This window comes from Culex quinquefasciatus, chromosome 2, assembly GCF_015732765.1.
Source record: "Culex quinquefasciatus strain JHB chromosome 2, VPISU_Cqui_1.0_pri_paternal, whole genome shotgun sequence".
NCBI lineage: Eukaryota > Metazoa > Arthropoda > Insecta > Diptera > Culicidae > Culex > Culex quinquefasciatus.
The window spans coordinates 188,425,698-188,569,876 of record NC_051862.1 but is presented as its reverse complement, the minus strand read 5'-3'; the positions used below and the strand labels follow the sequence as shown (position 1 = coordinate 188,569,876).

The window sequence follows — 144,179 nt, the reverse complement described above, 5'->3', positions numbered from 1 at the left end:
AAAAAATAATTCGAACCGAATAGTTTCAATAAATCCGAGTGTTGCAGAGAAGTCTTCAAAGCACAATTTTATATTTTTTTTTTTCAATGAAAACGATTTCAGATGGATAATTTTTAGGTTCTTCAGATAAATTGTCTTTAAAAGCGTTAAAATTATTTTGAAACTGGTTTCAAACATATTTACAAATTTCATGGCATTTTCAATAGAATATGGTCTAGCGGAAAAATGTTTGATATTTTTATGGATTCGCTTAAAATTTGTATTGATAGAAATGCTCCATTTGAATCCGATAACAAAATTTGCACTCATTGAGTTTCAAATTTGCAAGAAGCACTGTGACTATCAGTATAAATTAAAATTATTTGAAAGGCACGATTGAAATAAACTTTTTAGAAAAAATTACATGAGAGCATCATTTGATTTGGATTAAATGTTCAATTACTTTTTCTGTGACCATACAAAAAGGTTATTAAAATAATCAAAAATCTGTATCTTCAGGAAGGATTTTTCTGTGTCTTCTGCAGAACTGTATTTATGGCTTGAATTTATTGCTTCCTGAAAATTTGTAAACAATTCCATAACTCTGCCAAAAACAAAAAATCGATCACTAGGTTCAAATTTTGGAATATTTAAGCTTTTTGCCTTCCTCACTGAGGTAAGGCTATAATCCTGCTCTAAAAATGAACTTTTTATTAAAAGCTCGAAGACCCACCTTCATGTATACATATCGACTCAGAATCGAAAACTGAACAAATGTCTGTGTGTGTGTATGTGTGTGTGTAAGTGCGTGTGTATGTATGTATGTGACCAAAATTCTAACTGAGTTTTCTCAGCACTGGCTGAACCGATTTTGACCAAACCAGTTGCATTCGACTTGGTTTAGGGTCCCATACATCGCTATTGAATTGTTTGAAGTTTCGATAACTAGTTCAAAAGTTATGTATAAAAATGTGTTTTCACATATATCCGGATCTCATTTATATGCATGTAAACGATGTCCGGATCCATCATCCGACCCATCGTTGGATAGGTAATCGAGAGACCTTTCCAACGAGTCCACAACATTAAAAATCTGGCAACCCTGTTTCGAGTTAAGACTGCTTAAGTGATATTTATGTACTTTTCTGAAGCCGGATCTCACTTAAATGTATGTAAACGATGTCCGGATCCATCATCCGACCCATCGTTGGATAGGTAATCGAGAGACCTTTCCAACGAGTCCACAACATTACAAATCTGGCAACCCTGTCTCGAGTTATGACTACTTAAGTGATATTTATGTACTTTTTTGAAGCCGGATCTCACTTAAATGTATGTAAACGATGTCCGGATCCATCATCCGACCCATCGTTGGATAGGTAATCGAAAGACATTTCCAACGAGTCCAAAACATTAAAAATCTGGCAACCCTGTCTCGAGTTATGACTACTTAAGTGATATTTATGTACTTTTTTGAAGCCGGATCTCATTTAAATGTATGTAAACGATGTCCGGATCCATCATCCAACCCATCGTTGGATAGGTAATCGAGAGACCTTTCCAACGAGTCCACAACATTAAAAATCTGGCAACCCTGTCACGAGTTATGACTACTTAAGTGATATTTATGTACTTTTTTGAAGCCGGATCTCACTTAAATGTATGTAAACAATGTCCGGATCCATCATCCGACCCATCGTTGGATAGGTAATCAAGAGACCTTTCCAATGAGTTCACAACATTGACGATCTGGCAACCCTGTCTCGAGTTATGACTACTTAAGTGATATTTATGTACTTTTTTGAAGCCGGATCTCATTTAAATTTATGTAAACGATGTCCGGATCCATCATCCAAACCATCGTTGGATAGGTAATCGAGAGACCTTTCCAATGAGTCCACAACATTGACGATCTGGCAACCCTGTCTCGAGTTATGACTACTTAAGTGATATTTATGTACTTTTCTGAAGCCGGATCTCATTTAAATGTATGTAAACGATGTCCGGATCCATCATCCAACCCATCGTTGGATAGGTAATCGAGAGACCTTTTTAACGAGTCCACAATATTAAAAATCTGGCAACCCTGTCTCGAGTTATGACTACTTAAGTGATATTTATGTACTTTTTTGAAGCCGGATCTCATTTAAATGTATGTAAACGATGTCCGGATCCATCATCCAACCCATCGTTGGATAGGTAATTGAGAGACATTTCCAACGAGTCCAAAACATTAAAAATCTGGCAACCCTGTCTCGAGTTATGACTACTTAAGTGATATTTATGTACTTTTTTGAAGCCGGATCTCACTTAAATGTATGTAAACGATGTCCGGATCCATCATCCGACCCATCGTTGGTTAGATAATCAAGAGACCTTTCCAACAAGACCTTAACATAGAAGATCTGGCAACCCTGTCTCGAGTTATGACCACTTAAGTTATATCTGTGTACTTATTTTTCTGGATCTAAAAAAATAGCTGAAATATGTGTCTAAATCACTCATATTACCCATTGTTGGTAAAAAGTGAGGAAGGCATCAACCACATAGGTGGATTAAGGTAGTTTTTTTGTATGAACAGCTGTCAACATTTGATGAAGACTTGTATGGACGAAAATATAATATAGAATGTGTTATTTGTACATACAAAGTTCCATCCAAATAAAAAATACAATCAATAATCATTGCCCGAAGTTCCAGAGAATTGTTCATGGACATTGTGTTGAGTTGAAAAATCACCGACTGTGAATATGTTGACTAGATAATGTTAAAAAAAATGACATTGTGTGGTCTATTCCAAAAAAAATGTATGAATAAATTGAAATTTTGTCAATTTCACCCCGTCTTATTCAATACATTTTCGCAATTTTTGTTTTTTTTTCTTTGCGAAAAAGTGAGAAAAAAAGAAATTATGTGTATCCATTTCAATCTTTAACAAGTTGATCACTCCTAGATGATCAGATTTTGGAAATTGAAAATACTTATCAATATCCTGAAAGGAAATAATCCAAAGGCTGAGAAAAAAAGCTTTTTAATTTGCTGTATTTTTAGTTTTTTTATTTGCATTTATCTTGTTTAGCTAATGTTTGTTTCTGATAGTATTTCTACCACCTCCTTTCGTTACTTTTAGCCTTTTTATGTTTTAAATCCAACTTTCAAATTTTTACTAGCTTTTATTTTTTTTACTGTAGAATAATGCCATTATCATTAAAATCAAAATGAGAAAAAATCAAGAAAATGTTAGTAAAAACACAGCCAAAAATGACACCAAAATTTTTTTTAAACATCGACATAGTCACATAAAAAACTTCCAACCCTTACCGAAATTTTAGGGTTCTTTTTTTCCAATGCGTTTTAAAGATAAATTGGTTAAACAATGATTTTTGGCAAATTTTTAGTTTGTAGCCCCTAGAGGTGACTTTACCCAAAAGATCGCCAGGAAAGGAAAATTATATTTTTGCAATTCCGTCGTGAAACTATTCACTTTTCCTGTCATTCTTGAACGACGAAATAGCATACTTTTCTGTACCAAAAATAACAGAATCGAAGGGCAACACTTTTCCAAATTAATGCTGAAAAGTTCTACTTTTCAGCACTCAAATGGGTGCTAAAAAGTTGAACTTTTTAGCACTTGTATCGAAAAGTAACACTTTTCAACATTTTTTTGATTTAAACGATTTATTGACAAAATACATGAAAATTTGACATAAAATTTCACTCAGTGTGTGTTTTTTGGAATTGCAAAAAATGTTGTATGGAACTCGTTGCAAAACTTGATTTTTCCAGCACATTTCGTATTTATTCAACTCGGTGAACCTCGTTGGATAAACGACGACGACTCGTGTTGAAAAAAATCCTCTTTTTGCAATTTGTTGCATAAACTACTATTTCCTTAACAAACTATAATGAAGTAGTTGTGATGAAACATGAACCTCCAAATTTTTTAAGGAAGCCTAAAAATTATCAAAACTTGTTTTGAGCTAATGATCATTCAAAAATCCATGCACATAAGACATTTTTCAAGATATTCAAAAAAACGGTGTCTTTAGATAGGACTTTTCAAACGATTTGATATCTTTGTCAATGTTGTAGGTATTGTAAAGGCAACACAGAAAAAATGTTTAAGTATAAAATTAACAATTTTTTGTTTGAATCTTTAAAACTACGAAAAATTATTATTATTAAAAAAATTGTAGATGCCCTAAATATTCATCTTATGAGAAATTGAATGATATGGTAATTTGTTTATCAGTTATTTTTTAGAGAGCACTCAATAATTAAGTTGAAGTGACAATCTTTTTAGTTTCGGAGGGATCACATAATTTCATAGTGATTTGTTTAATTTTGTATGATTGTTGAAGTAAAAAAAGATGTACAAAAAGAGGTTACTTATTTCCTTTAAGAAGTGATAATTGTTTATGCCTTTTTTATGTCAGAGACTGTTAATCGGTTCAAAGTTTAAAAACTTAGATTAGCTTATCCCATTGCTTAGGTTTCATCTCTTTGAAAATCACTGTTAGTGAATTCGTGTTAAATACCACAAACTGAAATGTTTAAACACAACTCTTGGCAGCCATTATTACTGCTAACCGTTATCATTAAATTCCTATACTATCTCTAACCTTTTCAATCCTGACTCCCCGACCTGACTCGACCATCAACCGTGGCGAAATCCTAATGGCAAAGAATATGAATGAAGCTTTTCAGCTGGAAAAGCTCTCCATTCCATCTAAGCATTTGCTTTTTCCCACTCTCACTAGAGTGCACACACACATACGCTCCAATGAAAACGCTAATGGTCCGAACCATAACTATAATCATATTTTCTGATTTTGGTCGGAATGCACTGTTTGAGTATTCGCTGACACACGTACATCTACAAACTTGCATGCATGCACACGTACAGCTCAGAGCTGCTCTGCTAGTTCCAGGATATCTTCCGCTCATTTTTTTTTGCTCTCAAAAGTTCGCACATTGAGAGTCGTTGAAGCTTTATTAGAGTTAATTTCGGTGCAGCGTTTTTTTTTTCTTTCATTCACCAAGAATGCACCTTTACTCGAAATTGCTTTAATAACACTCACTTTTGTGTGGCGGCAGTGGATGAGTCCCGGTCGTCTAATCATCGTTAGTCCTGCGATGACGTCCTCGAGAGAAGCGCACTCGAAGACCAAAAAGTGCATCCGGAGAACTCTTTTGTGGAAATGGGGGTTGGGGAAGCTTTCCCAAAGGGGGAAAACTTTTCCTTGCCCACAGACAGGACACAGTCCAACAAACGGAACAACGCTCCCCGGGAGCAGGGCAAATGTTGCTGGCTTTTTTTTGCTTCGTTTAAACGATTTTTTTTTTCTCCTGCTATCTGCTCCGTTTGCCTCCGGACATGGCCAGACCTCAAACGTATGCTTGAGGGGGAAATTCCGACCCCCGCTACTTTATCCCAGAGGGGAGGGCACTTTTCCAATTCAGTTGCACACACACATATGCACACTTGATGAAATAAGCAGGAAAATATTTGCTCTTTTCATCCTAACGAGTTTGTTCGTTCACATCATCAAGGATAATTTGGTCCTTTTGGGCAACATGAAGGCTAGTTTTTGAGGCATTCTCTGTAATCGTACTAAGCTTTGAGGCTTGTATTAGGGGGAACGACAAACGGTAATCAAAGGCTTTTTCAGGATTTGCAGTTGCTGGTCCATTTGCGAGAAAAATGACCGCTTGAACCAGTTCATATATATCTGAAACATGAAAAAATGCTTCGAAAATGACAAATTCTAACTTTATCACAAAGTCACAATGAACCCATGAACCTATTTCAAAATCAGAACCAGCCATCAATGCAAACCAATCTGTCATTCAGAGTAGCGAAATTCCATTCAATCCACTGTCAGTGCATTTTTTTCCCCCATCCCCAAACGACAAGATGCTGACAAGAGTGATGACACAAATAATAACGTTATTTTCCCGGAGAAGGAGACAAATTTTCCTGAATCGAAAATTCATTTCCGGAGAAAACTTTGCTCTCTCCCTCCCCTGGAACCACCCACCCATCGCTAGTAATGGTGATGGTTTTAGAATATTAGATTTCCGTTTCGCTTTTGCTCGTTCACTTTTGCACCCTGGAGGTTTTTCTTCGTAAAAACGTCAGCCAGACCTTTGGGAAAAGCAGCGCGACCGGCATATGCTGCAAGGATTTTCCGACGACTAGCAGCATCTCGAGTGTTATTTTTAGTCTGGCAATAAATTTGCCTGGTGGCAGTAACTCTTCCCGGCTCGCTCGCTTGAATGAAATTTAAAAAAATAAAATGTCCGGAATCGGGAAATAATTGAACGAAAATGCTGAAATTTGAAACCGAGCGAAAGGAAAGAAAAGTTCACTAAACACTTGAAAATAATGCGCGAACGAACGATTTATGCTGGGAATTGATGCGGATGAATTTTATCGCTGAGGACTTCCGGCTGAACGAACGAAAGTAATGAGTGCTTCGTATGTGTTTTGTGGGATTGATTAAAATAAGGTAGGAGAAGAAAAGCGAACAGTATAAATCTGAAATATTGATAAACTATGCATAACTACTACACTTTATTGTATATTTTGTTAAATAATTATAACTTAGAAAAAAGTGTTTTGATAACAAATCCTGCTTCAATTTCTCTAAAAATAAAGAATAGCAAAAACTCGACATAAAAGCAACCGGAAAGTGAAAACAAAGTTTTATAAGATACATTAACTTGTTTATTGGACCACAGACCATCATTTTATGGAAAAGGCTATTTGAAATTTCAAGATTTTCCATTTTTTCTAAGCACATTTGGTGAAATTGTCCAAACAGCTGACAGGGAACATGGAAAACGATATTTCCGAAAGTTTTCATGCATGAGGGAGTTGATTTTAACATGATTATCTATCATTTGAGAACTGAGCTCATTGATTTCTTTGGCTTTGTGTTGTTTTGGGACACGCACATTTTCTGAAAAACTTTTTTTCATTTAATCATAACTTTGCAACAATTTGAGCAAAAGACTTGCTACAGGTTGCATTTTATAGAAAAATGTCCAAGGAATTCGATAAAAATAAAATTTCAACCCATAAATACCCCCTTATAATATATTTTAACGTTTTAATTACTTAAATTCAGTTTTGACCTATTCCTTATATTTTTTTTTTTATTTTTTTATTTTATCACCATCAAGTTCCCCGGAAAATTTTACATATTAATCAATGCAAACCTCAAACTAAAATAAACTATTGGCGAGATGCAGCGATTTATTGAAAAAAGTTTGATTTTGCGCAGCACTCGGAAGTATATGGTGTACTTTTCAACAAAAAGCGATGAATCCCGCATAGTTCGGTTTTTATATATTTGAATTCAAAGGACAGAGTGCTGCGCAAAATCAAACTGTTTTCAGTAAAATCGCTGTATCTTGCCGATAGTTCATTTTAAATTGAAGTTTACATTGATATTATTGTAAAATTGTCCGGAAAACACCATGGTGGCAAAATAAAAAAATAAAAATATTAGGAATTGGTCAAAAATGAATTTAAATAATTAAAACGATAAAATATAATAGGGTAATTCTCCGCCAACTCACACAGCAGTTGCCCCGACCCCTCTTCGATTTGCGTGAAAATTTGTCCAAAGGGGTAACTTTTGTCCCTGATCACGAATCCGAGGTCTGTTTTTTGATATCTCGTGACGGAGGGGCGGTACGACCCCTTCCATTTTTGAACATGCGAAAAAAGAGGTGTTTTTCAATAATTTGCAGCCTGAAACGGTGATGAGATAGAAATTTTATGTCAAAGGGATTTTTATGTAAAATTAGACGCCCAATTTGATGGCGTACTCAGAATTCCGAAAAAACGTATTTTTCATCGAAAAAAACACAATTTTTTTTTTAAAAATTCTCCCATTTTCCGTCACTTGACTGTAAAAATTTTTGGAACATGTCATTTTATAGGAAAGTTTTGAAAAAGTTGGTCGTCATCGATCATGGCCGTTCATGGTCACCCACGACAGACACGAACGACGAAACAAAGAGAAACGCAAAAAGTAACTTTTTCAAAACTTTTTTTCGTAAAATCGCGATAACTCGTGATGTTTATAAGCAAACCCCTTATGTATTTTTTGTAATTGTCTGCTCTACAACTTTGTAGAACATTGTTAAACTCTAAAAAATAACCCTGCAAAGTTAGAAAAAAACACGAAATTTTAAAATGAAAAAATTTGTTCTAAATGAAAAAAATGACCCTTCTGGGTAGATTCGAAAAGTACATTAAATTTCCCATAAAATGACAAGTTCTAAAAAATGTTACAGTCGACTGACGAAAAATGGGAGAATTTTTAAAACTTTTTAAGTATTTTTTTCGATGAAAAATACGTTTTTTCGGAATTCTGAGTACGCCATCAAAACGGGCGTCTAATTTTACATAAAAGTCTCTTTGGCACCAAATTTCTATCTCATCACCGTTTCAGGCTGCAATTTATTGAAAAACACCTCATTTTTCGCATGTTCAAAAATGGAAGGGGTCGTACCGCCCCTCCGTCACGAGATATCAAAAAACGGACCTCGGATTCGTGATCAGGGACAAAAGTTACTTCTTTGGACAAATTTTCACGCAAATCGAAGAGGGGTCGGGGCAACTTTTCCCGATTTCGTGTGAGTTGGTAGAGAATTACTCAATATTAAAGGGCATTTATGGGTTATATTTTTTTTTATCGAATTCCTTGGACAATTTTTTTTATAAAATGCAACCTCTAGAAAGTCTAGTAGCAAAGTTATGATTAAAAGAATTATTTTTTTTTGGAAAATCGTCAAAACAGTGGGCGGTTCCAAATATAGAAAGATGGTCCAATCAGCAACTTGGGATTTCTATTAACTATCGGTTGATGAACGTTCCCTTCAAGTTTGGTCAAAATCGGTGAAGGTCGAGTCCAAAAGTGTACTCAGTTGACCTGGAGTGACCCATATGCAAAATCTGTGATTTTTTTTCTATTTACTTCAGCCATTTCTTATGGAAGTTGCTCTCAAAATATTATATTGGCCCAGCGTTGCTCAGGTGGTTCCTCGGCCCAAATGATCGAACATTTTTTTTTTATATTTGACCAGTAGGGTGGTCTGAAAAAATATAAATTATCACTTCTCGTCATTTTAATCGATTTTAGCTCTCATGGACGCAAATGAAAGGTTTATAAGTTGAAATTTCATTGAAAAATTGATTGATAAATAAAAATCCAGCATAACGTAAGAAAAAGTCACGAAAATGCGCTTTGAGCTTACTTTGATCATAGCAAACATTACATAATTGTATGAGCAATTCTCTACGAAAACGGTCAAATTCGACCTTTTTTATGTTTTATATTTTTTATTTGGCTCAAACATTTTTGGGGACTTTTAAATCACCCAAAAAGCCATTTTGTGTCATTGGTTCAAATATACAAATTTCCATGAAATGTTGGCAGCTGTCCATACAAAAATGAAACGTCAATACTAATAAATTTGTGTCTATTGAATGAATTTTCTGATCATTTTGGTGTCTGCGGTAAATTTGTAGGTATTGTTAAGGACTGTTTAGGAAAAATAGGTACAAGAATATTTTTTCAAGATTTTTTAATTAACCTTTTTTCACAAAAAATCAATTTCCCAAAATCTATAGTTTTTGATTGTCGAGATTTTATTATATGTTTCAGGGGTCAAAATCCGCAACTTTAGAGAAGTATGGTCAAAAATTCTGCCGCCAAGTTAGGAATTAAAAAAGTGTGATTTTTGGAAAAAATCTAAATTTCATACATTTTTCAGAGGTTTTTCAGAGAGGGTTGTTTGTCTGAGACTTTGAAAACTTTAGTTTTCCTGTAAGCCACCGTATCTCAGCAACCAGAGGTCCAATCTTTAATGTATCTTAGATAATTTCAAAGCAAACTTTCTAAACATTGAACAAAATATTTTCAAAAATTCTCACTCATGATCACTATTTTGAAAATCGAAAAACTGCAAATATTTCGCTGTTATCAAACTATCGGTGGCTATATCATGAAATCTTTAAAAGTTAAAGTTTACGTTTAAAGTTTTAGTTAAAGTTTAAAAGTTTATTTAAAATGAGGTCAAATTTAAAAAAAAAATAGATTTTTTTTAAAAAATCACTATTTTTTAAATTATAACTCGGTGGTAGAATCTTTGACCAAACTTCTTTATGGCTCAAAAATTGTGGATTTTTTTACCCTAAAACATATAAAAATATCTCGAAAATACAAAATATGGATTTTGAGAAATTGAGCTTTTGTGAAAAAAAGTTAAAAAAAATCGGCATGTCGGAAAATCGGAAAAAAGTTAATTGAAAAATAGGCAAGATTTTTTTCCGTGTACTAATGTTTCTAAACAGTTCTCATCAATATGTAAAATTTTGCCGAGGACAATAAAATTGATTAGAAAATTCATTCAAAAGAATAAGATTATTGAATATTTACGTTCTATTTTTGTATGGACAGCTGTCAACATCGTATGGATACTTGTATCGGTGAACCAATGACATAAAATGTTTATTTTGATCATAGAGAAGGCCCCCACAATGTTTGAGCCAAATAAAAAATTACAAATAAATTCTATTTCCGGTTTTGGTAGAGAATTGCCCAACTTTCATATGGAATTGCTGTATTTTTATCAGAAAAGTCCTAGCCTACAACTTTTCCGAAGACACCAAATCGATACAAAAATCCCTTCTCAAGATATAGTATGAATTTGTATGACAGACCCTCAAAATTGTATGGAGACTTGTATGAAAAAATAATGTTGCAAAATGGCTTCTTTTGACTTAAAGAATGCATGGACAAATTTTCATCCAAATCAAAAACTACAAAAAAAAACAATTTCCGAAAACATAGAGAACTATTTTGTATTTAGTGTGCTACCCTTCGGGTAGCAGCGTTACTACAAGAAAAAAAAGGTTATTCACAAGTTGTTCAATTCCGATATCTTTGAGTACATATTTCGATCTACACTTAGAAATCCAATCCCCTTAAAAATCAATAACAAAAAAATCATTTGAAAAAAGATGATCTCGCCAGAATTAAAAATAGTATTAGTCATTTCAAAAGACAAACTTGCCACCACATGTCCTTGCAATACAAAAACCATCAATTCCAACTAATTTAAGTTTGCCCTCGACTAAAAGACAGTAGTAAAATCAAAGCGTGAAATATCCCATTTCGTACACGTTCTGATCCACTTTCGCAAGAATCCACGCTCATCCCACCCGCACGGGGAGCCAGAATTGTAGTGCATCCGACGGTTGCGGAAAAGACGAAAAAAAAATCGCTTCCTCCATTTAGCTAATACAACAGCTCACAGAAGGGAAACTTTATATCTAATATCAAATAACTGCATTATCCTGGCGACGTGTGTGTGTGTGTGTATCACTACTCTGACGAAGAATCTTCTTTGGGTGTGTTCTGTCTGATCCTACTCTGCCACCACCTACCAATCTCCGTCAGCTGCAGCTCCGTCCTGGAGGAGTGGAACCGTACTGCGTGTGATAGACTGGTACAGCTCACGCTGCAAGGACACATACTCAGTACTCACACGTAAAGACGGAAAAGCACTTATCTATTCCTCCTCCAACCTTCAAGTCTCCTGGAGCCGTCGAGTTGCTCCGGGGTGGGGACGACCACGAGGATTCTCCAGCTTAAATCCACTTGAAATCTTTTACTTTTCAGTCCTGGGCACTCGATTCCTTCGATTGGTGGTACTCTGAAGGCAAAAATCGCACAATAAAACTTGACACCGAAATGGGAGCTGCTGCTGCCAGTCTTTGAACTTGCACTTCTCGGAAGCGAGAGAGAGTCTTCGATCGTGCAGAAGTGCAGCCACCAAAATGGCACACTAAACATCGGGCAATCCGCTTTCCGATGGGTACCCAAGTCGGTGTCTGGGATTTTGCTTGTAAGTGGCGCGGATTTGCACCTCCTCTTCAGCACGCGTCCGTCCGACCAACCTTCGAAAGGGGCTGTAAGAATCGGTGGAATGAAACTGAAGTTCGACGTTGTAACATATGTCCTCTTTGGAAATACCTCTGAGGTATATCAGAAGTACTGTGCTGCTGCGAAGCAGAAGAAGAGTGTGAAAAGTGACCACTTAATTCTTTCCTTTGCGACCATTCCGGTCGTGATAATGCCGTAATTGTGGAAACGTAGCCCCGAGCGGAACTCACTTGAGGTCGACCTCCAGCTTGACTTCTTGACATATAGGAAGTAGTTTCCGCGATAATAGCGTGGTCTTCTTACAGATTGGCATGATGAACACACTCTCGCTCTTGTGGACGACGACGACGACGAGGGTGCCAAGTTGGTTATCTCCGGTCGTTTGTGGTGCAGTGCAGCGATGATGGAACTGCAACATGGAGGCATGAAGACCGTCAGGGAAAAATGTGCCAGGTTCAGGGGCGTAACGTGAGGTTTGCGAGTTGGTTTATGAAAAAACATTGAAGATTCAAAAGCCCTGAAACATCTTAGAATAAGGCAATCTTAAAATATTCTAGACTTCTTGAACATATTTCTTCTTCAAAGTTTAACGTCTCTTCCAACCTTTGGACGACCCTGCCCGATGACGCAAATTTATCAAATGACAAGTGAGTGATGGGCTAAAGTGCATCATCCCGGGAGGGTTTACTGCACTCTATCAACACACTCTAGACACAGTCTGGAGAAGTGGCGTATGGATGACAATAAAGCTGCACTCAACCAGCCAGCATGAATTCATCATCCCGGGGTGGGGTTTAAGTTCAGAAAAGTGCGCTCCAACGCGTCCTAGAACTAGTGCGTTGATGAAATTGCTGCTTATAGTCCAGGATAACACAATGCGCGCGCGAATCACATCACACAGCAAACGTTGTGTATTCCGAACGCGTTCACCGTTCATACAAAATCTGCCCGTAAGATTGCACTTTCCATCACCATCATCGTTACGAGTTATAAAAAGGAACGTGTGGATATTGCGGCTTCCCAATCCCGCAGGTAATCTCTTCCCGGGGTCGTCGTGTTCAGGGTGTGAACTCCTAAACGGGCGAGATTCCTGGAATTGACGAGCAGCGGAGTCTCGTGTTCAGCAGAACAAGTCGTACCAGACGTTCAAGACCACAAAATGGGGGAGCGCATACGTGCTAGGCGCTATGATTAAAAGTTGTCAGGATGATAGCAGCGTTCTTGCGGTTCGGATCTGACAGCACAGACGTGTAATGTTGATGCGTGTTCTTGGCGGATCGGCTCCGCGGCAAAGTGCATGTGCTGTAGTAAACTCTGCTCTTGGCAACGATTTTCCCGCACCTCGCGGTATGATTAATAACCGTGATGAGCACTTCGATTGATTGATTGATCTATCGCGCGGCATCGAGTGCCATCAGTCAGCGAGACCAACCTCCCTTCAGGGGGTTCCCCGGGTTTATGGATTGAACATGTGTCTCCGGAAACAAATCCTTCGGGAATTGCATTACACAGAAATGGCACTTACCAGAAAGTTCCTCGAAGAAGTCATGTTCATTACTCACCTGAAAAAAGGAAGAAAACAAATGTTAAAAATAGAACTTTTATAACTGAAAACCCCAACTCGGGAAATGACCTGCGTCAGAACCGGACCAGGTCGCATCTGTCTAGGAAACATTCGTTATCACCACTGGTCCCCAAGTCGCGTCATCGCCCTGCGGGAGTTGCGTAATAAATAATCGCACTCGCCTGTCAACCTCAATAGAGCGCCACCGGAGGACACCCAAAGCTTACGGGGTACGTAATTTACGATGCACCCGGGTGCAAAGGCGGTTGTGACGTTGAGCACAGACAACTGGAACTGAAACCGATTGAAACTCAGCATCGATACCAAATGCTTCAAACGAATTGACGTCCAGTTGTCTGTTCAGTTCCACTTTACGCACCGCCGACCGCGACAACAGGTGAAACCAACGTCACCCTGGTGTCACATTATGCCGCAGTGGATGGCTGCAGGATCCACCTCCACCCGGGGTTTCCCGTTCCTTTCCCTTGCAGTTTGATGCTACTGTTTGAACATTTGAAGCATTGCTCACACACACACACGGTCAATTGAGTTGCTTGTTGGAACCTTAGTAAGAGTTACAATTAGTTTCATTTAAAGTTATTCTTTTTCTGGATGATAAATTATCTTGAAATATTCTTCTTTTTTATATTTTGCATTAGTTATCCAAAAAAATACTCCAATTAATTTAGTTATTCATCAATCATTTAATTTGGAAACTTCTTTGGTAAATTTATTTTTGAAAAAAAAAATATATATTATGATCTCCCAAAATCTCTTCTCGTCGCTTCATTTTGCTTGGCAGTTGAAGTTCTTATATTCTTTGAATCAATGATAACTTTAATTAAATGTAGCCATTTATATTAATATAAAATGGGAAAATGTAAATAAAAAACCAACCAAATTGTTACCATAACCTTCTTATCCTTAAAATTAAATATGTTGATTTAGTTCTATTTAAAAATTTGATGAATTGATTTGTATTAAATTTTCATCCCAAGATGAGCTATTTAATTTAATTATGTTCATTTTTCAACTTCCTTGTACGTTCCGAATGAAAAGAATAGAAGCTTCAAAACAACTTGTAAAGCTCTTATGGCTTATATAGATAATTGAACAATTGTTTGGTATACATTATTTAAGCATTCATTGTTTTCATTATAATCATTACTCTCATATTATTATATATTTCATACGCCTAACAACCCCCAAAAAAACTGCTGACCTCTCTAAAAAAAATTAAACTCCAGCAAAAATAAACTGTTCGCTTTAAAACAAATAATATTATTATTTTTTTTTATTAGTAAAAAATATAACTTAACTACACGGAATTAGAGCAGAAATGCACATAAAAATGTCCATGAATAATCAACATATTTCTATTTGTTAATTTACTATGTTCCCTACTTTTACTTTGACAACATAAAATATAAAAATTACAATTGATACATTTTGGGTTTTGAAAATGTCGCGAAAACATTATTATTAAACAGATTGTATGCCTGGTGTTTGTAATTATCGATAACACTTTTTATCAAATGAATTAATCCAGTTTTTTTTCCAAACCTAAATGACTGTTGAGTGAATTGATTTAACTTAATTAAACTCAAGGTTCTAAAATGACCTTTCTTGAGCATGAGCATGAGCATGAGAGACCACCCATGGTTGTCCTTCTCCGTTACTGAACAGGACCGTAATATCATATCAATACAACCGACCATACGCTTGAACGATCTAATGGTGTTTCCCTTATCAACAGCATGTATGAATGCGCTGAAAAGATAAAACATCAAGATCATTAAAACTAGATCTGGAGCAAATAGGTAACAGTCGTTGGCCACCAACGGCGCCCGCCATGTCAGTTTGTAGATCTCGGGGGATTGGGACGGGAATGTTAGTTAGCACAGGTTGCTACAAAGGGTGGGTTCTATACGATATCCACACCCCCACGTGTGCCGGAAAACTACTTCTACTTGGGATTTTGTTAGTGGGTAAGGGTAATGGCCAGGATTCAACATAGAGGATGATGATGCGACCCAATAATCAATAAATTTTGTTTAATGGTGTGATGTATTATGCATTCTCAAGGCAAACAGTCGGAGTATGCGGATGAGACTATTCCCGGTTATTTGGTGTTGAGTTTAGCATAAATGATTTAATCTTAGACAGCCGGCTGTGGAAAGATAAAACCAACTAAAATGCGAAAACGCGAAACCGCCCGGACCGAAAAACACACACACTCGGGGGACAACAGAGACGGAAACGGCATCGAAAATCCTGCGTGATGACCGCGACGCGCACCGTTCAAATTCTCCAAAGCAACTCCTTAACACACACACGCACGCGGAAAACACGAAAAACAAACTGCGACGGACGCGAAAAATCTTTCGACCCGACGGAAAGGCATCGCAAATCGGACTCTCTCAAGGTTCTAAAATGACCTTTCTTGTGGATTAAGAATTTTCAAGATCTAACTTACCTATCTAAAATTACAAGCAGTTTAAAAAATGGTCTGAATTTACATAATCTCAAACGGTTGGATCTGATCGCCATCAAAAAGCCGTGTATTGGGATGCCATTTTCCTCAAAGGCGGTTTCTGTATAATCTTGACAAAAAGTCTGTAGGTAGTCTGTTTTTTTTTCTCATCATTTATTTTAATTAAAACCTCTTAGGTGCTACGATCACGTTAGGGAAGATCCATTTACCATGTGGACACTTTAGGCGGGTTGGCATCACTCTTTAAATGAGAGGAAGGCACCAACCACCTAAAGGTGGATCAAATGCTTTATGATCTACACGGAGAAAAAAGAGTTCCGAAAATTTGAACACTTTGTTCGTGGTTCCCATTTTCATGAACGTATGTTCACGATTTTGGGAACTCTTTTTTCTCCGTGTAGTTGTTGATATTTACTAAAAACAGCTAACGACCTCCTTTCTAAAAATTCACCACAAATCAATATTTAAAGAAATTTTGCAAAAAGCAGAATTGCTTAATTTATAGAAAATCGTGGGCCAATGCTTGAAAAAAAAATATTTTTCAGCTTTGCACAGTGGTCTAGACCGCAAAATTAAGTGGAAAATGGATTTTCAGAAACACAATTTTTAAAATAGTTTTGAAGCCTTGGTGTCTTCAGAGGGAAGAAGATGAAATTTGTACACTCAAATATATCGAAAAGCACAAGCCAACTTTTTTTTGCGCCAGAAAGGATTAAAAGAAAGTATTTGCTGAAAAAAATCTCAGAGGTATTTTTGTTTAAACTCCAGATAGCTACATTTGAAAATGACGAATTTTCAAGTATGTGTATTACACATTGTGTATGGGTCCACCCTAACGAATTTAGTTGATTGGCCAACTACGCGATTTACAAGAAAATATAATAATTGAAATATCAAGCCAGAATTTCAACATTTCATAAATAAACCATTGGAAAATGCGTTTTACACTCGTACAATTGATGTGCAATCATAAATTTTCAAAAAAAAATATGACAAACACAGAAACAATTCGAATACATACCTTTATGCGGTTTTTTACATAAAAATTAAACAAAATCCTAAAGATTTTTGAATTAATTCAAATGGCTAGAAATGGTTTCAAACGCAGGGGATTGCATTTTAAATTCATTTCAGTTGGTTGAACTTAATTTTCTATTCACAATTTAATTTTTTGTGAATGTTTTTTGTATGTGTATGTTTTTTTTCCTGTTCTTCCGGATGATTTGGTGGAGTAATGGGAAGGGTGGGGGGTGAGGGAAGTTGACAAAAATCTTAAATAAAATTTTTACCAGTTTTATATGTTTAAAAGCACCCAAATTATGACCAAAACTAGATCTTTTGGCACTTAAGCTCAATTCTCAGGGTAGATTCAGATTCAACTGCTAAAATTGCACGGAAAAACAAATAGTTGGCCAACTTTCAAAATTCGTTAGAGTGGTCTCATTCACTTTTCCGTTGAAAATTTGACATACTGTACATCAGCATTTCACAAAAATTTAAAATATTCATAGATTGACCCCAAAAATGATAAATCTGTTAGCTAGGGCTAGCTTTACGGCGAAAAAAAAAATAAATGTCGCAACATGCTTATTATAAAACGCTCCAATATCACGGCAATGCCACGACACTCTAAAATCAGCTTTAAGTCCATGCATTAAACAAAATGTTCGGAACTGTTATTGTCGAAATTATCAGTTGTTCAAAATATAAAATATTACCTTCCGACAACAAAAATTCAGTCTTTGTTACTATACTGCAATTTCGTGGAATTATTTTTTTATTTGCTTCACATCAATTTAAAATTTAGTTATCCTTATTTTACTTATATTTCAAAAATTACAGTTTCAGAATAGTTTATTATTTTTTTCTCTGTTTTCCATTTTCAGCAAAAGGTAATTGAGACCTCCAGAAGGCAAACTGATTTTTCAATGTTTTGCATTTCTTTAACCTTTACTGAAATAATTTCAAAACTAATAAATTGAGAAACTTTTAAGACCAAGTTGGCAATAATGTTACTTTAAGGTTATTGCCCTAAAAAAACATACAACCTTATTCAAAATCCTGATAATTTATCAATTTTCCCATTTCACAATTTTCAAGTTAATCGTGCACCATCGTCATATCCCAAGTGTTGATGCTCGTCCTGTCCCGCGCCACACTTGACGATAATATCTTGCTCAATAATTCAGCGAGACGCAAAATGGCATAATCAGATAATAATAGAGCAATAAAATTATAATTACTGCCGGCTGGCTGCCACAGCAGCAGCGACTAAATCGGTAAATCAATTGAACTGTTTTCCCCCCTCTCTCTCTCTCGTTACGCACTTGCTCCAATTACTGGTGGCGTACTCAATCGTACCACAACTCACTGACTGGCAGGTCCGATCAAATATTCATCAAGTTGAGACCCCTCCCTGCTTCCGGCCCCTGGGCTGACCAATGGACCGCAACTCACTTCCAACTTCATCGAGAATTGAACTTTAATCAGTGTTCGCCACGAACTTCATCAGACTGAGAGCGTGAGCAAAAACACAGCGGAGGAAGAGATAAATCATTCGGCTTTTGCCAAGAACTTGAAACGAACTGGTCTCGGGAGAGCCGGTTTATGGCCCGCGTAAGGCATACTGCGTTGACTTAGGTCATGGCTGAGATCACTGCAGTGCTGGTGGGGGGGCTCTTTTGGAACATGCTGAGAGCTGGCAAGAAAAGATCTGTGTTCTTTCAATTGAGATTAGCGTTGAATTGGAGGGGGGCAATAAACATGTTCTGAGCTTGGATGGTGGTTTATCAAATTACGCAGGGTTTGTTTGTTATTTTGGAATCAATTTTCCTCGGAAAAATGCAACTTTTTCCACTGACACTTGGAAAAGAAATAAATAAAACAGTTGGGCGACCAATATTGAACATTTCAAAAACGAAGATATGTCATCATTTTTCTTAGCAACGTTGTTCGCCAATTCATTCCAACACCACAAGGGTAGATTATCTCATCAACCCCAATGCTTACACGGACCACATCCCCTTCTCCACTAATGCAGAAATCCAATTTCCTAATTGTCACACCAATTGTCATAAAAACTTTCTCCCTGGGGCGAAGCATCTCGCCTTGCCACAAAAACACTCGTTAGTGGCTGTCCGTACCTATATGTGCCATAAATTTGTATCGCCCATTATCGAGTGAAGTTCTCCCCCACTTAACCTCCCCTTAAGAATCCACCAAAAAGAGCAGCGAGCGAACTGAACCCATCTTGGCGGAAAATAGTAGCAATAATTTCTGACCCATTCTCGAGGCGGCCGCCAGCAAGATGAGGTAGAGAGGGAAAAGTGGGGGCCATGTGGAAATATTTATTACAATTACTTTTTTCCGGATGACTGGGTTTTTCCTAGGAAAAAAAAGCGGGAGCAGCGAAGCCCGCGGACGGAAGCGATTAAATGCTTTTTCCCGCTTGCTTTCCCCACCCACACACACACACGTATGATGGGGAGGGGGCAGTTTTCCACCTCACATATCCTTCGCTTCGCGAAGAGGAGAGAGCTTTTGTTGACCTAATAAAGCTGCGCGAGGACTAGTGAAACAATAAATTTAGCTTCGTTGAACGAGGGTGTTGGTGGAAAGGTGGGAGCGAAGAGTTGACTTTCTTTAAGAATGGCCCGAAAGTGACAGGGGGAAATAGATTGTAATGGAAAAGTGCACGGCATCCGAGGGATATTAACCTTTATGAAATTGTTGCTGTGGGAGTTTCAAGTCGGGAATCAATATCAAATGATTACAATAAATGCTTATTTTATGAACATTTTTGTTACTGAAAAAAAATACATAATAAAATATGAGCAGTTCTCTACGAAATCGGTCTTTTTTCTTAAATTTTAATTTTTGTATTTTTTAATCCGACTGAAACTTTTTTGGTGCCTTCGGTATGCCCAAAGAAGCCATTTTGCATCATTAGTTTGTCCATATAATTTTCCATACAAATTTGGCAGCTGGCCATACAAAAATGATATGTGAAAATTCAAAAATCTGTATCTTTTGAATGAATTTTTTGATCAATTTGGTGTCTTCGGCAAAGTTGTAGGTATATTGGATATTGACCACTCTGAAAAAAAAAATTATACACGGTAAAAAAAATTTAGGTGATTTTGTCACTAAAACTTGATTTGCAAAAAAAACACAATTTTTTTTGTATGTTTTAGAGGACATCAAATGCTAACTTTTCAGAAATTTCCAGGTTGTGCAAAAAATCTTTGAGCGAGTTATGAATTTTTGAATCAATACTGATTTTTTTCAAAAAATCGAAAAATTGGTCGCAAAAATTTTCCAACTTCATTTTTTGATGTAAAATGAAATTTGCAATCAAAAAGTACTCTAGTGAAATTTTGATAAAGTGCACCGTTTTCAAGTTAAATCCATTTCTAGGTGACTTTTTTGAAAATAGTCGCAGTTTTTTATTTTTTTAAATTAGTGCACATGTTTGCCCACCTTTGAAAATAAATGTTTTTGAAAAGCTGAGAAAATTTTCTATTTTTTGCATTTTTAAACTTTGTTGATACGACCCTTCGTTGCTGAGATATTGCCATGCAAAGGTTTAAAAACAGGAAAATTGATGTTTTCTAAGTCCCACCCAAACAACACACCATTTTCTAATGTCGATATCTCAGCAAATAATGGTCCGATTTTCAATGTTAAACTCTGAAACATTCGTGAAATTTTTCGATCTTTTCGAAAAAAATATTTTCAAAATTTTTAAACCAAGACTAACATTTTGAAAGGGCGTAATATTGAATGTTTGGCCCTTTTAAAATGTTAGTCTTCGTTTAAAAAAATTTAAAATATTTTTTTCGAAAAGATCGGAAAATTTCACGAATGTGAGATATTTGAATTTGAAAAAATCAGTATTGATTTAAAAATTCATAACTTGCTCCAAGATTTTTTGCACAACCTGGAAATTTCTGAAAAGTTGGCATTTGATGTCCTCTAAAACATATAAAAAAAAATAATAAAAATAGTGTTCTTTTGCAAATAAAGTTTTAGTGACAAAAAGTTAAATTAAAAAATCACCAAAATTTTTTTACCGCGTATAATTTTGTTTTTCCAGTGTAGTCCATATCCATACCTACAACTTTGCCGAAGACACCAAATCGATCAAAAAATTCCTTCAAAAGATACAGATTTTTGAATTTTCATACATCATTTTTGTATGGCCAGCTGCCAAATTTGTATGGAAAATAATATGGACAAACTAATGATGCAAAATGGCTTCTTTGGGCATACCGAAGGCACCAAAAAAGTTTCAGTCGGATTAAAAAATACAAAAAAAAAATCGAATGACCGAAATCTGAGAGAACTGCTCATATAAGACAAACTTTCTCAAGCAAAGTTCAATCATTACAAAAAGAATTATTTGTTCAAAAAAGTATACTAAAGCCTATTACTATTTTTACAAACTGTGGTTTGTTTACATCCTTTTCTTGTAATATTTCCATAACCACAAGTTCTCATTCAAGCCCACAATTTTTCGTCCATTTCCACCATCCGAAATCATCACTTTTTTTTTCGCACTCATATGTGACCCTTTAATGCGATCCCTTTAACCCTAATAAAACCCCTCAGAACGTAAACAATTCATCCCTGGTTGAGCTTGAACGCTGCGCCGGGTGACCTTAATAACCCAAAATTGAATATTTATGATTTTTTGCAGAAAAAAAAGGAAAAGCAAAGCAAAAATAAAAACCAGCCCTGCCGAGATCCCTCTTACAGCCATTTAGGGCCCTTCCCCCCACGTGCATCACAATCGCAAAAAAAGCCCACCAGATAAATAATCGCTCCCATAAACTTGATCGTGAAAAAAACCCCAACCAACCTCCACCCAAACACTGTTTGCGTGCACTTGGCCCTCCCCCTGTTAAACCACGACGGAACCAGACCAAAACAAATGTTCAAATTTATGTAATCATCAACACGCCCCCTCGCCCCGTTGAACCGATTATCCTTCTGATATGATGGGGCTTGTAAATTTGTCGCACACGGGAGAAGGGGGGGGGGGGGGGTGGGGCGACCATAAATTACGTTAAGCCAGTGCTGCCGCCGTAGGCAATCCGAGGGATTCACCTGTCACACGGGGTCTCTCTGTGTGAGTGTGAGCATGAAAGACAGTGAGGATTTTACGTTGGATTGTTGGCCCAGTTTGTGTGGAAGGGATTTTTGCAGAACTGGAGCAGTTTTTTTTCGTTGACGTCATGATTTGAGGGACCATTCAGTTGAATTTGCATGGGTTGGTCGAAGAAACGATGCACATTTTGTATGATTTTTTTGACAATGGTTAGAAATTTTATGCAACCTTAATTAAACCCTTTCAGGTCTGATGAGTTATATATGCCCAAATATGAAAATTTCCAAAACTAGCCTACAATTCAAAAGAAAATTTTCCAAAAGAATTCAAAAGAATCATTTTCCCATAATTGAATAATTTTTTTTTGAAAATTCAGGCCTGAAAGGGTTAATTAACATTGAAAATATTATATTCTTAGATATCATAGATTCTAGAATATGAATTATTCTCCCAATTATTGAGTTATAACTTGTAAATTAAACATTGACTAAATTTCATATACTAACTATTTGTTTTATGTTTCAAATGATATTTTCGTAATGTAAAGCTAACAGGCACCGTAAACTGGGGTGACTTTTCAATTTGTTTTTGGAATAGTTTCCAAAGGTAAAGTTTTTCTCAAGATTATTATTTTTAAAACATGTACTGGGATAGGCCACACAAAGTCCATGCACTATTTTGGAAAAAAAAAATCAAAAAGTTCCGAAAAACATTTAAATTCCGGGGTGACTTTGATAGTCATAGTTTTTCTTGTTAAAATCACATTTAAGATGTTCAAACTTTATTTGTACATTAAATGTACCATCACGTAAGAAGCTGATATAGTTTTGAAGAAAAAAAAAATCAATGTTTATATTTAGTTGACTAAGTTTATATGCTTTTTAACAAAATACTTTTACATTTTTGGTAAATTTGTTAAAATGTCGGAATTTTACCTGAAATTTGTTAACATTAGTTTTGTTTATAAAATTATCGATTTATATTGCATTTTTTACTGAATTCGAAGCACGAATCACAAGTTTTCACAATTTACATAAAATTTGTTCAACCGAAATTGCGTATAAATCTTAAGATTTTTTAATTATGTTTGAAAAACACACATTATTTACTATTTACTAAATTATTTAACCTTCTCCTAGTGAAAACTTGTATCCGAAGTATCCGAAAATGCATTCCGTTTTCCGATTCAAAATCATGTTCATTGAGAAAATCATGACGCTTTGAGAAGTTTAAAATAATAACTTTCCTCGACATTTCCTTAACTATAGTCAACTAACTTTTCAAACTTTTAAAAATTTTATGAAAAGTTCTTTTTGAGGTAATTTGAACACTTCCCAACCATGATCAGTATGATTCGAAACCATTCCTTACGTATTTTAATTGTTTCCTTCATTTCGTGGAAAACCATTTTACGGTATTTCAAAAAACAACAAACTGTGATAATGGTTATCTTGGAATTGGAGAATTGAACCATAGCCCTTTGAACCATTTGAAAATGTGTATTTTAAAAAGAGATTTTCTGATAGATTTGATGTCTTTGGAAAAGCTTTAGGTTATGATTAGTGCATTTCAGAACAAATAGGTACAGCGAAAAACATATTCCTGATTTTTTATCTAACTGCTAATCACAAAAGTTGAATTTCCAAAATACGCATTTTTTATTTTCAATTTTTCTTTTCAAATTCCAGTGGACAATGTTGGTTGCTGCAATACAGCTTTTCATAATTTAAGTTTTGTAAAAATAGTTTTTGAGTGTCTTTTAAATAACCCTAATTTTTCATCAAATGATATCTCTGAAATTATTGGTTCGATTTATAATGTAAATAAATTAATATTTTGTGAAATTGTCGGCCAAATTCTCTGCAAAAAATAAAAAATAAGAAGAGTAAATTTTCGAATGGGCTAAATATACTAATTTCAGTTGATTTTACATGTTGGGCAAAAATTTTAAATTCCGAAACAAATTTTTATAGGAAATGCCAGAAAAATTTCAAATAAGTATCATTTTATAATGTCGAAAATCTATTCAATAGATTCCGAGATTTCCTGAGTTGAAAAATGAGAAACTAAAAAGGAGACAGTTAGAAAAAAACTCGTATTTCGTAAAATTTATACTTTAAGAGGCTGTATCTCAGCAACAAGCATTTTTACCTAAGTAAATTTTAATTGCAAAGACTGAAAATTTTTCAACGAAGACCTTAAAATATTCACCATATCACTTGTAAACGGTACATTTATCAAATAAAATTGTAAAGTCATATTTGATTACAATTCGATTGATTTTAAAAATTTTGTTTGACGGTATTTTCGGTATATTTTCGGAAAATCTTTTTTTTTTCATAAATTTGTATCTCTTGTAGGTAAAAATACGTTTTTTGAGAATTCAACTTTGATTGAAAAATAGTCAAATTAAAAAAAATAAATTTATTCTGAAAAATCCTAATCATAACCTACAATTTTACCGAAGACACCAAATCGATCATACAATCCCTTCTCAAGATAAAGATTTTCGAATATTCATATACTAAATCTGAAAATGCTCCTTTTGACACAGGGAAAAAAATACAAGATTTATATTTTATACAGTTGTTTGAGTAATACGGAATAAATTTTTTAAATGGGCTGCATAATTTCTAAATTAAATTCATTCAAGAAATACCTAATTCCGACACATCGTGCTATTTCTCCCCTCGGAAAGGGTTTCTCCACTTTATCCCAGTCAACACACCCACATTAAAGTGCGGCTACAAACTAGCTAAATTGATTCAATTTGTAACCTTCATGAAATTTAACGCTGGTTCTGAACTTCACCGACCTAAGCTGCATTTGCCGCTCGCTGATGAAGCTGCCTTTTGGTCTCGGTTGATTAGATTGGCCAACATCCAGCAGCGTTACGACGGACGGACCCTTCCGGCTGTGCTGACACACCTCCGCAAAACTCTGTGCCGCCGCCGGGGCCAAGTTCAGAGGGTTCAATTATTTAGAATGCAAATATATCACCCGCAGATGCAATTCGGTTAGTTTATCAAGCACATTTGTCCAAATTTGCATACGACTCCGACTCGTCTCAAGATGCTGAAGATGCAGGAGTTTTGGGGAATCAGCAGTTTCTAATAGATTCGACTTAACCCTCGAATGCTGGTATGTAATCAAGTAATTTCTGTCAAACAAAATTTATTTCTTGCGAATTCAATCAACTCAAGCATGAGGTTCAGCTTTTATCATATTTCAAATATATTTTATTCCTATCTCTTTACTAAATTATTAAAGATTTTCCTTTGTTTGTGCAAATTTGTTGACCCTCCCGCACCAACCCAGGGTTAAACGCTTTAAAATCTGTTTGCTGGTTTTCGTTCCGTCCGGGTCAGCTGGTCCTCTCGCCCCTGCTCCTCCTCCTCGAGCATGAGGTCGTTTAAATATTTGCAATTCTAATTTGGTGGCGGCACCCAGCGTTGCACGAAATCGGCTTTAGTAATTAGTTGGAACTGCTTCTGCTGTGCCGGTGGGTGGGTGGTTCCACTTCCTGCATCTACCGTCGTCCTTCGGTTCATGAATGCGGTCGGAGAAAAGTTTGCCTTTAGACGGCGCGGGGAAAGGTAATGGCAACTGTTTAACTTTCATTGCCACCGAAAGGTGGTGGGGTGTGGTTGCTTGAAGGAAAGTTGAGGAATCAAGTTTTGACTTGTTACTTTCATTGTTATGTTCTTGAGACTTTTCAACAAATTTGGGTTCGTTACCCTATGGAAAAGGATGTAGAAAGTCGTGTAACATAATCATAATACCAAGAAAAGTTGTTTTTGTCTTTTCCACGAGTTTTATCATTTGAGTTTATAAAAATGTGGAAAAATTAATGATGCTTAATATTAACATCGAAAATAAAAAACTAGAAGAGAAAGTTGAAAAACGTTACAAATTTCAAGGAAAGTTCAACGTGAAATTTGTGAAACCCTTAAAAAATAAGCTTATATTCATTCAAAAAAAAAAAAATGAAAACCAGAGTGCATTTTAACAATTATACTTCACGCGAGCGCGGATAACTAAAACAATCTGTAAAATGTCGTTTAATTATAAACTACCGTAAAACGGGGTAACTTTGATAGGTTTGAGATTTTTCCGCAAAATGAAGAGTACAATATCAATACGTACGGAATGCTATATAATCTAACTGATCAAGAAGAACTATCCATAAAATTTTGAAAAGTTTAAAAAGTTAGTTAACTTTAACGAGGAAATTTTGAAGAATAGCATTATTTTAATCTATTCAAAGTTTCACGATTTTCTCAATTAATATGCTTTTGAATCGGGAAACTGAATGCATTTTAGGATTTTTTGGACAAGTGCAAGAAGTGTGTTTGTGAAACAAAGTTTAAATTTTTTTGGTATTTTGATTTGAAAAAAAAAAAAAATCATATAAAATGTGAAAACTTTTGATGCGAGCTTTTAATTAATTTAATTTGCAATATAAATCCATACTTTTTAACATTATTATCTAAAATGTATAGGTATTTTATTATAAAGCATATACATTTGTTAACTAAATATCAACATTTCTATTTTTCCTTGAAATCGATATCAGCAACCTTAGTTATGGTACATTTAACGTAAAAATAAAGTTTGAAAACCTTAAATCTAATTTCAACAAGAAAAAACTACGACTATCATAGTCACCACGGAATTCAAACTGAGATTTTTTTTTAACGTAACTATTTTTTAAACATTATTTAAAAAAACTATTTTTCTTAAATGGAGCATAGACGTTGTGTGGCCCAGTACATGTTTAAAAAATAATAATCTTAAGAAAAACCTTACCAGTTGGAAAATATTCCAAAAATAAAGTGACATCCTATCCATGTCACAATTCCTATTCAAATCAAATATTTTCATCAATGATTGTCTGAATAATATTAATTAGACAGGAATACAAATAAGCTTACAAAAACAACAGCAATTTAAGCTTCAAACAGAAAAAACAGGATTTTTTACTCGGCCTTGTCCAATTTAAATGAAACATTGGAGACGTGTTATCTAAGGCTCATATAAGCATTTTTTGTGTATGGAGCTAGATGCACTCGACAATGGCATTTGAGAAGGATTTATTTTTTTTCATTTATTGTTTTTATCTCATAGGAAATTTGACAGGTTTTCTGGAAAAAATACACTGAAAAAAAACTAAACGCCATTTCTATGAGATTTTATGATTTTTGATTTTTGATTTTGAAGGTCTACAAAAATCAATTACCGAAACCTTTTTTCCAAAAGTGCTCTAACGATGAAAAATTGGTCTAACTAAAAAGCGGTCAAAAGCAATCTTAAGGGAAATCGAAAATATGTTCAAGACTGAACAAATAAGTTGTTGAATCAAACGAATAGGATAAAACTTAGATAACACTCTTAAAATCATTTTTGCATTTTTTTTATGGAGATTTGCTGCATCCTGCATTTTTGTGACGCTTTTTTTTAATCTTCGCAAAAGTTTTGAGTGCAAAAAATCGCGGACTCAAAATTGACTTTTGAATTTAAAAATCAAAATTTATTTTATATATTTTAGTATATTTATTGAGAGCTCGTGAATTTTTCCAATTTCCTACAAATTAACCATCCTTATACACGATCCAACAGCTGCTAGGTACAGCAATACACAGTAAAAAAAAGTTGAATTTTAATGGTTGAAAATTTGGTTTGTAAAATATTACCTTTTTTCGAGTAATTTAATTAGTTCCTGATGTAAAATAACACTTTTTATGACATAAAATCTGTCATCCTTCTCAGATTATTACCATCACTTTTTTTACTGTGTACATTAAGTGCCCAGAATATGGGAGTTTTTCTCAAAACCTCGCTCCACAAGCTGAAAATTGTTCTTTGAGCTATTTTATGACTCTGGAACAAACATATCAAAGCTGTAAAACTCGATCCTGAAAAGTTATCAGCGATTTAAAAAAGTCATTTTAGTATGAAAAACATTTTTTTCACCAATTTTAGGCTAGGGTATAACAAAAATTACCCAAAAAAATCTTTTCGCTTTTGAAGCAGGTATTCATACGAGTTTCATTGATATTGGAAAAGATCGAGTAAAAAAGTATCAAAAAAGTTTCACGCAAAACGAAAAGGGCTCGGGGCAACTTTTCCCAATTTCTTGTGAGTTGGTAGAGAATTACCCAAACACAATATACTTTAGAAAGATGAGATTTGAATTAAATAGATAAAATTGTAAGAAAGGCTTATTATTAAACCACCAAAATATTTAGAAAAGTACTGTTTCCTCTAAATTCATAGCAAAAACAATTTCTAAAAAAAAACATCTACTTAGGTTATTTTCTTTGTTGCACTCATTACACCCGATAATGTACCGTAATCAAAACGTAATTTCTTCCACGAAATCCATTTCCAATAGTTGCCAATGATTTTTCCGCCCTCTTTCCCCGTGAGGTCATCACCAAACTTGACGCAAAACGAGCGAAAAAGTCAATAATCGTTTCTGGTGTCGTGTTGTAACGTCGAAGAAAGTTGGACCCAGAAATTGAACGCGACTAAAAAGATGTTACCGGAATGATTCATTCGGTTTGCTCTTCTTCACTGTCTGGTTGGGTCTGGGCTGGCACACAGGTGCTGCTATCTGCTTGCTGAAGAAATTCTAGTTTAAAAAAAAAGTACCGACGAAATCCTTCCGCTTAACGAGACGGAGTTGGATTTTTTAGCTGTCTCATCGTTTCCAATAATCGCATTTCTTTGGAAATGTTGTTGTTGTTATTGGTGTAAGTTCTGCTGTTGGGTGTCACGTTGGCCCCAGCATCCTCCCGCCGAACTATGACGAGTCCTGTGGGCACAGTGGTCGAAATGTGGCGAAATTTGGTTAAAAATGTTGTTTGGGAACTTTGCAGTCAGCGTCATTTTTTTTCGTTCTGTCCCACATTCCACCCTCGCTGGCACATCCTTTTTACTATTGCGTTTTTGGCTTGTAGGACGTGACGAGAGTTTTATTTTTTTGCTCAGAACTCCTCTCTCCCTCTACAAACTGACTTTTACACTGCAATTGTCGTTCGGCGCCGTCATTCATCAGTTGAGGTGTACTTTTCGAAGCAATCAGGATGATTTATAACGTGTTTGGAGCTCTCCTTTTTTTTAGCTCGAGAATTTCGACCTGGCCCCGCCCGCTCCTGAAGAGTTGGTAAACAGGGAAATCGAATTAAATTTAATTGTTGAATTTTAATTTGCTTGCTCGGTTGAGGACTAGCGGCAGCAGAAAAAAAACGAGGGAATTGTGTTGGGATTTTTCGGTTGGCAGCACGCGAATCCAATATCCCTTCTCGGAATCGATTACGGGGCTGCGTGCGTCGTAATTGAATGGTAATTGGGTATGATTTTTTTTGTGTATATAGCTGTCCCTTTGGGTTATATGGCAATGGATATTGTTTTATGCCTGTCAATGCAAATTATCAATTCAATTTTAATGGGCGATTATGGATTTGAACATGGTTTCATATTTTGCGCTGATGTTGAAAATTATTATTACAATAACGATGATTTACATTAATTGACATAATATGAACACAGAGCCATATCCTCATTCAGATAAAAAAATATTGAAGACTTCGAATCATTTTTCATGAAAACGATTGTTTCATCGTTTATCTTCCAAAATTTATCAATCGAATTGATATTTTACAAAATCAAATGATTTTTCAAAATCTTTGGAAAACATATATTTAAAAAAACAATATCATTTTATACAGCAATACAAAGTTAAATCACTAAGCCACTTTTGTTTGAACATAGTTTTGCGAAAATTGTCGTCAAATGTCATTTTTTGACAACCCTAACTTGACTAACCATAACTAAAAAAAAGTCGGGTTTTGTTATTTTGAACCAAAAATCACAAACAAATTTGAGCCAAATCAGAGTCTAACTGCTTTTAGGTGGAATCGCTGCATGATCAAAAATAAAGAAGAACAATTTGTAGAAACTTATTTGACAAATATTGTAGGCTTTCTTCAGTTTCAAATCTTCTCCCTCAAAGTCTCCAATTTGGTCAAATCACCGTCTCACTAATGGAATCTCTTCGCAACCCCACCCAAAGCATTATTCTCAAGTCCCCTTTTTCCTGATACTTTTTTCCAAATCGACATCCCATTAGAGCGTGTCGTTCCGATTGCAAATTCCTCCTCCAGAAAGCGCATTCCACGAAGCGAAAAATAATTCCCAATCTTCACAGCTACGACACGGACAAGTGCGCGGGGGGCCGACATTCTCAAGACCGGCTGAAAATTTTTAATCACGCCAAAGCATTCATTTGGTGCACTCGAATCGAACGCCCGAACGTGACCAAAATGTGCAATTGAGAGCTGGTGAAATTATATTTTTCGTGTGTATTTTTGAGGCACGGTGAAAAATATTGCTTTACCGTGAATAATGTACACGATTTCCTTAAAAAACGACTGATTCAATTCACGATTTCATTTTTAAAGTTTGAGATGGTTTTCCTCAGTGTCACGCTTCTTGTAGAACGTTTCACGGTTTTCATTCGAGAAGGTTTCATTCGAGCTTTAGGGTGGCCTCAGGCCGTCATTAAGGCCCTCACCACCAACCGCTTTTTTATTGCAGTCCACACGCTGATAATCATCTGCCATTTGATGACCTCCCGCGGCTTTGTCCTTCCCTAGTGGACTCGCTGGATGTTCTGCGTACTCTGTACGTCATGCATCCCGAGGATACCGCGTGCTTGTCCTCAGTATGTACGCTGTAATTAATTAAAAATGGATCACCGCACGGTTTCTCCCTAGCGCTGAAACTTAACGATTATTATCGCGGTCGACAATGATTAAATATTTAAGATCCCAAAAATGCCGACCAAAGATTTAATGAACTCCTTCGGAGCGGATTTGGCGTGCGAGAGCGATTAAAAGTAAATTTAGTACAGCCCCACAGCAGGTAGGGCTTTAATGAGGTACGTTTTGGATTTTAGTGTGCACGCTGCACATTAAAGTGCAATTGGAGATGAGTTTATCGCCGCAGCACGAAAAAGCCCCTGGTGCAAGAAGCGGAAGGATTACCGCGGAGCTCAGGGCTGCTGAAGTGCAAAGTTTGGTAAACAACAGCTTCAAGAGCAATTAACGGGTGACTTTTGGAGGGATTAAACGCGTCACTCTTGAGTGCGGAGCAATAAATTAGCAGAGTTGACAACTTGTGGGATCAGGGATACTTGCGACCCGACTCCCTAATCCTTTACAACTTAACACTAACAGAATCCTTCGTTTCTACTCTTTGCAGACTGCATCACGTGCATCAACAGCAGCTTCGTCACCCTAACCAGAAACGAGTCTATCCTGGGACCACTCGTTGATATTGAGAGAATCGCTCTCAAGAATCATCACCCGATGAGATCTTAGTTAGTGGACGCGCGACTTGTTACTTTGTGTTCCAATCGAACCACCCTTAATTCCCAAATCATAGTTTGTAGGATTGTTATTGTCCGTTCTTAGTTTATATCGTTAGTTGACTAGTGGTTAAGTACACATACCCAAATGAAAATGTTACGCAATCTAGGCTTTCTCCTGTCGGCGCTCCTCCTGGTGCAGCGGTCAGTGGCCCAGTGTCCCTGGCAGCGGGAGGTGCCCGACCTGCAGACGTCGTGTCTATGTGCCTATAACCTCGGACAGGAACTGTCCGTGCAGTGTGATCAAGTGAGTACATCTTAGGCCGACTCGGTAGGACGAATCCATAAGTCTTTTTCTCTCCCAAACAGGTTGATTTTCCCGTACTAGTAGAAGCCTTAGACAAATACGCTCGGACGACGCCGCTCGATCTGCTGTACGTCAACAACTCGACGATCGAGAAGCTCGAGGCGGGCGTCTTTGCCAACTTGAAGCTGTACAACGTGCAGCTGAGCAGCTGTAAGATAAGCCGGATCGAAGATTTCGCCTTCCGGGGCCAGGAGGACATCCTGAAGAACCTGAACCTGCAGGACAACTTCCTCGACGACGTGCCCATCCGGGCGTTGAAGATTCTCAACATTCTGAACCTGCTGGATCTGTCGAAGAATCGAATCAACACCATTCCCAACGATGCCTTCAACGGACTGTCGAAGCTGTCGACGCTGAAGCTGAGCGATAACAACGTTACGCTGGCTCCGTTCGCCTTCCGCGGGCTGGAGACGAGCCTGAAGAACCTCAACCTCAAGGGAACCAAGCAGAAGCGAGTTCCCGAAGCGGTTCGAGGCCTGAAGACGCTCGCCTTCCTGGACCTTTCCCAGAACGGAATCCGGGAGCTGCCGGGTAACGCCGGCATGCGGACCTTCGAGGGGTTGGACTCCCTGACGGCGCTCAATCTGGAGCGCAACTTGATCCAGACGCTCGGCGAGACCGCCTTTTCCGGTATCCGGAAAACCCTAAGCTCCCTCAGCCTGCTGAACAACCTGCTGGCGGAGTTCCCCGTTGGTGCTATCCACTCGCTGCGCGAGCTGCGAGTGCTGGACATTGGTTTCAACCTGTTAACTGCCTTGCCGGAGACGGCATTCCGCGGCAATCCCGCCGTCACGCTGCTTGCCCTAGACGGCAACCCGCTTCCAACAGTGCCTGAGAAAGCCCTGCTGCATCTGAACCGCACCCTGCGGGGACTCTCGCTCGGCGGACGGTTCCTGCACTGCGACTGCAAGCTGCGCTGGGTCGCCGAGTGGATCCGGAACGGTGACTTGCAGGTAGGACACCAGGTGCGAGCTGTCCCAAAGAATCAACCTTACAAACCCCCCCTAACTCTTTCCAGGTCACCTCTCGCGAACGTAACCCCCAGTTCTGCGGGTCTCCGAACCGATTCCGCGACCGCGGCTTCTACTCGATCCAGCCGGAGGAGCTGACCTGTCCGGACGCCGAAGTCAGCATCGAGGGCCCGGTCGGACTGGTGGATTCGCTCCAACCCAAGACAACGACCACTACGCGAACAACGACACTTCTAACGACCTTCCCACCGAGTTCGGCCGGAGCTACGAACACTACCCTAGCGGAGGCGAGTAGCAGTACTACGGCGCTAACAACGACCACCCCGACAACGACCCCACCTTCATCGTCTTCCTCCCAAGAAACGGTACCACCAGCTAGTCCGTCAACGACGGATAGCACCACCACGCTTACAACCACGACTCAGTCCACCACCAAGCAGAGCACGTCGACTTCGACGACCACAACGAAGGCGGCCAGCGCTACCAAGAGCTGGCGCAACCCAAACAACAACGGGCCCGGACACAAGCAGCGACCACCGCTGGTGTTAGGCTTCCCGCCGCAACGCGGCACCCAGATCGACGACTCGCGGGAGGTTCAGGTTAAGAATGCCTTCAGGTAAGCGCATCGAGACTTCAAACTTCCAAACATATCAAATCAAACTCAATTCTCCGTCCCCTTCCAGCTCCCGCCAGGACAGCTCGGTCATCATCCAGTGGGACTCGGACACCGCCAACATCCTGGGCTTCCGTGTGGTCTATCGCCTGTTCGGCGATAAGAGCTTCAAGCAGGGCCCGCCGCTGGAGGCGAGCGAGCGCGAGTTCAAGATCAAGAACGTGCCCACGGCCGAGTGCATCATCGTGTGCGTCGTGTCGCTCGAGGAGATCAACGTCACGCCGGACACGGTGCCGTACACGCAGTGCCGCGAGGTACGGACCGTCGCCTCACCCGCCTCCAACATGGACAAGATCACGATCGCGGCCAGCGCCGCCATCTGCGGGACGATCATCGTAGCTGTGGTCATCTTCATCACCACCAGCAGGTACGGCATTTGGAGGCATTTTGAACGAGTTTTCTAACCGAATTGGCCATTTCACATAATATGATTTTTCACCGAATTGGCAATTTCACCGAATCGACCATTTCATTCGATCTAATTAGCCATTTTATTTAGAATTGGTCATTTACCGAAAGCATACCTCATGAATTGGCCATTTCACCGAATTGTACAATTTCATAGATTTTGCTGTTTTACCGAATTGGCCATTGCACCAAATGGTCATTTGATCGAATAATCAATTTCGCCGAATGGACATTTCACCGAATTGGACATTTCATCGAATGGACCATTTCATCGAATTGATATTTTGAACTAATTAGCAATTTCTATTTAGAATTGGTAATTTACCGAAAGGACACTTTATCGAATTGACCATTTCACCGAATTATACAATTTCATTGATTTTGCTGCTTCACCGAATTGGCCATTTCACTAAATGGTCATTTGATCGAATAAGCAATTTCGCCGAATGGACATTTAATCGAATTGGACATTTCACCGAATTGGACATTTAATCAAAACTGGATATTTCACCGAATTGGACATTTCACCGAATCTGCCATTTCATCAAATCGGCTTTTTCATCGAATTGATCATTTGATCTAATTAGCCATTTCTATTTAGAATTGGTCATTTACCGAAAGGACACTTCATCGAATTGGCCATTTCACCGAATTGTACAATTTCATTGATTTTGCTGTTTCACCGAATTGGCCATTTCACCAAATGGTCATTTGATCGAATAAGCAATTTCGCCGAATGGACATTTAATCGAATTGGACATTTCATCTTATTGGATATTTCATTGAATTTGATTTTTCACCGAATCGACAGTTTTTCGTTGAATTTTATCGAAGTGATAATTTCATCGATTTGGCCGTTTCATCGAAATGGCTATTTCATCGATTTTTCCATTTAAATGAATTGGCTAAACAATCGAATAAAATTTACAAATTAGTAAATACTTTAAGATTAAAAAAACATTGATATGACCTATTCGGTGAAGTGACCCATTCACTTTAGCACAATTTCACAATCATTTCACAAAACAAGCACACTCACAACACTGTTTTTCTGCGCACTCTCTCCCCGTCTCCCTTCCCCTTAATCTCAAAAAATCTTCTCACTTAAACCTCTCTCTCTTTCTTCCCTCGCTTCCCTTCTTCTTTTCTCCCCAAACAATCCACTTTTGTGACCGTGTGGCGGTCCACAATTGACCACGTGTGGCGCCGGTTCTTGTACAACGAAAGGATTCTTTACAGGCGCCGCTCGAAGAAGATGCAGTCGCTGTCCCACCACCAGCAGAAGAGTGCCCTCCCAATTGCGGGCCTGCCCGTCAACTGTTGCGGCCCAACGCCTAGCCCGAACGGCCCGCTTGGATCGCTCGCGACGCTGTCCGCGTTCAACTCGCACAAGGTAAAGCGCAGCTTCTTCCGCAACCGTAACAAACTAACGATTACCAAGCTTTAGAAAAGGGTTTGATTTGTTTTTGTGCTAGTTTATAAGTTTAAGGTTTTGTGGTGGTTTGTGAAGACTGTTGCGAAATTTGGTTTGTTCGTGGTAATATTTACTAATAAAATTGCTTTTGTAGTAGAGATGGCTTATGGCATAATTGTAAGCATTACACAAATGTAACCAAAAATGCATGGAATGAGCCAACATTAACAGCAGTAGGAATTGACAGTAACAACTTTTAGATTATTAAGTATTAAATATTTCATTTAGAGTTAAGATCAACTATATAGTTTACTATTCATAATAATTGATTTTCCATAAAACCACTTTAAACATTCATATTCGTTAACAAAATGTTTCATACAATGAAGAACTGACTAAAACAATTTGTAATTTTCTGATCATTTTCTTTAAATCGGTTTGAAGTACTACAATCAAAACATTTTGAAAACTCCGAAAATAAATATCAAAAATCCATCCACAAAATTAGTCAAAAAATGTTGCAACTATAACTTATATAGGCAGCTCGTAGGAAATTTTACTGAGAATTATTTTCTTTCTTAAAATTAAAAAAAAAACCGCAAAACCGAGATATTTGCATTTCAGTTAACGATTTTTTATTTCGCGAGCATTGTCCATACATTCTCTTAGTCAAAAGAAGTAATTTTGCATCATTCGTTGTCCCTTACAAGGCTCCATACAATTTTGCGAGCTGGTCAAACAATATTTTTACGTAAATATTCGAAAATCAGAATCTGAATGAAAAATCTATAAAAATTTCTGATATTTTTGAAAAAAAATATGTTTGAAATTTTGGAACCAACTCTACACGGAGAGACCGGCCAGGGCAAATCTAAGAAATTCTTGGTTAATTTAACTAAAAGTATGGGCTAATTTTTTACACAGCTTTTTTTCAACAATCGATTGTTGATTTTGTTAACCCGAAATTGCTGACCACCAGTAGGTAAAAGTAACAAAAAAATAGTTAGAATTGCCATTTTTGTTGGTTAAATGACCAAAAAAATTCTAGCAGTCGACTGCTAGAATATTTTTTTCAGAAAATTAACTATTTTTTTTTGTTTTCAGCTGAATAATTGTTAAATATTCTGTAAAAAACAGGCTGGACAATATTTTTCAACTATTTTTAACTTTTTTCGTTGTATCAACTGAAATATTTTTGCATGCAGCAAATTATTAGTGGTTTATAACAAAAATTTCTTAATTAAACATAATTTATGTTAGTGTCTATATATATTTTCTTTAATTATTTAACGATACAGGCTGGGCCGAATTTCTAGCTATATTTTTAACTAATGTCTTACTTGAATACAGAAAAATATTCGTACATGTAGTCAGTAATTAGCTGTAGTTAGCAATATTTTTATTTAATTTGCAGTAAATTTTGTAATAATGCCTCACAAATTAACTTGTTGTACTTGTACTTATTTGTATTTTTTTAATTGTTATTATAAAACATGTTATGTTTGATTAATGTTTAAAAAAAATTATAATAAAAAAAGCATTTTACAAATTTTGTTTAACATGTTCAAAAAATATGTTTAATTTCTCGTAAATTCCTTAAAAGTAGAAACCGAGCAAAAATTTCACCAAGTTTTAAGCTTATATTTTTATTATGTTGTATACAATTAAGTGTTGTATTCACTTACCATCACTGAGAAATCATCCGATAAGTCGTCATCATCTACAACGGTCTCATGTTTAGTTATTTTTCTTGAGGTTGGACACAGAATTTACACCAAGGCGAACCTTTTGCTGCAAATAGACATATGAAATTTATTATTAATCTAATAAAAAATTAATTCCGGCTCTAAACTGATAAAAGGAACGTAAATAAATGTAATTATAAACAAGAAATATCAATAATGCTACTTACCCAGTTTGCACTAATTTAACAACTACTTTTGGCAACATACTTTCATTGCATTTGATTCAATTTATTTAACGTACTCCGATTCCTGAAAACAATATTTTGAGTTTTACTTACCAGTTTATTGAGCAGTCTTTTCAACAGCATTTTTAAAATATTAATATCTTCTTTTTATATCTTTTATATATTTTATTTTTTAGACATTTCCCACCATCGAATTTTTATTTTGATATAATGTGTACGCATTTCCATGTATTTTATGGTTGATGATTCTGAAATATCCATCGTAAGCACGAAGGTTCCTGGTGATTCAGTTTTCTAATTGAAAACACAATAGATAAATTGTTGTGTAAAATTAAACCCATACTTACTTAGATTAACCAACATTTTGTTAAATTTGCCCGTGCAAGTATTGTCGTGCAAGAGTTGGCCCGCCTCTTCCTTCCACTGCCCCTCTCTTTCCTCCAAACATTATCATAAAGTCCCCTCGCATCAGAGGTCCCCATTGCGAATGTCCTCGTTTTGCTCTTCATAGTTTATCACCTGCAAAGAAATCATCAACAAACTTACTCACCAATTCCACCTTCACAGTTGCAGCAGTGTGCACTTCGATTTGCCACTTCAACTTAGCCAAATAGTGTAATTTTCACCTTTCACATCCTCTTACTTCACAATTAACAACACAAACTCAACAAACCGACCGCTCTCGTTCGAATCCTGACTTCAAATGACAGATGTAAACAAACCCAAGTTTATCTTCTAAATATTCAACCAAATGTAAATTATATTCAACCAACAAAATTTTTGATTTTCCTAAAACAAAAGCTAACAGTCGAGCACGTTCATTCGAGTTCGGGAAACCTGTTAGCTTTTGCCTCTAGCATTTTCAACAAACAGGTTATTAAATAAATACTGAATTTTAGTTATTTTAACGGAATATTGGCAGTAACAAGTACGTTTTTGTTAAAATTTACGAAAGTAAAATCAACAATTTTAATTGTTAAAATTTCTGGGCACAGTCTCTCCGTGTAACATTTAAAATATGCGTAAAATAGAATTTCAAAATGTTAGACTTGATTTCAAAAAATATATTTTTTCGATAGGATTGCTAAATTTCAAAAATGTTTGATTTTTTTAACATTAAAAATAGGACCAATAGTTTCTGAGATATTGGTAAGCACTAAAATTAAAAACAATATCTTTTTTCCCTGTTATCTAGCAACCACAGATCCAAATTTCTATGTCTTTAAGGCAATTTTATTGGAAAATATGTATTTCAATTTTTCGAAAACAAAAATCATGGACACTATTTTTAAAAATTGGAAAGCTTATATTTTTAAAGTTAAAATTAAACTTCAAGAATTATTTTGAAAACGGTGCATTTTATTAAAAAATCTGAAAAAGTTTCTTCGGGGAAAAATTGACTTTACATTACTGAAGTCAAAAAACCAATTCCAGTAAAATTTATATTTTCCCAAAAAAACAAAAATTTTTGATGTATAACTTAGCCGTCAAAAAATTGTCCATACTTTGCTATAGCTCGAAAGTAGCAGTTTTTTGTCCCCTAAATCATATAAAAAAATCAGAAATATAAAAAAATATAAAAGTAACAAAAATTCAACAATTTTTTTTCTGAGTAATTTTTTTTTTTTTTTTTGAATAGTCAAGCCAATTTTCCGAAGACACCAAACCGATCCAAAATTCCTTTAAATGCAATGAAATTTTTTTGAAAGAAAGCTACCCACATATTTTTGAAAAGCTGAGAAAATCGGAAAATAAGTTTCTGAGAAACACAAAAAAACTGAGCCTCACAAAGAATTAAAATGATTTTAGAAAAATGCTTTGTGAAATTTTATGAACCATTCAGTAAAAATAATTTCAAAATTTGGTCCAAAATATGAGATGCGGAAAATTATCGACATTTTCAAAAGTTATGCTTGCTTTTAAAATTTTGAATTTTATGGTTTTGTGAAAAAGTTAACCGGAGATTCAGAATTAAAAATATTGTAATGCCATTGCAAAATTTTATTTAAAACTTTTTTTTCGAAAATTCACAAATAAATCAGTGACAAAAAATAATAATTGCCGAAAATATTTATTTATACGGAAAAAAAACATTTACAATAAATTGCAAACTATCTAAAATTCATTGTATATAGATTGTAAAAACACTTTTGAAATTTCAAATAATGTATTTTTTGCAACATTTAAAGTTCAAGTCAGGACTGCAGTTCAGCAACTGATGGTTTTATTTCAATAACAATAAAAATGATATTTCTCGACTTTTTATGAAACTATAATAATAAATATAAAAAATATAATTTACGATATAATATTAAAACGCAAAAATTTCATCACAAGTTTTTTCTCAAGCAATTTAGAGGAAACCCTTTTAAAATATATGATATAAAATTTCTATACTTTGAAAACTTCATTTAGAATACAATAAAAAAAATAACATAAAAGGCCCATTTTTGAATACGCTCCAAAACTCCTGTTACTCCTGTTACAATGGAAATTTATGTGTTTTTCTTCCGTTGCAAAAAAATAACAAAAAAAAAAACCAGCGTTGGAAAACTTTTACCCATGCGACGTGAATGAAAATTTATTTGCTTTCATCACGATGTTACCACTTTCCAACTTGCATACAACCGGCACAGTACAGCAGCACTGGCAGCTTTGGATAGTGTGCCACGGGGTAAAATGATCACAGACAAGTGTTGTTCAAATGTGGCCAGTTTCCTCCAAACATCCCCAAGCTGAGCTAAATTTCTGAATCAAAAGTTTTTTTTTTTCCCCCGCGCTCTCACACTTTGGCTTTCCGGAAGTGCAAACCGTGGAAGGGAACCCCTAAATGACGCAAAGGACATGTAATTGCGCGCACGAGACTTGCATGAATAATTGCGTTATGTACGACTGAATGCACTTGTGACTCAACTTTTTCAAACGAAAGGGGATGGTGTGGAGGACGAAAGGGTGGATAAAAAAAAGTTACAGCAAAAGCAAATAGTTTGGCGTTGGCGTTAAAATAAGTATGAGGTTAAGCGTTAACTAAATGAAAATAAACTACCACATTGTGTGGGTGTGTGTATCATAGTTTTCCCAACTGGGGTATGGAGGAAGGTGGTAAAACCCCGGGATCATCCCGCTGCCAAACTGTCTGTGTGTCGGGTCCAACTTTAAGCGCGATAAATGTGATTATGTGAAAGCCACTGCTACCACCGCCGCAGGATGGCAGCGCGACCCACAAAATAGAGCTGGAGGGAAAAGTTTTTCCCAGTGTCCTGATGCTATGAAGGGCAGGGGTTCTTGCTGATATAAATTGCGTGCTTTTGGTGTATTAGGAATTATCCCATTTTTTATTGATGCTTAAAGAGTTTTTTTATATTTTCAATGCAAAGTAGCAAAATATAAATTAAGTAACAGGAAGTGGTAGAGGTACTAAAACTATATTTCAAGTATTAAAAAAAAAACAATTTTCCCTGATTTTTTTTCGCGCCAACTTAAAGATGCCTATTTTTCTAAAATTTCAAGCTGCAAGTTGATGAAAAATCAAGACTTTGTACAGATTTATGCCATTGCAAATATTTTTCGAAGATAATGTCGCTCTCACCTTCAATATAAGCTCGAAAAATCAAAAATTAAAAAAAACGATGTTTGAACAATTTTAAATCTGGAGTTTTGTTTTTTTTAAGGTCCAAAAAACCAAAATTCCAGTAAATATTGTATTTTTGGAGATTTTCGGAACATTATAACTTGCAATATGAATATAATTCGTCACAAAATTTTGCAGATTTTTAAAATCAATCTTTTTGAACATGAAATTATGAAAAAAATAATATTTTAAAATAGATTGCGAAAATTTTAGTAATAAAAACTCAAATGTGAAATTGTATACAAAATTTTGCATCATTTGATACTCATTGTAATATTATGAAAAATTGAGAATTTCAAATAAAATACGAAGTTTCAAGTTCATATTTTTTTATTTGGATGACATTTTTTGTGTCAAATGAAACAATTTCGCATCGTATTTTTACAAGTCTCCATACAAATGTGCAGACTAATCTTACAAAATGGATACGTAAATATATAAAAATCAGTATCTTGAGATGTAAATTTCTTATCGATTTTTTGTCTTCAAAAATGTTGTATGATGATTATCCAGGAAAAAATATTTACACTCTTTAAAAAATATCCATTTCCGTATTTAATTATTATTCCCATTTTCTTTTTGTTACGGTTTATTTTGTAAATGTTCTATGAGACTCAAAAATACATCTTTTGATTGAGATTTTGAAAAACTATCGAAAATATGGTCAACAAAATTAAAACAAATATATTTCAGGGCTAAATGAAATTTGCAATCGAAAAGTCAGAATTTTTCAACCGATTTTATGATAAATGCATCGTTCTGTATCACTTTCAGGATATAATTTGTAGAAAATATAAATATTTTTCGCTTTTCTTATAATATTTTTAAAGGAAATCCGCCCCTGAAAAAAATAAGATTGAAAAGCTTAAAAAATTTCGTACAATTGTCTTGCTGAGACATTGAAAATCGGACAATTAGTTTATGATCTATAGCCTCACAAAGTATTCGAATCGATGAAAATGAGTGCGTCACCCAACTGGCCTGTAATTTTCAGCTGACGAGTTCTCTAAAATTATTGGTTTGATTTTTAATATTAAAAAACGAAACTTTTTGTGAAATTGTCGATTTAAGCAGTTTTTCAAGCATCTTAACTTAAAGTTTCAATGAATGATTTAAAACTGTTTGATATTTTGATGTAAAATTGCATCCCAGCAAAATTATTTGAAAGCTTGTTAAAAAATGTACACAACACAACATAGAATAAAAAACAGAAAAAAAAATCAGTACCACTGGACCTCATCCCCATCCCGCCAACACGTTGGCTTCCCGAGGACGCTTTGGGGGACTAGTGCCACCAGATCCTTTCTATACCCTTAAACCATCCCGAAACCAACTCATGAAACTTTACGGCTTCCAGTCAGTTCCCAAAATTGATTAAGTACAGCCGCGACGCAGTTAATAAAATAAAGTGAAATAAAAACTGTACGCGAAAAAAACCTCTTCTTTCGACTTGAACTTGATCCAAATTTCGTTGTGTTTTTATTTTCCTGCCCCACCCGAGAGAAATTCCCTCCTTCCTGAGTCCACTAGCTGGTTTGCCCTCGAAAAGGCGCATTTTCACCGTCGAGATCGGAAAAGCGTGTCCTCCTCCTCCTCCTTGCTTATTATTGCGAAAAAGAAAAAAAACAGCGAAGAAGTCACGCTGGAGTGCACACATTCATTGGTGCCCGTTGCACTTTCGTGAGCATGCAACATAAGTAGCAAATCGCAAACATAACTAGCTCATGTATCTCTGCATACGCGTGCTTCAAGAAAAATCACTCAAAAAGGAGGAGCAGGAGGGCGGGAGGCACGATGTTGCACCCATATTTACACTCTAATTATTATTCTAATTTTCCACGTGTGGCAGCCGTGGTTAACCCAGATTCAATCTCTGCCTGCTGCTGCTGTACTTTGTATCGCACAACATGCAAACCATGGTACTGTGGCAACCTTCGAATGGTGGACCAGGAAGGAAGGAAACGAAGTGCGGGAGGGGCCAATTACGCATAACGACTTAACTTTACACTTTCATTAGCTCGAGCTCGGCGAGTAATGAGACAGTAATGGAGCGAAATTAATATTAATAGCGGGGAGATTAACGGAACCGACCGCGTGGACTGAGCTGGCAAATTTTCAATTGAGCGAGGAACAATGAGTGATTTATTTAAATAACACGAAAGTATCGTTTTTCGAATGATATTTTTATGTCTTATTTTGGTTTTATTTACATGTAAATAAAATCCAAGAAAAATACTTAATTTTAATTATAAAACTGACTTTTTCGGTGAAGCTTAGCTTAGCACCAACGTTAAGTTAATAACCTAACCAAATAATCACCCACTCTTAGTTTAAAACAGTTTCAAAAGAAAATATAAATGGCACTCAAAATTTTAAGCATTTCTAAAACTGTCAACTTTCAGTTTACACAAATAATTTATTATTGTCTAAAATTTTGTATCATTTGAATACAAAGTTCTTATTTAGGAATCTATTATCTGAATCTGAATTTTATATTCAATAAATGCTTCTCCCGAAACAACATAGAATGTTTAATCCACTAATAAAGAATGAGTCCAACTGAAACATGAATTATTTAAATATGTTTTCGAAAAAAATAAATTTATGATTTATTTAGCTGATTTTGGAGCTAAATTGTAAAATCATCGTGTAACATTGCGAATAATAACTTTGATACTATGTTAAACATGTCATATTCGAGAAGGGACTCAATTTATCGCGTTTAAAGATGTTTTGAGAATACGGTTGGAAATACTGCATGCATAATGGGTTGTAAAAGATATAATGAGATCATTATTTAAATAAGTTAAACTGAATCATTCAATTGCACAATTAAAAGTTTATTAAACTTTACTAAACAATTATCAATTTTGTACAATTTCCTTTAAACATTTGTTATATTGTGCAGCAACAGTTTAGCAAAGAAAGAAAAAAACGTAATAAAATACAGATTTTTGCAGCTAAAAATTTACATAGCTTCAGCTTGAAATATATTTAAAAAAATGTATTAAGGGAATGACAAAAAAAAGTGTAGTGAGAGGATGTTCAATGCTTAAAAATGATTTTTTTAAAACTATTTATACATGTTTAAACCAGTTAAGACACTTTAATATGTCTTTGAGAAAGTTTTTTTCTGCAGAGTACTCCTGATCGCAAAGTTGAGTGGAAATGGATTTAGAGCAGGGGTGCCCAACCTTTTGCCCCTGCGGGCCATATCTGATTTTTCTGAAGCAGTGGCGGGCCGGAACTAATATTTGATAAAAGTTGAAAAAAGTAAAAAGTACATCTTGATTTTAAGAATAAAACACAAAGATAACTTTCAAAAATGTGTTAATATCACATATTTTAATTTTTGTTTGTTTAAAATTGTATAGTTATTGTTTTTTGCGATTGCAATTAAATACCTGGATATAATTTAAAAAGAACATTAAAATTTTAATGGTCGTTGCATTTTCTTTTAGTTTAATTTCCTCAACACTCAAAATTAATGAGACATGATAAAATTTATTCAAATTAAACTTGGATTCGAATATCTTTTACAAAAAAAAAACCTTGTTGTACATCTTTATTACAATATTTTGAAAATTTTCAATTCGTTACTCTTCGAAATTCAAATTTTGTGGAAAAATGTATTTTTGCTCCCTAATTTCTTGACTCATTTTGAGACATTTCTCAATATTTGCAGCGATCAGTACGAATAATTTGCTTTTTAGGCGTTTTTTTCATAAAAAAAAACTTTATTACAGAAAATTTGTCGTAGAAAAATACATTAGGTTTTGCTTAGTTATTAAAAAAAATTAAAATAGAAAAAAAACTTCAATGTGATGTACACACAGTTCAAACTAAAATAAATTTAAATTTAGAGTCATTTTGTACATTTTTAGACAATCCAAGCTAAATTTTTCAATTTTACGAAATGGATAATTTTGTTTTCTAGCATCATTTTTCAGTTAGAAATTATAAGGATTAAATTTAAACATGAAGAATGTTGTTATAATATGTTAAAATTTGATCTCAAGCCGGACGTTGGTCAGGCCTGCTTTAGAGCTTCAGAAGAGTTTTTGCAAATAAGAGAGGGTTACAACAACTTTTGACTTAGATGATAATTAGGGTGGTTCACGATTAGGGTGTTTATATAAAACAAGAATATTTTTGAGATTTTTTCGTATTCTAAAAAGATTTTGGGCTTGCTAGTTCAAGTAACTTTGTCCAAGGCACCAATATTTTATCTCGCACAGGACCAAATTAAGAAAAAGCATCTGAGTAAACCAGGGGGTAGCGAAGAAGACGCCATCTTGAAAGTTCAGAAAACAAACACTGTCAATCGGTCTTATACATATTAATATGGTTACACGAAGTGTGTTATCCTGGTTGAACTCAAAAGTCCCATGCAAATGTGTAAAAGCAAACTGGATAATGTGTAATGCCGATTCTGAGTGTACGGGCGCACTGTTTGTCGACCAAAAGAAAAAAAAGCAAAAAAAGGTAAACAGAAAAATCACTTTTTTCGATATGAATTTTCAGCCAATATTGCACCCAAAAGAAAAATATATCTCAAAATCTGCAACATTGGATTTGCTGCAGATAATGTCATATTTTCTAACATTTTTTGCAGCAAGCTCGTAGATCATTTTTGCCCGTGTGTAAAAATTTCAGTGATCTGCAGTTCTAACCAACACATATAATGCTGGCCCGTTCCCGAGCAACACTCCAAAAAGAAGCATATGTTGGTGCTCTTTCACTCATTATTCATCAAGCGTCCATGGCGCGGTGGTAGCGTGTCGGATCAACAACCAAGAAGTTGAAGGTTCAATCCTCGTTCTGCTAAGTGTTTTTTTTGTGAAATACAACCAAAAAGCCGTCGGTAGATTCTGATATACTTTCATGCCGGCATGCATCACAATCATGCGACTGCCAGTTGGGTGTGGGATGGAATCTACAAGAATATGATAGAATTTGCCATCAGCAACACAATTCCATTGTTTTTTTTTCTCGGAATAGGGTTGCCATCCCCCCGGAGTAAATAGCCAAAAATCTGTTTTTTTGAACATTGAATTTCAATGTTAAGTTTTAAGAAAAGTGATGTTCCGGAAACATTTAGAGCTTTTAAAAATGAAAATTTTATACTAAAAAGTCAATTTTGGCTCGAAAAGGAAAAATCCAAGGGGTTTTTTTCTTATCAACTTGAGACATTTTCTTTTGAAAATGTCTAATTTTCAAGGAAAATGTGTATGAGACCACTCTAACGAAACTTTTTCAGAAGCTCTTGTGAAGACACCATCGCTCCAAAACCTCACATTTTTTTCGGAAAAATCTATTTTCCACTTAATTTTGTGATCTATAAAATGTTTTATTAGTTCGATCAAAAAAACAAGGTATATTTTTTTATGTTTACGCACTGAAACATATGAAGTTTTTTTTTTGCAAAACAGTACTCATCAAATAAAAATAGAATTACTAGGAAAACACTTAGTTTGGTCAAGAAATATTCAAAAGATCTCAAAGGCAAAAAAAGTGTCCCCATTTTGTTTTTTTTAAGTTTATTTCATAAATTATCCAGTTGAAAATATTTGTAAGATACATTTAATCCCTATCAATGTTACCAGGATTTCAGAACTAAAAATATTAAAACTTTTACTGATATTGAAAATTATTAACATTTTAGTATCTAAGAAAAGTACAATATTTGTGAAAATTTTATGTCACAGCTTTCACAAAAATTGTACTTTTCTTAAATACTAAAATTTTAATAATTTTGAATATCAGTATCCAAAGATGTAACATTTTCAAAAAGTGTAATTTGTTTGTAAAATATTCGAATTTAAAAAAAGTTAAACTATTTCTCTCATAACAAGCATTATAAAGAATCAAAAGACGTGAGATTCTATATTCTCATCACATGTATTTTTTTTGTGTGTGTAACTCCATTATTATTTAAATTGTAAACAAAAATGCATAGAGACACAGTCTGAGACACCAGAAAAATTACTGAATTTTTCTTTTTACTTAAAATATAGGAAATGGTAGTAAAAACATAACCAAGATGGACATCAAAAAAATTACATTTTTAAAAACATTGGTAGAGTCACATAAAGCAAGTAAAACTTCCAACTTATAAAATTTCTAAAAATTGGAGAGTTCTTCTTTCCAATGCTTTTTGAACATTAAAAATTGGTTAAAAATTTGTTTTTTTGGCATTTTTTTTAATCGAAGCCCGTCTAAAAGCGGTCATTTTAAGCACGATTGAACTAGTTTAAAAGTATTTTGATTGAATGTAAAATTTGGATGTATAGAACAGTGAAATGTTTTTTTTTTAACGCAAAATTTTGTTTTGTTCAAGACATAGATTTGTTGGATACCTATGATTGTAAAACAACTGCACTGTATTCCAAATATTTGTTTCATGGAATTGTTGAACCATGGCGAATCACAATTCTTTTTTTTATCGCGAGACGATAAAATTATCGCTAAAAAACGATATTTATTTGATAGTGCCAGTTTGGTTCAAGACCTTTTTTTTTGCATCCCAAATAAATCATTGTATCTTAATAAATCTGTTCAATTCATGAAAAAAGAATAAATGCTATTTCATTTGCGTGAAATCTTTTTATTTCTTATTTTAAAATAAAAGTTAGTCTGAAACTGAAAATGTCGACTTGTTGAATAAAGAGGTACATGTTACATGCACTGCCGAATTGGATCCTAAAAACCCTAAAAACAAAGTCAAACTAAAGCATTCTGAATGCTCAAATTTTCCCCCTAATTAACTCCTCTCGAAGTTGCCAAGCTTAATTACGGACACGTAATCCAGAAGTGTATTTCCACTTTCTTGCAACACACAACGTGTCTTGAAAAGCTATACCGGCGCGTACGTGGCTGCTGCACGTGGGTGGCGACAAAAAACTACTCCAAAGCAGTAAAATAGTCCAACTTTCTCGCCCGTGCTGCACTTTATAGGGGAACAGCATCTAATTCCAGCGTGCCTCTAATGTTGGCAGGTCAGAACTTTGACATTCAATTAAAGCTAATTAAAAGCGTTTTCAACTGAAATCGAGTGATAAATAGCTCAATAAGAAGTGAGCAAGCAAGTTTCTATCAAAAGTTTTGCAAAATTAGTTGTTTAAATAGTAAAATCAGCAAATTGGATGGAGTTAGGAGCGAGTGCTTAACCTGCCAAACATACGAGAATTTCCCCTACTCGCACAGAGTTGCATGAATTTTTCCACCATCAGTCCTTGCCGGGCCAAAATAAACACACACACTCGTAACGTTGCGAATATAATTGAGTCGTTAGCTTATCATGTTTATTGCATTTAATAATCTGGAAAAAGGTACCGAGAGTGGAGTAGAAGTGGCCCCTTTTCAGGTTACGTTTGTGAGCAACAAGTTCTGTGGATTGTGTGTGTGATGGCGGGAAACCCCTCAAGAAGAAAGACGGAAAATGAGTTTCACTCTTCAAACACAGAACGACGTCGGAGTGACACACTAACAAATTGCATTGTGCACTTCTTGGCGACGGTTGAATTGATGGTTCCCCTGAGTGGGAAAGACCACGCGAAAGAACTTAACGACTTCGGATGGGATTAGGGTTCCTCGGATTGAATATAGCTTTTCGCTTAAATTTAGAAAAAAAAAACTGCAATCTTAATTATTGAAAAAAAATTGAGATTAAAACTAACATTGAAAAAACTGAAATATCAATTCATGTAAACCTTGGAAAGTCGCCCTAGACTGAATGTTGGTGATGGTGCAGAAGCTTCAACTGATGGTGGTGGTAGATTTGACCCCGGGTTGCCGTCAACCCAATTTTACGGTCCATTTGGGCCCCCATGTTCTGCGAATCTAATTCCAACGTCGACGACAAACCTTTTCTTGTGTCATTTCGTGCTGCCCTCCCCCGAGCAGGACTGGGACCAGGTGTCGGCGTACAGTGGTCGTTCCATACCCCGGCCCCGCATCTACCCCATGGAGAACCAAGCCATTCCGGACGATCTGCGCAGCCACGTGTCGCACTTCTCCGCCGTCGGAGGCAAGGTCGGCAAGGCGCGTTCCATCGCCGACGGTCAGTCCCACCACAGCTTCTCGAACCACTCCCAGCGGGGCTACCTCGGGTCGGCCTTCCCGAGCAATCTGGTCAACTCGCGTCCAGGTTGGTATTTTAAAGCCCCACCCCCTAGGAAAACTCAAATTCCCCACCCGTTAAGATGTCCGCTTGCAACTTGTCCCCACAGAGCTGCGGCAGTCGCGCCAATCGCTGGCCGCGGCCTCCGAGCGAATGTCGCGCGCCTCGTACGCCGGTTCGATTGTCCACGGAGGAGGTGGCGGCGGAGGCGGACAGGCCCAAAGCATCGCGTCGAGCACGAGGAGGACCCGGCCGAGATCGCGCTCCCGGGACCAGCTGAACGGAGCGGGGCACGTGCACACGCACCAGCATCGGCCCAGCAGTCGGTGAGTAAATTTTAAAAGGATTTGTATGATTATTTGACTAACATTCTCATTCTGTGTTAAAATGTTAACTGCTAAGCCAAATTTAGCCGATTATTTTTATTATACTTCTTTAAAAAAAATTTATAGATTTTTATTATACGAAATGTTACATTTTCAAACATTGCGCGCTAACAACTTGATTCAGTTTTTATCCTCCTTTGTTTTGTATTGGGACCAGCCATGCTAGATATTTTCGTTCCCAAAAATCACAAAAATATGTTTGTACAGATTTTTTTAAATGGTTATATTTGAAAATTTCAACAATTTAGTGATTGAATTATGCTTAAATATAATTAAAAAGCCTAAATCTACCGTTAAAAATTTAAAAATCTCTTCCATGGCTCCGAATTCGACATGAAACAGATAAAATACAGATTTATTTTTAAGAAAATACAGATCTGTCATAAAATAATATGGCATCGTTGATTGGGATAACAGCCTTGTCAGTCCCTCAGTTTTTTTAATATCAATAATATATATATGTACATGCAAAACTTGTGTGCATGTTTCTATTAAAAAAAAAATAACAGAACAATAAAAAAGGCGCAATTGCTGTTATTCTTACCAAACTTTTGTGTATTAATTTACTTAACCAACTTGATCTTAACAAGCTTTGAGATTTTTGAAAAAGTCCAAGCATTTGATTAAGAGGCAGTATTTGTAAATATTACTACTCCAATACTGCTAACATACGTGAAATTGTCCGAGGATTCCGAATATGACAAAATTGAGACCAAAAAGTGCCGCTATGGCGGCCTACAGGGCAAAAACTAACGTTATAAAATGTTTGTTCTAGAAAAATCGAAAAAATATGAGAAAAACTGCGATTGGCCAAAAAATTAACACGGTAGGCTTATAGTTCATGTAATTACCTATATTTTGACCTATGGGAGTATGGGTGTTGGAGGCTGTTGGAAAAAGATATAAAGGTTTAAAAAAATCAATTATTGACAGTAATTTGCAAAAGCTAAGAGAAAAAGTCGAACCAATCCAGTCGAACCAGTTTTACAGAAATGCGAGCAATTTTAAGATTTTTTTGGTTTTTTGGACCTCAAACTTCAAAGCCCGTTTTACCCCACTTCCCTTTGTCGTAGAGGGCTCATATTTGGCATGAGTTCATCTCATGTATAGACAAACAAACGCTGAAAGTTTCATCCAAATCGGAGCACCTCGATACGACCTGTTACACATTGGTGAAAAACTCGCTCTTAAGTTGTTTAAACCTACCGATGCATATTTAAAATGATTTGCTCCATTAATATGACAGGCTATCAACCATTTCTCAATCAGGTCCAAATGCGTTATTCTTATATAAATTTAAGGTTTTAGGGATAATAATAAAAGCCAATTGCCACATCTATGAAATATTTGTAATTTGATTTGTAAGTAATCCAAATTCGAGCCAATTAAAAATATATTGGAGTAGTTGTCCAGATTTTCGCAAATTATTTATTTGGATGAAACTTTGTCGAAGCAATTTAGTTTTTCCATACAAGTCTCCATACAATTTTGGGGGCTGCACATACAAATGTATGAAATTCTGTATCTTGAGAAGGGATTTTCTGATCGATTTGTTGTCTTCAGCAAAGTCATAGTTTATGATAAGGAAAAAGAGGTATTTTTTTAATTTTGAAATATAAATTTTTTAAAGCAAATTTTAACATTTTTTTTAATTGGTGCAGTTATCAAAAGAGAAAATTGATCTATTTGTAGACCTTTTTAAAATGCATGCTTGATTTTAATTTTTTTTTTTAAATTATTTCATTTTAATTATTGGAAAGATCAGAAAATTTCCAAATATTTTTTTAAGCATTTAAAATCGAACCAATGTTGAAAATAACAGACTATTAGGTGATACTTAGAAAAACTCATTTTCATCGAATTGGATTCTTTCAAAGGTTGTATCATAGAAACTAATTGTACGATTTTCAAAGATTCAAAGAGAAAATTGTAGAAAAATTTATTTGGCTTTCAAAAAAAAAAATTGGATGTGTTTCTTACTATAACTATTTTCAAATTGCAAAAAAAACGAATAAATGGGAAGAATTGGTTTGTTAACTTTGATTTTATTTTGTCCGTTTTTTCGACGTTTGAAAAAATTAAAAAATCATGGCTCAAAAGATGTCTTTTTAGTTACCTTTGAAAATAAAAAAAACTTATTTAAGTAATTCAACTTTTTGTGATAAACAGTCGAAAAAAAAATCGGATAACTTTGCCAAAAAAAAAACCAAATCGATCAAAAAATTCGTTTTACAAGATAAATTATTTCATACATTTACATACCCATTTTGCATGACCAGCCCGGAAATTCTGATCGATTTGTATGGAAACTTGCATGGAAAAAATATGATGCAATATTGCTTCTATTGACACAGGGAATACAAGGGAATGAAAAAAAAAACATGTTTTTCCTCAATTTAATTCAAAATCAAGACTTTTAAAATTAAAAAAAAAATTATCATAGAATACAATTCAAGCTCTTTTGAAATATAAATCATGGTCGCAGCAATATAAAAATGTGTCAAAAATGTAAAAAATAGTACACAGAATTTTCACATCTATTTGACTAAAATTTTCAGTGATGAAAAAGTATAAACTTTTTTTTAATTGAAAAAAATAATGATTGAGAATAGTAATAACTTGAAAACGGTGCAGTTTATTAAAATATCACAAGTACTTAATGATAGCAAATTGAAATTGGAAATAAAAAAAAAGATTTTGGAAATCTTGTTAATTGTATTTTTGACAGTTTCAAAAACTCTATTTCAGAAATTAGCGATGCACGATGCAAATGGAATGGGGCAACTTTTGGCTTGGTTTTTAATTTGGGTGATTCACGATCAGGGTGATTTCAAAAATCTAACCTTTCAAAAGTATTTTGAGGTTTTTCTCTTCTACAATGTTTTTGGGCATGGCATGTGTTTAGAACATCATTTTTCTGTAAAACTTAACCCTGCATTGTTACGTTCAAACAATGGATTTTTGAGATTTTGCTCTTATGCTATTGACAATATTAGACACAGAAGGCGTAGATTCTGAGATAACATGTCGTTGCTTGGCCCATGACCAACTCTAACTGGCAAAATAGATTTCATTAATATCCTTAATTGTGAACGTCCAAAATATATCTTTAAATTTGCAAACATTCAATCTAAAATTTTATAATAAGCCCAGCCCGAATTTGAAAGTATCAATTTTCTAAGCAACTTTTTCAAACAAAAGTACATGAACATGAGTGAAACAATGCCATGTTATTTCAGATTGTATTCTTGTTTTTGCTTAAAAAAAACCAAGTGCACAGAAGTTTTTTTTAAATTCAGTAATTAAAGATTTACAGAAAATTCGGAATAAAAATAGTCAGTTGTTTGATAACTCATCATATTATAAAAATTCGGCAATCGGCTGCTGTAAAAAAATATAATAACGTACACATATAATAAAACCTACTCCCGTAATCGTGAACTGTTGTTCATGTATTTGGGAACAACGATATTGTAACATTGTCGTGATTTTTGTGTTTTACCTTAAAAAAACTACAGTTTCTGATTCGGAAACCACTCAAAGTCGGTTGAAATACTACTGGTCAGCATCGAGTCATTTGTTACTGACCATTTTTTTAATTTTGTTTCATAGAAAATGTAATATTTTACAAAGCACAACAAATTTTAAAATTGATTTTCACTCGATGTTTAAATATTTCAAACATTATGTTTTAATAGACTCGTAATAATTTGAAGGATATTTCAACAAACGTAAAATGGTGCTGATTTGTTTTAGGAATATTTTTTTAAAGATATTTTAATTATTTCCTTTTTTGTATACTCTCCCAGCTACTCGACCGCCGGCTCGACGCACACGCTCAACAACTACTGCGACACGTCGGACAACTGGACCGACCACGACATGGACATCTACATGGCGCGCAACGCCACCGCCCGGAACGGCGGCATGGTGCCATTATGAGAGTCACTGCTGGCCTCGTCCCCCTCCTGATACTACGACGTGGTGCTCCACCAGGGCGCCGCCACCCCCCAACCACCCTTCTACCACCAACCCCACCCCCATCACCACCAGCAGCATCCGGGCGCCTTCTGACAGCGACTGCCGCCACCGGCAGCCCAGGATCCGGCCTCCCTGCTAGATCTGGATCCCCGCCGGTGGTGCCGCTGCGAAAACGAACCCGATGTGCTCGACGAAAACTACCATTACTACTACCAGCAGCAGGGGCTTGAACTGCTCGAGGAGCCGCCCGACATTGGCGAGGACGAACCACCACCGGATTACGAGTCGGACGAAGGCGGTGGTGCCCACGGGTCGTCCACCCTGGTGGTGGAACTTAGTGGCCACTACGACGCGCCTCCGGTGGTGGGAGCGGGTGAAGGAGCAGGTGAAGGTCCCAGAGAAGATTTGGGCGCGGCTCCGATGACGACGACCAGCTTTGTCGAGTGGGAAAACTACCGCAATCGGTTGAGGGAAAATTCGCAGAGTTAGGAACATTTTAAAGTGGGACATTTTGCTTGATTTGAAAGCTGTTTCTGAAAAACTTTTAACGGGACAATTTTTTCCAAATCTTAAAATAAGATCATGAATCATTTATGAACTTATAGCCAAAAACCTATCTTCCAACGAAACACATCAAATAAATATTTTTATGACATTATTTTCATCTTTTTTCTAGCTTCGGGCGACACCATTCCGTCGAAGCTGGGTGCCTCCCTGGAGGAAATGGCATAATTTATCTTGTCCCGTTTCCATGTTTTCTGTATCCTTTTGCTCTTTCGGACAACATATTTTGGGCAACACCTGGCAAATGTGCTGTTCAATTGCCACACTCAACCGAAAGTTGTTTCGTTCATCCTAACATCATCATCGTGTCGTGTTTTTCCCTTTTTCCTCGTGGGGCAAAATGTGTGCTTTATAGCTTTTTAGAGCAATTTTTATAGTCGTTTAGATAGCGCACCAAAAACCACACGCGCGTTCCACTTGGGCGAACATTTTCCGATGTCCCGATGATGAATGGATGATCGACCGCAAAAAGGTGTTTTGCACTGGAAATTTGTTTTTTTTCTTTAATGAATTCGAAAATTCAACCGAGCGGCAAAATATTTTTTTTCCCAAATGCTGAAAATCGTCATCAAACACCGTGTCGAATGTCAACCCCCCCTTTGATTTCTGCTTCCGCAACAAATATTGACGCCCAACTTGGAACTGCACTGGAAATTATTTATTTGTGGCGCTTCAAAGCCCTAGAACAACAGTCAAATTTCACTCGAAAGAAAAACGCAACATCACACACACACATAAACATATCAGCAAAAATTGCAAGTTCATCGAAACGCGACAACCGAGAAATAGGCAACGAAAAAAAAAACGGTTCTAGGAATTTGAATAAAATAAATAATAAAATCGCGCATGAACACAAAAAACATAAAACTGTAAATATCGACTCACACAGATCATCCGCGAAAACCCGATACAATAAACCAACGAAAACTACTATCAAACAAACAAACAATAAACAGCAGCAAACCAGCATGTTTTCAATACTCCACGCACGTTGCATGCATTGACCAGAGCTAATCAATAAATTAACCACGAATCTCTCGGTCTCGTTGTCGGTTGCTGGTCCAGAGAGAAAACAAAAAAGTTGAATGCACCAGGGAAAACATTTACCGATCGCGTTATGAATAGAAAAAAATCGCATTAATTAATCATCCAGGGGATGTCGATTTAATTTTGTATCAGTTGCGGAAATCTGTACACAAAAAGCTAAAAATACACAAAGGAAAAAAAGTCGTATGTATCTGGTTTAATTTAAATAGTTTATTATATTTGAATTTGAATATTTTTTCATTAAAAAAATACATCCTGCTTTGTTATGACCTCTTCAACTCGACATTAATCAATTTATTCATCAGCTTTTGACAGTTCCTTTAATTTTTTGTTGCACAATTTAACTGTTTGTTATTTTTTATTTCTTCACACATATTTTATGATAATTTTTCAAATGAAACACAAAAAAAAACCTAAAAAAAAACACACGGGACAGTTATGTTTAGAGTAGAGCCAGAGAAGACTAAAAAAAATAATGTTTAGGAAAATGCTTTTCGAATTTAAACTCTTAAGACATGTTTATAATTCTTACAAACGCTAACTTGTCATTTTTGACAAAAAAAAATGCTCATAAAACATGGAAAACAACTATTATTCGTTGTCTGTAAACTATTCATTACATCAGGTTTGATTATTATAGCCTCGTTTTGAGTAATTTAAGCAAAAAAAATGCTTAAAAATGTGAAATACATTTCCTGATGTGAAATTACTCAAAAAAAAAAAACAGTTGCAAAGTTAACATCGTTCTTTTCCAGTGTACCTAAAAATTTTCAATAAAAATTCAAAAAAAACTGTTACGAAAAATCGTCGCATTATTGTCATTTTTAATATTGATGTTGGATTAAAAAAAAATCTGGTTCTGACAAAACTTTAAAGCTTAATTTGGGAAGCATAGATAACTTCCATGTGGGACAAAAATGCGTTAAATTCCATACTTTTAGAATGCAGGCCACGTTGTTTATGCACGAGCCCTAAAGAACCACTCAAAAAGTGTAAACAAACTTAGAAAAAATCATTTGAAATAAGGCAATTAAACGTTTTAAAATGTTGTCAGTTACATCATATCAATGAAAAATGTTAAATTTGTTTAAATGTACATTCCTTAATATCAAAAAAAAAGAGTAAATACTTCTACCAAAAATTTCGGCAACATGTTCAAAAACTCCCACGCCTAAAAAATGCATCTTTTTCTTATTTTAATTTTTTTTTTCAACGTTTTTTACCTGAAAAGAAAATTTGTAAAAAAACATATTTTTTTTTATTTAACCCTTATTTTTTTCGGTGGAACTGGCATGCGCTTATTTTCTTTAAGTAAAGGGCAATACAGTCTTTTAATAAATACTTCTTATGGTTTGACAATTTGACGAATTTTTTAACAAAAAAGATTTAAAAAAAGTATTTTCTCAATGCAATTAAATTGAAATTGTGCGCAGTTGAGTTTAGTAAGAAAATTAAATTAAAATCAGATTGTAAAATATAATACTAGTGAAATGCCATAATGTCGAGAACATCACATTAACAAACATTTCTTTAAAAAAAAAAACATCAAATATAAAAAATTTATTAAAATATTTTTTTAAATATGATTAATACTTTAAAAGATTTGTTTTTGCATATCCCAAAATTTAAAAAAAAAATTGACAGCCCAAAAAAAAAGTAATGAGAACAAGATATCTTGATGAATTTTACTTAGTTGGAATGAGATATAGAATTTATCAGTCTGCTTCTAAAAATCTGATATTGCACAATTTATCTGACAGGTATCAAAATTATTGAAATATTCTTAAAACAGAAGTAAGTTGTATAAATGTTTGTAAAAGCTAAAACAAAAAAATAAAATTGCTTTGTCAAAGAACATGCAATATTTGGAAATTATTGAGTACTTGTAGTTTTCATGTTAATCAATAAGCCAAGGAAACAAGAGATTTTTTTTCTCTTAGCAACACAGAAAAAAAAGGATTTTAATATTCATCAGGGAATAATGACAGATATTGTGTCGAAAAATGGTAATAATGCATCAGGAACTGGTGAATTTTTATCGGTTTTTGGTGAAATTTCACCAGTTCACATTTTTACACATTTTTATGCAATACATATAACTCAAAAAAGAAGTAATATTCAACTAACCAAATGTTCAACCATTCAAAATTCAACATTTTTTCTGTGAAGATTTTTTAATATAATTTTTATCATTTTTTCCCGGAAGATGAAATTCTTACACATTATTCGTAACATTTAAGTTTTTTATCAACTGCACATTTCACGTTTTTTAAAATACAATCACATTTATGATTTTTAAAAAGAAAAAAATGCCTAACTAACAACACACAAACACATCACAAGCACTTTGATAATAATTATGCACAATACGATTGATGAAAAATTAAAAATGCGAAAACCAAACAAAAAAGTGTGCCAATGCTTTCCGAAAAACAAAACTAAAACAACAAACTAATTCTCACTCTAGGCTTTAACCTTTTAAAGCTCCTCCATAGAGTGTTTGCTTATTCGTCATTTTCGCTTACAATTCACTTTTTTATTTGAAAAAACTCACAATTTCTGCACCAACTACTAACCCCTCCCTTCCCAAACTGATGCATACGACGCTACCCTCAAACTACGAAATTCCCATCAGAATGATAATTGCAGTAAAATCAACCAAAATCGACAGTTGAATCCCAACTCACCAGCAACTGGCGTACGTGACGCTTGCAAACAATTAACACTGAAACAAATGATCGCAATAAAGTAGCCAGTCTTGTACACGAATTAAAACTACACCAATTTCCGAACCTTTTCTACAGTTAACCACCGAAGTCGACGAGGACAACTTCTGGTAGAGGAAATAATCTAACGAAAAAGGTCTAAATTACTTTTAGTAAAAAAAAACTTGTTCTGTTTGTTGTTGTAACTTGTACATAAAAGCCACACTGATGATACTGATCTAGTGATAACAGAGTAGGAAATATTTAACTAAATAGTGAAGATTAAAAAAAATCGTGTGCTACAGTTAAACAGAAGTTTAAACACAGAAAGTTAACTCTTTGATAGCAATAAGTGCGTGTGTGAGTGTCTAATACGTCAAATATCTATTAGAGGTAGTACTATTTAGCGCAATTTAATCCGCATTTCTTTTTGTTTTTTCACTGGTGATTTGGAATATTTTATCACTTTGTTCGATTTCAGTATCCTCTTTAAAGTATTCCGAATTATCACACCAGCACATACATTCCTAAATAGGTGTGTCACGATTTTTGTTTTCCTTCACAGAGTTTCGTGTTTCACTTTACCGAATAGAGTAAGCTCGATCTTTTCCCAGCAACCAGAAGTCAACAAACAAATTGAAAAGTAGCTTTCGCGAAGCCATTGGTCGAAAACCGTCGAAACGGCTGATTCTTTGAAAAGTGACGTAAGCGCCAAAAAGCAATTGTCGCTTACGTCACTTAGCTGAACAGGAAAAAACGGCGTAACTTTCCGTTTTTTTATCCCAAAACCCGAAGGGTTTGCGAGTCAACTTTTTGCGTTAATTAAATAACACAATGTCGCTCCCGGTAAGCTAAGTGAGAAGCTACTTTTCGTTTTCGTTTTTTCCTCGTGGAGGGCGTAGGAGCAAGTTTTCTCCACCTTTCCGGGGGACTTTTCGCGAGCAGTTTTCCCAGAGTAACATTTACTTGTTTTCTTTTTCTCCCTCTATCTCTGTTGACGCGAAAAGTTTTCCACTTTTCTCACTTTAGCAAATATTCTAAGCTAGTTTCTCTCTCTCCGCACCGGAAAAGGGATTAATTGAAATGTAAACAAGTTTGAGCAAAAACAAAAAATAAACACGCAAATCTAAAGGGAAAAATACACACACAAAGTTCGACAGAAACGGCGTAGCTCGTAGCGAAAAAGTGAAAGAGAGAGAATGAGATTTGTACAGCGAGATATTTTTATAGGGTTGGAAAAGTGAGCGAAAAAGAAAACTACTTGAACAATACTCAACAGATATTTGATAGAGTTGAACTACTTAAGTAAGTGAACAAACAAGGAATTCAAACAAAAAAGTGTACATTATATCGACTAAAGCGTAACTAATCAAAGTGATTTTGTTGAACAAGATAAAACAAGCAAAAAATTATATAAATAAAATAAATAAGTTAAAGAAATAAAACTCTTATAATTTGGCATCTAGTTTAAACAAAAAAAGAAAACGTTCTTAATTTCTTCTTTTTCCTCTCTCTCCGCTCTAAGACTAGTGTCAGGTTTTCCACCTTGTGCAGAGATTTTTTTTTCCTCCAACCAAAAACCAAACAAAACTCTTTCTAGTGCGTTTCGTTTACGGAAAACTTGACATTACGGCGGAAAACGAGAAAACGAAAAAACACAGTTGAAAAGTTAACACTAAACGGCGAATAGAATAAGGGAAGCGATTTAAGGGAGGGGGGGTGAAAGTGGGACCACTTTAAGGCCCCTCCCCCCTCCCAATTTCGGGCAAGTTTGCAAACGATTAGCGGTTAGGGAAAACATACTACTCTTAGGAAGAACTACTAGAATTTAGTGATAAGGTAACGGAAAAACACACGCGAAAGTGAACCTTGTATCATAGTTAAGTGAAAATGAATAAAAAATCATAGAACGAGAGCTAGCAACCAATTATTAGGAGAGTGCGAAGAAAAAGTGTTTAAACACGGAGTGAAGTGAAGAAAAATGTTATTAAAATAAAACAAGAAGTGTCTAGTTAAAAGTAGTAATGTAACGTAACACGCAATTTTTCTACACTTATACAGTATATGAACATAATAAATATATATTTATAAAGGATGGGAACAAAATTAATAAAATTAAAACAATGTCTGTATTATAGTGGAACGCAAAAACGAAATTGCAAGCCTATCGGTAAAAGAGGAAAAAAAAGAAGACGACGAAGGAGAACATTAGAAAATTATTAGTATTTATATGAAATGCAAAAAATATCACACTAGAACTGTTGTTATAGATCAAATGCAGTTAGTTAAAACAAACTCCGCGATTGTATAGAAAGAGAAAAAATAAATAAAAATAATTAATTTGTACATTATGGGTGCGTCTTTACTGCAGATATATCACAAGCAAAAGCAAAATGTATGCAAGATGACGTTTCTGCAAACAAATGCAGGCAAACTGGCAAACTGTCAAAAAGTTTGTTTGTTTGCTAGTTTTTTTGTTTGTTTTTGATAGTCTCATACGTCCTCAACTGTGTGAATGACATTGCGTATATGGTAATATCAATCAGTTGAATTAAAAGTTTGAAAAATAAGTTTGGATAAGTTTTAAAAAACAAACAGTTTTATTTACAATTTCAAAAGTTATATAAAGTTCTAAACTAAGTTGTTAGTTCTAAAGAAACTTATGAATATGACTTTAATTTGGGCGTTTACAAGCAAAGTTACGTCATTTGAAAAACGGTTACCTAATCCACCAGAAGGTGGTTGCTGCCCTCCTCCTAAAAACTTTCAAATTATGTAAATAATGACCCTTTTTTGTATCAACCAAAACAGTTTTTCTATCATAACTTTTAAAGTACTGCACCAAACCGGATGAAATTCAAAAAAGACTTAAAGAACCTGAAGACGAATCCAAAGACATAATTCCGGACAAAATCGGTCGAGCCAGTTTCGAGAAAAGTGAGTGAGAAAAATTCTACGTCCATTCACACGCACAGACATTTGCTCAGAATTTGATTCAGAGCCGATATGTATACGTAAAGGTATATCTTGGAGGCTTATTTAAAAAGTTAAAAAAAGACCCCCCTTGCCTCAGGAGGTGAGGAAGGCAAAAAGGTGCAGGTGGTTATGTTGTAGATGACTAGTATGACAAAGAATTTTGCACAAACCTCTCGAAATAAAATCTTTTTTTGCAACAATTTCTAATGAACGAGGCAACTAGCAATGAGGAGTAATTATAACTTAACTTTTAATCAGATTCCTTAACCAAGACGTCACACCTATGCTGTGGCAAAGCAATAAAATTCCCAAGTCTGGTAGACACTAAAACCTCCAGAGGCTATCTGTTAGCTTATATAGGATCGCACGGCATGTTGCTGCTCCCATGCAACAGAACACTTTCGCGTTGGGACGTAAGATTCAAGTACCTAGAATGTCACGCCGAGGGCATGCGATGGTAACGCGCGAAATCCGGATATTAACAACTTTAAATTACTCACCCCGGTATCTGAATGCATCGCTCCACTCGGTAGCGCATCTCCTGCGCAAACTCCGCCCACAGCTGGGCCACCGCTCTCTTTCCGCCGTAGTACGTGTTGCACACGGCCAGCAGCGTCGCCAGCCGATGCACCAGTGAGTCCGGTGCCGCCGCCGACTTGATCCGCAACGGATCAAACTCAACCTGCCCGGGCGAGGGCAGATTGTACGCGTGCAAGGCAGTCTGCTCGGCGTCCGGGAACAGATAGTAGAGCATCTCTTTGAGCAGGTTGTCTTTTAGGGGGCCGTCCAGCTTGGGGGTGTCTGGCTTGGAGGTGGATCCGGCTATTCCCGGGATAACCGAGGAAAGGGTTGGGATTTTGGACTCGGTTAGTCGTTCCAGTGCTTTGGTGCCTTCGATGTTCTGGGTGGCGCCGTAGGCCAGCTCCGGGAAGTACTCGGTGATGGCGCGGCGTGAATCGGTGATCTGGAGAAACTCCTGGATACAGTCGGACATGTAGCAGACCGGCGAGTCCTCGAAACGAGCGCGGAGACTCCAGTTGGGAGCGGTAAGCGGATCAAAGTCGGAATAGGTTTGCGAATCGATTACGACGTTATCTGCGACGTGGGGCCAAGTTGCGTGCAGGATGAGTTCAGATACGGGATCTACTGCAACGCCAAAGGGCAGAGAAAAGTTTTCGCCGATGGAGTCTTCTTCGCTGTCCAAAAATGGGATGGTTTTCGAGGTCAAAAAGGCGGAACTCAGAAACTTGTTGAGACTGTAGGTGAAACGAACGGACACGGCCACCGGATCCATGTACGGGACGCCAATTTTTCCTTTGAAGACCTCCAACAACCCGCTCAAGTACTTGCACGTGGGCGGAGTGATGTGCAGATGGACAATGTCGAACGAAAGCCGAATCGAACGAAACTCGCAAACGCCCAAAAACACATTCTGAACCTTGTCTAGCACCTGCACAAACACAGGAACGTCACAACCACTCTCCGCCACGGCAATGTGAATCGAACTCATCAAGATCCGAATCTGACTCTCGTTGTTAATCGAACTCTTGACCGGAACCACGACAACAAACTCCCGCAGCCCGTACCACTGGGCCACCGGATGCAATCCGGTCCCAACTCCCGCCCCAGACTCCACCACACAATAATCGTTCTCATTCGCCATCAGATCCACAAACGCCTGGCACTCGGCAGACTCCCGATCGACCTCTCCCGCTTCCCCCACCAAAACATCCGCCCTGTACCGGACCACATCGAGCTCGCAGTCGGCAAACTGAATCTTTTCCTTCACCACGACCCACTCGCAGCTGGATAGCTCGTTCCGGCCCAACCGGCCCCCAATCGAGCCCTGGCCATAGCTCAGCTTCCACTCGTGGAAGATCTCCTCCAGCCGAGCGTTGAAAATCTCCCAATCCGAGGCGGTCGTAAAATCCTGCTGGAAAAACTCGGTGTCGTCGACTTCTTCGTTCAACATTTTCGACGGAACGCGACGGAATTAGCGGCGGATTTCTGTTACGGAGAACCACGAACGCGGAAACACTCCAAAACTCGGGGGAAGTGTTTAGAAACTGCGGAAGCAAAACACAGACGTAGTCGTCGTTTGTTTTGATGATTTTGCGTGATGCGAAGCGAACAGCTGACTGTCAAAACAGAACAAGAGAGAGAGACAGAGAGACTGGAGTGCACATGTGTTGGTGAGCGAACTCTCTCGCGTGAGAGAGAAGGGAATCGGATTAGTGCGATGATTACACCGTAATAGGGTTGGTTCTATGAATTGGGCAATAAAAAAAATCTTACGGTAACATTTCAAAAGGCATCATGTACATTTTGACACTTTCTGGGTTATTGCATATTCTGAAAGTACTCCTAATAAGCTACCTCTCCACCAAAAATGAGCAAAAGTTACTTCAGTAAAGTCTGTTTAATCATGATTTTAAATAAAGTAACATAAACAAAATCTCTGTCATCAGCAGTCCCTGTTTATATAGCCCTGTCAACCTGTCAAACAAAAGGCTACATAAACCTCGTGACGGAAAAAAAGCAACATGAACAAAGCGCCATGTACATTCGGCGAAGAAAACCGAATCATAACAAAGCGTCCCCCTCAATGCCAGCAGGGTGATATGAACGTTGGTGATTTCAAAAGAAGTTATGTTTGTTTTTCTCAAATAAAATTACGGAAATAATGTTTTATTGAATTTGGATAATCAAGTATCAATAAAAGCAACGTTTTTCATCGTTTGTTATCATTAGAACATCTTATTATGCTTTTATATTAAAATGGTAATTGAAAATGGATGCTCAACATTCAAATGCGTTTTTCTCAAAACGCATGGTTTGTACATGATGCTTTTTGAAATGTTGGCGTCGCTTTATTGTGCTCACCGTTGTGAGTAAAAAAAAGCATCTGAACCCAATTTTAGAACCATTCCTGTTTTGCTTGGCAATGTCAGATCCCTTGAATAAGTAAATCATGGAGAGCCGTAGGTCCCTAGTAAATCAGCCCACTGGGAATACTGCCGGTAGAAGATGGGTTTCGATAAGCGGCGTGCTGGGTTTTCAATCCAGATACCGTGAGTTCGATTCTCATACTGGGATGATAAAGTTTTAAGGTCAATAGAGTGACCACTGTCTGGCGCCGTTTTACCTGGCAGGAGATTTACGAAGACGCTTGAAAAGTCATCTTTACGTAGGTCATCAATAAAACACAAACATAGTTCAAATTTGCGATTATTTTCGTCGAAACCTGCTTTATTCACAACTATTGTTAATTTTACAACGCTTTGCGTTAGTTTATTCCTAATTTCTACAAACACATAAATCTTACTCGTCTATAAATGCAACACGTTTCCTCGTCATTAAATGCAACACTGGTTCTGGCAAAATCCCCCAAGTCCATAACGATTTAGTTCGTCTCAAACGCCACCAAAACGGCACCTTTTTTCACGTTCGACCCCTCGGCGTTCGGAACCGCTTTAACAACACCATCGGTGGCCGCCTTCAGCACGTGCTCCATCTTCATGGCGATCAGCACTGCCAGCGGTGTTCCCGCCTTGACCGAATCGCCCGGTTTCACAAACACCTTGTCCAGCACGCCAGGCATGGGCGCCATTACGCTGCCGGTGGCGGCACCATCCAGGGCGCCGTCCGCGTTCAGGAACTTTGGTTGAACGAGTTCGGCGCTGGTGAGACCGGACTGTGGGGGGAGAGGAAAATTAAGTTGGGTAATAGTAATTGATTATATTGTTTAATCTATATCCATTTATCTATATTTAAAAAAATATGTTTAAAATTATAAACATACATTTTTAATTTGTTAAATAAAACAGAACAAGTTCGGTGAAGGTGGTATTACACTATGGCAAACAAACAATCTAAAAAATTTCAATCAGGCTTAGAATTGGAAATAAAGCTACAAAAATCATCTAATAAATGTTGTGTGTCTAGTCTTATTCTTTTTAACGAAATTGTTACAGCAATTTTAATACTCACATCATCATACAGCGCAATCGACCCGTTCTCAATCACCGTGTTGAAGCACGACACGTGCCCGTTGATGTTGGTCTGCAGCACAAATCGATTCTCGTGCGGCTTCCGGGTCGCCTTCACCGGCATCCAGCCAGCTCCATCAACACGTACCTCGAATCCCTCCTCGCCGCTCGATTTAACCTCAACCTGACGCTCCTTCTCGCCAACCTTCAGCCGGAAGCTTCGCGTCGGCGTGTAGTTAGGCCGGAAGTTGAGCTCCAGATCGAACGGACTGTTTCGCGCGAGCGATTGACGCCGCGTGGAGGCGTTTTCGTTCAGCACGTACGCCACCGCCATCTGGGCGATCTTCTCCTCGGGGATTGTTTTCACCGGGAAGAGTGTGTCCATATGCTGATCGATGAATCCGGTGTGCACGTCGGCGGCCTGGAAGTGTCCGTGGCGGGCCAGGTCGATCAGGAAGTTGATGTTAGTTTGCAGACCGGCGATCTGGTAGTTGCGGAGTTGCTCGATGAGGAGTTGGAGGGCGCTGGATCGGTTTTCGCCCCAAACGACCAACTTGGCAATCATCGGGTCGTAGTGGATGGACACTTCGTCGCCCTGACGGACGCCGGTCTCGACGCGAGTTGTTGCGGAGGGTTCCGGGGTGGACAGATAGTCTAGGGGGCCGGCACCGGGGAGGAAACCTCCGGCGGGATCTTCAGCGTAGATGCGAGCCTCGAAGGCGTGCCCGCGTTTGCGGATTTGTTCTTGGGAGAAGGGCAGGGGTTCACCGGACGCTACCTTGATCTGCCACTCGACGAGGTCGGTTCCGGTGATCATTTCGGTGATGGGATGCTCGACCTGAAGGCGGGTGTTCATTTCCATAAAGTGGAACGAAAGGTCCTCTTTGTCCAGGATGAACTCTACCGTTCCGGCTCCGACGTAGTTGACGGCCTTGGCCGCACGGACGGCGGCCTCTCCAAGTTGGACGCGGAGTTCCTCCGACAGTCCGGGTGCCGGAGCTTCTTCGATAATTTTCTGGTGACGGCGCTGGACGGAGCAATCCCGCTCGTACAGATATACTGCGTTTCCAAAGTGATCGGCAAAGACCTGTACCTCAACGTGCCGAGGAGATCGGACGTACCTCTCCAGCAGCATCGAGCTATCTCCGAATGCCTTTTCGGACTCGGTTCGCGCCGATTGCAGCGCCGCCATGAAATCCGCTTCAGTTTCAGCAATCCTCATGCCCTTTCCACCACCTCCGCGAACCGCCTTGATCATCAACGGGAAACCGATAATCTTAGCTTCCGCGATCAATCGCTCATCCGATTGATCCTCTCCGTGATACCCATTAATAATTGGTACCCCAGCATCACTCATAATATGCTTCGAAGTGCTCTTGATGCCCATGTCCCGAATCGCACTCGCCGGTGGTCCAATGAAGATCACACCCTCCCGTTGACACAACTCGGCAAACTCAACGTTCTCCGACAGAAACCCGTACCCCGGGTGGATCGCCTGGCAGCCGGCCCGCTTGGCGACCTCCAAGATCTTCTCACCGCGCAGGTAAGACTGCTGCGAAGCCGGCGGTCCGATGTTGTACGCCTCGTTGGCCATCCGGGTGTGCAGCGAGCGTTCGTCCGCGTCGGAGAACACGGCCACCGTTTGGATACCCAGCCGGTTGGCGGTGCGCATTACGCGGCACGCGATCTCACCCCGGTTGGCGATCAGCAGCTTGCTAATCTGCTGTTGGGGGACCGACTTTGAGGACGAAGCATACCGGAGGGTGGTGGAGAAGTGCCTGGAATTGTGGGGAAAATTTAAAGATATGGATTCGTCTTCCTTGAATTGATCAAAAGTGAAAACTAACAAGTATTCAATAAACCAACAAACTGAAAAATTGAAAAATAAAAACCATTTTTGAGATCAAACACCTTGCGTTTCCAGTTTTGATGTTTCAACGCTACAAAACAATGGAGACGCTTGGTTATTTGAGTGATACAAAATTAATACACTGACGATTCGTCATTGATTAATATCCATATCAAACCTCAAAGTCATTTTTGCCATACGATTAATATTTCTGAAGTCTTGTTTATTATTTCAAAATCATTTTCATAAACTATAATTTGATGATTTCTAGTCAGTTGAGTTTAAATCTTAATAAAATGTTAATTTTGAATTAAATTTTATTTTAATCAATACATTTGCTAACTCTCTTCGCATTTTAATCAATTTATTAATTATAATACATTAAATAATCAGACTGAGTTGTTTAAAGTTAAACAGGACTTTGGACGGCGTAGAAACCGATTTAATAAAAGTTTACAAAAATTATTTCGAGATCGACCTTGAACGATTCTAGTATCTTTCAGATCACTATATTCTACGCACAGTCCTTATCATTACATAACAAATAATTTTGCACTCGTAAAACGCTGATAACACTTTTTTCTCACCTTGCTAATGCGTGCTTTACTTTGAAAAGCATGTTTATTAACTCTACCCCTTCAAACTTAACAAGTTCCAAAATAATATACCCGTTCTAAATGGAATGTAAATATTGTTGGCAAATCTAAATCCAGCCACCACGCGTTAAATGATCGTCGCGAAGATCTTGGACTCGCGAGCAAACTTGTTTTTGGCACTGACTGACTGTTACTGGCTGGAACGGGGGCTGGTCACTGTCAAAAGGTGTCAATTCTCACTTATCAGTTGCTGGGGGTAGAGAAACGCACATATACGTTGAGGATTTACGAATGAAGTCCGCAATGGAATGTGTAAGCCAAGTTCAGCAACGGTCACACTCGCGTCGATTGTAAACGAAGTCCGTGATTGAAATCAAATTGACCGTTACTTGAAATTGCTCCAAATTTTTAACTATTAAATTCGACGCTGTCTTGCTAACTTGTCGCACGTCGCTTTTTGACGTTCCGAGAAAAACGCGTTTCAATGTTTGACCTTAAATAAATTTAAAAAAAAAATGAGCACGCAATGTAAACAATAACAAACACGTTTTGTTTGGTTGACCATTCTGTGCATTTACCCGAAGTTTGGTTAAATTTGGGTGCCGGAGTTCCGAGTTATAATTACACATTTTTACGGTAGTTGGTTATGTACGTGTGTCAAACGCGTTCCGACCTGAAATCCCTTTGCCTTTTGTTGCACTTACATAATTTTTCAGGGTGTGTCAAGATAGCACGACAAGATTGAAACTAATTCATATAAAAAGTGACATCAATGCACGGAGTTTTTTTTTCGGTTTTTATTGAATATCTCAGGATTTTAATCGAATTTTGGGGATCTGTGAAGGTTAAAAGGTATGGTTTTGTGAGCTGCACAAAATTGCGTTCTTTACTCAACTTGGCAAAAATGCACTTGCGACAAGTTAGCTCGCGGCGACGAAATGTAAATCATTTAGATAACTGTAAGCCCGACGAATTGTACAATTTTTTTTGGAAAATATGGAAAATTTCTTGGAAAATATGTCAAATTTCTTGAAAAGCGTTGAAAACTCTAAAAAATGTTCCAAAAAAAACGGGTTTGTTCAAAGAACTAAAAATTATCACAATAATATTATAAGTTTATCTAAAAGAAGGGAAAACTCACAAACATTATTGTGAAGTCGAACAATTTCTTCTTCAACTTTGAAAAATGTTTATGTTTAACAGAATGGAAAAACATGTAAAAAAACTAGTAAAAACAATTAGACTTAGAATTCGTTTTTTTCCGAATTCGGTTGTTTGATAAATGGTTCAGATAAAATTCAGATCGGTAAACCATCTGTCATAATGAACAACATTTTACCAAAAATCGGTTGTACGATGAACAATGATGAACTTCATTACAGAATACGGTTGTTATCAGTTTATTGAACTGTGCAGCTGTTGAAAAGTCGTTGTTGAATAAAACTTTTACCAAATTCGATAAAAAATCTGTGTGTAGGTTTTTTTTATACACCAAAGAAAAAACAAACAAATAGATAACAATGAATGAATATATTAATGAAATAATCAATTAATGAATCAATGACTAAATAATCTTCAAACCCATTGGTAACTTGATTCAGTACACAGGAGTTCACAAGATCATCACGAATCAGTTCGTGTGTTGTTACAAATACCAGTGCATACATTAAAATAAATTTTCCAACCCCCAAAAGCAACAGAAATTGGTAACGAGTGTAGTGACTCATCACACAGACGCCCTTGTTTAACCGTCACGACACTATAAAAAAAATTAGAATGGAAAAACTCACTTATATTTTAAAGCAATCAGCAATTGTTTGAAGAATAAAAAAAACTCAAGAAACAAAAAGTTAAAGTATAAAAATGATAATAATATAAAAACAACACAGAGAATGGAGATGTTTGAAGGAAAAGAAAGTCCCACAAACAATACTTATAAGATATTAAGCTTTATTACCTGAAGCCCCAAGGAGTTTCAGACGGAATTAAGACTTCTTACAGTTGTTCTGGTTATTTTCCCTAAAATTCTAATTTGCAAAAACAGCAAGATGAGAAAAACGTAAGATTAGTATGACAACACAACTTACGTGAAATTTTCCGAGGAATCCGAATATGTAAATATTTTGTCCAAAAAGTGCCGTCTTTTTGGGCTACAGGGCAAAAGTTAACGTTGTAAAATGTTTGTTATAGAAAAATCGTAAATCTATGAGAAAAACTGTGATTGGCCAAAAAGTTAATACAATCCATCCATCCATCCATAACATTACTTATCTTTTGACCTGTGGGAGTATGGGTGTTGGAGGCTGTTGCAAAAAGATACCACGGTTTTAAAAAAATCCGTTTTTAACATTAATTTGCAAAAGCTATGAGATAAAGTCAAACCAATCATACACAGCTAAAAAATTAGAAATCCAGCTGCGTGTAAAATTGCTGGGTGTAAAATAAATATTGCATTATTTTATGCAATTTTATGTAAACTTAAGCCCTGAAATATGTAGCCCATCAGTATGGGAAACCTACTTGTCCGAAATGTCAAATTGATATGCAATTATCCTTACAACTTTACTTCGATCTGATGGCCGAGTGGGCTAAGGCGCCAGTCCTTACTGTTGGTGCTGGGTTTGAACCCCGTCGGATGCAACTTTTTTTGTGTTTGCAAAAATTGTACATGCTGTGTGTAATATTGAGTGTTTATTTTGACAAAGGTGATGTGCATGCGTTTTTATCATGGAATTTTTTGTTGTGTAGATGTATGTAGCACATTTGAGTTGGAATTGATCAAGTTTTACGGAAATGCGAGCAATTTTAAGATTATTTATATTTTTTCGACCTCAAACTTCAAAGCTCGTTTTACTCATATTTGGCATGAGTTTATCTCATGTATAGACAAACAAACGCTGAAAGTTTCATCCAAATCGGAGCACCGTCTATACGACCTCTAACAAACCGAGCAAAATCTACAAATATAATACTGCCTCTTAACTTTTAGGTCTCTTCCGAATTGTGCTCCTCAAATTCTTCAGTTGATATATTTTTTATTTTGAGACAAAAACCTGTTTTAAAATGGTAAAATAATCTTTTTTTTTTGCTTTTTACATGGAGAAAAAAGAGTTCCCAAAATCGTGAACAAGCGTTCATGAAAATGGGAACCACGAACAAAGTGTTCAAATCCCATGGTACGATTTCCACAAATGTTGGGTTAGGGGGGGGGGGGTTAACGCTTTGTTCATGGTTTCCATTTTCATGAACGTTTGTTCACGATTTTTGGAACTATTTTTTCTCCGTGTAGGTACCTTGAAGGTAGTTTCAAAACATTCAAAAATTGGACCATCTAAAAAAAAGAACTGGAAACATAATATGTCCTGGAATTATACTGCACTTAATTTTTTAAATGTTTTTCTGATGCGTATTTTAAAACCAGATTGAATCATTGATACTTTTGCATCGTAAATCTTATAATCCTCCTAAAAACCATCATCATACTTTTTCCTACAAAATTATTTCAGTGGTTAAAACACAAAAAACAGTCCCCATTATCGGACAATCTCCCCTGCGCCCATCGTTTAGTCGCCCGCGTACGTTGGTCGTTAGTGCATTTGATTTTCGACACACACTCATTCGTTCGGTGACTATCGCCGTGGACAGCAGTTCTACCGTAATCGTCGTCGTCGTCGTCGTCGTGCTGAATCGAAAGTCAATTCCGTTCAATTGCCTAGTGATCGTACTGGAAAGAACTGTGTTGGAGATACTTGACACTGTTAAGTGACTCTCGCGGTCGGTCGTTAAACCTAGAAGCTAGAAAATGTCGGATAATAATTTCAAAAGTTTGGAGGACACGCTGGATAAGTACATTCCACCGGAAGAACTCAGAGAGGTTAAGCGGATTTTATACGGACGAGCTGAAGAGTGAGTTTCGATTTTCTGAATAATTCCTTGTTAAGTAGATTTTAAGCTAGTACTTTGTAAGCTTAAGCCATTCAGACAATCGCTATCAGTGCCCACAGAGGTTGCTTATCTCCGTCGTCGCCTTCGTAGTCTAGGTTGCAGGTGATAATTTTGAATAATTCGGGTGCAACATAATATTTGAACAGAGTTATCAAGCCAGAGGGGACAGGTACTTGGCATCATACCGCACACACGAATTGTCGTTGTTGGTCGTTGGAGAGATAAAGATGGTGCTAGGAATTAGCGTTTATCACTCGCTTCACAGAGTTTGTTTGTCGGACTTTGGGAGGAAAAGTTTGTCTTTTTCATTTTTTTGATTTATTTTTGGGTGGTGGAGGAACATTTTTCGGATTTTTTTCGGTCGCTTGCTGGTAAAAAAAAAGCGAAGAAAACAAAATAAATACAGCGAGTTTATGGCGTCACATGAGTGTGAGGGTGTGCATTGTACGTAACCGGCCGGTTGGCTAAAAATACTTTATTGCTTTGTTGATGTTTTTTTTTGAAAACTGATGATTGGCAATTTTGTAGTAACAATTGTTATTCAAGAACAAAAACGTTACTTAATCCACCTTAAGGTGGTTGGTTTCTTCCTCACATTCATGTTGTATTTACAAATTAATTTAAGATTTTGACATAGGACTATGTCTCTACTTACTATATTGGGGGGCCAGTTCAGAAATTCGATCCAAAGCGTCACATTTAAGCGTTAAAAAAGGGGACATTTTGAACGCTTATATCTTTTTTCCCTGTGAATCAATCCAGACGGTTGGACCACCAATCGAAAGAGGAAGACTTCAGCTATTGTTTAACTACATAGATAGTCTGACTAAACATAGTTAAAGCACTTAAAACATGCAATCAAAATGAGTAATTTTTCAGTACAAATCGGACAGATGACCAATCAGAGCGAGCGTATGCATTCGAGGCCGCGCCCCTTTTGTACCGTTCTCCGGCTGTGCCGCTATTTAAGCAGAAAATTTCGCAAAAGCAAGTCACTTTGGAACGAGCACTCGAACTGTGCACGTCGGGCCGGCACGGAGCAGCAGCAGCAACGGCCAATAGAAGAAGAGGACCAGCAACCAGAAGGAAGAACCACCGGCAGCAGAAGGAGGAAATTCGAGCGAAGCGGACCGATGGAAGTCGCTATGATGCGGCGGTTCTCATGAAAAATGGCCAATTCGACAGTGGTGGAAAAAACCTGGAGTGGCCGGTGCCCTCGAAGCAGGTTTCCTCGGGACGGAGGGGGGGCGGGGGGGGGGACATTTACAGAAACATACGAGTTGTGGCAATATGAGTATCAAAATTCATGGTTTTTGATACTGAACATAATAATGGCCATTTCGACAGTAGTGGCCACAACCTGGAGTGGCCGGTGCCCTCAAAGAAGGTTCCCCCGGGGCCTGGGGGGACATTTACAGAAACATACGAGTTGTGGCAATATGGGTATCAAAATTCATGGTTTTGATACTGAACATAATAATGGCCATTTCGACAGTAGTGGCCACAACCTGGAGTGGCCGGTGCCCTCAAAGAAGGTTCCCGGGGCCTGGGGGACATTTACAGAAAAATACGAGTTGTGGCAATATGGGTATCAAAATTCATGGTTTTGATACTGAACATAATAATGGCCATTTCGACAGTAGTGGCCACAACCTGGAGTGGCCGGTGCCCTCAAAGAAGGTTCCCCCGGGGCCTGGGGGGACATTTACAGAAACATACGAGTTGTGGCAATATGAGTATCAAAATTCATGGTTTTTGATACTGAACATAATAATGGCCATTTCGACAGTAGTGGCCACAACCTGGAGTGGCCGGTGCCCTCAAAGAAGGTTCCCCCGGGGCCTGGGGGGACATTTACAGAAACATACGAGTTGTGGCAATATGGGTATCAAAATTCATGGTTTTTGATACTGAACATAATAATGGCCATTTCGACAGTAGTGGCCACAACCTGGAGTGGCCGGTGCCCTCAAAGAAGGTTCCCCCGGGGCCTGGGGGGACATTTACAGAAAAATACGAGTTGTGGCAATATGGGTATCAAAATTCATGGTTTTTGATACTGAACATAATAATGGCCATTTCGACAATAGTGGCCACAACCTGAAGTGGCCGGTGCTCTCAAAGAAGGTTCCCCCGGGGCCTGGGGGGACATTTACAGAAACATACGAGTTGTGGCAATATGGGTATCAAAATTCATGCTTTTTGATACTGAACATAATAATGGCCATTTCGACAGTAGTGGCCACTACCTGGAGTGGCCGGTGCCCTCAAAGAAAGTTCCCTCGGGGAGTGGGGGGACATTTACAGAAACATACGAGTTGTGGCAGTATGGGTATCAAAATTCATGGTTTTTGATACTGAACATAATAATGGCCATTTCGACAGTAGTGGCCACTACCTGGAGTGGCCGGTGCCCTCAAAGAAGGTTCCCTCGGGGCGTGGGGGGACATTTACAGAAACATACGAGTTGTGGCAATATGAGTATCAAAATTCATGGTTTTTGATACTGAACATAATAATGGCCATTTCGACAGTAGTGGCCACAACCTGGAGTGGCCGGTGCCCTCAAAGAAGGTTCCCTCGGGGCGTGGGGGGACATTTACAGAAACATACGAGTTGTGGCAGTATGGGTATCAAAATTCATGGTTTTTGATACTGAACATAATAATGGCCATTTCGACAGTAGTGGCCACTACCTGGAGTGGCCGGTGCCCTCAAAGAAGGTTCCCTCGGGGCGTGGGGGGACATTTACAGAAACATACGAGTTGTGGCAATATGGGTATCAACATTCATGGTTTTTGATACTGAACATAATAATGGCCATTTCAACAGTAGTGGCCACAACCTGGAGTGGCCGGTGCCCTCAAAGAAGGTTCCCCCGGGGCCTGGGGGGACATTTACAGAAACATACGAGTTGTGGCAATATGGGTATCAAAATTCATGGTTTTTGATACTGAACATAATAATGGCCATTTCGACAGTAGTGGCCACAACCTGGAGTGGCCGGTGCCCTCAAAGAAGGTTCCCCCGGGGCCTGGGGGACATTTACAGAAACATACGAGTTGTGGCAATATGGGTATCAAAATTCATGGTTTTGATACTGAACATAATAATGGCCATTTCGACAGTAGTGGCCACTACCTGGAGTGGCCGGTGCCCTCAAAGAAAGTTCCCTCGGGGAGTGGGGGGACATTTACAGAAACAAACGAGTTGTGGCAATATGAGTATCAAAATTCATGGTTTTTGATACTGAACATAATAATGGCCATTTCGACAGTAGTGGCCACAACCTGGAGTGGCCGGTGCCCTCAAAGAAGGTTCCCGGGGCCTGGGGGACATTTACAGAAACATACGAGTTGTGGCAATATGAGTATCAAAATTCATTTTTGATACTGAACATAATAATGGCCATTTCGACAGTAGTGGCCACGACCTGGAGTGGCCGGTGCCCTCAAAGAAGGTTCCCCGGGCCTGGGGGGACATTTACAGAAACATACGAGTTGTGGCAGTATGGGTATCAAAATTCATGGTTTTTGATACTGAACATAATAATGGCCATTTCGACAGTAGTGGCCACTACCTGGAGTGGCCGGTGCCCTCAAAGAAGGTTACCCCGGGGCCTGGGGGGACAATTACAGAAACATACGAGTTGTGGCAGTATGGGTATCAAAATTCATGGTTTTTGATACTGAACATAATAATGGACATTTCGACAGTAGTGGCCACTACCTGGAGTGGCCGGTGCCCTCAAAGAAGGTTCCCTCGGGGCGTGGGGGGACATTTACAGAAACATACGAGTTGTGGCAATATGGGTATCAAAATTCATGGTTTTTGATACTGAACATAATAATGGCCATTTCGACAGTAGTGGCCACAACCTGGAGTGGCCGGTGCCCTCAAAGAAGGTTACCCCGGGGCCTGGGGGGACAATTACAGAAACATACGAGTTGTGGCAGTATGGGTATCAAAATTCATGGTTTTTGATACTGAACATAATAATGGCCATTTCGACAGTAGTGGCCACTACCTGGAGTGGCCGGTGCCCTCAAAGAAGGTTCCCTCGGGGCGTGGGGGGACATTTACAGAAACATACGAGTTGTGGCAATATGGGTATCAAAATTCATGGTTTTTGATACTGAATATAATAATGGCCATTTCGACAGTAGTCGCCACAACCTGGAGTGGCCGGTGCCCTCAAAGAAGGTTCCCCCGGGGCCTGGGGGGACATTTACAGAAACATACGAGTTGTGGCAATATGAGTATCAAAATTCATGGTTTTTGATACTGAACATAATAATGGCCATTTCGACAGTAGTGGCCACAACCTGGAGTGGCCGGTGCCCTCAAAGAAGGTTCCCCGGGGCCTGGGGGACATTTACAGAAAAATACGAGTTGTGGCAATATGGGTATCAAAATTCATGGTTTTGATACTGAACATAATAATGGCCATTTCGACAGTAGTGGCCACAACCTGGAGGCCGGTGCCCTCAAAGAAGGTTCCCCGGGGCCTGGGGGACATTTACAGAATCATACGAGTTGTGGCAATATGGGTATCAAAATTCATGGTTTTGATACTGAACATAATAATGGCCATTTCGACAGTAGTGGCCACAACCTGGAGTGGCCGGTGCCCTCAAAGAAGGTTCCCCCGGGGCCTGGGGGGACATTTACAGAAACATACGAGTTGTGGCAATATGGGTATCAAAATTCATGGTTTTTGATACTGAACATGAAAATTGACATTTCGACCGTAGTGGCCACAACCTGGAGTTGCCGGTGCCCTCATGGAAGGTTCACCTTGGGAGAATATTTATTACAATTTTGCCGACAAATCTATGAAACAAAATAAAATAATCTTATTTCAGATTTCACTAGCAATCCAAAAACACATTCAAATTGTTTGGTCCTATGTCTTTCGGTTATGTCTCTGACATACCATCTTGAACTTTTTTTTATTATTTTTTTTCATTTAATTTTTTATAATTATTGATTTTACCAGAACAGCAATTTTCAATTCTTTTTTTTTACCAACTCTCCAAAATAAAGGAGAAAATGAGGGGGGGGGGGGCTGTAATTAAATTTAAAAGTGCTGCTATACCAACATTAGGTGCACGATGGAATTGCATGCTGTCCCCCTAGTCTTAGTAAGGGACCATCCACAAACCACGTGGACACTTTTTATGAAATCTCACCCCCCCCCCCCTCGTGGACAACTGTCCATACAAAAAAAACTTTTTTGTATGGAGCGTGGACAATCGCCATACCCCCCCCCCCCCTTAAAGTGTCCACGTGGTTTATAGGGTGACGCCGGGTGAACTTTAAAAAAGGATAGAAAGTATCCTTTTTGAGGATTGAAAGTACCCTTTTGAGGGATACTTCTGACTTTGAGTGTATACACATCCCCACAGACATTTGTTCAGAATTTGATTCTGAGTCGATAGGTATACGTGAAGGTATATCTGTGGGGTGTATTTAAGAAGTTCATTTTTCGAGTGATTTTATAGCCTTGCCTCAGTGAGGTGAGGAAGGCAAAACACTTCGAAATTATTATAAGATCTAGCCAACTTTTTTTTCGAGTTTAAAAAAAATGGCAAGGTTTTAAAACTTTTAAACATTTTTTCTTTTAATAAGCATTCAAATTTCAAAATTTTATCAAAATATCCGAGATCTGGCTTCATCCAGTGCATTATTAACACTTAAGTGGTCATAACTTTTGATCTGGTTGTCAGATCTTCAATCTTTTGGACGCGTTGATAAGGTCTTTTCAATATCTTTCTTTTTACAATCCTCCAGAACTTAGTCAAAATGGTTTTTGAGCATAACTTTTGAAGTACTTAACTAAACTTGCTGTTTTTGAATAGAGACTAATGGGAACTCAAGACGGATTGAATGAGACCAAAACGGTCAAAATCTGTTCAGTCAGTTCGGAGATAATCAATCTTGTTGTCCATATACCTATAGGACATACAGTGATTAGTTTTTGATCTAATAATTTAAAATATAAAATATAATGTTTTTAAACAATTAAACCAGAAAGATTCTTAAGTAGTCACTAAATGCTTAAAAGGGAAAAATAATGTTTTTCCATCGGGTGCCTAGTGTTAACTCTCAGCACTTTATTGATCGATTACTATTTTCAAAGGGTTTTCAACAGAAATCAGGCAACCTTGAGCAAGAAAGTTCCTATCCAACAGTATATATTTTCAACAACATTTTCACTGTCTAGAATCAGACTTTTTATTGAAACAGAACTTTATCCTTCAAATATGTAAATATCCCGTCAAAAAATCGAGGGACCTGTTTCAAATTTGATTCCATGAAACTATTTAAGATATTGTTGACTTGAGTTTTGTGGAGAATTTATTTAAAGGATTTTATTTTAAAATATTATTGTTGGGGTACCACTCCCGGCATCGTAACAATTATGAACACAGCAAAAAAAATCTTAGTTGTATTACCAGGGTTACCAGGTCAAAATTAGAAAAATCTGGCAAAGTATCGTCCAAAAATCTGGAAAAATCTGGCAGACGAAAATCTAACCATTCTCAATAGTAAAGGGGAGGAAGGATATGAATTTATTAAAAAAATGTAGAATTCAGGTGGTTTAATTGATTTTATGACCTCAAATTTGTTTCATTGACATTTCCTCTAAGAATAACTCATTCTTTTTTTTTATTTTCAATCAAATTCGTTTATTTTTATCAAAAAGTTGTTCAAAATGGGCATGAAGTGAAACATCTGGTAAAAACTGTCAAAATCTGGCTCTGAGAAGGATGAATCTTTATTCTGGCTGACACTTGAAAAATCTGGCATTCCCCGATTTATCTGGCAACCTGGAAACCCTGGGTATTACATCTACAAAAGGGTACATTTTTTATGTCAGAAAAAAATTGTGATTTTTATCCTCTGAAAATGTGTAATTTTGCTACTTTTCTAGTGCAATGTTACTTTTTCAGTCTAAATTTAGGTAAAATTACATCCTTAAAGAGGTAAGATTTAACCTCTCAAATTAACCATAAAAAATAGTAAGAAAAAATAAAATATTTTCTTACTGTAAAATCACAAAAAATGCTGTGATAAAAAATAAGATTACAAGCGATGAACAAAAAAATGTTGATAGAGCTAAATTTTTAAAAAGCGTCAGCCTCTTTAAAAAAAATACATTTACGACAAATTCCTCCAGCAATCCGATCACCTTCTCGTTGGAGGCCACCTCGCTGGCGAAGGAGGTCGGCGTTGATCTGCGCGGCTACACGTTCACCGCCCGCAAGGAAGACCTCCGTCGGCCACGGATCGTGCGCGTCGGCGCCATCCAGAACACGGTGGACATCCCCACCACGGCTCCGATCCACGTCCAGCGGGATGCGCTGCACGAGAAGGTGTCCAACATCCTGCGGGTGGCGGCCTCGGCCGGCGTCAACATCATCTGCTTCCAGGAAGCGTGGAGTGAGTTATTTATTGAAGATTTTATGATTATTTTGTAATGACTTGATTGATTTTATTTCAGCAATGCCATTTGCTTTCTGTACCCGCGAAAAGTTCCCCTGGTGTGAGTTTGCCGAGGACGCCGAACATGGTCCGACGACGAAGCTCATGAAGGAACTGGCCAAGCAGTACAACATGGTGATCGTGTCGCCCATCTTGGAACGCGACTCGAACCACAACGACACCATCTGGAATACGGCCGTTGTAATTTCCAACAACGGGAATTACATCGGGAAGCACCGCAAGAATCACATTCCGAGGGTGGGAGATTTCAACGAGTCGACGTACTACTTCGAGGGTGACACCGGACATCCGGTGTTTGAGACGCAGTTTGGCAAGATCGCGATCAACATCTGCTACGGACGGCATCATCCGCAGAACTGGATGATGTTTGGACTGAACGGAGCGGAGATTGTGTTCAACCCGTCGGCGACGGTGAGTGTAAAAAACAGCTTTTGGAGTCTTAATCTATCAATCACTGTGCCCATTTCTAGATCGGCGCCCTCAGCGAACCCCTGTGGGGCATCGAGGCCCGCAACGCGGCCATCGCCAACGGGTACTTCACGGTGGCGATCAACCGCGTCGGCACCGAAGTCTTCCCGAACGAGTTTACCTCGGCGAACGGGCAGCCGGCGCACAAGGACTTTGGCCCGTTCTACGGCTCCTCGTACATTGCCGCCCCGGACGGTTCCCGCACGCCGGCCCTGTCCCGCGACAAGGACGGCCTGCTGGTGGCCGAGCTGGACCTGAACCTGTGCCGCCAGGTGAAGGACTTCTGGGGCTTCCAGATGACCCAGCGGCTGCCGCTGTACGCCGAAAGTCTGGCCAAGGTCACCAAGCCGGACTACAAACCGCAGGTCATCAGGGAGAATTAATGAGGCGGGTCGTGATTGTTTTTTTTTTTTTCAAAGAATGTGTTTTTTTATTCAATGAACCATTACTGTTTCTTTTTAAATGTAGCCTTGTTTTTGTTCTTCTTTTTAGTTGGTGTAAAATTTACATTTTCCTCGATTTCGTCAACGGAGTCGAAAAAAGTGTGTGTGTGATTCAATTTTGTCTTCTGAACGCGCGATCGCTGTTTTCACTAAAAACTAATCAACAAACAACATATTTTTTATCATTTTTGTAGCTTTTCTTCCGTGTGTGGTTGTGATTATTCACAGATGACCTTCTCTTTATCTCTCTGTCCCTAAGTTGCAGCTCGCTAGTTGTGTGGCATTTGTTTTCCCCCGGGTTTTTATCGAGTGACTTCAAGCTGGTTCGGATCTTGCCTTGGGTTTATTTCTTCTCTAAATGTAAATATAGGTATATGTACTTTGAATATACTTGTGTACGACGTAGGTAAGTTTGTCAATTCAGAAAGCGGAGAACATCGATAGTAATGGTTTCTTGTATTGTTTTGTATCAGGAAAGTCATGGTAAGTTTTGATGAGTGTCTAGTTTTGCTGCGCAGACACAATTGTAAGATTGGTCAACTTAGAAAGTTACATTACGATACATAAACACACTCTGCTTTTGCACCAAACTGGGAAACGTTCGTTACTTAAATTTCTTCTATAACTTAGCCATGTCTCCATTTCCGACTTTTATTTTTGTATAGGATTTCTCGATAATATTGTCTCTAGCATGTCCCTATGAGTTTGCTGCTGGCGTGCTGGCTACAAGCGCTCAAATTCCTTCTTTGTGTTGCTTATCTTTCGATTTTTCGCGCGGTTTTTTTTGTTCTGTTTCTTTTATTTTAGAATGTAAAGTGAATAAAGTTTGTGTTTTTTTTTCTGTTATCATGAAAGAGAATAGTTTCCTATCTGATTTCTGCTCTACGAGAAGATGTATGACGATTTTTTTGTGGTCATCGCTGCGCGATTCAGGTTACGTTAGCGTCAACTTTGCTGATAATTAAAATAAAAAAAATGATGTTTTGCAAACAAAAATTTGTACCAATTTCAACATTGTTTTAAGAAGCATAGTTTATGCGAATGAGCAAAACGAGACATTAACCTTTGTTGCCAATTCTTTATTGCCAATTTTTGACACACACAGTAAGACAGTGATTCAATGACATTACAAAGAACCTTCAGTTAGAATTCTAGATTACTTTTTCAAAACCACCAATGCGCCATGGATTTCTTATGTACATAGGACCTTTTGAAAAAGTAAGCGAGAATTCATAATTGCAAACGATAGTTGAATGCTCCAATACAGCGCCTGTCATGATAGTCGTTACGCAAAGCGCACACACGAAGTTGATACGAATGGAATCGAGCTCAACACTCACTTGCGTTGCGTTTCTTCTTTTGTATTTGTGCAAACTAGCGCGGAGAATCAGGGAAGTATAGAGTTATCTACGTGCGCATGTATTGCGTGTACGTACACGAAAAAGATTGAGGTTAAATTTAGTACCGGACAGCAAAACAGATGGTGTGCTAGTGTGCGTGACATCGGCCTTAGATAACTCTATAGAGTTATATAAGCCCGCTCTCACGCACACTAGCACACCATTTGATTTGCTGGGCGGTACAAAATGTAACCTCACTTTTTTCGTGTACGTACACGCAATACATGCGCACGTAAATAAATCTATTCAAATTGGAAGAAGAGCTCAGTTGACGTTCACTGAAATTCCCAGTCAATTCAATTCTAATTCTGAACCGGAATCTAATTAGATTCTAAATAGAATCCGTTTCAAACGTTGCAAAACTCTAATTTTTCAAAAAATCATATCATATCCAGAACGGCTGAACAAATTTTACCTGGATATTAAAATTTGCGAAATTCCACTACGTTACTTTTGATATCCAAAAAGTCTTAGTCATCTTTTGAATTGTCAAGTTATCGCAGTCTTAGAGAAAAAAAAAGATTTCTTCCGTTTTCGCCATTTACCCGTTTCAACGCGCGTCTCGTCGAAATCCCAAGTTTTTTTTTGTTTTTTTTTACTATAATTTTCCAGAATCCTGTTACTGGATATTCTTCATTTATTGATAAGAAAAATACTTTCAGTTGGGAGCTCTTTGATTCCGAGACCTTCAAATCAGCAAACAATGTTGTCTTTTGATCTGTAAGTGTATTCGTTCAGTTGTTCTGGAGATTTGATTTTTAGATAAATGTAGTTTTTACGCAAATCGTCAAAAAACGTCCACCATATTTTGCAAATTTGATCCAAATCGGAGCACTCTTGATCCGAATCCTGCCGGTTTGACGTGGAATCGCTGATATTATAAATGTTCCATAAGATTTCATGTAATAATCACACGCCAAAACATGAAGGCCACTGTATGGAGATCCTACATTACACAGAGTAAAAAAGTATTTTAGAAGATTGAAATTTTGGTGGTTAAAAATTACTTCCTTCTGATGTAGTTTCACCTAAATTTATGTAGAAAACTGCACAACTTTTTCTGTGTTTCAAAAGTTTGACCATTGACGACAACGATACCTTCATCGACGCAGCGATGCTCAAACCTCACTAGAAATCAGTTTTTTTTTGCTCTATCTTCAATTACTGTTGGGAAAGACAATTTTTAGTTTGCTCACTTACGGTTTCAATTGTTTTGTCTGGCTTTCACTATTAATGGCTCTCGGGGTAACGATACAATTTACGTAAGAATATGGATGCAATTTGTTTGGTTTACCATTTTTGTTAAATTTGTCGGAAAATATACAGCTCTGTCTTCCTGTGGCTTCTTTCTTCAAGGGTAATTTATTTGTTTTTGTTTTGTTTTGTAAGGATTGTTGTATTGTTTTGTTTTTCAAGTAACGCAAGTTCAACTAGTTCGCTACATTTTTTTTCGGTGAAATTTACAGTGAATCTATGAGGAGTTTAGTTTCTAGCAAGCATCACTTACAGATCGTGTTTTTTTGTCTTTGTAGTATAACTATGTAAAGAGAGTTGACTGATTCAGGTTAGATTTTAGCATTAGGAATTGTATGTTTCGCTTTGTATCTAACTAGAGCTGAAATTGCACAAGAAATTTTCAAGAAATTAGAGTTGAATTTGGTGAAAATAAGTCGAAACGCTGAGAACGCAAACCTGGTGTAGGTTTCATGTTTTTGTTTTTGAGTGATTATTATTACTAAACTTACTCTGAATTGAAGGGCAGTGAACGTATCCATTATTCTTGTTTTATTTAACCTACATAAATTAATCCTACGCCGAAAGATTCGATTCCTACGGCAACTATTACAAATTTTGTTAGTCTTGAAATTAAAATTTAACTCAAATAACTTGCAACAACTTTTAGTCACAAACGATTACATTCACTAAGACGGACGTTTGATTCTTCAAGGGAGTTTCAACGAAAACAAAATTAACTAAAACTTTACTCAACTAAGCTGCTACTTGTTTATGAATCATTTTATTTGTCTCTTTTTTTTTTGCACCGATTCTGCCAAGACCGCGCGATACAAACACTCACATTATAACCAGCGAATTTTCTTCCAATTCAATAAACTTTCTGATAACAACGAATTAAACAAAACTAAACACATTTTTACACAATTTTCAAAAGTTCCGTCCAGCTCACGATGGCACATTTCCGGAACAATTTGCCACCATCGAAGGTGGTGGTGGCGGCGGCGGCGGCGAAGAAGAAGAGTTAGAAGAAACGGTTGTTGTCGTAGTTGTTGGTGGTGGGGGCGTTTTGGCGGCGGCTTTGGCAGAACAGATGTGCCTTCATTGCACCCAACTGGTCGGTGCCCACAGCGGTTCCGACTCGGACTTGGCGGCCAGCTCGACGAGCTTCTCGAACGCCTCCGTCAGGTCACCGTTCAGGATTTCGTCGTCGCAAAAGTGCCCGTACAGGAAGTTGATCCGCTCGTCCGACTTGATCATCTCCTGGAACTCGTCGTCCTGAGGGTAGAAAAAACTTTTAGAACTGAAAACGCGTAAATTTTCCAAAGAAAACTCACCGTAAATCCCCTCGAATTCGTCTCATCGAACGTCGACTTGGCCCGGGCCTTGGTGCGCGTCTGCTTCAGGCTCTCGAACGTGGCCGGGGGCCGGATGTGCACGATGTACGGCTTCAGCTGTGCCGTCCTCAACGTCTTCAGCGCCTGGTAGTGTGGACTCAGCACGCACACGCAGCCGGCGTTCACGATGCTCTTGACACTTTCACCGGACGTCCCGTACAGATGGCCCTTGTACTCGCCGTACTCGATGAACTTCCCGGCGGCAATGTCCGCCTCCATCTTTTCACGCGTCACAAACAGATACTCCCGGCCGGCCACCTCTCCGGGGCGCATCGAACGCGTCGTATCTGGGTGAAGAGGACGAAATTTTAAAACTTGTTTTTCGCAAAACAAGCATTGTTTCGATTGAACTCACATGGCACTGGACTCTTGTACTTCTCCGGGTCGCGCGCCACCAGCCGGCGCTTCAGCTCGTTCCGTCCGATGCCGGGCGCCCCGATCAGCACGATCGGCCGGAACACGCCGGGTCGGGGGTACAGCTTGGCCACCTCCTCGTACGTGGCGATCAGCTCCCGGTCAAAGTCGTCGTTTTCCGCTGTGTCGTACATAATCTTTTTAGTCTTTGGCCCTCGGCACGGATTGTTCGGGTTCGGCGAACCCGGGGGTGTGGCACAGATGGACGCACATGAACCTTCTACGCGGGAAATGGCAGACACACACACACACGGAATGGGCAAGCACATGATGATGGGTGGATTGATTTTGGGGTTAGAAATGAGACAGAAACGCAGTGAGTTTGGTTAGAATTGGCCAATTGTTTGATTTGATGAGGAGATCTAACAGGTGAGTTGAGGTCATGGTGACTCACTTTTAGCTTCACCGTTTGGTTCCTTCGCGGTGCGTTCGTGCAGGATGCGACGCTCCTGTAGGGCACGGCTTGGAATCAGACCCGCTCGGGTGGTCTTTTCGCCCTCCTTACGGGCCTGCCACCAGTAGGAATCATCCTAGAGTGAGGTGTAAGAAAGTCAGATTATTAATAATCTCGTTTTGACCAAATAAAACAAAAACTCTATTTCTCAAATATCGGCTAGTTGGTCTTATGAACGATTGATATTTATGTATGTTACTTGAAAAAATATTAGACTATCAAGTAATCATGATGATGAGACAAAAAAATCATTGTTTTATTCGGCTATTGAATTTTGAGTGCAATTATTTCAGACGATTTTAGTACTACTGTTGCTAAATAAATGTTCAAAAATTCTTTAAACTATTTTCCCAAGATCAGGAAGTCAAAATATAAAGTAATTGCCCCGCTAAAACGCAGTCGTTCTCCGAACCAAAATTGAGCGGTTTGCATGTGTTCTTCTCGAGTCATCTATATTTCACGAAAAAAAAATCTTGAAAAGTGTGCTTAAAATTGATTTTAAGACATCATGAGATCTTTAATGAATTCATGAATTCATGAAATAAGTCCAATTAAACTCTATGAATGCGTGAAGAATATTCATGATTTTACGAATTTTCATGCATAAAGAAACGTTACGTCATAAATTTATTTTCGTCAATTTGTGATGATCAACATCGCAAACGAGAATTAAAGTCATGACATCTTGAAATTAGTTTTATGTCACCATGAAATTTATTAATGATCTGTGTTTATGAAATTATGAATTTTACGTCTTTGCAAGTGAATCATAAAAATTATTCAAGAATTTCGTGCACGAATTCATGAAAAAAGATGATTTCATGCATTTAATTCATTCACAATTTCCGGAAAACTTTAATTACTCGAAAAACAACAATACTAAAAAGGTTTGTTAAAACTGGGCTCATCGTTTCCGATGTTTGATGCTCGATTCAAGCTCCAAAAATACTTTTTAGGCTATACAATTACCACCAACAGCAGCGCCTCGAGTAAGCACGCAAATGTATGCCATTTGCAATCCGAAAAGATCAAATTTAATGAGCTTTCTATTTTGCGAGACCATTTCTCATCATTTTGTTGGCACACACATCCACACGCAAGATGAGAGCTTAACTGCTTAACGAAAGTCGCCATCAATATCTTTTCACTTGCGCTAACGTTTTCAGAGCGCTTAAGATATGAAATTGCTTCCAACTACCGGCAACATGTTCTTTTGAACATTAGTTAGTCAATCACTTGAAAACTAATCCCGACACATGTAAATAATTAGCTAGCACCATAAAAAAAAACAAACGCGCCAAGTCTTTTGACGTTTGACTTTTGGCGACCCATTCCAATCGAAGGCTGAAGAAAACCGAACGAGATGCGAAGGCAAATAAAGAACAAAGGGTTGCCACCAACACCACCAGCAGCGCCTGTTGGAATGAGTCAGTGATGCCAGGAAACTTTCTCTATAAATGCGTGAGTGTTCACTTGAAATTTAATCACGATTGGCATCATTAAGCAGACCCAAAAGAGCGCTGGAAGAAAAAAGAACTAAGCTGAAAATAGAAAAATGGGCGTGGTCCAATGTATTCTCTTCTGATACGAATACATTTGGGAAATATTTTTTATTAAATGCTTGTAAAAGGAGTAGAATAGAATTGAAGAAAAAGTGACAAAAAACAGAATTGTTCACAAAAATGTTGCTCTACTCGTTGGTGTACTTGGATTAAATAAATTTCAAGGGACACTCCAGATTATCCAGATTAAAATCTATGTTATCAAAAATGTTTTGCAATTTTATTGCTATTATAACATCAAAGACACATTTACAAGCAATTTCCATCATGCCAAATATAAATTGACAGCAAAATGTGGTAGTGCAGGCCAAAAGAGCGCCAAGCTGGTATGTTATTAGGTTCTCTCCTCTCTGAACGTTTTCGTGTGTGACTCGGGTCAACGGGCGGAGTAGGCAATGAAATTCCCGAAGTATTTGTGTCGCTGGGAGCAGAGCGATTGAGCAAGTCACTGGCCGCCTGAGTGTCGTGTTCGCTCGCGAATGGTTGCTAGCTCCACTCGGCAAAGATTCACTCGGCGATGAGTGAATGATTTCTGATCATTGAACCGAAAATCAGGATCCTTGGTTAAAACTTAATTCGGTCATATTAGAGAGCCTATAATGCATAGACCTAGGGACCATATTTGAGTTTTAACTTTTTTATGTTTAAAATACAGAGTTGTTTTCAAAACAATTGAACTTTTGCCTTGAACTTGTTATTGTTATGTAAATAATGTAAATAATAATAATATTTTTCAAAGTTTATGTCGATACAAAAAATAAGTGGGCAGAAAAACATGTTTTTCAAAAAACATAAAAATTTCCATGGAAATAGTAGTCCAATCAATTGAAAACAATCTAAAATGCCCTGTTCTGCATTGATAGTTTTGAACACTTATGGATTTCCAATTTACATTAACCCTTCAGTTTTAATAACAAATGATTTTGGTTATATCTTTCCACAGCCGGCTGTCTAAGACTAAACCATTTCATTTAAAATTTAACAACCGATAAACGGGAAATGTCTCATCCGCAGCATCCGATTGTTTGCCTTGAGAATAATATATAATACCTTTCAACAAACACTATGATTTTGGGTCGCATCATCATCTTCTATGATGAATCCTGACCAAACACCCATCCTACTAACAAGTTTTCAGGTTCCTGGCGCTCGTGGGGTGTAAGCACAGAGTAAATCAGCTGCCCTAGTAGCAACATTCCCGTCCCTTAAAATCGAGGTCTACAAACTGACATGGCGGGCGCCGTTGGTGGCCAATGACTGTTACCTATTCGCAACTGATCTTGTTTTGGCAATCATGCTGTTTTATCTTTTCAGCGCATTCATACATGCTGTTGATAAGGGAAACACCACTTGATAGTCAAAGCCTATGATCAGTAGTGCCGAAGGATATTACGGTTCTGTTCAGCAACGGAGGGGCAACCATGGGTGATCTCTCATGCTCATGCTCATGCTCATGCTTATGGATTTCCAATTTACATCACGGGACCATCCATAAACCACGTGGACACTTAAGGGGGGGGGGGGGGTATGGCGATTGTCCACGCTCCAAAAAAGTGTCCACGTGGTTTATGGATGGTCCCCACCGAAAAAACTTTTTTTCTCGCAGAAATAAAATTTTCGTCAATACTTAGAAATTTCCGAAACTTATGCTTGCTAAACAACTGGACAGATGTATAATGCATTTTATAACACTTTTTTCATTCAAATGTTGAAACTCTTAAGCACAGTCTAGTAATTTCTAATTAGACGTTGATTTACATCAAATTGGTTCCGATTTATGCCCGACAATACAGCATGCAGGTTGGTTTATGTGTACTTTAAACACCTTTTTAGATGTGAATTTTTATAGTTTGTATTACACTCCAGACTTGAATATCCGATGTCCTGGGAAAAAACTAACTTCGGATAATTTAATCACGATATTTTTCATTGGTTAGTAAGCTCAAAAATTATCCCAAAAATACTTTAAATTGATTTGGAAATTTGACATCCAAGATGGTGGCATGAATGGTGGTGATCAAATAAACAAAAAAAAAGCCGAGAAATCCACTTTAACGACCCCCGGGTCTTTTGTGGTCTCTGTTGTAAGTTTCTGCTCATTTCTAGGCGTCCGAGTGTTATGTGTGGTGAGTCACCCAAAACCTCTTTTAAGCAAACGGACCGACGTTTTACTTCCCCATCCGATAGAAGGCCAGCAGGAGGATAAGGCGGGAATTGAACCCACGCCCCATAGTGACTTAGGGATCGGCAGCCGAAGCCGCTAACCACCGCGCCACGAGGCCCTCCCTCAAATAAATATCAAACTCAAATAAATATCAAACTATTTTGATTTTAGTATTGGATCGCAGAACTCGAATTTAATGTCAGAAAATCACAAAAACGAAAAAAAAGAATCGATGAATCGATTATCAGCACTTTTTAAAAACATTTGGATATTCGACCTTTAGATAAACGAAACTTAGAATAATCGATGCTTCCGATACTATAGTCTGGACTGAATTCGTAATTTGATGATGCAATATTTATGTTTGATTTTAAAGTAAGCTTGCAACTACTAACAATACGCTCAACCAAGAACAAGGATGCCAACTAAAGAAACTCAGAAAGGGGTTGTAGCCAAAACAATGATTTTGAAAATAGTACCTTATTGTCCTCCAAAATACCGAAAAAACATTGTTATCATACGTTTTACACATTAGGTATTAATTGAAATAAAGAAATCGTATTATTTCGATGTTTTAATTAATTTTATCGACAATTTTTCAATGAAATGATTAATTTTCATAATTTGTCTATACGAACTGATTATGGTATCGTCAACTGGGGCATATATGGATTGCAGTCTGAATAGGGAAAGCAGTTCTTCAAGTTGAACAAATTTCAAAACAGTTTGTTAATGTTGTTTTTAAAATAATATGAATCGATTTACCCAGTTGATGATACTTTTGGAATCATCAATCATAAAATAATAGCCTATTGCTGTTGTCTACTCATTTTCTAGAATTTTGGTTTGAAGTTCAAATTTTAAATAACAATAATTAGATAATACGATTTTTAAAAGGATATTTACAACTTTGGAAATACAAAACACGTACCTGTGACACAATGTGCAGGATGTCCCCCCGGACGAACCCGAGCCCGGCCTCCTTGCACGGGATGTACGGATCGTTCTCCGGCTCGTAGTCAAAGTACGCCTTGACGCGCACCTTGCTCTCCCGCTGGTCCAGCTTACCGTCCGAGGGCACCAGCTTGAACGTGATGGTTCCCTCGGAATTTTGCTAAAATAATTTAAATCAAGATTAATTCAAAATGTTCCAAAATTGAGAAAGAAATCGCTCACCAAAATCTGCAGCACATCGCCGGGCGTTTTGCCCTCCACGTTGATGTTGTTGACCTCGATGACCTCGTCACCCACGTGGATCAGCCCGGATCGATCGGCCGCCCCGCCGTGCATAATTCGCGCGATGATGATCTTGCCCGTTTCCTCATCGGTTTTGATTGTGGCGCCCTGGAAAATTGAAAATACGTTGTTGTTAATTTCAGTTTAATTTTTAAATTAAATTCTACGATGATTTTTTGGATAAATGTTGGCTTTCTTTCAAGATTCAAGCTGAGAACCAAGGACGAAGTGTGAGTATAAAATTGTTATGATGTCACTACATTTGAAGAAGATGCACAAAAACTCAAAACTTCAAATCAAACAAATACCTCCAATTGAGAACCGTCACGTTCCAAAGCAAAACGTTTCGAGTGGTGTGTTCGGAAAAGTGAGAGTTATGGCCAAAGAACCCAAAAACAAAAAAAAACTCGTAAACAAAAGTCGTGAGTGAGAAACGAAACATCAACTGTTCAGAGACAGACCCTGAAACGCCCTAAAATACTTACTACAATTGGTTCCGCACTTTGTGCTCCAGCACACTTGCGCGCAGCAAAACAAAGTGGTTAATTGTAAGGTCAGAAAGTAGTTTACAAAATTTTGTGTGGAAAGATTTTTTTGCTCTGCGTATCATGTGAAGTGAGAGAGTGACCAAGATGTCAAACGACAAATCCGAAAAATGACTAGAAAACACCAAGTGGGTAATGGAAACAGTGAGGTTTTGCGAAAGAATAAACACGAAGAAGTGGAAAATACATGAAAATATACACAAACAAACACACAAATAAAGAGATAAATTTGAAAGAGGGAAAACGATTTTTCCAACTCGAACATAAAAGAAGCGGTTCTATTTCGGGATTGGAACGAGACAAGTGTCGAAAGGGAAGGAAGAAAGAAGAATGCCTCGATTTTTAATGGGATTCGTTAACTGGTGAAAGATGTGACGAGGTCGTTAGAAGTACGGTATGTGACGATCAGTGAGGAAAATAACAAAACGTTGAAGAAAATTCCTCACACACGATCAACAGAAAAAAGAGGTTATAAAGCATTGAACTTCAAAATCTGCAAATAAAACCAAAATTTAAATTAAATGACTAGGTGCAATTGAATTATTTAGTTTCGCATTCTTTATTATTATATGCACAGTCATGTAAAATCATAAATGTGGGATTTTCAAAATAAAATTTTTAAAATTTTATTAATAAATCAGATTAAACATTTTAAAAAAAAGTATAAGAATTAATCGATTGTAAAAAAAATCGCAAACATTTTAATTTTATTTTTGACTAACCATTCATCGTAATAAAATTACATCTTTGTTTATCAAACTTCAAAACATCATTATCCCCTTTTTTAAAATAAAAATTGAAGTTAATGTAACAAGTGGTAACACTATTTACTTATCTTAGCATCGTTCAAAAAACAGTTTGAGTATGTGATTTTCCGAAGAATTTCACTTCGGACAATCGAATCAGGAAAAAAATGTTTTGATGTCTTATTTTTTATTGTCGAGCTAATTTAAAAGCCCCTATACAAATTAAATATGAATTGGAAAAACAGCAGTTTGCTATTTAATAGGAAATCAACTTTTGAAATTTGACTAAAATTGGGCCGCAGAACTCAAATTTTCTGTGAAAAGCAAGAAAATAATAATTCCGAAAAACGCTTTTTGAATGGACTTTATGCCAAACATTTATGTGTTAATTAAATTCAAAAAAAATCAGAGATGGTCGAGAAAAAAGTACCTGAGCAATTCCAGGTCAAATCAGGAATTTTTCTGGTACTTTTGTACCCGACCCTCTCTGATTTCAATGAAACTTTGTAGACATGTTATCCTAGTCCTATATGAGCCATTTTTGTGTATATGAAGCCAATAGCACTCGAAAATAACATTTGAGGAGGGCGTAAGGTATTTAAATATTTTTGTTTTTTTTTTTTAATTTAAAAATTACTGTATCTCGAAGCCGTTGCGTCGTATCAAAAAGTGGTCAAGGACAAACTTGTAGGAAATTGGACAAGCTTTTTGAAAAAAATATACTGAAACAAAAATACACGCCACATCAATGAGATTTTTTGATTTTTAAGTCTAAAACTTAAATTTTAAGGTGATGTCACGATTTTATTCGTTCAAAATTTTTTAAGAAATAGCCTAAAATGTTACCAAAAAACTGACGAAAAATTCAGGATGGTATGTCTCTCCTAAAAAAATACAAAAATCATTTACTAAAACTGTTTTTTTGAAAAGTGGTCTTAGCGTCAAAATTTTTAAAAACCAGAAGTGGGGATCGATTTTTCAGACAATTTTACATAAAAGTCTCCATATGTCCAATCCTTGGGAAGATACAGCGGTTTTAAAAATAAAAATGTTGAAAAAACGTTTTTTTGTGGTTTTTGGCAATTTCTAAATGACAGACTTGGTTTTACAGTCTCGTAAATATTTTTACCGGAAAGCTCGTCCAATTTCCCATAAGTTTGCCTTTGACAACTTTTTGATTTATATCGTTTTTATATTTACGTAAGCAAATTTACTGTCATGGTTTTTACCACACTGAAAAAAATATTCTATTTTCAGTTATTAGCAATGCAATTAAGCTTATATCTGTAAGCTCTTACATCCAATTGAAATGCTGTCAAAGGCAAACTTATGGGAAATGTAACTAGCTTCCCGGTAAAAAAAATACGAGACGGAAAAACCATTTCTGTCATATAGAAATTGCCAAAAACCACCAAAAAACCCGTTTTTTCAACATTTTAATTTTTAAAACCACTGTATCTTCCCAAGGATTGGACATAGGACAATGGTCATTATGGAGACTTTTATGTTAAATTGTCTGGAAAATCGATCCCCACTGCTGGTTTTTAAAAATTTTGACATTTAGACCACTTTTCAAAAAAACAGTTTTAGTAAATGATTTTGGTATTTTTTTAGGAGAGACATACCATCCTGCATTTTTCGTCAGTCTTTTGGTAATATTTTAGGCTATTTCTTCAAAAATTTTGAACGAAAAAAAATCGTGACATCACCTTTAAATTTAGGTTTTGGACTTAAAAATCAAAAAATCTCATTGATGTGGCGTGTATTTTTGTTTCAGTGTATTTTTTTCAGAAAGCCCATCCAATTTCCTACAAGTTTGTCCTTGACCACTTTTTGATACGACGCAACGGTTCGAGATACAGTAATTTTTAAATTACAAAATACAAAAATATTTAAATACCTTACGCCCTACTCAAATGTTATTTTCGAGTACTATTGGCTCCATATACACAAAAATGGCTTATATAGGCCCAGAATAACATGTCTACAAAGTTACATTGAAATCGGAGAGGGTCAGGTACAAAAGTACCAGAAAAATTCTTGATTTGGGCTGGAATGGTTCGGTATTAAAATTGAAATTTACTCTGAAAGTGAAGCAACTATTCAGGGTGTTGATTATGGTACTTGAATAAAACACATTCTCGTGCTCTGTTTTTCAAAACTTGTGTGCTAAACCTAACTCATAAACATCACACACTTCACCGTACCACCACCACCCACATGTAACGCAAAAACCCAGAGCAAAGCGTTCATGTTTCGTAAGCGTGAACAAAACGGCCGTTCCCCCTTTTCCCTCAAGCTTTTACATCTCATCAACGCCACTATTGTCGGTGGTTCGGAGTCTTGTCGCCGGCTTTTCCTAAGTTTGTGTATTCATCATTTTCCCGGCGCTCCTCGTGCATTTTCTCGCTTTTCGCGAGGAATTCTTAATTTGTGTACCGTGCAATAAACACACACACACTCCTACCGCCCTCATCATCATTATCATCGTCATGCTAAAGGCCGCAGCTCACAGCGAAACTTGTTGAAATTTTACCCTGGCGTCAACAAGCCTCTTGAAAAGAAGCCCGGAAAAGCTCCGCGAGGAGAGTGTAAGAACTGCGCGCAACTTCCGTGGCAAAAGTAGAGCGCATCCCAACCCCCCCTCGCTTATCTTCGCCCGTGAAACAAACGCTGGAAAGTCAGTTCGTCTCCTGCAAGTGGAAAGTGACTGTGTTTGGTCGTAGTTTTGCACCGGGAGATGAACTCAGCCCGGCGAAACAAAGACAAGGACTTGCTTTTAGGCTCTTCAAGTGCAAGGAAGTAGAGTTGGGGGATGGTGAAGATGTGGCAGGAGCAGGAGCAGCAAGTAGTACTCATTAACCTGAAATTCTTGCTAGTTAGAGCTGGTAGGAGGACGATGCAAACTATGTTTGGCTTTTACCTGAACTGTACACAACAGGGAGGAGGAATGAAAAGAATGCCCTTTGTGCAAATGTACTCGAGGTAAAAAGGCGCTGCTCTGCTTTCGTTGTTATTTTAGTGAGCTATAGCTTAGTTGTAAACTTAAGTTATTGTTTAATTTTGAGTTGAAAAAAAAAAGTTTTAAGAACATTCATTCAGTATGCTAACTTTGTTTAGTTGAAGATAATCAATTGAAATTTCACTTAGACACTGAGGTTTAAATCATTTCATTTAGTAATTTTAGGCAGTCAAAGTCATATGAACTTGACATTTCAGTCAAGATGGTTTCACATAGTGATAGGCTACATTTGTCTGCTTGTAAAATTACATAACTTATTTTGCGCTCAGACTTTTAGCATGCAGTGGAATTACTGCTTTTGATGCAGTGTTTTTTTCCTTCAGAATAGTTAATTTTCGTATAAAAGAGTCGTTTACAATTCCAACTTTCTTCATAATATTTTGAAAGTACTGAAGCAGTGGTGGGCCAGAACTAATAAATATTTTTTTTCAATTTTATTATGATTGAGTTCTTTCAAAGTAAATAACAAATGAACTAGTGTTACATATAATATTCTTAATTCTTGATTTTAAGAATGAAAAACAAAGATAACTTTCAAAAATGTGTTTATTTGACTTATTTTAATTTTTGTTTGTTTAAAATTGTATAGTTATTGTTTTTCACAATTGCAATAAAATACCAATATATTTTTTTTTTATTATAAAAAAGCATTCATATGTCATATTCGATTTTCGCTGCAAATTTTTAAGTTTAATTTCCTCAACACTACAATATAAAAAAAAAATCAATGAGACATGATAAAAATTATTCAAATGAAATTTGGATTCGAATATCCTTTACAAAGAAAAACCTTTTTGCGTTGCTGTGCACCCCTATTCAAATATTTTAAAATGATTTTAAACAAACGCAAAATTTTTAAATTGTAAAAAATATATATTAAATAATTTTTCACTCGTTATTCTTAGAAATCCAAAGTTAATGAAAATATATATTTTATGCTCCCTAATTTCTTGACTCATTTTAAAACATTTTTAATGTTTGCAGCGATCTATTTTCACTTTTAAACATTTGCTTTTATGAGCCTTTTTAGAAAAAAAAGCTTTTTCTCTGAAAATTTGTTCTGGAACAATACATTAGTTTTTGCTTACTTATTTATTTAAAAAAAAGTAAAAACGTCAATTTAAACACCCAACTGGCAGTCGCATGATTGTGATACATGAAAGTATATCAGAATCTGCATGAAAACTGTCCTCATGCATTTTTTGCGATATAGGGGTATGACATTTTTGCCCGTCACCGACAATTATCGACATTACCGACGGCTTTTTGGTTGTATTTCACAAAAAAAAACCTCAACAGAACGAGGATTGAACCACCAACTTCTTGGTTATTGATCCGACACGCTACCACCGCGCCATGGACGCTCGATGAAATGTAAGTGAAAGAGCACCAACATATTCTTGTCTTTGTCTTTGTTGCTCGGGGACGGGCCAGCATTATATGTGTTGGTGAAAACTGCAGATCGATGAAATGTTTACACGCGGGCAAAAATGATCTACGGGCTTGCTGCAAAAAATGTTATAAAATGTGACATTTCTTGCAGCAAATCCACTGTTGAATTTGGTCTTAAGGGCCGGTCATAGAACTATTTTGAAAAGACGTCGCGGGCCGGATGAAATGGCCGGACGTTGGGCAGGCTTGATCTAATTGTTTGCTAAGTTTGGCTTAAAAATATGTGTCTTATTTTTACTGGAAATATGTTCACGATCATTTATTTGGCTTTTCTTAATACACAATGATGATTTTTACCATACAAACTTCAAGAGCTAAGGAGGAGAGTGCTCTTGGTCACAACAAAAAGGTAGCCAAATTTGCCCCAAAATTTTTATTTATAGAATTTGAGGGAAAATTTGGACATTCTTTATGGGACAATTGGGATTGCCTTTGAACTCATTTTTTTCAACTACTTATAAGGCTGGTACAAATTTTATTTAAAGTTTAAACCGCGACATTATTGTTCGAGTAGCAATGAAAGGATATTTTTTTTGCAAAACTTAAAGTTACAAATTAACCCTCTACTGCCCAAATGTTTTTTTCGAAAATTCTCATTTACCCGTGTTAAGGAAGTCATTTCGAGCATTTTTTTTTAGTATTCATATTTGCATTTATGTATTTTAGTTTATGTTTGTTTCTGATAGTATAGGCACTTAAAAAACTTATTCTACTTTCTCTAAGTGGAAAATAGTCCAAAGTATCCAAAAATGAAATCCGTTTTCTGATCCTATATGATCTGATTAATTGTCTCATTGAGAAAATCATGACATTTTGAGAATATTAACATTATTCTTTTCATCAACATTTTCTTTATCATAGTTTAGTAATTTTCCATACTTTTCAAAATTTAATTTAAAATAATCTTCTTGACGTACTATGAACCCTATTCTAATACGGTCAGTATGATTCCATTCTATTCCGTACGTATTTAATTTGTTGTCTTCATTTTGCAAAAAAAAACTCTCAAACTTGTCAAATTCAATGTCAATTTCACCTCGGTTTACGGTATATTAGTTTATAAAAAGTTGGAAATTGTACTTGAAACATATCCAGGCTAGGTAAAAATATTTTTTTTTGCAATGCTTCATGAAATTTTTAGTAATATTACACCCAAGAATATGTAGCGAATCAGCATGTGAAACATACTTAACCGGTGATCCATGCTAATATGGTCTGATAGCCGAACGAGCTAAGGCGCCAGTTCTCTCTGAATGTGAAACTATTGGCACTACGCCCCCCGGGGCATGGCCTTCCTCTAACGTGGGATTTCTGCTCCAGCGCCTCTGACGAGACAGGAGAAACCGGGACCGACGTTTTACTTCACCATCCGATAGAAGCTCAGTGGATAAGGCGGGAATCGAACCCGCGTCTCATAGCATCATCGGGATCGGCAGCCGAAGCCGCTACCCCTGCGCCACGAGACCCACCCTCTGAATGTTCTGACCCGCCTCTCTGAATGTTCTGGGTTTGAATACCATCATTTGCAACCAGCGATGGAATAATCATCAACAAAAGAAAATCATTGGATGTTCATCAAGAGAAAAAATCCGAAGGGAGCATGCTCTCTTCTCTCGCGCACGAAAGATCGGTAAAAAGAATCTAAAAAAATCATCATCTTGATTATTCAGCGGAACATCTTTGTCACTACTACACTTGCAAGTGTAACGTTACACGTCGGAAATTGACCTATCACATTTTGTAGATGGGCAATGTGTGTTATCAAAGTGAAAAAATAATTTAAAATGGAAGTTCATAAAAAAATTACAGCAGATTGATTTCCTGGGAGAATTTCGGGCGCGCTTTTCTTTTGTGTGATTTTCCTCCTCTCTCTTTCGCGGGTGAAAAAAGTTCGCAAGCGAAATTGATTGTTTCGCGATTATTCCATCCCTGGTTGCAACTTTTTGTGTAATATTCAGTGACCTTTCTTACATAGGTGATTTGCATGCATGCGATTTTGCCATCATTTTTTTTTTTGCTATGTAAAATCACTAAATAATTGTTAAAGAGTGGATAAACCCAGTTTTGGGGGCCTTTGGATCGATTTAGTTGTGGTCAAAACTATAGCCATTTTTGAAGACAAAGCAATCTCGTATTGATTACTGTGCAAAACGAAAAATAAGCAAATCCTGTCATGTGCGGGCACAAAAACGTGCAAAGCAGCGGAGATAAACATACACACACACATAGTAAAAAAGAGGTAAAATCCGGACAAAAAGGTCGCCGACCACAGTCACTACTTACCAGGGGCTCGTTACTCTTGACCAGTTGGACAATTTTGATGGTCTCCTCGTCCTCGTCCACTTCGACAGGTATTTCCGGCAGGTGGGGGTAAAAGTCCTTCTGGGCGATGGCATCGTGTGCGAACAGGAGACTCTGTGTCAAAAAGGAAGGAAAGAATAATCAAAATCGATCTGATCTTGAGAGGGAGGGTTGTTCGGGAGACTATCGGAATGACCGTTGTTTGAATTTTGTGGTTCTCTGATTGATTTTCATTGAGGTGGTGGGCGTCCAATTAGGAGCCCGGAAATGACCCACAATCCAATCATAGGCTGAGGGACACTCAGAAACACTATCATTAGTTGGTGCCGTTCAGATTTCGAAAGTCATCTGCCAAAATGTCGAAACAGTTTAAGTTTGTAATCTGTAAAATCTCTAATTTTCAGCTATTACAGAATGTGACGCCCACGTTTTGCCCAATTTGTCGTGATTGGACATTGTTAAACTATCCTCGCAGGATTCACATCTGTGCAAGCAACAAGCGCTGATCCTTTGTGGTATGTCCAAATTGGATGGTGCAAAGGGAACGCCCATTGTTTGGAATGGTCCGCTATCCAGTGGTCCTCCTGCAAGTGCCCTGCGGAGGATTAGCCCATTTGTCCACGCGTCGACCAGAATAGAACGAACGAACGAACGATAACAAACCCGTTAAGGGGAAGCATTGTTTTTCTTGGCCGAATGGAACCGATGGCATTTTCCTGATAGCAGAGCTACGATGCATGCTGTGGGTGGCCCCCGTACAGGAAGTTTACCCAAAGTACGGGGACTAGTTGGGCATAATTCCGGCCAACCGTGCTCGGTTATGTTTACTGGCTGCTCAAATGTTGGTTTAGTTGGCAGTTTCGCTTCGTGTGAATTCATCCATACTTGGAAATGGAAATATTTGTTTATGTCACAGAAACTGGATGCCATTTCAGCACAAACTGATTCCCGCATGTGTTGTGCGATATCAACGCTGGAGCGTTATGGCTTCAACGTTGTGATGCTTATATTTAGTGGTCCGAGTGAGTTTATACTGGACACTAAGTTGGTTTAAATCTGGGTACTAATAAATGTTTGACCCTTTTGAAATGTTAGTTTTGATTCAAAATATTTCGAAATATGTTATTCAATAATTTTACAAATGTTTAATTTTTAACATTGAAAATTGGACCATTAGTTCAACGCTGTCGTACTAACTTGTCGCACGTCACACGTTCCGATATAATACGTTTTAATGTTTGACCTTGAATAAACAAAAAATTGAGTTTTCAATTCAAACAATAACCAACCCGTTTTGTTTGAAGGACCATTCTGTGCACATAAAGTCAGAAGTATCCCTCAAAAGGGTACTTTCAATCCTCAAAAAGGATACTTTCTATCCTTTTTTATAGTTCACCCGGCGTCACCCTTTTGAATGGGTATGTCAAATTCAGTACATGAGTGTCTTGCGAACCTTCGTGGTGAACGGACACTAGAGCTGCGGTATTTTTTACTACCTAAGCTCAGAGTTATTTCAAAACAAAATTCACAGTCTTTTTAAAGACTACCTGAGTTATTTTCCAAAATTCTAAACAGTCTTTTCAAGACTAACCCCACCTGAAATTTTGTTGTATTTTACAAACGAAGCCATCTTTTTAAGAGAACTTTGCTTGCAAAATGCGTCAAAACAAAGGTAAACGCAAATCTTCTGAAGATTTGGTCGTTACGTCGGTGAAGCGTTTGAACGCTAAACCGGCTAACGGAAACAGAAAAAGAAAACAGCCTCTTCTGAGGTCTGATTCTGATTCTGAATGTGAGGTCAATCCTCCAATTCCATTGACAAACAGTTTCGGTGTTTTATCCGAAACTGATGACAAGGAACCTTCTCCTCGTACTGAGCCTTCTGCCGTCGAGAAACGAGTAAAGGCTCCGCCAATTGTAGTGACTTCCGTCTCCGATTTGGCCAGCTTTCGAACGCAACTGAAGAATTGCAAGGAAACTTGCAATTTGAAAGTTTCGTTCCAGCTTGGTCGAAGAGGAGAATGTCGCTTGTTGACGGAATCTTTACAAGATCACCAAACTTTTGTTGGTTATTTGAAAACCACAAACACAATTTCTACACGTATGAGACCAAGAATGCTCGGCCATTCAAGGCGGTCTTGAAAGGTCTCTCCAACGACTTGTCGGTGGATGAGATCAAAAACGAACTTAAGGTGTTGCTTGGCTTTGCCCCATCCCAAGTAATACCAATGAAGAAAAAATCAAACGGGAATATTTCTCGCTTTGGTTTGACTTCACAATTTTATCTGATTCATTTCAACAGAAATGAAATCAACAATTTGAAACTTTTGGACAAAGTTCAGTTTTTGTTCCATGTACGGGTAAAGTGGGAGCATTTTAAGAAACATGGCGGTAATGGCCAGAATCTGACCCAGTGCCGGCGTTGCCAGGCATTCGGTCACGGTACTGATCATTGCGCCATGGTTCCAAAATGCATGGTTTGCGGGGATTCTTCTCACGACAAGGACAATTGTCCCGTGAAAGAAGTCACCCAATTTAAATGTGCAAATTGTGGTGGAAATCACAAATCAAATTTCTGGGATTGCCCCATCAGAAAAAGGTTTTGGATTCTCGTGCTAAGCATCAGCCGAAATCCAAACCGAAATTTTCTCAAAGTCAGGTTGTACCTGCATCTTTAAATCAAACGTTCGTGCTGTCTCACTCGAACAATTCTAGAAATACCCCTACCGTGGAAAAGTTAGGTAACAACAATGGCATTTCTTATGCTAACGTCGTTTCGGGTTCATCCACGAATTTTAAATCCTCTACCAATCTTTCTGAAATTGGGCAGGTACCTCAAATCTCATTTGAAAATTTTTCTGCTGGCAACGCTTTGGGATCTTCTGATCTCGGCGATGTTACGTTTGAAAAATGACTTTTTGCAAAACTCACTGTTTGGTTTGATTCAAACAATGAGTAATGCTACATCCATGATGGAAGCAATCCAGATTGGATTAAAATTTGCGAATGATGTTGTTCTTACCCTGAAGTTTAATCATGGATCTAAGTAATTCCATCAATATTATGAATTTTAATGCTCGCTCTTTAAAAGCGAAAGAAAATGAATTTTTCAACTTTTACGAGTTCATAACGTGCATGTTGCTGTTATAACCGAAACATTTTTAAAAACTGGCACTTATTTGAAAAGTGATCCAGATTATAAAGTTATAACTAATAACCGAATGAATCGAAATGGCGGTGGAGTTGCAATAGTTATCCACCGTAGTATGACTTATAGCACGTTACGTGACTTTAAGTTAAAAGTTATTGAAAGTTTGGGCATTGAACTTGAAACTTCTTTTGGGAAAATTATGATTGCAGCTGCATATTTGCCATTCCAATGCACTGGGGAAAATAAAAATTATTTCAAAGGGGATTTGAATAAACTTACTCGGCATAGATCTCGATTTTTGATCATCGGTGATTTTAATGCCAAACACCAATCTTGGAATAATTCAAAAGTAAATTCCAATGGTAAAATTCTATTCAGAGATTGCACTTCTGGTCTTTATTCGGTTTTATACCCGAATGGGCCAACTTGCTTTTCTTCTGTTAGAAATCCATCAACAATTGATTTGGTTTTGACAAATCAAAGTCAGTATTGTGGTCCTTTAGTGACTCATGCTGATTTTGATTCTGATCACCTTCCAGTAACTTTTTCACTTTCTCATGAAGCAGTTACCAGACCCAATAGTTCTGTGTTTAATTACCACAAAGCTAATTGGGACAGGTATCAGCATCATATTGAGAATAATTTAAATCATGATTTTGTTTTAGAAACCAAAGCTGATATTGATTCAGCCTTGGAATCTTTAACTAATGCAATTTTGGATGCTAGGAATATTGCTATTCCTAAAGTCCAAGTCAAATTTGATTCTCCCATTATTGATGACGATCTTCAGCTTCTGATTCGTCTGAAAATGTTCGCCGAAGACAGTATCAACGTTCTCGTGATCCTGCACTGAAGCGAATTCAAAAGATTTGCAAAAGGTTATTGACCACAGATTCACTCTCCTGCGAAATGAAAAGTTCGCAAGAGATGTCGAACAAATTAAACCTTATTCCAAACCTTTTTGGAAACTTTCAAAGGTTCTTAAGAAACCTCAAAACCCATCCCTTCTTTAAAAGATGGTGATAATATTCTATTAACTAATGGGGAAAAAGCTCAAAACTTGCTCAGCAGTTTGAGAGTGCTCATAATTTCAACTTGAATGTTTTGAGTCCTATTGAAAATCAAATTTCAATAGAATTTCAGAATATTGTTGAACAAGAATTTTCATCAGATGAAGTTTTTAATACGGATCTGAATGAAATAAAATCTATTATCAAAAAATTTAAAAATATGAAAGCCCCTGGTGAGGATGGCATTTTTACATTTTAATTAAAAATTACCAGAAGCAACTTTAAGTTGCTTGGTCAAAATTTTCAACAAATGTTTTGATTTGGCATATTTTCCCAGTAGTTGGAAAAATGCCAAAGTAATTCCGATTTTGAAACCGGATAAAAATCCTGCTGAAGCCTCAAGCTATCGGCCCATTAGTTTGCTTTCATCTATTAGTAAATTATTCGAAAGAATAATTCTTAATAGAATGATGACGCACATTAATGAAAATTCAATTTTCGCTGATGAGCAGTTTGGATTTCGCCTTGGGCATTCAACTACTCATCAGTTGTTGAGAGTTTCAAATTTAATTCGAAGCAACAAATCTGAGGGCTATTCTACTGGCGCTGCTCTTCTAGACATAGAAAAAGCATTTGACAGTGTTTGGCATAAAGGTTTGATTGCGAAATTGAAAAGGTTTAATTTTCCGATTTATATCGTGAAAATTATTCAAAATTATTTGACGGATCGTACTCTGCAGGTATGTTATCAGAATAGCAAATCTGATCAACTACCTGTACGTGCTGGCGTCCCTCAAGGAAGCATTTTGGGTCCAATTTTATACAATATTTTTACTTCTGACTTGCCTGATTTGCCCCCAGGATGTCAGAAATCACTTTTTGCTGATGACACAAGCATCTCCGCCAAAGGCAGAAGCCTTCGTGTCATCACAAGAAGATTACAAAAGCTTGGATATTTTCAATTCTTATTTGAAAGAATGGAAAATTACTCCAAATGCTGCAAAACTCAACTTATTATTTTCCCTCACAAACCAAGGGCTGATTTTCTTAAACCAAAAAGTCATCACATTATAAAGATGAATGAGGTAAATTTAAAGTGGGAGGATCAAGTGAAATATCTTGGACTTGGTTTTGACAAAAACCTTACTTACAAGGATCACATTGAAAGTATCCAGGTTAAATGTAACAAATATATTAAATGTTTGTATCCACTTATAAACAGGAATTCTAGACTTTGTCTCAAGAATAAACTGTTAATTTATAAACAAATTTTCAGACCTGCCATGCTTTATGCTGTGCCGATCTGGACAAGCTGTTGCTTAACCAGGAAGAAAAACTTCAGAGGATTCAGAACAAAATTCTGAAAATGATTCTGAAACTTCCTCCCTGGTTCAGCACCAGTGAACTTCATCAATTAGCCGAAGTTGACACTTTGGATGTTATGTCCAATAAGATAATTGATGCATTTCGACAAAAATCATTGCAGTCTTCAGCTGCATTGATCCGCTCTTTATATAGTTTATAAGTTAGTTTTAAGGTATCCCTTTTCCCTTTTGTACATGTAGGACCTCCTACATTTGAAATCACTGAATAGCGAAAGCTACAATATTTCATGAATAAATGAAAGTTGCTAGTATTTAAAATTGAGGTGAAAAGTCATCGTTTGTGATTGGACACTCAATAATATTTTAACTGAATGAATGTACATGGAAAAGAAATTTGAATAAATATAAATTAAAAAAAAAAAAAAAAAAAAAAAAATTCAGTACATTTTCGATACCCTTTTAAAGGGTGACGACGGGTGAATTTGAAAAAAGGATACTTTTTACATCCCGAAATTTGGTTTCTGAGGTCCCGAGTTATGGCTACCAATAATTACGGTAGCCGGGCTTGTACGTGTGTCAAACGCGTTCTGATCTGAAATCCCATTGGCCGATTGTCGCAATTTTCAGGGTGTGTCAAGATAGCACGTCAAGGTTTAAACTTATTTTAAATACAAAGTGACAAAAATGCACGGAGATTTTTCGGTTTATTGAATATCTCAGGATTGAAACCGAATTTAGGAGATCTGTGAAGGTCAAAAGGTGAGGCATTGTGAGCTGCACAATATGGCGATAATACAAAAAATACACGTGCGACAAGGTGGCATGACAGCGACGAGTTGCTGAGAAATTGGCATTAGATGTGGGAATGTTTTGATATTCCTTAAATAACTTCAATTATTTTGTATCTTTTTTCTTTTATTCGCTGTATTTCAACAACCAGAGGTCCAATCTTCAGTGTCTAAGACAATATAATTGGAACAACCATGGACACTATTTAAAAAATCGAAAATAAGGAATTTTACAATTAAAATTCAACTTAAAGCGGGTATATCTTGAAAATTATGCACTTAACCAAAAAATATGTAAAGGGGTCATCCATAAACCACTTGGACACTTAAGATGGAAGGTGTAGGGTTGGGTGTAGATTTGAGATTCTAATATAATCTAATCTAATCAGACCCTAGCGCAGCCAATCTTTCGAAGGGATCCTGGAGAGTGCCTTAGGTTAGATGACGCCTAGCACTCTTCTTGTCATTTATTAACATTTGTAGTGTGCCATTGCATCGGAATGCATTGAAACATTACAAGCGTTAAAGCGGCCAGGCCTACTGCGTTAAGCCGTATCGCAGAGATGATACGTAATTGGGTTGAGTTTGAGCACTGAGTGTTCGAACAACAACACAATTCTGAATCGACAGGGGAGGAAGAAGCGTGGGGACACACCACCATACGCTCCGTGATCTGGTTGTATTCGTTGGGAGCACCATGCTAAGGTTTGGTACTCCGGGACCCTCTGGGATGGGACATTGTATTTCCACGAATGCCCTGGACACTATTTGCCGTGGTGATTGGGTGCAGATTTGAGATTTCCAAAAAAGTGTCCAAGTAGTTTATGCATGGTTCCAAAGAACTTTTCGAATGCAAATTTTTAGAAAATTAAAAACTGAAGCCAAAATATTTTTTTATATTTTGAAACGACGAACAATGTTTGTTGTTTGGTGTCTGTTCTATCCGAAACTAGTCAAAATTATCCAACTATTGTGCAGTTATAAGGCTAAAACAGCTGAGCAATTCTCTACGAAATCGGTATTTTTTCTTAAATTTTAATTTTTGTATTTTTTAATCTGACTGAAACTTTTTTTATATAATTTTTTTATTTAACTTTTTGTCAATAAAACTTGATTTGCAAAAAAAAAAACGCTATTTTTATTTTTTTTATTTTTGTGATATGTTTTAGAGGACATAAAAGCCAATGTTTCAGAAATCTTTGAGCGAGTTATGAATTTTGGAATCAATACGGTTTTTTTTTTCAAAAAATCGAAAAATTGGTCGCAAAAATTTTTCAACTTCATTTTTCGATGTAAAATTAAATTTGCAATCAAAAAGCACTTTAGTGAAATTTTGATAAAGTGCACCGTTTTCAAGTTAAATCCATTTTTAGGTGACTAACATTTCAAAAGGGCCAAACATTCAATATTACGCCCTTTTAACTTGTTAGTATTGGTTTAAAAATTCTGAAAATATTTTTTTCGAAAAGATCGAAAAATTTTACGAATGTTTCATATTTTAACATTGAAAATCGGACCATTAGTTGCTGAGATATCGAAATTAGAAAATGGTGTGTTGTTTGGGTGGGACTTAGAAAACATCAATTTTCCTGTTTTCAAACCTTTGCAGAAAACATCAATTTTCCTGTTTTTAAACCTTTGCATGGCAATATCTCAGCAACTAAGGGTCGTATCAACAAAGTTTAAAAATGCAAAATATAGAAAATTTTCTCAGCTTTTCAAAAATATTTTTTCCAAAAGTGGGCAAACATGTGCACTAATTTAAAAAAATGAAAAACTGCGACTATTTTCAAAAAAGTCACCTAAAACTGGATTTAACTTGAAAACGGTGCACTTTATCAAAATTTCACTAAAGTTCTTTTTGATTGCAAATTTGATTTTACATTGAAAAATGAAGTTGAAAAATTTTTGCGACCAATTTTTCGATTTTTTGAAAAAATCAGTATTGGTTCAAAAATTCATAACTCGCTCAAAGATTTTTTGCACAACCTGGAAATTTCTGAAAAGTTGGCATTTGATGTCCTCTAAAACATAACAAAAAATAAAAAAAAATTAAAAATGGCGTTTTTTTGCAAATCAAGTTTTAGTGACAAAAAGTTAAATAAAAAAATCACCAAAATTTTTTTTACCGTGTATCATTTTTTTCAGTGTAGTCCATATCCATACCTACAATTTTGCCGAAGATACCAAATCGATCAAAAAATTCCTTCAAAAGATACAGATTTTTGAATTTTCATACATCATTTTTGTATGGCCAGCTGCCAAATTTGTATGGAAAATTATATGGACAAACTAATGATGCAAAATGGCTTCTTTGGGCATACCGAAAGCACCAAAAAAGTTTCAGTGGGATTAAAAAATACAAAAAAAAAATAATCAAATGACCGAAATCTGAGAGAATTGCTCAGCTGTCCAAATTCACTTCATGTGTTTCTATTCACCCCAGATGACGGTGATTTAATTTACACACTTGAATAAAAAAATACAAAAAAATAAAATAAAAATTTCATGTAAACTTCCAATACACATTTAAAATATTAAACAATGTTCTGCTTCTGTACGTATTATATGTTTGTTTTTCGTAAAATCAATATCTAAATAAATAAATTCAAAAATTAAAAAGTATAAATTTTCCTTTTTGCCATTTCAGCAAAAACAAAAGTAAAAGATTTGTATGGACTTTATCTCTTTCTTCGTAATCAAAAGTCCATAGAAAAAAGTGTGGTAAACATGAGTCATGCTTTGTGAACTGGGGCTACCTAAATCTTGGTCAATTTTTAAAATTTTGATTTATTTTTTTGAGGATTTGGAATGCTTTTTTGACTAATGCTTGTTTTATTTTAAGAGTTAATTTAAGATTTGAGTAAATGTTCACCAGGTTGAATTTTTCAAGCTCGACACCCTTAAAATGTTTCATCAGGAGTGGTTTTTTGGTCAAAAACATACAGCTTCTTGATCAACCCTTGAATTGTTTGTAAAGAGCAAAGTCCAGGCCACGAATGCAACAAACTTGAATTTAATCATAATAACAAAAAAGTTGAAAGTTTTTTTTTATCGTTTTCATAATGATTTTTTTTAACTTTAGTTAGAATTTTGGATTTGGAGTATCTATTGATTAATTACCTGTAAGTGTGGCGTCTGGAGCAGGTGGAAAATCTCTCTACACAGCGGTGAGATGTGACATCTTGGAGCTAACAGTTCGAGCGTTTCTAGCAGTACCTGTATGAAGAACATTATTTTTTTTTAATTACATAATTTTTTGGTTAAATTATTAAATTTAGCTAACCTGCATCGACGACGACAGCAGCGGCGCTATCCGGTCATCTTTGTTGATCTTGGCCACCTTGCTGTGCACGTTGACCAGCGCGTTCAGCTCCTTCGACTGGAGCAGATTCTGCAGGAAGCCCAGATCCTGCTCGTCTGACAGGCCCTCCGACTCCTTCAGCGATGTGATCAGCTTGGAAATCACTGTGAGAGAGGAGAGTTCGAAAAGGGAATTGTTTATATTTTCCAAATGAAGTAAATCATCAACATTTCAACCAAAACAAATAGGTGATATGAGCTATACTTAAAGAATTAAAGGCGGTAGAAAAACTGAAAGAAGCCGCAGGTTGTTGCTTTATTCACGAAATATCAATGCCAAGTTGATTGTAAGAAGGGGCTCAGGAAATGTCTTGACTTGGCGTTCTAAGAGGGGGAGAACAAAGTGTGGTATATTTGGTGGGGAATGAATGGATGGGAGAGGGCTTGCCTATCGTCGCCATCGTGCTAACTTGTCGTACGTGCATTTTGGGCCAAATTGAGTTAAGAACGCCATTTTGTGCAGCTCACAATGCCTCACCTTTTGACCTTCACAGATCCCCAAAATTCGATTTCAATCCTGAGATATTCAACAAAAACCGAAAAAACTCCGTGCATTTTTGTCACTTTACATATGAAAGTAGTTTCAATCTTGTCGTGCTATCTTGTCACTCCATGAAAATTGATGTAAGTGCGACAAAAGGCCAAAGGGATTTCAGGCCAGGAAAGTCAGGATGCGTTTGTCGCACGTACAAGCTAGACTACCGTAAACATTTGTAATTATAACTCGGGACTCCAGCAACCAACTTCAACCAAACTTTGGGACAATGCACAGAATGGTGAGCCAAACAAAACGTGTTTGTTATTGTTTACATTGCGTGCTCTCGTTTTTGAATATTCAAGGTCAAACATTAAAACACGTTTTTCTCGGAACGTCAAAATGGCGGGTGCGACAAGATAGCACGACGACGTCGCTATGTGGTGTAGAGTTGCTTGTATATGGTTATCGTTTTGCTTTTACTGCTGATGAAGCCATTCATAACAAGAGTGCTAGTGGTTCATTATGCTTAACGTGAGCATTTTACAGTACTTTGCTGCAATTATTTAGAGGCATTTTTAAATATTTTGTTGAGAAAATATAAGATATTAATATTGATGTTATGAGGGTTTCAATCAATAAAAAATGTAAAACTTTAAATAAACATGGTTAGAAAATAATAATTACAACTCTTTCCAAATTCAATTATTATGATTGAAATGATCCTAATTGCTTCATTTGTGACCACCTTTTTTAAGCAACGCCAATCTTTTCGTGACGTCATAGAGAAAACCAATTGCGTTAAACCTTCAGCCATGTGTGACACACATTTTCGAACAGCTGTTGGCACATCTGAACTAGGACTGCACTATTAGTGTGTTTATTTTTGCAACGAAAAATTTGATGAAATTCATCAATAAATTCTTCATGCACTACAGAAACACAATCAGAGAATTGAGTGATGAATTTAAAAAAATCTAAAATATTTTCGTAGAATACTTTTGTTCTACTCGACTCAATTGCGATTCATTTAATTATTTTTAATATTTTATAAATTATCCATAAGTTTTCCTTCCGTGCCCAGATCAATTTGATGACCTTCCATCGCATCTGCAGCACTAATTCAGAATTAGATTTTCCCACCACCACCATCGTCAATCAACCCACCACCCTGACGGGGGTGTCTCCGCCGCCACGCCATCACTCAGTCAGTGGGCCAGCCAGGCAGGCCACCCTCCCAAAAATAGCACCTGTGACAGGTTCAATTTAAATTCTGTCTGCTCTGACTCCCTCTCACTCGTTTTCTCTCGGACTAAGCCGGCTTTCGTTGCGGTTTTTTCTCTCGCACTATACTAACGAGTTCACTGAGACAGGAGGGTGAGTGAGGGTGAAAATGGCATTTTCCTGCCAAATCGGTTGGTCTGGAGGATCAAGGCAAAACACAACTCTAGTTGTCAGCTATAGGTGAAAGTGGAATTTTCATCAGTAGCTGTGGGGGTGGGAGTGACAATGCAATTGCGTTGGGAGGAAAGGTGGAACACAGTTGGGGGGAATGCACTTTTCCTGATGCATAGTGTTTGGGGGTTGGATTTTGGATTTAGCTAGATCAAAACTGATAGCCTAGCCATCGACAGCTTCATTAATCACAACTGACAGGTAGTCCGTTCCAGGTTCTGAAACGGGAAATTGGACGCTTGGCTATCATTCGCTAACTTTCAGTTGAATTCGGAATTGTGTTTCGAATACAAATTCTAATCATCTGAATGGCATGTCTGCAAATTGACACATTTCAGTTTGATTCATCAACTCCAGCACAAAAATTTAATTAAATTCCGAAATCCATTTGCCGTAGTAGCCTACTCCAAAAGCCCCTACTTAATGAAACCAACGATACGGAAACCCACTAAACTTTGGCAAATATTGCACCCGAAAGACCCCAACCCGATGTTTGCCACGCCAAGTTTCTCATAAAATGAGGGTTCTGACGATCCGGTTCGGTGATTCTGTGGTGTCCTCCCACCAAACACATGGGAAACGCGCATCGAGCTGAGGGTAATTATGTTCTAATCCTTTGATGATTGGCCCACTTCTCGGCTCGGGTTGGCCAATTTCGCCACATTTGGGAAACTCATCATCTATCTATCCTACGGGCGCGGGACAAGGGATGGACTGTAGGAAAACCGCACCAGACATGTAATTAAGAGTTTGTGAGCTGTCGAAATTGCATCTCATCATTTAATTTGCAGCTCCACCAGACGGTGCAGTTTGGGTTTGGAGGGTCAACGATGTGCTGACGGGTGCATTCTGGAGGAGTGAAAAAATTAAATAATATTTTATCAAATTTAGAATGGTTATACTTATATTTACCCTATTATTCTTTATAAATATACAATTGATCCTTCCTCTTACAAACTAAGATTCATTAGATTTGATCATATTAAGGATTTTTAGATATTAAATTAATATTCACAACTATATTTAACATCTTTGCGATAATTACAATAATTCAACAAGGGTAAATCTGTGCCAACTCATACAGTAATTGCCCCGATTTGCGTGAAACTTTGTCCTAAAGGGTAACTTTTATTTCTAAGTACCAATCCGAGCTCCATTTTTCGATATCACGTGAAGGATGGACAGTACGAACTCTTCCATTCGAAAAAAAGTGGTGCAAATTTGGTGCCAAGAGGACTTTTATGTGACATTGGACGCCCGATTATAATACAACGTACTCAGATTTTCGAAAAAAAAATTTCTTCATCGAAAAAAATTCAACAATATTTTTAAAAATAGTGCCATTTTGCGTAATTATACTTTATTTTTGATTTTTTTAATTTAATGTTTTTTTTCGAATTTTCAATAACTTAGAACGGTCATTTTTTTCATTAAGAACCAAAAAAATCATTTTATGTTTTTTCAGAGCGTAAGAATGTTCCACAAAGTTGTAGAGCAGACAGACAGAGGAGACACAAACATTTAGATATTTAAACATTATGAATTTTCTTGTAACCATCAGGAGTTATCGCAATTTTACGAAAAAAAAAATTACATTTCGAATACAATAGAATTATGTATTCAGTATTTTTTCAATGTTGTTCTAAGTTCAAAGGCCAGTAAAAAAGTCTTTTGAAGTTATATTTAAGAACAAAAAAATGACTAAAATATATTAGTAGGTTTAGTGAATTTTCACGATTTCGCGAACAGCGTGGAATTCGTGAAATTTGAAGATTTCCGTGAAATTCCGTGGAATTTATCAATTTTCTCCTATCAATTCTTTGAAACTATAACTAATTAATACTTTATCCGCAAAGACTTTTTAAGTAAATTTTATTAGATTTCAACTGAAACGCGTGATATGATCAATTTGAAGAATTGTTAGCAAAACATACATTAGCAAACCATTTTTACAACATTTACTGAGAAGTGAATACTGTGAATACTTAAATGATGTTAACAAAATTCAGTCAATATATTAAACATATTATCGGAAATAAGACATGAATTACATAAAAGTGGTGAAATGTCTATAATAAAAAACAAATTTTCTCGGGATCATGAAGTTATAACAAGGATGATATCAACAATCATTTGATTGCAGTTATTCTCTCACTAAAAAGTAATTTTTTTTTTACAAATTTTGGCTTTTCCAACCTAAACTTGTTAGAATTAACTGAAGTTTGGAAAAATTGCACAGATTTGTTTAGTTGAATTGATTTATTTTTAGAAATCAATTAGAACAAACATTCATGTTAAAGTAGCATTCAGTAGATATAGTCGTCTTTCCCTGAGTCATAATATAATTAATCGGAGGAGCAAGCAATATGAATATAGAATTGAAAATTGGATTCCATTAGAGTCAGGAAATAGATTGAGAGATTAATATCAATCGCTGTCGTGCTAACTTGTCGCACGAGCATTTTGAGCCAAATTGAGTTGTTTAGGTGAATAAGGAAAAAAAAGTTTAAATGATACCACTGATTATGTTTTCCGTTCTGATTTTACTGATGTTACTGATCAAATTACTTTTGCCTATTGATTGCTATTGATATATAGTTTTGAGAAAAGGCAAAATGTTGCAAAAAATCTAAATTCTGTTTATCATTTAGGCTGGAAAAAATGGTTAAATCTTGCTTCTATATGAAATTCCATAAAACGTAATTAAATAAAATAGATGAAAATCAGCAAAACTGCTAAGCTATACAAGTCGAATAAAATGCATGTCCTACATTTTGGATCGAAATATATTGAAAGACCATCTTTACCAAATTCTATTTTCAACCAAATTCTGAAGTGACACAACAACAAAAAAAAAACAAAAAAGAATCGCCGAGATTGAATCACAAAAAAAAAATACTTTTATCGTTGTCTTATTTTTGACTGACGACCTTAATCGTGATTCCTAAAATACGCTAAAGTGATTCAGAATTTATTCATCCAAGATGGTGGCTAAAATAGCAGTGATGAAATAATGAAGCACTTTTTTTTTATTTAATAGGCAATCAACTATTCAAATTTTACTAAAATAGGTTCGCAGAACTCCAATTTCATGCTAACAAAAAAAATTGAAAACGATTTTTTTTTGTTCGTGATTTGATTATCTAAAGTCCCATAGAAACCTTCGGATAATCGAAACTTCGTATAAGGGTTTGGATAGGTTTTTGCCCTAGAAATAATGTATTCATACATCGAAAAATTCCCAAAAATCGTTTAGAACTCGCGATTTGCGATTTACTAAAAAATGCTATATTTTCATAGAAAATGTAATATTTTGGTTTAAAACTTTGAAAAATGCGTTCAAACTGCGTGTAAATTTACTTAAAATCATAGTTAGGGGTCCTATTCTGTATTCATATTGATCTAGAAAGCCGTAATTTTCCATTGCCTGAAATTTTTACGATTTTTTCTCAAAAATCCTTCTGGGAAAATTTTGGCACAAAAAGCTATACAATCATCTTGTGGGTAACAATTTTCTGAACAACTTTGCTTTTGGCGAATTTTCAAAATTCTTCACGAAAACTCAATTTTATCACTTACACTATTGTTTCAGCTACTGCCAGCTTTTTATATGTTTCCAATCTTTTGCATTGTTATATAACATGAATTTTCAAGTAAAATCTATAATTTTTATTGATTTGACTATGTGACGTAAGCGATATGACGACCAAAGGTATTTTAAAATAACCGCCTTTAGTAGGGGAGTTTGGGGTAATATGGACAGTGGGGGTAATTTGGACACCCCTTTAAAAATCACGTTTTCTTCGGATATAAAGTGAAAACGGCAATTTAAGTGATAAGGCTAGTACTAGTAATGGCCTAGGAGTATGGACAAACCAAAAAAGTTGGAATAGGTTAAGTAGTTTTGGTATAATGTGTAAAAGTTTCCAAAGGCCGGTTGGCACTGCCTTAAATTCTAATATTTGAAGGTTAGGAAATAAGGTTTTGCAGGGTTATATGGCAAAAAGTGGACATTTTTGTTTAAGGGGGTTGCTTGGACGATGCCTGAGATATGTACGCATAAAAATTGTGCATTTTATCCATTTTTATCATCAAAAATCGCAATTTATGATAGAATATGCTATGGGGGTAATTTGGACATGGCTTGTGGGGTAATTTGGACATACCTGAAAGTCTACCTGTCAGGCAACAAAAAGTAACTTTCATGGTTGGATGAGTTTTTAAAGAGATTTAGATAAATTTAGTGGGATTTAATATGTCAAAACAATCAAAAATGAATGTGAGCAATGAGAACTTTCACAAAACCCCTTTTTTTAAATTTAGATAAATTTATTCAAATATTCGAATTGATGAAAATCTGATTACTGTACACTTGGTGTACAACTAGACTCTAATGTGGATTGCTTTTAATTAATTTCTTTGACATTTCTAATTTCTATGCTGGTTTATAATATTATTTAAAGGAGAATGGGCAAATTTGTATGGGAGCTGGTCCAAGGATGTACACGAACGGGACCAACTTTTTTCGAAAGATCTCGCCGAGACATGAAAAAAAGTCTTCTGGACCAACACTCTAAACCCCGGGGTTCAAAAGTTACATGCTGTTGAAGTTTGAACATTTTGGGTTAAAATGTACAAAAAATCGTATTTTTGCTATTTCTAAAATCATTCATAAAATCTTTGTTTCATTATGGATTTCGATTTTCTTGACTTCATTCGACGCGTATCAGCAAAAACTATGAGTTCTGATATGTCTTAGCATGATTGAAACATGATTTCTCTTGTTTTTATCCGTTTGAACCGTTTGTGCAAGAGGCATCCCATAGAAACAAGTCTAAACTTCAAGGTTTTGAACCCGGATCCGACCCAGATTGCTTCAGTGAGTATGGAAGGCTTCAGTGCATGTGGTAACAACTTATTGGGATGATCTGAGTCATCCGAGAACTCCTTGGAGTTAAGACCGGTGAGTCTATCGCCGTAACAAGCAAAATGTCGGCGGTTTTTGACCACTGATCATACCCGCATGGCTTCAGTGAGTATGGTAGACTACTATGCTGATGTGTTGGAGTGTCCTGGGTTCTCCTAGGACTCCCTGGAGTTAAGATCTGTGGGTCTACTACCGTAACAAGCAAAATGTCGACCGGTTTTGACAACGGAACATACCCGCATAGCTTCAGTGAGTGTGGTAGACTACTTTGCTAATGTGTTAGGATGTCTTGGGTCATCCAAGGACTCCCTGGAGTTATGATCAGTAGGTCTACGGCTGTCACAAGGACTCCCCTGGAATGGTCCAGAACATCCCAACATAACAGCAATACAGTCTGCCATACTCACTGAAGCCATGCGGGTATGATCCGTGGTCAAAAACCGCCGACATCTTGCTTGTTACGGCGGTAGACTCACCGGTCTTAACTCCAAGGAGTTCTCGGATGACTCAGATCATCCCAATAAGTTGTTACCACAAGCACTGAAGCCTTCCATACTCACTGAAGCAATCTGGGTCGGATCCGGGTTCAAAACCTTGAAGTTTCGACTTGTTTCTATAGGATGCCTCTTGCACAAACGGTTCAAACGGATAAAAACAAGAGAAATCATGTTTCAATCATGCTAAGACATATCAGAACTCATAGTTTTTGCTGATACGCGTCGAATGAAGTCAAGAAAATCGAAATCCATAATGAAACAAAGATTTTATGAATGATTTTAGAAATAGCAAAAATACGATTTTTTGTACATTTTAACCCAAAATGCTCAAACTTCAACAGCATGTAACTTTTGAACCCCGGGGTTTAGAGAGTTGGTCCAGAAGACTTTTTTTCATGTCTCGGCGAGATCTTTCGAAAAAAGTTGGTCCCGTTCGTGTACATCCTTGGACCAAATTTGCCCATTCTCCTTTGAAGGGCCACAGAATGTAAAATAAAAAAAATATATGGATAGTTTCAGGGTTATTAGTTCTATATAAAGATTGATTTATATAAATCTAAACGATACCTTAATGACTAAAAACTATACTTGTGCCTAATCCAGAATCAATGTTTAAATCATTTCAGAAAGAATGATTAAATTATGTATACTACACTGAACAATTTGTTGTCTTCCTATTGAAATATAGTTGTATCACAGAATCATTATTTAAACCTTTTATGAAATATTGTGAGCAAAACAACACTTCAAAATATAAAGCAATTATAAAACCAGGTTATCCTTCAAACATGCTCAAAAAATCAAATGTTAAACTTATTCTTCAACATGTGTCCAAATTACCCCACAAAAGGTGTCCATATTACCCCACAAGGTATGTCCATATTACCCCACAATATATGTCCATATTACCCCACAAGGCATGTCCAAATTACCCCATAGGGGTGTTCATATTACCCCCACACAAAAATGTGGGGGTAATTTGGACACCTTTTAATTTTTGCGATAAAAATGGGTTTTTCAACAAAATTTATCGAAATGAATGACATTTTGCTATCAAATATGGTATCTATTATCCTCTGGTGTCATCCACATTCCTTTGAAATATCCATACAGCCCGTAGCAGAGCAATTTCCTTAGGGTGTCCAAATTACCCCATACTCCCCTACATCAAAATCGGTTTTTTCAAGATTTTGATGAAAATGACTTTTTTTCTATTTATTGATGTAAGTAATATTTTTCCATATAAAAGCTATTTTCAACAAAATTATGGTTGATGTGTGATTTTGTTGTACTAAGGCCGTTGTAAATATTTTTCAAAGTTTATGTCCCCCCCCCATTGAAAGTCGGTCTGAATAATCAAGGGAGAAATATTTTTTCTAAAAACTTCAAAATTTCAATGAAAATTAATGTTCAATCAACCGAAAACCAGCTAAATGCTTTTCTGCGTTTAAATTCATATTTTGCATGTTTGAACTCCTTTGAAGATATTTTAAATTTTCATGAAATGCCAATGTACAGTCCCACGAAAAGTTTTGTTTTTGCAAAATAAAATCCGACAATATTTTGAAAACTAATAATTGGAAAGCAACTGGACGCGAGTACAATGCATTTTAAAACACTTTTTTCATCCAAATGTTGAACCTAGGCTGGTAGGTGAAAAAAAATCTTATAAAAAGTTATAATCATATTGAAACAATTATTAGGTTTTTTTTTTACAGATGTTTGAGATAACAATTTTTTACTGGACAATGCTTAAATTATCGTTTTCAGTTATTCTAAAGCAATTGGCCATTGCAAATTCTTATCAAAATTATGCCTCCATGCTAACAAAATTTGTAGGAAAAACGAATTATTGACAAAGTTGTTTAATTTATTCTTTTTACAAACTTTGAATTATGGGAAGATGGATCGGTACAATACTAAAATTTAAAGAATTAGTTTTATAAATTCATTGCAATCTAACACATAACAAACCTGTCACGATTTATACATCATTCGTGATACTTTTCTTCTCAAAATATTTTAAATTAATATCGAAATTTATATTTTATGCGTTCACCACGACTTTAATAAGAGCCAAGACAAAAACTGTTAATAAAATTAGCACCAGACCAATATAGTGCATTTGTTAAAGTAAATTCGTAAAACTTCTTATAATTAGATATAAAAATGCGCAGCGAAAAGCATATTTAAAATAAAGTCGTACAGTACTAAAATACAAGCAAAAGGTCATTCTCTGTTCCATTCCAAGAAATTCCTGCAACCACTTTAAAAAGCATAAATTCAAACATGATGAATTTATGCTTACAACGCTTCCAAGCGTCACCATGTCGTGTCACTTCTGCAGCTCTAAACTAAATTACTGCTGACGGTGAATTATTCCAGCGACGAGAAAGAGAAAGAGTATGTGCCTGATGCAGAACCCTTGATAACATGTGTGTGTGTTTGCCCGATGTCCGATGACGACATCTTTTGGCACATGGCCCAACCCGAAGTAAACGTTTTTTTGGGATTTAAGGGTGGATCAATTTGTACAGATATTTTTTTAGTTTGGTCGTTTTTACATAAAATTTATTAAACATCATTTAAAATTCTGATTTCATTATTGTTTTATTTTAAAAACTCTTCGCAAATTTCAAGATAACAACCCTCCCGTCCTTCAAAAAATAATTTCGCCAAAATACAAGTGATGCGCTGCGCAACTTTTGTATCTCATCGACAATAATTACCGTCGAACTGGGGTGCGCCCCAATTCTCCAACTTGTACCCAAAGAAATTGGGCTTTCAGGCATAATTTCCCCCGGAATCCCCAACCCTGAGCAAACAGAGTTATACGGTTATACAAAGAGAGCTTCGGGGACTATTTTTGGGTGTCCTACGGTACTTGAAATTGATATTTTCCGGCCAACGACAAGCTTTCCGCCGCACCGGAAGTGGTCCTTCAACCGGAGGGTGGAAAATGAAATTGGAAGTGGGGTGGCATGGAGTGAGGTGTGACACGACACGCGTTGTTGCGCGGTTCACGGTTGTAACAGCAAACAACTTCAGAACGGTGCGAAGGTGCCTGTAGCTTGAAAGGGTCGCTGCAAAACGGTCAGATGTTTTGATAAGAAAATTAGCACGATAATTACGGCGCAAAATTTGAAAGGGGTGCGATAGGAATAAATTATTCAAAATTTACTCGTGAGAATAAAATTGAAATCATAATAAGCATTTATTCAACTCACCTGGATCATAACTTCCGTCCGACGCCATAACTGCTGCGGTCATTATCTATTGCAACTACGTTGATTCAGCACTCCTTCGGTCCACTTTTTCTGTACCGCGTTTTTTCTGATATTTTCTTCGAATGTTTTCACTTTATACGTGCACGCTAAAGCATTTGATTATTTTCTCATTTTGTCGATCCTAGACACATGAGAGAAGAAAAAGCGAAAAAATCGCCATTAATTTAATTTTAAATTTTTCTCGTCCGTTTCACCACCCCTCCCCAGCCCGAAAGAGACCATTATTGGCAGCTTTTCCTTCTCGTTTTTAGTAGGATTTTCCTCACAACAAAGATTGCGGCTCGTCTGATTTTGATCAGCACTAATCAGTTTTTCGTCGTTTCGAGTTTTTCGCTTCCGAGATGATTTATTTGCTCACAATAAATGTATCGTTGGAACACACTTTTCAATTAACACTACTCAGCGAGCTTCCGGCCCCCACTCCCGTTGTGTTTCTGTTAATTGCGAAATCGTTGTTCGATTGCTTATTTATTCATCGGGGAGGCGCATCTGTTCCAGTGAAAAACGCGATTTTCCATCGAGGAAACCATCCCCTGTTGGCACAATTAATTAATGTGCCCAGAGGGCCACTTTTCTTCATTACCTGAGCGAGGATTTATGTCACCCGGTGGCGCTTACGTCAATTCGCACGGTGGGCAAAGCGGAAACACTTTTTTTTTTTCGTTGGTCTTTTTCCTGTTATATATTTTCCAATCAGGATCAAATGTCAAAGCCGTAGTTTTCGCCTCTTTTCGCAGGCGCCAAGGAAAAGAACAGCTCTCACCACTATTAATATGACTTGTTTTTCTTTTTTTCGGGGGAGAAAAATGCCGTCGGTCAGACACGGCCACACCACTCGTTCAACACTGACGAGCTCGACGTAGTTTAGAAAGATGAAATTTTATTCCCGACAGACGAAATGTGGGCAGGTCATTACGCCTAGAAGAGTCCGTCACGTTGGTTTTTTTTCCTTTTAGTGTTTACGGCGTTTTGGTGGACGACTAGACGGTTTGTGGTACTAATACTTGAGCAGTTGTTGAAGATTTTGTTATTTCAAGCTAAATATTTATCCATTTTATTTTCAAATTAAAGTAATTTGTTTTGGAGAGAATTCGAGCTTTTATTTTTTTATCTTTCAAAGACAAACAGATCAATTTTGGAAAGTTGAAATCTTGATTGGTTGACTAAAACCGTCAACTCAAAAACCATTAAATGCTCTAAACACTGCTGTCCCTATTCAGACTGTAGTCCCGATTCACCCCAGATAATGGTACCTTTTTTAAGTAATTTAACGTAAAAATGTTTTCAAGTGTTAACCTGATGAAAATTCACAACAAAAAAAAAAACGATGAAAATTCACCAGTTGCTGATGAAATATTGCACATTTTTTTACACAGAATATGAATATAATTGTCATTATTATTTCAGTAGACAATGCCCAGTGTCCTCGGAGTTGGACCGCAAGGAGCTCTGTCATTCTGAAATGGGTCACTGAAAGCAGCGCTAGGGCTAACACCACCTAATACCCGGGACTGAGATAAGCTGTATCAGCAAAAACCAAGTCTGATACAAACTATACTTTCCCATAATTTCACTGCCGGCCAGCGGGTATTGGATTGGACCACACACACAGAATTGTCATTATTATTTCAGTACTTAAGAATTTTTATTAATGAATTTATTAAATAATAAGGACAAAGAACAATTATCTCCGAATTCCGGCATTGGAGAAAATTTGACCTTTTTATTACAAACATTTTCCCAAATTGTTAGACAATTTGGATTTGTTTTTACATTTTTTTTTATAATTTAAAATCTGGAGAATCGTCTTTTTCAAAATAAGGTTGATTTTATCAATTTGTATTCTTTACATGGCTAAGTATCTCAGTAAATAATTTACTGATTTTGAAAGTCCTAAAATTAAATGTATAGAAAATTTTCTCTGCCATTAAAAAAGAAATACTTTTAAAAATGGACAGAATACAATCCAGACTGGATTATCCAAAGTTCGATTTTCCGGAGGTTTGAATGGGACTTCGAATAATGTAATCACGAACAAAAGAAATTATTTTCATATTATTTTATTTTCTTACTTTTCATCTCAAATCCCTTGCATGCAAGTTAACGATAGATGACAAATTACAAATGCAAATGTTAATAAGCTGCGAACGGTGTACAAGGAGAGCACAGTAATTCAAGCATATTTTATCAAAAGGTCTTATTTTTGTTAGCTAGGAGTGGCATTGAATTCAGGAAATCTTTAAAATTAAAGTAATTTCAAAAATAAATAATCTGAATTTAATGAAAAAATTATGAAAAATGATTAAATCTAAGAATTCTTTAAGTTCAAGAAATTTATGAAATTTATATAAAAACTGATGAAAAATTAAAGAACCTCACGATATTTCAAGCATATTTTATGAAAAGGACTTTTTTTTGTTTGTTATTAGTGGCATATTACAAAAAAAAACCCTCAAATTGAAAAAAAAAAATGAAAAAAAATCAGCAAATTTAAATATTGTTTTGTGCATTACAAGCAATTTTAATAATTAAACAAATAACTAAAATAGAAGGAATGTAGTAAATTTGATTATTCAAATAATTAAATAAAATTCTGGAAATTCAAAGAGTTCAATAAAACTAAAAAAATAAAAACTTTAAAAAATCAAGAAATAAAAATAAATTCAGGCGTACATTATCAAAAGAGCTTGTTAAAAAAGTCAACAAATCCAAGAAAGTTGTGAATTAAAAAAAATATTCAAGCGTATTTTATAAACAAGTGTTATTTTTGTTTGGAAATTCGAAAAAATATTATAAGGCCGTTGCAAATATATTTTGAAGTTTATGTCCCTCGAATCTGGTCAAAGTCGAAGGGGGAGGAGTGGGGTATAAAAATTGAAATTACAATCCATGGTATTGACATTTCAATAAAAAAGGGTTTAAATGCATTTAGCATCTGCCAAGTTGTTTTGTTTTTTTTTTTTCATTAGTTTTCAAAATATCAAAGTATTGATCACATACAAGCTAAATAAGGTTTAAACGAAGGAAAAATGCATTTCAAATTGTTTTCATTCCTTTAGAATTCTATTTCCATAAAATTTTTGAAGTTCTTTGAAAACAAATAGGGTAGGATACAAAACATTCTAGAAATTCAGGAAATTTTAACAAAAGGCGGACTTTATTCAAACATCTAATTTTTGTTTAGCAAAAAATTAATTGAAATTAAAAAAATTAAAAATCTAAAAAATCGTGAAATTTAAAAAAAAAATATTTAATTCAAATTCTGGCAATTCGAAAAGTTCAAAAGAATTAAAAAAAAAACAATTTAATAAAATCAAGAAAAAAATAAAATAGTAATTCATACGTACTTTATCAAAAGAGGTAATTTATGTTTGCACTCAGTGACATATGAATATGTTTCATAATAGAACCAAATTTTGATTGATTTTTTAAAAATGAAATTCGAGATTGAATTAAAAAATATTAAAATAACAAGAAATTCATCAAGTTTTAAATATTTCAGAAAATCACAAAATTCATGAATTGTTGGAAATTTAGGAAATTCAAGAAAACACAGAATTTCAAATGGTTCAATATAATTCTAGAAGTTTAAGAATCTAAAATAAAATTCAAAAGAAATTCCGATAAAACCATTTGGTATCAGGTCACGCCGAATACCCTTTATTTAATTAAAAAAACTGTTTATACAAATTTACGAAAATGTTGAAGAATGCTTTTCCTACAAAATGTTATTGGATCAATTTTTGTATCCATAGTTTATTATTTTTTTTTAAAGATTTATTTGAGTTTGACTCATAAGTTCAAGTCAATAAATAAATTTTTTTACTGTGAATACAAAGAGACGAGTTGTTCCTTTTAATTCCGCTATATATTTTTAATATCTTGACAGATACGTATTTCGTCTACTACTTGCAGACTTCATCAGTGTTCTGTTCTCGACTGTCGAGAACAGAACACTGATGAAGTCTGCAAGTAGTAGACGAAATACGTATCTGTCAAGATATTAAAAATATATAGCGGAATTAAAAGGAACAACTCGTCTCTTTGTATTCACAGTAATGCATTCTGCTAAAACGCTCAACCAAACCACAAAATTTTTTAAGTCAACTTTTCGATCAGGGTTGGCACGATGCTTTCATTAGTTTAATTTTTTTTCTCTAACTTGATAAAGAGTTATACGAATACAATAGCACGTGCTCGAAATCAGCACAACTGAATGATGTCATGTTCTGATTCCAGCAAATCGAATTTTGCTTTCAAAAATTTACCCAAAGTTACATTCAGTAGGGTGAATGTATAATTTTTGAAACAAAGTATGAACTTTATTTCTGATTAAATCATTTCATTTTGGCCATCTCATTTTGTTTCAAGAAATAAGATTTAAAATTTTCGTACAGGTTTGCCTGCACAATAATGTGCCAATTTACCCTATTAAATCCAACCCATTGGCGAAAAGTTTTGTTCGACCAGGACACACACAGGGAGGACACATGAGGACACACACAGCACCGGAGTGGCAGTCGTAGCTCGTGACTTCCAGCAGCAGCAGCGCGCTCGTCATTTCATGGTTACAATGTTCGAGAATCTATAGCTGTGTGGCCTCAACCACACGTTAGGGTGATGTTGATGGTATTTTTGTGATTTCCAAAGTTTTATGATGGTTAGTATGAAGACCACCCTAATGAACATTCGGAACATGACAGGAAACTATACATTTCTCGATTGCTGTACGTAGTCCTTGTCGTCGTCGTCGTTTCTGAGGGACAATAAAAAATTGAACCATTTTACAACAAGACGATACCGAGCCAGTTATCGTTCTCCCAATGATTTCGAATTTATGATGCTTACAGAGAATCGATTTCGATTTGCGTCGGTGACTCGCGTCCGGGCCCCTATTCTCGGCAGAAGTAATTAAATTTTCAACGCAAATCAATATCCGCTGGGCAGGTTAATGGGGCTGAATATTCACGGGGTAATAAAGCAGGCAGCAGGAAGGAAGGAAGGATAGAACTTTCCCAAAACTGCCCTCGAGGGAAATGTGAATAATTATAAAAGTTGAATGACATAAACATCCAAAAATGATTTAACTTCATGAAAATTGTTGCAGAACCTTTGAAGGGGTTTTCTTATTTATTTAATAGCGATTTTCGTGAAGTTGAAACCACTTGAAAACAACCGCAAAGGGTCGTTAAGGGTTTGTCCTGTCGTAAATGAAGAGGTTTGGCGTGTATACATTAAAAACCCGCGAGAGAAGTTTTATTTTGGTTTCTCATAACCAACCAGAACCTGCTAAAAATAACTTGCACATTATTCTCGATTTGCTCTCATGCTCGTTTTTCCGCAGCATCATACGATGGGACCACCACTCTTCGGTGTCTCTTCTTGAGAGAATTTGCGAAAAACATAACAGAGTTGTTTGGCTAGGGTGGTTCTTCTGTTTGGTTTGTTTTTAACGCTTCTAACTGTTTTATAACTATGACACTGAACGCTTTTTGCTAAAACAGCTTTTTTTTTGTTTAAAATGAAACGAATTGGAAAATAATTTGAAATTAATTTTGTAGAGTCACCCTAATGAAAAATACTCATTCTTCTCTTTTTAGATTCTTCGGTCTTTCATTGGTCACGCGGTTTACCTTTTTATCGTCATTTCCTCGGAAATTCCTGGTCTTAAGATAGAGAAAGGAAATTCATAATCAACCAGTAAGAACCACTCTATTGTCGTGTCGGGACTCTAAAATAGCATTTTACTACTTTACGCTACTAACGTTATAACGGCTGTTTCGCATATTATGTGTCCTTTGCTCAAAAGGGATCTGCGAGAGCTGTCTAGAACAGCCTGTATTGTGAGGCAAATTTTTGGATAATCTGGAGCATAATTTCATTATATTGAGTCGTTACGGAACTGACAGCGATAATGTGCTATTATTCAGCATTTTTATTAGATAGTTGAACAATATATGAATAATTTTCATGAAGCATCACAATCATGTCAAAAAAACCTTCATCAAAAAAAGATTAGGTCGAATTGAAGTTCAGCTACCCTATTTCACAATTTTAAGCTTTAAAGCCAAAAAGACTCTCGTCGTGTCAGCTGTTTGTTGCGTTTCATTTGTAAGAGTGAGAAGGCAAAACGAATGAAACAGACACAAATACTCAGGCTGTGGTTATTTCAGGAAAAACCGCGTCGGATGACAAGGAAAATGTCTTCGAAAATACGCATTGTCGGCCAGGTGCGGTTTAACAGACCTTTCGGTATTGTGGAGATGATTCTTGAATGAATATTGAAAGTTGATTTTTTAATCTGTAGACCTTATAAAATAAAATAAGGTTAAGATTTATTGAGTAACAGCGAAATAAATTTATTCAAGAACGTTTAAATTATCAGTACAAGGATTTGATAAACTTGAGAATATTTTCAAGTTTACTAGTTCAAGTCCTTACTACCTCAAAATCTACCAGCTTTAACAGGTCATCCAAAGTGGAAATGGAAACCAATCAAACCCCGGCCCAATTCTTCCAGTTCGTCCAATCTATGGAATCCCATCGGGGACCCAACACTCGCGTAAAATTTATGTTCACATCTTTGCTTAGGCTTAGCCGGCCTGCCTGCCGGCGGGTCGTCTCCAAGGACTAAACCTATTAGGCATTCAATCAATCCATTAATTCGCAATCCCTGACGAGCCTCTCTACCTTCTGCACTGCCATCCTGGAAGGTGCGTTTTGCACCGGTATAAGGATGTTAGGTCAGCCTGTGTGAATACCCGAGAGTCCCTAGGAGAATCCATTGTGTAAATAAGTTAATGGCAATCGCATGAGGCTCTCAATCTCAATTTTGAAATACATTTTTCATACCGGGAACATCCGTCCCTATGGTGAGGATTGATGCTGCTGAGGAAAAGATTTTCATTTTCATTTATAGATAACCAGCTCGAGTCCCTCGAGTGGAAATGATGTTGGGTGCACACTGGAATCGAATGACCCTAAATAAATAAAATTGGTGTAGATAACCATACCAAAGAGTATTTTTAATGTCAAACCATCGCCATAATGGCTGCCATCTTGGATAACATCACTTTGGAGCAGTTTCGGAGTCATATTTAAGGTGAACAAAAAAAATGATTTGTAATTCGATTATCCGAAGTGAGATTTTTACGATGGCTTCGGAGCTGTATTGTACTGACAAAACTATGAATTCCTTGTCATCCGAGGTGGTTTTTCCTGAAATAACCACAGCCTGAGTATTTGTGTCTGTTTTATTCGATTGACCAACATTATTTTTTTTAATGTTTTTCTTTCTGTTAAATCCTTTAATCACTTAATCAGGAAGTATTTATTTACAAATTGAAATGATAAAAAAATTAGGAAAAATACCAGTTGTGAATCAATTTATGATCAACCATTTTAGTGATATGATTGGTCAGTTTTATTTTGTTCTAATGTTTTTTAATGGTTTTTAATGAAAAAAAAAAAAAAAAACGGTTAGGCATGAAAAATTTTATCAAGCAGAACTCTTAGCTTTATTCACTTTTTTTTTCAAATTCAGTTTTTATAGCGTAATTTATTTTTTTATTATCATCGTTTATCACATATTGACTTTCCGCTTACTGTAATGCTTATTTTTTTTATTTTTTTTTTATACTTTTTCATGTTAAAGCAAATTTGTCCATGCTCCCTATGTCAAACGATGGTACATAAAAAAATAAAGTTTATTTATCGCAAAAAGTTTGATTTAAAAAAACGTATTTTTGATTTTAAATTTTTTTAATTGTTTAATAGGTTTAAAAAATATGTTTTGCGCTTCTCATTGTGCAAAATCTGTTTAAATAGATCGGATCTTTTGAAAAAATATGTGAGATTCCCAAAAAAGTGTCAATTTAAAAATATTTTGCACACACATTCCACTCACTTCCAAAAAATATTTGTAAAATGCTGAGATAATTTCCTGCAATTTCATGTTTCACTATGTTGATTGGACTGCTGGCTGCTGAGGTGCAACATTTAAAAGATTTAATTTTGTGATAAATAAGTTTTTCTCAGTGTCACCTTGTTTTAAATTCACATTATCTCGAAAACTGTTGGTTCCTGTCATAAAAATAATATCAAAATTAAAAATAATCGAGAATATCTTTATTAAAGGGCTTAAACAACTTATTTTGGACATTTTACGGAGTTGAGCTGGATTTTTTGATTTCGTTATTATTTTGATGTTAAAGAAATTTCATTGAAGTTCTATTTGCAATCCAAAACCAATACATATTTGCAGAGGTATACTGAGTCTGAAATAACTGGCTTTCGAAAAATTCAAACCTTTGAGAGGTTATATCTCAGCAACCAATCATTTTAAAATGTGGAAATGAAAAAATAATGGAAATTCCAGCATTACAAAGATGTTTTTTATGGAGTACTATTCTTTCCCATTTATTTACTCCAAAGACTATTTTTTCAAAACTTGTAACTTGAAAATGCCTTTTCAACTTTTTTTCGTAAAATCGCGATAACTCGTGATGTTTCTATGCAAACCCCTTATCTCTATATATATTTTTTGTAATTGTCTGCTCTACAACTTTGTAGAACATTGTTACACTCTATAAAATAACCCTGCAAAGTTAGAAAAAACACGAAATTTTAAAATGAAAAATTTTGTTCTTAATGAAAAAATGACCCTTCTGGGACAATGTAGATTCGAAAAGTACATTAAATTTCCCATAAAATGACATGTTCCAAAATTTTTTACAGTCGAGTAACGGAAAATGGGAGAATTTTTAAAACTTTTTTAGTGTTTTTTTCGATGAAAAATACGTTTATTCGGAATTCTGAGTACGCCATCAAATCGGGCGTCTAATTTTACACAAAAGTCCCTTTGAAACCAAATTTCTATCTCATCACCGTTTCAGGCTGCAAATTATTGAAAAACACCTCTTTTTTCACATGTTCAAAAATGGAAGGGGTCGTACCGCCCCTCCGTCACGAGATATCAAAAAACGGACCTCGGATTCGTGATCAGGGACAAAAGTTACCCCTTAGGACAAAGTTTCACGCAAATCGAAGAGGGGTCGGGGCAACTGCTGTGTGAGTTGGCGGAGAATTACCCTTTTACAATTTTATGAGAAAATCTGATATTTAGACACATGGAAATAAAACTTTTTTTTTTCTTTAAAACAATCATTGACTTTTGAAAAAATGTGTGATTAAAGATAAGAATTATGTACCAATTATCACGTCCAAAGCATTTTATGATAATGTTTACTTAAATTTTGAAAAACAAATTGATTGTGACATGAGTTTTTAATTGCCTGCAGTTTTTGAATAATATGTTCTGATATGTTCGGTTTCTCCTGTCTCGTCAGAGGCGCTGGAGCAGAAATCCCACGTTAGAGGAAGGCCATGCCCCGGGGGGCGTAGTGCCAATAGTTTCGTTTTTTTCGTTTTCGTTCTGATAAAATTATTAGTGGATGAACTAATAATATTTGGTAAAAAAATTAAATCTTTTATATCCCTTGTAGCTATTTTAATTAGATTAATTTTATTTTAATTATAAGTTTCAATAATGCATTTTGTTGTTCATCTGCAGAAGAATCACACAATCTGACACCATTCTCTCATAAATTCAATCCACTGTCCAAAGGGGTTATTCTTCCCATCAGAATGCTGGATGAAAATGGAACTCTGGAGCCCGGGTCGACATCGACTCCCCCTCTTACCCCAGAAGGCAATCGAAAATTGGCTCTTGCAAGTGTAATGAATATGACCCCAAAAGGGTTGACAACGTCCCCACAAACCCTGGAACGCTCCAGCCCTGGCGGCCAAACTGGCACTCGATTTTATGATGAGTTTTGTCCTCGCGGCCACTGCTGCCGGCAGGCAACATCGTCGGGGAGTAGGAGGAGTGGCCCCCAAAATGTGTGCTTAAATATTGAAGATCATGCTGCTAAAAATACCACGCATAACCTTTCGCTGAGGGAGGGGGTTTTGCCGGTCCACACTATGCGGCTTGTAGAATGCTCGCCTTTGGACGATGGGACGATGCAACGGGGGATGAACCTTGTGCTTGGGGGGAAATGTTCCGAACGGAGGAATTTTGCTGGGGCAGTTATTTGTCCAGCGATCCTGCGTTGCTATTTTTGGTCGTAATTGCGCTGGCATGTCCTTGGGGAATTTTCGAAATTTAATAATGCTGCCTGATAACCGCTAGAGTGCAAAACTTCGAAATTTTCGCCGAAATCACTTTTCAAAATATGTTTATCCGTGATGTCACCGGGAATGACTCAGCCAACATGTGTTCCTCCCCACCTGTCACCGGTAGTTTGCATACCTTCAGGAGGCAAGGACACGTGAAACAATGATCACATTTCCCTTCGCCTATAGAAAGCCCCGCCAACTACAATGCAAAGCACTTGTCTTGCCTGATGTAGTGCCAGCAGCAGCAGCACCAGCACTATAAATATAGGCGGGATTTATTGCATCATGACACTCACTCACATTCTCTGTGTGACATGTCGTTGAAGCGCCTCGGGCGGAAATTAAATTTTCTCTCGTATAAAGTGGTTATGGGGTGAGGCACTTTGTGGACGGGACACAGGAAAAGAGTGTATGGTTTTCAATTTACATGGACTCTTAACAAGCATTGATTAAGGAACAATTCGATTCATTTAAGTTCGATTCAAGGTATGGTGGAATAAGCCAATATTTTATTTTTTTTATTTTTTAGATATCAGATTTCATTCAATCAACCCAAGACAAGTTTGAATGAATAATTACTTAACTTAATCTAATGTGTGGTTGGTGCCTTCCTTACTCTTTACCAACAATTGGTCAATAGGTTTGGGCACAGATTTCATCTAGTTTTTCTTAAAATCCTCAATAAAAAAGTACACAAATATCACTTAAGAGGTCAAAGCATTTGAGTGAGATCCGGCTTCATAATAGTACATAAATATCACTTAAGTGGCCACAAATTGAGACAGGGTTGCCAGATTCTCAATGTTTTGGACTCGTTGGAAAGATCTTTTGATTTCCTAACAAACAATGGGTCGGATAATGGATCCGGACATAGTTTAATTACATTTAAGTGAGATCCGGCTTCAACCAACGGTGGGTCGGATGACAGCGACCCCTTAACCTTAACCGGTTTGGCTCAAAATTGGCACAGTTAGGTACTTATTATTTCCCAAAGAGTCGAGCCAGGGTGTGTCTCTCCAGATTTTCAAAAAAAAATGAATTTTTCTTGTCACCCTAGTCCACACTCGATTTTTGAAATCCTCGGGGTTTAAAACATCGAAGATTACTAAGCAGTTTGAGTAGAATTACCAGGACAACAGGCAATATGTTAAGCGGTTTTTTTTTTTTTAATTTATATTTATTCAAATTTCTTTTCCATGTACATTCATTCAGTTAAGATATTATTGAGTGTCCAATCACAAACAATGACTTTTCACCTCAATTTTAAATACTAGCAACTTTCATTTATTCATGAAATATTGTAGCTTTCGCTATTCAGTGATTTCAAATGTAGGAGGTCCTACATGTACAAAAGGGAAAAGGGATACCTTAAAACTAACTTATAAACTATATAAAGAGCGGATCAATGCAGCTGAAGACTGCAATGATTTTTGTCGAAATGCATCAATTATCTTATTGGACATAACATCCAAAGTGTCAACTTCGGCTAATTGATGAAGTTCACTGGTGCTGAACCAAGGAGGAAGTTTCAGAATCATTTTCAGAATTTTGTTCTGAATCCTCTGAAGTTTTTCTTCCTGGTTAAGCAACAGCTTGTCCAGATCGGCACAGCATAAAGCATGGCAGGTCTGAAAATTTGTTTATAAATTAACAGTTTATTCTTGAGACAAAGTCTAGAATTCCTGTTTATAAGTGGATACAAACATTTAATATATTTGTTACATTTAACCTGGATACTTTCAATGTGATCCTTGTAAGTAAGGTTTTTGTCAAAACCAAGTCCAAGATATTTCACTTGATCCTCCCACTTTAAATTTACCTCATTCATCTTTATAATGTGATGACTTTTGGTTTAAGAAAATCAGCCCTTGGTTTGTGAGGGAAAATAATAAGTTGAGTTTTGCAGCATTTGGAGTAATTTTCCATTCTTTCAAATAAGAATTGAAAATATCCAAGCTTTTTGTAATCTTCTTGTGATGACACGAAGGCTTCTGCCTTTGGCGGAGATGCTTGTGTCATCAGCAAAAAGTGATTTCTGACATCCTGGGGGCAAATCAGGCAAGTCAGAAGTAAAAATATTGTATAAAATTGGACCCAAAATGCTTCCTTGAGGGACGCCAGCACGTACAGGTAGTTGATCAGATTTGCTATTCTGATAACATACCTGCAGAGTACGATCCGTCAAATAATTTTGAATAATTTTCACGATATAAATCGGAAAATTAAACCTTTTCAATTTCGCAATCAAACCTTTATGCCAAACACTGTCAAATGCTTTTTCTATGTCTAGAAGAGCAGCGCCAGTAGAATAGCCCTCAGATTTGTTGCTTCGAATTAAATTTGAAACTCTCAACAACTGATGAGTAGTTGAATGCCCAAGGCGAAATCCAAACTGCTCATCAGCGAAAATTGAATTTTCATTAATGTGCGTCATCATTCTATTAAGAATTATTCTTTCGAATAATTTACTAATAGATGAAAGCAAACTAATGGGCCGATAGCTTGAGGCTTCAGCAGGATTTTTATCCGGTTTCAAAATCGGAATTACTTTGGCATTTTTCCAACTACTGGGAAAATATGCCAAATCAAAACATTTGTTGAAAATTTTGACCAAGCAACTTAAAGTTGCTTCTGGTAATTTTTAATTAAAATGTAAAAATGCCATCCTCACCAGGGGCTTTCATATTTTTAAATTTTTGATAATAGATTTTATTTCATTCAGATCCGTATTAAAAACTTCATCTGATGAAAATTCTTGTTCAACAATATTCTGAAATTCTATTGAAATTTGATTTTCAATAGGACTCAAAACATTCAAGTTGAAATTATGAGCACTCTCAAACTGCTGAGCAAGTTTTTGAGCTTTTTCCCCATTAGTTAATAGAATATTATCACCATCTTTTAAAGAAGGGATGGGTTTTGAGGTTTCTTAAGAACCTTTGAAAGTTTCAAAAAGGTTTGGAATAAGGTTTAATTTGTTCGACATCTCTTGCGAACTTTTCATTTCGCAGGAGAGTGAATCTGTGGTCAATAACCTTTTGCAAATCTTTTGAATTCGCTTCAGTGCAGGATCACGAGAACGTTGATACTGTCTTCGGCGAACATTTTCAGACGAATCAGAAGCTGAAGATCGTCATCAATAATGGGAGAATCAAATTTGACTTGGACTTTAGGAATAGCAATATTCCTAGCATCCAAAATTGCATTAGTTAAAGATTCCAAGGCTGAATCAATATCAGCTTTGGTTTCTAAAACAAAATCATGATTTAAATTATTCTCAATATGATGTTGATACCTGTCCCAATTAGCTTTGTGGTAATTAAACACAGAACTATTGGGTCTGGTAACTGCTTCATGAGAAAGTGAAAAAGTTACTGGAAGGTGATCAGAATCAAAATCAGCATGAGTCACTAAAGGACCACAATACTGACTTTGATTTGTCAAAACCAAATCAATTGTTGATGGATTTCTAACAGAAGAAAAGCAAGTTGGCCCATTCGGGTATAAAACCGAATAAAGACCAGAAGTGCAATCTCTGAATAGAATTTTACCATTGGAATTTACTTTTGAATTATTCCAAGATTGGTGTTTGGCATTAAAATCACCGATGATCAAAAATCGAGATCTATGCCGAGTAAGTTTATTCAAATCCCCTTTGAAATAATTTTTATTTTCCCCAGTGCATTGGAAAGGCAAATATGCAGCTGCAATCATAATTTTCCCAAAAGAAGTTTCAAGTTCAATGCCCAAACTTTCAATAACTTTTAACTTAAAGTCACGTAACGTGCTATAAGTCATACTACGGTGGATAACTATTGCAACTCCACCGCCATTTCGATTCATTCGGTTATTAGTTATAACTTTATAATCTGGATCACTTTTCAAATAAGTGCCAGTTTTTAAAATGTTTCGGTTATAACAGCAACATGCACGTTATGAACTCGTAAAAGTTGAAAAATTCATTTTCTTTCGCTTTTAAAGAGCGAGCATTAAAATTCATAATATTGATGGAATTACTTAGATCCATGATTAAACTTCAGGGTAAGAACAACATCATTCGCAAATTTTAATCCAATCTGGATTGCTTCCATCATGGATGTAGCATTACTCATTGTTTGAATCAAACCAAACAGTGAGTTTTGCAAAAAGTCATTTTTCAAACGTAACATCGCCGAGATCAGAAGATCCCAAAGCGTTGCCAGCAGAAAAATTTTCAAATGAGATTTGAGGTACCTGCCCAATTTCAGAAAGATTGGTAGAGGATTTAAAATTCGTGGATGAACCCGAACCCGAAACGACGTTAGCATAAGAAATGCCATTGTTGTTACCTAACTTTTCCACGGTAGGGGTATTTCTAGAATTGTTCGAGTGAGACAGCACGAACGTTTGATTTAAAGATGCAGGTACAACCTGACTTTGAGAAAATTTCGGTTTGGATTTCGGCTGATGCTTAGCACGAGAATCCAAAACCTTTTTCTGATGGGGCAATCCCAAAATTTGATTTGTGATTTCCACCACAATTTGCACATTTAAATTGGGTGACTTCTTTCACGGGACAATTGTCCTTGTCGTGAGAAGAATCCCCGCAAACCATGCATTTTGGAACCATGGCGCAATGATCAGTACCGTGACCGAATGCCTGGCAACGCCGGCACTGGGTCAGATTCTGGCCATTACCGCCATGTTTCTTAAAATGCTCCCACTTTACCCGTACATGGAACAAAAACTGAACTTTGTCCAAAAGTTTCAAATTGTTGATTTCATTTCTGTTGAAATGAATCAGATAAAATTGTGAAGTCAAACCAAAGCGAGAAATATTCCCGTTTGATTTTTTCTTCATTGGTATTACTTGGGATGGGGCAAAGCCAAGCAACACCTTAAGTTCGTTTTTGATCTCATCCACCGACAAGTCGTTGGAGAGACCTTTCAAGACCGCCTTGAATGGCCGAGCATTCTTGGTCTCATACGTGTAGAAATTGTGTTTGTGGTTTTTCAAATAACCAACAAAAGTTTGGTGATCTTGTAAAGATTCCGTCAACAAGCGACATTCTCCTCTTCGACCAAGCTGGAACGAAACCTTCAAATTGCAAGTTTCCTTGCAATTCTTCAGTTGCGTTCGAAAGCTGGCCAAATCGGAGACGGAAGTCACTACAATTGGCGGAGCCTTTACTCGTTTCTCGACGGCAGAAGGCTCAGTACGAGGAGAAGGTTCCTTGTCATCAGTTTCGGATAAAACACCGAAACTGTTTGTCAATGGAATTGGAGGATTGACCTCACATTCAGAATCAGAATCAGACCTCAGAAGAGGCTGTTTTCTTTTTCTGTTTCCGTTAGCCGGTTTAGCGTTCAAACGCTTCACCGACGTAACGACCAAATCTTCAGAAGATTTGCGTTTACCTTTGTTTTGACGCATTTTGCAAGCAAAGTTCTCTTAAAAGATGGCTTCGTTTGTAAAATACAACAAAATTTCAGGCGGGGTTAGTCTTGAAAAGACTGTTTAGGATTTTGGAAAATAACTCAGGTAGTCTTTAAAAAGACTGTGAATTTTGTTTTGAAATAACTCTGAGCTTAGGTAGTAAAAAATACCGCAGCTCTAGTGTCCGTTCACCACGAAGGTTCGCAAGACACTGATATGTTAAGCGGTTTTGCTCGGTACAGACCTTCAAAGTTTGGCATTTTTTTTTTTTTTTGAAAAGTCGGCCCCGGCAAAAAAAGATATGAGTCGTGCCTCACGACGCCCTAGACGTCATTTGATTTTGCTGGGGTCAATTTTTCGAAAAAATGACAAACTTTGAAGGTCTGTACCGAGCTCCAGAATGCTCCAAATTTCAATGTTATGTTTACTAAAAGATGCGCAAGGATCTGGCCTACACGCCAATGATGTTGAAAATAAACGCTTCTGTCGCCAAAAAGCCTCAAAAAGAGACATTTTTGAAAAAAAACTCATTTAACAGGTTACATCCCATTTAAAATTCAAATGCAAAGCGCCGCTCCTGTTACGTCCAATCAAGCTCAAATTTTGGATTTGGGCTTAGTATGCTCACCGGAACAAACTCCGCCAAAAATTATTTTTTGTTACATCCTAGTTTATATTAATATTAAAGAAGGAAGCAAATCTGTGAATAAGATTTAATTAAAAATAATCCAAAATAAAAAAAAACCGAGACAGGTATGTTAGCCAATTTATAAACATTGTTGCATTCCCAAAATAAAAATGATTCCTAAATTGATGAAATTCATAAATCTAAAAATCAAATTATTCGCTCTACAGCATTGCCTTGCCGTTCGCTATTGCGAGATTCCTACTCGAAACAAAGTGTCCGAAGGCTTGATTGTTGAGGCAATTGCAAACCTCTTTTTACACCTTAGCTTCCCGGGATTCGAACTGACGACCTTTGGATTGTTAGTCCAACTGCCTACAAGCGACTCCACCGAGGCAGGACCCAGGGAGACGACTCCTACACCTGGACTGAGCTAACGACCTAACCATTAGGTGTGTCCGGGGCAAACATTTACTTCCCCGTCCGACGGAAGGCGTGGTCAGACAAATCTCAGGCTGACTGGGTGAGAGGCAAAAAAATTCGTAAAAAGTAAATTTAAATTAAGACAAGATTTTTTTGCTAATTTTAATTTACAGAAGGTTTTCTGGTGATAACGGTATTTAAGAGCGAGTTTTTCACCGATGTGAAACAGGTCGTATCGAGGTGCTCCGATTTGGATGAAACTTTCAGCGTTTGTTTGTCTATGCATGAGATGAACTAATGCCAAATATGAGCCCTCTACGGCAAAGGGAAGTGGGGTAAACGGGCATTGAAGTTTGAGGTCCAAAACACATGAAAAATCTTAAAATTGCTCGCATTTCCGTAAAACTACATCAATTCCAACTCTCTTAGATGCATTCGAGCCCTGCAAAATGTGCTATAGACATCCAGGATTGGTTTATTTTTTTCTCATAGCTTTTGCAAATTACTGTTAAAAATGGATTTTTTTAAAACCTTAATATCTTTTTGCAACAGCCTCCAACACCCATACTCCCATAGGTCAAAAGATAGGTAATATCATGGACTATAAGCTTACGGTATTAACTTTTTGGCCAATCGCAGTTTTTCTCATAGTTTTGCAATTTTTCTAAAACAAACATTTTACAACGTTAGTTTTTGCTCTAAAGGCCTCCATAGCGGTACTTTTTGGTCTCAATTTTGACATATTAGGAATCCTCAGAAAATTTTACATTAGATTGAGGTGTTGGAATTTTGAATTTGATTGGAAAAAATGGCATTTAGAATTAATTAAAATATTATTTAGAATTTTGTCGGATTAGGGGTAAACAAGTTTTCGCCTACTTGATACAGCATTTGACGTATTGATCATAGGGTAAATAAGATCTACAGTCGACTCTCTGGTTGTCAATATTAGGGACCGTCGAGGAAGAGAATCATCAGTTTACAGAACGATGCAAAATGAAGACTCGATTGAAAATATGTTTTTCTTGGTACCCAGCTATGGGAGAAAATCATGGCAACGTCCAGCAAACAAAAACAAACTAATGTCAAACACCCTTCAAAGCTTCGTTTCGCAAAGAAAAATGTCTATGCAAGCCATGAGATAGTGACAATATTGACAACCGGAAGAGATTTTTAACGCAAACAGAATCCAAGGGACCGTCGAGGAAGAGATCCTTCAAGCAAGAGAGAATATCGAGGAATAAAGCCAATCGAAGTATGCAGTTTGAAGGGACTGAAGAATTCATCGATAGATGGAGCAATATTGATATCGAGAAGATCGACATCCAGATAGTCGACTGTATTTCTTTTTTCAAAAATGTTTTATTTAATTATTTTTTAAATCAAAATTACAACTCCAATACTTCTAACTTACGTGAAATTGACCGAGGATTCCGAATATGACAAAATTGAGACCAAAAAGTGCCGTCTTCTTGGCCTACAGGGCAAAAACTAACGTTGTAAAATGTTTTGTTTAGAAAAATTGCAAAACTATGAGAAAAACTGCGATTGGCCAAAAAGTTAATACCGTAAGCTTATAGTCCATGAAATTACCCATCTTTTGACCTATGGGAGTATGGGTGTTGGAGGCTGTTGCAAAAAGATATTAAGGTTTTAAAAAAATCCATTTATAACAGTAATTTGCAAAAGCTATGAGAAAAAAATAAACCAATCCTGGATGTCTATAGCACATTTTGAAGGGCTTCAAAAGACCATTTGAATGCATCTTAGAGAGTTGGAATTGATGAAGTTTTACGGAAATGCGAGCAATTTTAAGATTTTTCATGTGTTTTGGACCTCAAACTTCAATGCCCGTTTTACCCCACTTCCCTTTGTCGTAGAGGGCTCATATTTGGCATTAGTTCATCTCATGCATAGATAAACAAACGCTGAAAGTTTCATTCAAATCGGAGCACCTCGATACGACCTCTAGAACAAACCGAGCAGAATCTACAAATACTAAAGGATTTTAATTTGTGATATCAAAGCTCATCGCAGGACATAAAAACCTTCATCTTTGAAAAAACGGCATGTGTTTTAAAGTTCAGTTCCAGATTTTTTTTTTCAAAATGGTCCTATATAAGCTGTGAATTAAATAAAACTGTAGAATTTGAAAATCTCACAAAAATAAATGCAATAAAAGTTGTATTTATTTAGTTGTCCGATGAAAATTTAAAATAATGAACACAATGAACATTTTTAAAGAATTCAGAAGCATCAATTTAAGTTTTAACAATTAGTGTGGTGTTCTTTTAATTGAATTTTAACTTAAAAAAAGAATCCTTTTTTTTAAATCAAAGTATCAGAATCCAGTTCCAATTTTAAAACTATCATGCAAAAGTGTAGTACAAATCTTTGAGGTACTTGGAACCTGGAAGGTTCACATCAAATAAATATTTGACAATTTTGACATAAAAAAATAATTTTTTTTTCTCTAAGTTCAGAAATTTCTTTAACTTTTAAGTATTTTTTTTCAAATGCAGCTAACGATTCTGGTGCAATTTACCAAAATGGCTCAATGTGTCAGCTGGGTGAGGATCAAATTCAACCTTCTTTAACTCTAAAATATTAAATTGTTATTTTTATTAAGCAAAATTTGACCAATCTATCTTATGAGCATCAATGTATTTAAATACGATTGGGAATCGATAGAAATCTTCTGAATATATATTTAATAATAATTAGACATCAGAACTTGTTGACACCAATAAAATCATATAAAAAGAAAAAAAATAATAGAAATTGGTGTTCAATGATGTATATAATAATAAATGAGATTAGTTCTAGTCCAGAAGATTTTTAATAATCAGTAAAATTGTAACTTAGGTTGAACTCAAATCAACGCAATTGGATATTATAATGGAAAATATTTTTTTGTGAATTCATTGACTGAAAATTAATTCCATTATATCCATTAACCTGCCAACCTTCGTCTGGGATGAATCGGGACAATGGTTTGAGCAAGGATTTTGATCGGTGTTTTGAATTTTTCCAGTGGTTTCAGTTAGAGTAGATCCAGTGCAACAAATTGTGTACATTAAATTCCAGATTTCATGCTGATAAGTGCCTTTAAAAATTATTGTTCCTATTCAGATAATAGTCCTGATTCACAAAACATTCACTCTTTAAATAAAGGTTTGAATCAGGTTATCTCTACTGATAAATTGTAGCCTTCAACCAAGCATATCAATCAAGCACATTTTTATCTAATTATAGTTCATTCATCACCATCCCACTAAAGACAGCTGGAGTTTACGACGTTTTCATTATCCGTCGTCCACCTGACCCGTGATCCCAGCTCCTTCTTTATATATTTTTGGTCACACATCGCAGCAGTGGCCAAAAACCCCTCACGAATCGCGCACTCACGTGAAACCACGAGCACAAAAGGAAAGGCGGAAAAACTGATCAATAAACATTTCCTCTCCTTTTCAAAACACACACACTCACATTCATTGAAGGCCCGACTGTTATCAACCCCCCTCCGAAAATGTGTGTATTGGTACTTGCTGCTGGAAAAAGTTTGTCCTTTTCTGCAATTTCCTTCGTCGCCGTCTGTCAAAATTCTGCCAATATTTGAAGTTTTCCTCGGTTCTCTTTCGGAAAATTGTGGGGGAAAAGGGGGTTGAATGACTATTTTTGGTGGAAATCAATTCACCTCGACTGCCAGGAGACTAGTTTTCACCGCACAGAGGGTTAATTTCAGCACTAATTTTCACAGATTTTCACTTTTCCTCTGTTTTTTTCACGAGCGCTCACACACAAACAGAAACACTTGCTCGACAAGGATTTACACTTCTTTTTTTGACACACAGAGAGTAGATTTTTTTATTTAGCCGCAGGAGAGATGAAAATGAAGAAAATAGAAAAGCGCTTTTCCTCGACGATTTTTTCTTCAGCACATTTTCACACGCGTGGTTCCCCAGTATTTCCTTTATATTTAATACATTATTTCACACCAAATTTTCCCCCTGTTCTTATATTGTGACTACCACCGAAAAAATCCTTCTCTTTTTCACTTCCTTTCTCTCCATCAAATGTCCACTGCCGTCGGAGGAGAACAACTCAAACAACACACGAGAAGGCCCGTCCGCAGTCAGTCTGTGACTGAAGGGAAAATCAAACAGGGAAGGAAAAACTGTCTGACGCGTGAGCAAGTGAGTGAGCGGTGAGCAGTGCCAGAATGTGAGCGAAAAGAAGAGTGAGCAAAAACGGGAAGCAACCAATCACGCGTGCTTGCCGTGACAGTCAGGTTGGTGTTTTGACAGAACGATGTGAGGGACGAGGAAGGAGGAGGAGGAAAAGGGAAAGGTTGGTTTTGTGTTTATGCTGCGGTGAGCATGGGTTTTAGAGGGGAGGGAAAATGTTGACAGGGTTATGTTGTGTTGCGGTGAGCTGGTAGTAGTGAGATGGATGATTTGCGCCTGCGCGTAGAGGATGTTTGCGTGCGCGACCGGTAGATGGTGTGTAGATTGTAGAAATATCAGCGCCGTAGAAAGGATTGTGGTGAAAGATGGAAGTATTTTTTGAACGACTCTCATTATTCGATTTCAAACATCCCCAAATCGCAAGAATAATCCAAATCTGATTTGAATTTCTTCAAATTGCAAAACAATCCAAAAAGAGTTATTTTTAATTACAAGGCAGATTTATAGAAAGACAAACAAACAGACGTACATTTTATTTCAAAATCATCAGTCAACAATTTAACTGTTATCCGGCTCTAGTGAGAAATGATCAATGACTTTTTGATTTACGTGTGTACTTCTGTTTGTCTGTGATATGGATAATTTTTTACTAACTCACACAAAATTAAGAAAAGTTGCCCCGACCCCTCTTGATTTGCGTAAAACTTTATCTTAAGAGGTAACTTTTGTCCCTGATCACGAATCCGAGGTCCTTTTATGTATCTCGTGACGGAAGGGCGGTACGACCCCTTCCATTTTTGAACATGCGGTACAAGAAATGTTTTTCAACAATTTGCAGCCTGGAAAGGTGATAGATTTTTTTTCGTAAAATTGCGATAACTCGTGATGGTTAGAAGCAAAACTTTTGTTTCAAAAATTTTACAGTGGAAATTTTTCAACTTTTTTTCGATGAAAAATACATTTTTTCGGAATTTTACGTCATTAAATCGGGGGCCCAATTTAACATGAATGTCCCTTTGACTCTAAATTTCCATCTCATCACCTTTCAAGCTACAAAATATTGTTCAAAAATAAAAGGGGTCGTAGTGCCCCTCCGCCACAAGATACCAAAATTTAGAAAGTCAGTTTACTCCACGAAAGGGAAATTGATTAAAACACAAATTGAAATTGTATTTTTTTTTTTTCATATTTTGGAAGATCAATTTTTCGATCAGTTTATCAGTTTTGAAACAAGTCTGTGAAACATGTTTGAACTTACTGTTATGATAACTTTTGATGAAATAATACGCTTCGCTTCGCTAGGAGACGGTGATTTTAGCGAATTGCAGACTGGATTTTCGCCATGTGATGTGATGATTGTCTAAGCCCAAGTTGCCTAGGAATCGATAATTGGGAATAGAACCAATTCCACCTGAACCAGATTCTCACCACCATGGCAGCCGTCCATTGCCGGCCGCTCCCATCTCCACCGCGCACCAGGGACAAGGAAAGGGAAGTGGAAGACGGGAAGTGTTGATGCTCCACTTTTTTTAAGAGTATTAAGGGAAAATCTCCACGGTATCCTCAAGTAAGTTTCGCTTGGAGTTGGACGGTTTTTGGGAAGGTTAATGGTCTGAGGAGCCACCCTAGGCGAGTGGTAACGACCTTTGGCATTGTTGTTCGAATTCTTCGTGTGTTCTCATTTCTAATGGGAATGCTTTCAATTCTTCTCATCTCTTATTGGATGAATTCTATTAGTCGCCCAGGCTATTTATAGCGAGGTATTTTTAGATTCAATTTCAACTGCGCTTGCAATCTTGCATGCAATCTTGTTTGAGTTCTGATGTTCAACTTGCATTCAATTTGACTCTTTGTCCGATTCTTGGATTCAACTATACCAGTCTAATTCCTCCTCAAGCTACCAATGGCTCCACGGTTAAGTGGAAAGCATTTTGCTTGCCAATCCTAAGGACAGGGGATCGAACCCCGCCGTGAGATTTTGAAGTTTTTTTCATTTATTCCAAATTCAATGAGTCCAGAATTTTCTCTTTGGGAGCAGATGGGTATCGAACCCAGAACCATTCGCTTATAAAGCGAACATCGTAACCATTCAGCCACGACCGCTCAACTTTTGATGAAATAATACGTGCAATTAACTAAAAAACAACTTAGAAGACATTTTTCTGCAAAAAGTAAAGAAAATAAAATAATGCGCAGTCTGAATTGTTTTTTTAATTCTTTTTTTATTTATTCACGATTTTTTCCTTATACATTAATTCAAACAAGAATATTATTGGGTGCGCAGTCAGAACTCAGAACTTGACACCACTTTTGAATGAAATTTCGAAAAAAATGTACAAATACAGGTCTAATTTTTTGTGTTAATTCTTTCAAAAAATATTGATGGGAGCCCACAAAACGAACTGAGTTGACATTTAAACCTAAATCGATTTGAAACAAAATTGCCAAAAAAGTGGATAGTAGTCATAATCAGGATTTTTTTACATTCTTATAATTTTATGAAAAGCACTGATTTTTTTTCACCAAAATTTTAGAATTTTGTTCAAAAGTCATAAAATTTACAATCGAATATTATTCACTAAAATATTTATTACCAAAAAAATTAATAGGTTTAACACAAAGTTTTAGTAATTTTTATTTACAGAAAACTGTTTTTTGAAATGTTTTAAGCCAATATTTTTCTCTTCAGCGATAACTTGGTAACTGTCTAACTAATTGTACCTTAACAACAAAAAAATATACCTGACCTTTTTCTATCTCTTCAAAATCAACTAACCTTTCTTTATGTTTGAAAAATCTAAGCTATCACCTATATAAGTTTTAAAGGCAATTATTATTAAATTTAAAATAAATACGTTATAATTGCTGCAATCAACCAAATTGTACTCAAATTCATTGGATGTTTGATTGTTTTTTTTGGTCCAAATTGTCCAGATGAATTTAACTAAAATGTTTATTTTATTTATGGTACATTTTTTGTGGAAAAGATGTCCTACCAGAAACTTCTAATCAATTCAATTCTTCTCAATTTTAGTTAAATTTTATGTCTGTATAAATTATAACGTTGAAATACGTTTTGAAACAAAAAAATGCAGTTTTATAACAAAAATTACATGATAATTTTTTTATGTGGTAATAATACTTAATTTTAAAAGTTTTAATAAGCTTCGGAATATTTTGAGGCAAATACTAAAAAAAGAAAAATTTGAAACTCAATATATTAAAAACCCTTTTTTCAATTTGCGCGTCTTTGTAACAAATTTAATGGGTGCAAAAATTATGAACGGGTGAATAAATTTAATAAATTAAACAGACAATAATCAGATCATTTTAAATTTTCAAGTCACAATTTTGAGAACTTATTTTTAAAAAGTTTTTTTTCAAAAGCAATTTATGTTATTAAAAATCGTTTGTTGCAAAACCAGGAAAATGTATACATTTTGAATTCATTTGTTTTCAGTTTTTTTCTAAACAATTAAAATTTATATATGACATAGAATCAACAAAAATATTTACCTTTTCTTCTGTTACAAATATGTTGAGTGATGTAGAACTGTGTTGATATCTTTAATATTTAGTGATACTTTTGGAACCCCTTTTCTAGAATTTGGTTCTACACTTCCATATATGCCGGTGAGTTCATATTGAAATAAATGTTGCCGTTATGTAAATAACTCCAGTGCAGTCTAGAAATTTCTCGCTTGCAAATTTTGCGATCCACCCTAGCGTGATTCAGCTTATGACGAATGAGTAGTCAAAACAATCTCAAACATTCCAGGTAGGGTTATCCCAAAGAAGTAAGTTAATCCAGGTAGAAACGGGTCCCAAAAGAATTTGGCAGTGACGATTAGTTGACGAGTTGAAGTGAAAGTGTTCGGATGTTAGAATTTAGAAAATTTACAAAATGGTAAGTTCAGTGAATATTTTGATTCAATAAAATTTGAATTTAATTTTGTTTCTTTGTAGAAATCATCAAAACTCTTATGCGTGGTATTATTTGCGACATTATGCATCCAATCCTCAAGAGCACTCCCCCTGCTGGACTATTTCACGTCAGAACCGTTGCGCGACGGCGGCTCCGGCGAACCAGATCAACCACAATCCGATTCGACTGATGTCGGAAGTTACGCGGACAGTCCGATGATCCGTTACGATACGGTCGTCCCAGTGCTGAGAGTGGTCCTGACTCCGATTGGTAAGGACCTTTTCAAAACTCAAATGCTTCCTCGATGACTCATCGATTTTCACTCTCCAGGTCGAATGCTTCAACCGATGATCGAACGTTGGCTGGTGGCACGCTTCGGGCCGTACATCGAAACGGTTGGTCGAGCGCTGGAGAGCTTTTCGAACTTTGCCACCGAAAACGTGTCCTTCCAAACCGGTGACACGTACTACACCAAGAGTGACCTCGTCGATGGGTACGGGTACAACTCGCTGATCATCAATTTGCCGTCGGGAAGGAGCATCACCGTGCTGACGCACAAATCCAGCCGGAAGCTCAACATTTTGGACGAATTTCCCCAGCTGACGGAGGCCCTGAACGAGGTTAGGAAGCTGCAGTAAAATGATTCGTTTTTTTTTCGTGGGGGATTTCAAGACTGACAGAGGCTAATTTTGCACGTTCAATCAGATTATTTATTTTTCTATTTATTCATTCATCACCCCTAACATCAACCCCGAAAGCGAAATGTGCAGTCAAAGTTTGTGCTTTTTTTTGCGCGTTTGCCTATGACTGGTGTAGAAGTAACCGAAATAAATGCATAACATGATGATTACTATCTTTTTGTGTTGTTTCTGCCTATTTTGGGTGTTCGTTCATAATCGATGACATTGGTACCCATTTCAATTGAGGTGTTGGGAGTTGTTTTTTATTTGCTCCACACTAGCGAGTAGGTGGGTCTCGTGGCGCAGGGGTAGCGGCTTCGGCTGCCGATCCCGATGATGCTATGAGACGCGGGTTCGATTCCCGCCTTATCCACTGAGCTTCTATCGGATGGTGAAGTAAAACGTCGGTCCCGGTTTCTCCTGTCTCGTCAGAGGCGCTGGAGCAGAAATCCCACGTTAGAGGAAGGCCATGCCCCGGGGGGCGTAGTGCCAATAGTTTCGTTTCGTTTCGTTACTAGCGAGTAAGTGAAATTGCTGTGCAGTTTTTTTTTCGTTTTTTGTCCTCGTTGACTTGGCATAGAAAACAATCGCACGATAATCATTGATGTGCCAGAAATAACAACCAAATTCTAAGCTTGACGAATGCAGCAGTTTTAACGCTCTGTAACGAGCAATTGTGTTTTTTCATTGATTGCGCGGTCAAATAAGGCAAATTTTGTTCTTTGTTATTTTGTGAGTTGTTAATGCACTTATATTGATGAGTTTTAAATTTCAGGTTATTTTTTTTATTGGATCTTAATTCAGTCGTTTTTTACAGAAGGTCCTAATAGACAGTTCATCGAATGGAATGAACATGTCAGAAAACGAATTTTGATACATAATTTAATTTCGTTGGTAGTTCATATTTTTAAACATCAGCAGTTTTTTTTTTAACTGATGAGACTATTTTTGTTGCTTTTTGCGAGGTTTGGCATTATTTATACATGATAAGTTCATTAAAAATAAACTAGTTTTTCAAAAATAATTCAATGATTTGAAAATAAATTGGTTAAAAAAAATTCTTCGAGTTTTTAAATCTATA

General features: G+C 36.7%; 6 protein-coding genes across 18 annotated transcripts in view; 3 read left to right on the top strand and 3 right to left on the bottom strand.

Moving 5' to 3' along the window:
* Window positions 1-59,929, top strand: part of LOC6035256 (leucine-rich repeat-containing protein 4C) — a 274,948-nt gene extending 215,019 nt beyond the window's left edge. For 2 of the 6 annotated variants that reach the window (XM_038251420.1, XM_038251421.1), the window contains 8 exons: window positions 31,380-31,792; window positions 31,855-32,805; window positions 32,871-33,439; window positions 33,507-33,863; window positions 35,132-35,297; window positions 48,785-49,028; window positions 49,084-49,327; window positions 53,197-59,929. In XM_038251420.1, coding sequence (XP_038107348.1) covers window positions 31,634-31,792; window positions 31,855-32,805; window positions 32,871-33,439; window positions 33,507-33,863; window positions 35,132-35,297; window positions 48,785-49,028; window positions 49,084-49,327; window positions 53,197-53,329 — 2,823 coding nt within the window. In that variant the 5' untranslated portion in view covers window positions 31,380-31,633 and the 3' untranslated portion in view covers window positions 53,330-59,929. The remainder of the gene's footprint in view (window positions 1-31,379; window positions 31,793-31,854; window positions 32,806-32,870; window positions 33,440-33,506; window positions 33,864-35,131; window positions 35,298-48,784; window positions 49,029-49,083; window positions 49,328-53,196) is intronic. The other 4 variants (XM_038251423.1, XM_038251424.1, XM_038251422.1 and 1 more) reach the window with 4 other exon arrangements.
* Window positions 1-62,798, bottom strand: part of LOC6041615 (rab3 GTPase-activating protein catalytic subunit) — a 302,640-nt gene extending 239,842 nt beyond the window's left edge. The window contains exon 1 of the mRNA XM_038251426.1: window positions 61,161-62,798. Coding sequence (XP_038107354.1) covers window positions 61,161-62,632 — 1,472 coding nt within the window. The 5' untranslated portion in view covers window positions 62,633-62,798. The remainder of the gene's footprint in view (window positions 1-61,160) is intronic.
* Window positions 62,799-63,872: 1,074 nt separating this feature from the next.
* Window positions 63,873-67,360, bottom strand: LOC6035253 (methylcrotonoyl-CoA carboxylase subunit alpha, mitochondrial). Its single transcript, XM_001845426.2, has 3 exons — window positions 67,086-67,360; window positions 64,651-66,427; window positions 63,873-64,354 (listed from the first exon to the last, which is right to left on the bottom strand). Exons 1-3 carry the CDS (start codon window positions 67,115-67,117, stop codon window positions 64,064-64,066), a joined length of 2,100 nt encoding a protein of 699 aa, XP_001845478.2. The 5' UTR covers window positions 67,118-67,360; the 3' UTR covers window positions 63,873-64,063.
* A 3,351-nt stretch (window positions 67,361-70,711) lies between these two features.
* Window positions 70,712-79,630, top strand: LOC6035252 (beta-ureidopropionase). Its single transcript, XM_001845425.2, has 4 exons — window positions 70,712-71,000; window positions 78,223-78,485; window positions 78,547-78,959; window positions 79,019-79,630. Exons 1-4 carry the CDS (start codon window positions 70,897-70,899, stop codon window positions 79,397-79,399), a joined length of 1,161 nt encoding a protein of 386 aa, XP_001845477.1. The 5' UTR covers window positions 70,712-70,896; the 3' UTR covers window positions 79,400-79,630.
* A 134-nt stretch (window positions 79,631-79,764) lies between these two features.
* On the bottom strand, window positions 79,765-138,461 carry LOC6035251 (MAGUK p55 subfamily member 7). 7 transcript variants are annotated; one of them, XM_038251979.1, is made up of 13 exons: window positions 138,004-138,461; window positions 117,604-117,784; window positions 106,946-107,127; window positions 106,783-106,878; window positions 97,368-97,499; window positions 89,805-89,837; window positions 89,260-89,427; window positions 89,015-89,197; window positions 88,563-88,571; window positions 84,298-84,433; window positions 83,845-84,123; window positions 83,430-83,776; window positions 79,765-83,370 (listed from the first exon to the last, which is right to left on the bottom strand). In XM_038251979.1, the coding sequence occupies exons 2-13, from the start codon at window positions 117,644-117,646 to the stop codon at window positions 83,194-83,196; spliced, it is 1,785 nt and encodes a 594-aa protein (XP_038107907.1). In that variant the 5' UTR covers window positions 117,647-117,784; window positions 138,004-138,461; the 3' UTR covers window positions 79,765-83,193. The 7 variants fall into 7 exon arrangements, with proteins under 7 accessions (XP_038107907.1, XP_038107911.1, XP_038107908.1 ...); XM_038251983.1 differs by having other exon boundaries at window positions 83,845-84,024; XM_038251980.1 differs by lacking the exon at window positions 88,563-88,571.
* A 317-nt stretch (window positions 138,462-138,778) lies between these two features.
* Window positions 138,779-143,261, top strand: LOC6035250. 2 transcript variants are annotated; one of them, XM_038251988.1, is made up of 4 exons: window positions 138,779-138,851; window positions 142,272-142,400; window positions 142,460-142,688; window positions 142,749-143,261. In XM_038251988.1, the coding sequence occupies exons 2-4, from the start codon at window positions 142,398-142,400 to the stop codon at window positions 143,054-143,056; spliced, it is 540 nt and encodes a 179-aa protein (XP_038107916.1). In that variant the 5' UTR covers window positions 138,779-138,851; window positions 142,272-142,397; the 3' UTR covers window positions 143,057-143,261. The 2 variants fall into 2 exon arrangements, with proteins under 2 accessions (XP_038107916.1, XP_038107915.1); XM_038251987.1 differs by lacking the exon at window positions 138,779-138,851 and having other exon boundaries at window positions 142,168-142,400.
* Window positions 143,262-144,179: the final 918 nt, after the last annotated feature.

Coding starts and splice junctions, on each gene's coding strand:
- LOC6035253 (XM_001845426.2), bottom strand. CDS start 67,117: ATGCTTTTCAAAGTAAAGCACGCATTAGCAAG. Junction 66,428..67,085: donor GTAAAGCACGCATTAGCAAG/GTGAGAAAAAAG, acceptor CCACAATTCCAG/GCACTTCTCCACCACCCTCC. Junction 64,355..64,650: donor CGATTGCGCTGTATGATGAT/GTGAGTATTAAA, acceptor CTCCCCCCACAG/TCCGGTCTCACCAGCGCCGA.
- LOC6035252 (XM_001845425.2), top strand. CDS start 70,897: ATGTCGGATAATAATTTCAAAAGTTTGGAGGACACGCTGGATAAGTAC. Junction 71,001..78,222: donor TTATACGGACGAGCTGAAGA/GTGAGTTTCGAT, acceptor AAATTCCTCCAG/CAATCCGATCACCTTCTCGT. Junction 78,960..79,018: donor TGTTCAACCCGTCGGCGACG/GTGAGTGTAAAA, acceptor GCCCATTTCTAG/ATCGGCGCCCTCAGCGAACC.
- LOC6035251 (XM_038251979.1), bottom strand. CDS start 117,646: ATGACCGCAGCAGTTATGGCGTCGGACGGAAGTTATGATCCAG. Junction 97,500..106,782: donor TCCAGACGCCACACTTACAG/GTAATTAATCAA, acceptor TTTTTGACACAG/AGTCTCCTGTTCGCACACGA. Junction 89,198..89,259: donor GCGATGTGCTGCAGATTTTG/GTGAGCGATTTC, acceptor AAATTATTTTAG/CAAAATTCCGAGGGAACCAT.
- LOC6035250 (XM_038251988.1), top strand. Junction 142,689..142,748: donor AGTGGTCCTGACTCCGATTG/GTAAGGACCTTT, acceptor TTCACTCTCCAG/GTCGAATGCTTCAACCGATG.